Here is a 118,261-nt window from a genome sequence, read left to right as displayed (position 1 = left end):
ACACACAGAAATACTACCTTTATTATTTTTTTTAAATAAAATTTTTAAAATTTATTTTTATTTTTGGCTGCCTTGGGTCTTGGTTGCTACACGCGGGCTTTTCTCTAGTTGTGGTGAGCGGGGGCTACTCTTCATTGTGGTTCCCGGTCTTCTCATTGGGTGGCTTCTCTTGTTGCAGAGCACGGGCTCTAGGCATGCGGACTTCAGTAGTTGTGGCACTCGGGCTCAGTAGTTGTGGCTTGCAGGCTCTATAGAGCAGGCTCAGTAGTTGTGGTGCATGGGCTTAGTTGCTCTGCAATATGTGGGATCTTCCTGGATCAGGGCTCAAACCTGTGTCCCCTGCACTGGCAGGCAGATTCTTAACCACTGTGCCACCAGGGAAGTCCCTACCTTTATTATTTTCAAGAATGTATTGTAAAGACCCATTGAGTGTAAACCACAAGCATGTCTGTCACTGACATGTGTTAGGTGTAAGATATATAGATATAGCCTACTCCTAACTTTGATAATAAAGAGTCCTAGACCATTTCACTTTACCTTATTCAATCCGATTTCCCACTGACTGACCCCTAGATTTGCCATCTACCTCATGAATATCAATTTCATTACTCTGCTTTTGAATCTTGGCTGATGCTCATTTGAAGCCCTCCTATTGTCCTTATATCCAGAGGCCACCATCTCCTCAAAACTCACCTTTTGAATATTTTTCTCATTCTCCCATGCTTTCACTGTACTGAATAAATACCTTTATTTTTTTGCAGATTTTTATTATTAAAATGCACAGTAATTTAACACATCCTACAGACAATAATAATGAACATGGATGCCATGCTATACTAGATGCCTGTTTTTGGCAGTTTCCTTCAGGCACTCTGGTTTCCTTAAGTCACAACCTCTCAAGGCTAATTAAAATATCATTTTTTTAAATAGACCCCATAAAACTTCCTTTTTTGTTAAATTTGGGATGGGCTCCATTTTTAAAATTAAAAAAATTTTTGATTTCTATACAATTTTTAAAGGTTACTTTCCATTTACAGTTATTACAAAATATTGGCTGTATTCTCCAGGTTGTACAGCACATCCTTGTGCCTATCTTATACCCAACAGTCTGTACCTCCCACTCCCCCACCCCTGTATTGCCCCCCACAACTGATAACCACGAGTTTGTTCTCTATATCGGTGAATCTGCTTCTTTTGTTATATTCACAAGTTTGTTGTCTTTTTTAGAACACAAATAATACATATAAGTGATATCATACAGTATCTTTCTCTGTCTACTTATTTCATTTAGCATTATGCCCTCCAAATCCATCCATGTTGCTGCAAATGGCAAAATTTCGTTCTTTTTTTATGGCTGAGTAATATTCCATCGTATACATATACCACAGTTTCTTTATCCATTCATCTGTTAATGGACACTTAGGTTGTTTCCATGGGGGATGGACTCCTTTTGAACATGTTCTTCACCCTGTTATTTTCTTTCTCCCTCATTTTCATTACTCTCGGAAATTTTTTAACATATTTAGAAGTATAATAGTGTATTGAACTCATGTACATAAAACCCAGCTTCAACAATTCACACATGAACCATTATGTTTCAGCTATACCCTCACCACTTCCTCATCCTTGGATTATTCCGAAAGATTTGAAGTAAATCCATGGTAGTTACCTTCATGGTTTGTAATGTACTTGTCTGACCTCCCTTTCCACCTAGACTTGAAAGTCTGGGCCTTAATTCATCTCTGGGTTCCCTGGGCCTAACCCAGTGCCTGGTAAATAGCACACTCTCAGTAAATATTTCTTGATAAAAATGAGTCAATTAATCACTCTGCATCCTGACCCAAAGTCCTAATTCTTTGTCCCATACATTTTGGCCTTTGGAATATTGAAAACAGCACAGCTCTCTGCCAAAATGATTGTTTCAAACATGCCCATTCACACATCTTCCTTCTCCAACAAAAAACTGTTAGAGCGTCAGGAACCACACTGCAAGGAACATGGTGTTTTCCTCCAGGTAGAACAAGGCGTTCTTGGTCCTCGGTGCCAGCATGGTGCCCTTCCACAGTCACTGGCCTGAGGGTTCAATCCTCTGTGCTCTAGGGTTGTTTTCCACTGAGGGTGGAACTACAAAGCAGATGCTGCTTCTCGGCTGTTTCTAGTTTCATCTCTAACACAAATATTCAGTCCCTAGACTGTGGTGAACTTGCATGTGGTGCTTTATGCAATGCCTGTGCTTGGAACTAAGAGTACAGTTTTCAAAGCCAGACTGCATGGGTCCAAATCCTGGCCCTACCACTGGCTACCTGGATAGAGGCTGGATAGAACAAGCTCACGTAATCTTTCTGCTTCTGTTTCCTCGTTTGAACAATGAGGACAATAACAGAACCTACCTCAGAGGGCCGTTATAAAGACAAAATGAGTGTGTGTTATAATTCACTGAGTCCAGGATACCTATTTTTATCATCCTGAAATCAGGTGTGTCTTGTGTGTCCTGCATGCTTAATTGACAGTATTTTTCTTCTAATGGTACATGGGATAATGGTGCATCTTATAGTTAATGGACTTTTAGATTATAAAATACAGTACATATGAAACGCTTAGAACTGTCCCTAACATAGTAAGCACTACTTATTAGTTATTATTATTTACTCCTGGGAACAAAAACATTAACAACTGTCTAAGAAAAAAATAAAGTTGTAGACGCCAAACAATCTTAACTGCTGCGTTATTTTTTTTTTTTTTTTTTTTTTTTTTTTTTTTGCGGTACGCGGGCCTCTCACTGCTGTGGCCTCTCCCGTTGCGGAGCACAGGCTCCGGACGCGCAGGCTCAGCAGCCATGGCTCACGGGCTTAGTTGCTCCGCGGCATGTGGGATCTTCCCGGACCAGGGCACGAACCCGTGACCCCTGCATCGGCAGGCGGATTCTCAACCACTGCGCCACCAGGGAAGCCCAACTGCTGCGTTATTAGTTGCCATTCCAGAGACCTTAAGTAAACATTCAAGATTCCTCTCCCAATTCTTTACGTCCGCAGCCAATCCAACTCCAAATCCTTTTGATTCTCCCTTTCAGATATCAAATTCATTCTTCTCTGTTCCCACTGCCAGAGGAATTCACATTTCATCCTCTCCCACCTGGCCATCGCAATCCTTTTATTCTGGTCTTCCGGCCCCAAATCTGTCTCTCACAGGAGACGAAGTCATGTCTCTAATGGGTAAACCTGATCACGTCAACAGTCCAACTCGAAACTCTTTAGTTCTCCCCAAGCCTAGAAGAACACATCTGAACACCTTTGCTGGCCCCTTCCGACTTTCCAGCCACCGTACCTGATGCCGCCCCCTCCCCAGCTCCTCTCTCAACCCCGCTCACTCCCTAGACGCTCCGAGCTGAATTACTCACAGTGTGAAAAATACGAGACCCTCTCTCACGCCTCCTTCGCGTCTTTGCACCTGCTCTTCTGACGACTCATCCCACCCTCTGTGTACCTCAGTAACTCCCATTCGTCCTCCTTCATTTCCAGGGGGCCTTAAATACCTAGATTCTCACCATACATTGTATATAATCTCGCTGCAGTGTTTCTTAAACTGGGGCTTACAGTTGTATTTGCAAAATAACATTTTGGTTGGTTTTTTTTTTTCCTCTCTCAACAATAATCTTTTAACCAACTGATATGAGCATATCTGATTATCTGGTTGGCGTCTTCTGAAAAGTACTACTGCTCATATCAGTGCCAAGTTTCCATTTAAGTTTACAGTTCACTGGCTCCATGTGCCACTACTTTTATTGTTTCGGTTCAGTGATTAGAAGGAGAGAGGATGGCATGAAATAATACGATAGGGACACGTCTGAGCCAAGTGAAAGCCCAATGATGTCATGGCCTATTATGTAAAAGAAGGTTTTGCAGTTGATCACATAGAGGACGGTGGTGGTAAGAATTAAATCAGGTGGGGATAGAGGATGCAACAGATCTCATGTCATAGCAGTGCTATATATTCATCTAGCAAAGCAGCGACAGGTTTTCATCAAAAAATATATATATATATCAATTATCATAGTAAATTAATTTGAATTCTATTGGTTTGAAGTTTTAAAGTTTTACATGAAAATAATGTATCAATTTTGTTTTGGTGTATAGTAATACAAGAGCTAAAAGCATAATAAACTTATACTAGGTTTACATTTGTGCATCTTTAAATAAAACACTAAAAAGAGTTAAGTCCTAAATGCAACGTGGTGGTGTCCTGGATTGGATCCTGGAACAGAAAGATGATATTAGTGAAAACATTGGTAAAATCTGAATAAAATCTGTAGTTTAGTTAATAGTGCTGCGCCAATGTTAATTTCTTAGTATTGCTAAATACGCCATAGTTGTGTAAGATGGGTAGAATAGGACGAGCTGAGTGAAGTGTGTAAGGGAACTCTGTAGTATATTTACAACTTTTCTGTACATCTAAAATTATTTCGAAATAAAAGCTTTTTGTTTTTTGGTTCTGTTTTGTTTTGTTTTGATAAGATTAAGCCAGTGTTGAGAGTCCTCCCGCTAAGCCCGTGGAGCGTCTCTGTTTCTTCTGGAACCTGCTTCCTCATTTTCTCTCCATGAGGCATTACAATAGGCTGTGGATAGGTTTCCCAACTATCCAGCAGAACCAGAACTCTTGATGCCCTTCACCCCTGGCCTTCCCCCTCCCAATAAACAGGATTATATTCACCAGGTGGTTCACTCTCCAAGTCAAATCCACCAGGAAGTTTATCTGCATTATGTCCAAAGAAGATTTTCTGTATTTCAACACTGCCACAGCCACCCACTGCCTGGCCTCCCAAGCTGCCAGCTGGGCCCACTGCTTTCACTCGTCCCCTGACCCTCAGAGCAACCTTTTTAAAATAGTGCATCTATTGAGTTACTACTGTGTGTTCAGACATTTGTCAATATGTCTGCCTTAGGCTGTAAGTTTTTAGAAGGCAGATTTCAAGTGAAATTACACACATGAAAATGCTTTGTAGGTGACATTATTATATAAAAGTAAGACAATACCATGTAAGTCTTTCTCTGTGGGCTGAATTGGCACACAGATTCCAGAATGTATATGAGATAATGTTAACATTTTCAGGTATGCAAATGCAGTTTGCACATCAGTGCTGCCCTGTATTTTTACACAGCCTTGTGTTATGCCTTTTGTCCATTTTATGTGACTTGAGCGAAAAAGAGAAAGGAATAGACAGTTAATAGTTTTACTGTTAAAAAGATTTACTTTGGGGCTTCCCTGGTGGTGCAGTGGTTAAGAAACCGCCTGCCAATGTAGGGGACACAGGTTCGAGCTGTGGTCCGGGAAGATCCCACATGCTGTGGAGCAACTAAGTCCATGTGCCACAGCTACTGAGCCGGCACGCCTAGAGCCCGTGCTCTGCAGCAAGAGAAGCCACCGCGATGAGAAGCCCTCGCGCCGCAACGAAGGGCAGACCCCCACTCGCCACAACTAGAGAAAGCCTGCGTGCAGCAATGAAGACCCAACATAGCCAAAAAAAATAATTAATAAATAAATAAATAAAGCCTGAAAAATCACATTAAAAAAAAAGATGTCCATTCTCACCACATTAATCTATAGATTCAACACAATCCCCATCAAAATTTCAGCAGGCTTTTCTTTTTTTTTTTTTTTTGGTAGAAATTGACAAGCTGATTCTAAAATGTGCAGCAACACAAAAGGTTTTTTTGAAAACACTTGGAAAACCCCCCAAAGTTAGAGGATGTACACTACGTGATTTCAAGGCCTACTGTAAAGTTACAGTAATTAAGATAGTATGCTTCTGGAGGAAGAAGCAACAAACACATCATGGGAAAGAATAGAGAGCTCAGAAATAGACTCTAATTTATATAATCATTTGATTTTCAACAAAGGCACCAAAGCAATCCAATGAGGAGAGGAAATTCTGTTCAACAAATGGTGCTGTATATATGTATATGTATAGCCGATTCACCTTGTTACACAGCAGAAACTAACACACCATTGTAAAGCAATTATACTCGAATAAAGATGTTAAATAAATAAATAAATAAAATAAAATAAAAAACAAATGGTGCTGGAATAACTGGATATCCACATAGGGAAACATAGACCCTGAATTCAACCTCATGCCATACAAAAAAATATGAATTCAAAATAGATCATAGACCTAAACACCAAAGTTAAAACAATAAAGATTTAAAAAGGAAACATAGGAGAATATCTTGTGACTTGGGGGATAAGCAAAGTTTTCTTAGGTCACAAAAATGCATAATCATAAAAGAAAATTGCTAAGTTAGAATCAAAATTAGAAATTTCTGATCACCAGAAGACACAGTTAAGGGACTTCCCTGGTGGCACAGTGATTAGGAATCCGCCTGCCAATGCAGGGGACATGGGTTAGAGCCCTGGTCCGGGAAGATCCCACATGCCACGGAGTAACTAAGCCCGTGCGCCACAACTACTGAGCCCACACGTTACAGCTACTGAAGCCTGCACACCTAGAGCCCATGCTCTGCAACAAGAGAAGCCACCGCAATGAGGAGCCCACGCATGCCACAAAGAGTAGCCCCTGCTCGCCGCAACTAGAGAAAAGTCCGCGCGCAGCAACGAAGACCCAATGCAGCCAAAAATAACTAAATTAATTAATTTTTTAAAAAGACCGTTAAAAAAAAAAAAAGACAGTTAAGAAGACAAATAAGCAAGATACAGGCTGGTAGAAAATATTCGCAAAACGTATATCAGACAGTGGCCTGGTATCCAGGATGTATAAAGAACTCCTACAACTCAACAGTGAAAAAACAACAAGCCAATACAAAATATATGATTATATTAATGACCAATAAACACATGAAAGTGTCCTCTACATAATTAGTCATCAGGGAAATGCGAGTTAAAACCACAATGGGCTGTCATTACACATGCATCTGGATGGCTAAAATTTTAAATTCTGACACCAAGTATTGATGAGGATGTGGAGTGACAGGAACTTTCACACATTGCTGGTGGGGTGTTTGGCTTAGTGCAATCACTTTGGAAAACTAGAATTATCTACATAAGTTAAATATATGTAAACTCCAGGACCCAACAATTTCACTCCCAGATATATATTCAACAGGAGTACATACAACGTGTTCACCGAAAGACGTGTACAAGAACGTTCACAGCAGCATGATTCCTAAAAGCCCCAAACTTGAAACAGAAGTCCACCAAAATACACCATGGTACCGGCAGTGAATATTGCACACCAATTAAAATGAACACCCAAGAACATCGAACCTCGCGATCATAACGTAGGAATCAAGAAGCCAGACGCCAAAGAGTAAATAGTGTATGATTCTATTTATAACAGGCAAAACTACTCAATGGCTTTAGAAGTCAGGCTGGTAGTTTCCTTTGGAGAGTGCGAGGAAATATAAAACGGCAAATTACAGGGGGGCAAAGGGGGCTGGCTTCTGGTGCATTACTAATACTCTTTTTTCTTTTTTTTTTTTTAAACTAATGCTCTTTTTCTTGACTTGGGTCATGGTTCCATGGGTGTTCCCACCTGTGATTCATCGAGCTGTATTCCTATAATTTGTTCTCTTTTCTGTATACATTATAGTTCCTCTTTTAAAATAATAGACATTAATTTTTAGAGCAGTTTTAGGTTCATGACCAAATTGAACGGAAAGTACAGAATTCTCACGTGCACAGCCGCCCCCATTATCAAGTCCCCCACCAGAGTGCTATATTTGTTACAATCCATGAACCTACATTGACACATCATTACCACCTAGTTTGTAGTTTACATTAGGTTTCATGCTTCGTGTTCATTCTTGGTATTCTGTGGGTTTGGACAAAATGTATAATGACATGTATCCATCATTATAATAGTATTATACAAAGTAGCCTATTCACCCCTCACTTTCCACTACACTTCAATGTTTAAAAGTTATAAAGAATAGATGGTCCTGCGGGAATGGATGAAATCTCTCTGGGAGAGTGTATAGATGAGGCTTCTAGATCTGGAGTCCGAGAGTCTAGAGGGGCCCACAAACTCCTTGATAATATCATATGAAAAGAATCCTATGTATTGTGTAATGTGAAGTTATTTATTCTAGGAGGAGAGATCTACATAGAATCAAAGGGATCTGTGATCCCCAAAAGTCATAAACCTCTGGTGTAGGGAGAGAAAGGAGCGGGCAAAGAATGGAGTTTTGGGGACAATAAAAATAAAGGGAGGTCAGAGAAAGGACACGCAGGAAAGAGTCAGGAAATGAATGGCCACAGGAGAGGATGGATTCGTGCAAATCCCAGCAAGGGGTGATTCCAGAGGAGAGTGTTAAATGAGGCTTAAAAGTGGAGAGAGGATTGTTTTCGAGGAAGAGGTGAGGACAGATGGTAGCGGCTTGAGGTGGGAAGGGCTCCCACCTACACACTGTCCCCAGCAGAGCCGGAGTCTCCTCCCACCAGGCATGGCTCTTCCTGTCTCCACCCCTCACGAATCTGGGCGATTCTAAACTTTCAGGCCTTGTCATTTCTCCAGGTAGAACCCTATTTGAAGTGGGATTTCCCCGTTACTCTCAGTCTCACTACCTCTTTTTATCTTCTTCAGAGAACTTTTAAAAATATGTAAATTTCTCATTCTTACTTACCTGTTTACTTGCCTGTGACGTGCCTTCCACACCAGAATGTAAGCTGCCTGAGGCCAGGGCCTTGCCCGTCATGGCTCCCGTGGTTACCCCAGCAATGAGTGTAGCTTCAAGCACACAGTAGGTCCTTCAACAGCAGGGGAACTCGGGTGTGTCTGGCAGTCAGGGTGCGAACACAGTGCTGGAAGTTTAGAAGGAAGGAGAGAGACTGGGGACGGGGGTGTGTGTAGTGAGGCTCAGGGCCCAAGGAGGGCGGTTTAAAGACAGAAGACGATTGAGGGAGTTCCTTGGCTGTCCAGTGGTTAGGACTCTGCACTTTCACTGTGGTGGCCCGGTTTAATTCCTGGTCAGGGAAGTAAGATCTTGCAAGCCGCATGGCAGGGACAAAATTTTTAAAAAATAAAAAACAAAGAAGACGATTGAGCTTGTTTGCATGCTGAGGGGAAGGCCCATGGAGTGACGGTGTGATGATGAAGGAAAGCCAGGAGATAACCGATAGGGGAAGTAGAGGGGGGCTTCGGGGATGAGGACGCGGGTGGGGGACACTGGCCTCGAAGAGAAGGACCTGTCACGCTCTCTAAACAAGAAGAACAAGGCAGCTGCGGGGTGAGAGGTATGTAGGATGGTAAATTCATAGCTTGGCAGAATTGGAAATGATGTGCCATCCGAGGGTATCACTTTTCTTGAAGTAGGGGGCAAAGGTCACCTTCAGAATGAAGGCTGCAGAGCCCCAGGTAGTAACTGCAGCAGAACAGTGAGGCTGACTCCGCTGAATCACCGTGACGGCCATTTATCTATTTACTGTGTCGCCCTAGCAGCAGGGGAGGTCTCTGAGAGCAGGCGCCTGACCTGGCTTTGACCACTCAGCCCCAGGAACCTTGAACAGCCCTGGCCCGTGGTTGGAGATCAAAGCGTATTCGCTGAAAGCACGAACGGGTGAGTGACCAAAGGGAAGGGGCAGCTGGGAAAGGAGGACAAGAGCGGTGCTGGGCAGCACCGTGGGGCCTCTCTGGCACTGCCGAGCCGCCCAGATGTAGGTGGGGGACACTCAGCATCAAGGGTTTTGCTGAAATGAGCTGAGGATGTTTCACGGGAGGAGTAGGACACGAGAGAATCAAAGGTGCTGATGAGAGGGAAGTTCAGACAGTCAGGCCCGGCTAGAGGAGAAGCCAGATTGGGGGCTTCCCTGGCGGCGCAGTGGTTGAGAGTCCACCTGCCGATGCAGGGGACGCCGGTTCGTGCCCCGGTCCGGGAGGATCCCACGTGCCGCGGAGCGGCTGGGCCCGTGAGCCGCGGCCGCTGCGCCTGCGCGTCCGGAGCCTGTGCTCCGCAACGGGAGGGGCCACGACAGTGAGAGGCCCGCGTACCACAAAAAAAAAAGCCAGATTGGGAGGAGGTGACAGAGGAGGGGAAGGCAGAGGCGTGCGTGTGTGTGCGTGCGCGTGCGTGCGCGTGCGTGTGCGTGCGTGTACGTGTGTGGGCGCGCTGAGGGCAGTGCAGTGGGAGATGGGCACGAGAGTGGGATATTGCTATCTAAGCTCTCAGATGTGGGGCAGTTCATGTGATGACAGGGTGCAGGGTGCGTCCACAGGAGTGGCAGCTGAAAGGACCAAAGGGAAGGGCCTTGGAGTGGAGGAGCTTAGAGGCCGGGCTGGGCGTTGTCCATAGGGACGCTCAAACCACTCCATTCGAGCTGGAGAGAAATACCGCACCAAAGTCAGATGCCCGGCCTCACAGAGGAGGGGGGAGGGACCAGATGATGACACTTCACTCATTCATCTTCATCCATCCATCCATTCATTCATTCATTCAGGAAATACTCATTGTTGATTTCCCTCACAGGGAACCAGGCAGACAGGGGGTCTTTCCCTGACGGACCTTGTCATCTCCAAGGACCTACCACCATGCACGCAGGTCCCTTCCTAGGAGGGGGAGAGTGCGGTGGTCTGCTGGACCCGTGGTAGGAGGGGCTTCTTCACGGACATGGAGGCAACAGGTCTGGCAGCATCGGTTTCCCCATGGATGTCCTCAGGGGAGGGCTCAGCAGGAAGGAGGCAGGTTGACATACAGCGAGAGCGTTTGCCCTGGGTGTCTCCAGGGATCCCTGAGGCTCTGAGATCGGGGGAGGACTCAGGGCATCCTGAGTGAGGAAAGCAGGGCACAGAAGAGCAGGAAGTGCTCAGGTGTGATGGATGAGCTGGTCAAAGAAGTGAGGGTGCCCAAGGGCCACCCAAACTCACAGACACAGGGCTCAGGGTCACACCCAACCTGGACCCGCAGCACTCTCCCGGGAGATTTCACCCCCGAGGTCACTGACACCTGGAAAGCCCTGCTTAGTATGTCAGCAGGCTTCCAGAAAGCAGAGACTTGCTGAAAATTCGTGCCGCCCCTCCTGGCAGTTATGTGTATTGAGAACCACGGTTCCTTTAAACATTCTGAGTCAAAATTCCCTAGGATTACAGCACTCATTTTCCAAAAGGGTACCATCATTGCGTCACTCTCGCCAAATATATCCACAGAGAGAGAAGGATGTAGTACAGATCAGTATACATTTTCACAGGGGCTATACCGGCAGTTCGAAATGGGAATTTTAAAGGCTCTTTAAGAAAATGCTGGGCAGGAGCCTCATTTGCAGCCAGGGAATCACCTACGCTGTCCTCCAAGGGGCGTGGACTTTGCCCTCGGCTGGCCTCAGTCTCTCAGTGGAATGAAAGGACAAAGAGGACAGGATCTGCCACTTCCTCCACCACTGTCACCTGTGCTCTCCTGTCTCTGCCTGAAAACTACTTCCTGCTGGCTAAGCGCAGATCTCTAGGACCAGTTCAGGTAGGATAGCCCACAGAGCAAGCCTTCCTGAGGACCCCATCCGTGTGGGACACTGTCTGCGACAGGGGCCCAGAGATGATTCAGAGGCAGGGTCTAGAGGGCCTGGATCATCTCCAGAGCTGGCTGCAGGCTGAGGATGAGAGAGGAGATGGGCAGCTGGGCTGGTGGGGTCAGGGAAATGCCCGGCCACTCCAGCCACCCACCCAGTGGCTTGCTCCCTAAAATGCTGGCTGCCCAGTGCTGAGATCAAACTAGAGGTCAAGTACTCGGAGAATCTGACATACTTGACCTCTGAAGTTACTAAGTACAGCACACTTCTCAGAACCACAGATCCAACAATGTTTATCAGATGTTGATGAATCAAAGATTCAGGGCTAGGAATATTTATCAAACAATTAAATATCTAATTGACATATTTATTAAATGTCACAATATTTGTCAAGATGATTATGAGAATTCACTCATTAAACAAACATTCACTGGCAACTTTCCTTGTGCCGGGCACGTGGTGATGCAGAGAAGAGTGAAATATGACCCTTGGCCTCTAGTAGCCCCAGCCCAGCGATGAGGACAGATGGACTGCAGGCTCCCACACTGAAAGCCGTGAGAGAGGGACGGGAGTTGTCAGGCTGTGTGGGAATCCAAACAAGGATCTGGAAAGGTTTCACCAGCAGGTCATGCTTGAGCGGCCTTGTTTGTTTTGGGTTACCTTTTTGGTAAATGGTATTTGTGGTTGATTTCTATTTTTTAACAACTTTATTGAGAAATAATTCACATACCATACAACTCACTCATTAAGTTACAATTCCCTGTTTTGTAGTATATTCATAGATTTGTACAATCGTCACCACAATCAATCTTACATTTTCATCGTCCCTCAAAGAAACTCCATGCCCGCTAGTAACCACTTTTATTTTCCTCCAGTTCTCCCCCATTCCCTGCTCTCTCCCAAACCCTAGGAAACTACTAATCTGCTTCCCGCCTCCGTGGATTGGCCTGTTTTGGATATTTCACATAAAGTGAATCATATAATATATGGTCTTCAGTGACTGGCTTCAATGTTTTCAAGGTTCATCCATATTGAAGCATGCGTCACTGCCCCACTTCTTTTTGTTGTTTGTTTGTTTAGGTTTTTTTTTTTTTTTTTTTTGGCCGTGCTGTGTGGCTTACGGGATCTCAGTTCCCTGACCTGCGACTGAACCTGGGCCATGGCAGTGAAAGCCCAGAATCCTAACCACTAGACCACCAGGGAACTCCCCCCACTCCTTTTCATTGCCAATTAATATTCCATTGTGTGGATATGCCTCATTTTATTTATCTACTCACCAGCTGAAGGACATTTGGGTTGTTTCCACAGTTTGGCTATTGTGAATAATGCTGTTATTCACATTTGTGTCCAAGTTTTTGTGGGTATATAGTTTTAATTTCTTCAGTACATACCTGGGAGTGGAATTGCTGGGTCACCTGGGAACTCTGTTTAACATTTAAGAAATTTCCAAGGCTTCCCTGGTGGCACAATGGTTAAGAATCCACCTGCCAATGCAGGGGGCACAGGCTTGAGCCCTGGTCCGGGAAGATCCCACATGCCGCAGAGCAACTAAGCCCTTGTGCCACAACTACTGAAGCCCACGCACCACAACTACTGAAGCCCACGCGCCTAGAGCCCGTGCTCCGCAACAAGAGAAGCCACCGCGATGAGAAGCGCGCGCACCGCAACGAAGAGTAGCCCCCACTCGCCGCAACTAAAGAAAGCCCGTGCGCAGCAACGAAGACCCAACGCAGCCATAAATAAATGAAGGAAGGAAGGAAGGAAGGAAGGAATAAATAAATAAATAAATGAAGAAAAGAAAGAAATTGCCAAACTGGTTTCCAAAGTGGCTGCACCATTTTCTATTCCCGCCAACAATGTATGAGGGTTCCAACTTGTCTGCATCCTCATCAACCCTTGTCCTTTTTAAAATTATAGCCATGCTGGTGGGTGTGAAGTGGTACCTCACTGTGGTTTTTATTTGCATTTCTCTAATGATTAATGACATTGAGCACCTTTTCATATACTTATCGGCCACCTGTGTATCTTCTTTGGAGAATGTCTGTTCAGATCCATTGCTCATTTTTTCATTAGGTTATTTCTCTTTTTATCATTGAGTAGTAAGTGTCCTTTATAAACTCTGGATACAAGTCCCTTATCAGATATACGATTTGCAAATATTTTTCTCCCATTCTGTGAGTTGTCTTTTCCCCTTCTTGATGATGTCCTTTGAAATGCAAAAGTTTTTGTTTTGATTAAGTTCAATTTATTTTTCTTTTGTTGTTTGCGATTTTGGTATCATATCTAAAAAAAGGATTTTTTCCCAACTCAATCACGAAGCTTTACTCCTTTGCTTTCTTCTAAGAATGTTATAGTTTCAGCTCTTTCATTTAAGTCTATGACCCATTTTGAGTTATTTTTTGTATATGATGATGGGGGCTTGTGGCGGTTTTCTTTGGATTGTTTTGGTTTTCTTAGAGAATTAGCAAAGTCCTCTGTTGAGGGCAGAGATGGAATAAGAGGAAATAGACATACAGGAGAGAAGAGAGTTTAAAATACTTGTCTGGGAGAGTGGGAGAGAGAATGAATTGGGGAAATAACATAAAGTACTGGGCTCTACCAAGGCCTCAACTTAGGTTCCTGGTCATAAATTTAAAGTAGAATTGCAGGGGAGGAAAAACTCTCCTCCACCCTATCTGGGTCTCTGGCCGAGCCTAGGAATTAAACTGACACAGAACAAATTAACAGAAGAGGGTATAATTTTTTTGACCAGAGCAGGAAGCTTTTATATCTTTCAGAAAAAGACACAATGAATTTGTGACAAATTAACAAGACAAAGGGGTTTGGACGAGGGGTGGTAGTGGTGAAGAAGTAACTAGGAAGATAAAGGTTAGTTTAATAAGGTTGTGGGTACAGATTTCTCGGCTTCCAATCTCCCAAGAATGCCTTCCTTCCTCCCAGGACGAGGCAGACACCTGGGAGCTTTATCTCCTGCTTTTAGGAAGAAAAACAGGGTCAATGTCCTCCTTGCCCCTGATGTTTCTTGAGTGCCTTTAACTCAAAATAATCAATATGCAAAGAGGCCTATTTTGGGGTGAAATATTCTAGTTTCCTTCAAGACCAATCAGTAAAGTCTTATGTTTTCCTCCAGCCAGTGGGTGCATGACCCAGGTGAGGCAGGTGGAGGGTTGGATTTTTGCCCATCAGGTAAAACCAAGCAAGTAAAGGACAAGAGGGCTGAAGGGAGGGGCAAGGAAGTAGACAAAATGATGGGCCATGAAGTTTAAGGAGGGAAGTGAGGGCAGGACGGTGTGACAGACAGACAGACAATGGCAGGGTCGATGGATTTTGGTCCCAGTGGGTACTAGGGAAATGAGGAGGAAAAATGGGAGTGGTCGTGTTGGTGCAAAAATAATTCACCTGGTAAATGGGGTAGGTACCTGTGTTAGTTACCTGCCTTTATCTGGAGGAAAAAGAAAACCTGAAATTTCTATGACAAGCAATAACAGGAAGGTATGTCCTTGATGTTTACATTTCAAAGAGGTGGCGCCTAGGCTTTTAAGAAGAACATCTCTGGGTTGTAATGTTGACCAGAACTTTTTAGAAGATTTATATACATATCAAAGGGACAGAGGTAGGGTTTAAAAATATTCTTTTCTCCAGCAAATGCTCTAATAAAAGGAAGGAAAGGGCGAGAGGGAAAGGTGTCTTTCTCTTTGGGCAACAGGGAAAGTTCAATCTTTTTGTTATTTACCCTTACGGTGGTCAGAGGGTGGGATTCAGGACATTGGGACCAGTGAGGGGACGCAGTCGTGGTAACGGTAGAGTCCAGGTAAGACCATGGAGTAAAGGGCAGATGAAGAAAGAGAGCTTGGGACTTCCCTGGTGGTCCAGTGGGTGAGACTGCACTACCAATGCAGGGGCCCGGGTTCGATGCCTGGTCAGGGAACTAGATCCCGCACATGGCAACAAAAATCTCGTGTTCCGCAACTAAGACTTGGTGCAGCCAAATAAATAAATAAATAATTTCAAAAAAGAAAAGAAGTGGTGTTCAAGGAAATGAGAGACCACGGGGTGGCCAGAATCCTTTTGGTATAGGGTGCCGTCACCAAGCATTAAGACACGAATAGGACCAAGGAAGGACCTACTGTATAGCACATGGAACTATACTCAATATTTTGTAAAAACCTATAAAGGGAAAGAAGCTGAAGAAGAATATATATATGTATGTGTATATATATATATATACATACATATGTATATACATACATATATACATATATATATAACTGAATTGCTGTGCTGTATACCAGAAATTAACATGATACTGTAAATCATCTATACTTCAATTAAAAAAAAAAAGACATGAGTAGGGATGGAGTGACAGTGAGTGAGGAACTAAAATCTTGAGGAATGAGGAGGGAGTGGCTTGGGGTCCGTAGGTCACTATAAGAAGCAAGGTGGTGGGTGGTATGTCTAAACCAACTGAAGCTAGGACCAGTCTGTAGGCCACGATGGGGGCTTTGGGGTTTATTTAAGAGCAAAGGGAAATGACTGGAGGATTTTAAGCAGCTGAGTGACCTGATCTGACCTGTGTTACAAACTACCACTCTGGGCTGTAGGCAGATGTACTCGTTTCCTACGGCTGCCTTAGCCAAGTACCACAAACTGGGAGGCTGCAACAGGAGGTCTGTTCTTCTCACAGCTCGGGAGCCTAGAAGCTCGGAATCCAGGTATCAGCGGGGCCCTGCTCCCTCCGGAGGCTCTAGCGAGGAACCCTTCCTTGCCCCTTCCTGGCCTCCGGGGGGCCCCAGCCGTCCTGGGCGCCCCCTGACTTGCAGCTGCATCAGGTCCCATCTCTGCCTGTCTCCGTGCGGTCTTCCTCCCCACGCGTCCCTGTGTCTCCTCCTCTTCTAATACATCCAGTAGGATGTCATCTGCATATCTTTAACTAATTACAGCTGCAAAGACCCTTTTTCCAAATCAGGTCCTTTCTGAGACTGGGGGTGTGGGGAGGCAGAGAGAACACCCTAACCCTCTGCAGGAGATGGGAGTGAATGTGATAATGACCTAGAAGAGTCCAAAGAAAGAAGAAAGTGGACAGATTCAAGATGCATTATTTATTTATTTATTTATTTTTGCACGCGGGCTTTTCTCTAGTTGCGGGAGGCAGCCGCCTCTCTTGTTGCAGAGCACGGGCTCTAGGCGTGCAGGCTTCAGTAGCTGAGGCTCATGGGCTCAGTAATTGTGGCTCGCAGGCTCTAGAGCACAGGCTCAGTAGTTGTGGCACACGGGCTTAGTTGCTCCGTGGCATGTGGCATCTTCTCAGACCAGGGCTTGAACCCGTGTTCCCTGCATTGGGGGGTGGATTCTTAACCACTGCGCCACCAGGGGAGCCCCGAGGATACATTTTGTTTGTTTTTTCTTTGATTTATTTATTTAAAAAAATTTTATTGGTGTATAGTTGAGTTACAATATTGTGTTAGTTTCAGGTGTACAAAGTGTGTCAGTTATACATATACATATATCCACTCTTTTTTAATATTATTTTCTCATATAGGCCACTACAGAGTATGAGTGGAGTTCCCTGTGCTATACAGTAGGTTCTTCAAGATACAATTTGGAGCTAGAACACGTAGGGCACACTTTGGATGGGTTATTAGGAAGCTACTTAAAAGAAGGACTGAAAAATGGTATAAAACACAAGAAAACGTTCTACTTCATGTTTTTAAAAGGCTGTACAGGTTGTAATAAAGCTAGAAGAGCCCTTTTTGGTTGCAACAAATATTTGCTTAATTCAATATCTAAACCTTTGAATGTTTGCTATATGCCAGGCCTGATCTAGGTCCCTTGGAGAGGCGGAAGACAAAAAATTAATCCAGGCAGGTAAAGGTAATTCGAGCACTTAAAATTTAGCGGTAAGGAGACAAATAAATAACTAATCATAATGCAAGTTTGGATAATCTGAAACAAGACTATGTAGCTGATAAAAAGTTCTGTAACTTTGCTTTAAACACGCCTCCTGGAGCAAAATATCAACAAAGTTCTGCATTTCCAAGAACAAAGGATGGGAATATTCAGATGCAGAAGTGAATATTAAGTCAAGGAGAAAGAAACAAAGAAAAAGAAAGCAGTCTCTCTTTTTGAGCTTCAAAGTTGGGCAGAAGCAGGGCTTCCCTGGTGGTCAGCGGTTAAGACTGCGCTCCTGGGCTTCCCTGGTGGCGCAGCTGTTGAGAGTCCGCCTGCCGATTCAGGGGACGCGGGTTCGTGCCCCGGTCCGGGAAGATCCCACATGCCGCGGAGCGGCTGGGCCCGTGAGCCATGGCCGCTGAGCCTGCATGTCTGGAGCTGTGCTCCGCAACGGGAGAGGCCACAGCGGTGAGAGGCCCGCGTACCGCAAAAAAAAAACAAACAAAAAAAGACTCTGCGCTCCCAATGCCGGGGGCGGGGTTCGAGCCCTGGTCCGGGAACTGGATCCCACATGCCACAACTAATGATCCTGCATGCTGCAACTAAGACCGGCGCAGACAAATAAATACATAAATTAAGAAAAAAAAAGAGCTGGGTAGAAGCAGTGACAGAATGGAAGATTTCAGAGCCAGGAATAGGATGTGGAAAATGTAGTGACATTTTTGCTCTTTAGCAACTGGCATCTGGTTCTCTGGATGGTTGTCAATTTTAATATTATTAGGTATTTCGTTTTTACTTTAAAAGTCACTTGTATTATGAAAAAATTGAAACTGTAAAGGTTAAAGGAAAAGAGAACATCTGTAAGCCCGCTTTCCAGAAACATCTTGATGTATTTGTGTTCCCTTTAAAAATAGATATATACTATGTACTTATTCTATTTATACATGATTTCTTACAACACTGGTACCTTAATTTTGGATTTTCTACTTAAAATTTTAGGATTATTTCATACGTCATTTAATATTCCTCTAAAACATCGTTAACAACAGCATGATTAGACCATCAGTAACTTGTCCAATCCCATTTGTCCGGCATAGATATTGTCTCCAATTTTCAGCCTTATAAACAGAATTGAATGACCATGGGTGTCACACACGTTTAACATACATAGCCAATCACAGTGTTATATCTTCGTGACCCTTTGAAACTGCTTAAAACTTCTAAAACAGAATAGATCTAGCAGAGCGAAAGAATTCTCACTCAGCTTCCCGGGATCTGCCAGGCAGTCTCCAGCTTTTCGCTTCCTTGCTCCAGGTGATCCAAAAAGCATTCAGCGCTAAGAACTTGACAGTGAATGAAGCAGGTGTGGTCCCTGCCTTCCCGAAGGCTGTAATCTAGGGTGAAAAGACGAGCATAGGAGCCAGCATCAGGCACGTTTGGCCATTCTGCATGCCTCATCTCATCCCACTTTTACTTTAACTGTCGAACAAGACCTTGACTCCCCCTTTTATAGGTGAGGAAACGGGGCTGTGGGGAGCTTGTATTTGGAAGGGGCTGATACACGAAGAACTTGAGACCTGGGGTCAGATCCTCTCAACTCCAAAGCAGAGCTCGAAGCTCCTGCGGGTTCTCTTTGCTGGAGACTCTTCCCCAACCACTTGCTGCCCTCTCCTTCTTCCCAGCTTAACTACATCAGACATGTTTGAAGAGCTGAATGCATCAGTGACAGACGGGTCACTTGTTTATAAGTGGGCGGGATCAGTATGTTTCAAAAGAACCCCGGGAGGGGAAAGGGGAACTTAGAAATGAGAAACGAAAGGAGAAAAAGAAGCAGAGAAGAGTGAAGCTTTTTAAGGTGGCTGATACTCAGAGCATACTTTGATGACTGAATAGGGACCAGTCGCTGTGCCCTATCATTTAATCCCCAGAAAAACCTCACTTTATTTTTTTAATTTTTGGCTGCATTGGGTCTTCATGGCTGCGCGCAGGCTTTCTCCAGCTGATGCAGGAGGGGGCTACTCTTCGTTGCGGTGCGTGGGCTTCTCATCGCGGTGGCTTCTCTTGTTGCGGAGCATGGGCTCTAGGCGCGCGGGCTCAGTAGTTGTGGCTCACGGGGTTAGTTGCTCCGTGGCATGTGGGATCTTCCCAGACCGGGGCTCGAACCCGTGTCTCCTGCATCGGCAGGAGGATTCTTAACCACTGCGCCACCCGGGAAGCCCAGAAAAACCTTATTAAACAGGAAATATTATTATCCCCGTTTTACAGCCCTCTGAACCCAAGTAACTGTGCAAGTTCACTTGGCTGATGGTGGGAAAGCCAGGAATTTAACTCCACACAGTGCGCCAGTAGCTGGTTCTTTGGACCAAGTAGTAGAGCAGTAGTTTAGATATTGTTGTGCAATATTCAGAAGAATGAACTTCAAACCTGAGGCCTACCACTAACTGTGCTCTCAATCAGCTCACTTAATGGGCTTGTTTCCTCACCTGTGAAATGAGGATCATGGCATTTCTTGAATGTTTATATCTAATTTTTTTTTTTTTATATATCTAATTTTTATGCGTGTATCACATCTCGCTCAGTGTTTTATATTCAAACCTTCATGAGTTGGGACTGCTCATGATCCTGTTTACCGTATTTGCTTTGCTCTACCACGAGTCTGAAACTCTGATTTATTTTTGCAAACTCCAGAGGCTGGAAGATACTGAAAAAAAAAAAAAAAAAAAACAGAAGAAAACAAACAAAAAAACTTGTTAAATGAGATGAACAGAGAAGCCTTCTCCTCATCTCTATGCGCTTGAGCAAATGAATCATGAGAATTCCTCCGTCTTATTTTCTCCAAGAAAAAACTGAACACCATCAGGACACTGTCCTTAAATCAAAAGGGTATTGGCCAGACGACAAAATGTAGATCAAAGTACTTTGGGCCCTTGGAGAAAGATGCTGGGCAATAACACGGGATTATAATAATGTACCAAATGTAAAGTGTAAAACCATAAAGACCGCCTAAGAAAGGAGAGGGAGTGAGAGGGAAAAGGAACATTTACTAAGCACAGCTGGTTCCCAGGCTCTGACTTTGGTGCCTCAGATGCTATTCTCTCTTATCCTCAGAACAGGCCTGAAAGTTGAGCATAATTGCCCTCCTTTTTTCAGACAGGAACCCTGCAGCTCAGCAAGGTTAAGGAGCTAATCCGATTATCTGATTCTAAAGCTTAATCTGTTTCTACAACACCAGGCGGGACACTCAAGGGACAATTCGGCTTACATTTTTCTCTACTAGAGACCTGTCCCTCCAGAACAACTTCCTTGGGTCCTTCTCAGCAAAGCCTAGAACAATCCACCTGAGCTGATCGTAGGTGGAATTATGTGTCTGCGCTAATTTGGGGACAGCATCTTTGGAGAGGGCTGTCTCCATGAAGTCATGAAGAGGTCCAAAAGGGTACCATCTGGGAGAGGCCTGTGGACAACAGACCAGCTAGGCCAGCCTCGTCCTCCTGGTTCCCAAACCTGATGGGACTATTCCTTCTTGCACAGACTTCAGCTGGCTCAGTGCACAACCAGTGCCGGCTGCAGAAATATTTCTGGAATATCTAGCTGAAGCCAAATTCACAATAAGCTGGAGATGATTCAGGGCTGATGGCATTTCCTCCTCAGCCTTTATTTCCAGGAAGAAATAGCATTCTTTACCACCTGGGTTCTTTCAGGACTGTGTCCATGAACGTGTTTTTCATAACCTGGGGCTATTTTATAAGTGGTGGTCAAGGCACTTAAACTTAGCTGCAGCTTTCAGAGACTCTGGAAGGGGTGGAGACACTGAATATGGGCCTTAAAGGCTGCTTCACGCTGATACATGGAAGGAAACCGATTTTGTTCTATACCGGGTGGGAATGCTGCTTTATATTCTCCTAATAGCCTAAAGGATCGAGCTCCACAACTTTTGGTTGATGTCTCCCTCTTTCTTTGTTTTAAAGATTGGTCTCATTTTATAGGGAAATAAAGAGAATAACACATCAGTTCAAAACTGGTAAAGTACATATACTCTCTTTGAAAACTGCAAGTCAAAAAGCCCTGGGGCAAGGCACTGTTGCTTTTGTCTCTCCCTCTCTCAATTTTTGTTTCTTCAAGGTGTAAGTTGTCCAACAAGATCTCTTTATTTGCCGTTGGAATCAAATGTATCTGACTCAAGTTCTGAGCTGTGGTAAATTGCTGATGACATTGGGTTATCCTTTACTGATAAGATAGAATGATAGTTTTATTTTGAACTTTAAAAAGTAATCCAGGGGCTTCCCTGGTGGCGCAGTGGTTAACAATCCGCCTGCCAGTGCAGGAGACACGGGTTCGAGCCCTGGTCCGGGAAGATCCCACATGCCACAGAGCAGCTAAGCCCATGCACCACAACTCCTGAGCCCGCATGCCACAACCACTGAAGCCCGTGCGCCTAGAGCCCGTGCTCTGTAACAAGAGAAGCCACCTTAAAGAGAAGCCGGCGCACTGCAATGAAGAGGAGCCTCGGCTCACCGCAACTAGAGAAAGCTCTCGCGCAGCAACAAGGACTCAGTGCAGCCAAAAAAAAAAGAAAAAAAAAAAAAAGAAAAACAGTCCATAGCAGGATGCCAAGCATGTATTAGTCATGCCAGAAGTCCATATTTGTACATATGAATATACATTAAAAAATAACAAAGGCAATTTGAATGTTAACAGGGGTTATTTTCAGATTGTGGAAGTACAGGGGATTTTTACTTTCTTCTTTATACTTTTCTACGTTCTGCAAATTTTTATAAGATGTGTAGAATTACTTATAAGTGGGAAAAAAAGAGGTTATTTGAAAAAAAGTCAAGCCGACTTAAGGGTAGAATAGCTGATATCTAACCCTAAAGCGGTAGATATCAACTACTGTAAATTCCAATACTTAAGAAGAAACTTAAGATGTGAAAGACCAGAAAGATTGTAGATTTTTAAGTAAGACAAGGAACACTACAGTTCTTATTCTTTTCTTAATCAGATGGCCAGGAGTTATTTTGTGTTGGACTCTTATTTCATGAAAAAAGCTTGTTAGAGGAAACCATATTTATGGGAAGAAGAGGTTTCATAAGCGAAGTTGGGGACACTTCTAAATGTGTTGCCCAGTCTCTGGGAAGCCAGGTCTCTGAACAAGGAAGGCTAGAAGGGCGCAGACTGAACTGGAAAGCACCGGTTCTTAGAGTGAGGACCCGGGCTCCCTGCAGGCTTGCTGGGAGCAGTGGGAGGGACACAGGGTTTGGATCCGAGGCCTGATTTCCACCCACAGCTCTGCCATTTATCAGTTGCGTGACACCCGACAATTCAAGCGACATGTGTGGGCACGGCTACACTTGTTCATAAAAGAGGTCTGCTCCCAGCTCTAGGATTCTGTTTTCCCTGGCTGGAAAGAATGGCATTCCCAGATGACGTGCAAAACTGGAGACCCCACGTCAGTGTCTGACCAGGCCACTCCTTCCCTGGAATCGCCACTTAACCTTCCTGTACACACTGGATTTCCTCATCCCTCGGTTTCAGGCGTCCTCCCTCAGGAAGATATTGCAAGGAGTGACTAATGCACTTGAGTGTCCCAAGAGTGCTGAGGCAGAGTGCAGGTGCAGGGAGTTCCAATCTGCCAATGTCAAATCCACAGTAGGACTGCAGTGCGATCCTGCTGTGACCTTAATCTTTCGTTTGTTTGTTTTTGCAGTACGCGGGCCTCTCACTGCCGGGGCCTCTCTCGTTGCGGAGCACAGGCTCCGGACGTGCAGGCTCAGCGGCTATGGCTCACGGGCCCAGCCGCTCCGCGGCATGTGGGATCCTCCCGGACCGGGGCACGAACCCGCGTCCCCTGCATCGGCAGGCGGACCCTCAACCACTGCGCCACCAGGGAAGCCCCTGCTGTGACCTTAAAAGTCACCTTTCTGTCCTGCATCTGGGGCCTCCCATCCCAGCACAGGGCACCTTACACCTCTTTCCAAAGATCTAAAAGCATTCCTGATAATGGGTTGCCCATCTGGCTAGTTTCATATAGTAAGGGGGATCCCATTCTCAGGGTAGCAACCAAAACTTCTTCAACATCCCGTGCCCCCTAAAGAATAATTCTGAGATTTTAATCTTTCCCAGAAATCACTGAAAATACCATCCACGGAGAACGATGCACTAAAGTTTCCTCCTTGACTCCAGAGAAAATGAATTCTTAGAGGTTTGTTTTTTGTTTTTGTTTTTGTTTTTAAAACACTCACATGTTAATTTCTGGGGTTTCCCTCTCTTCCAAACAGCACGGATCGTACACTCACACCTTGGTGCTAGATAGTAAGTCAAGGCGATTAGGAAGGGGGTAAGGTGAGGTGGGCGTATCCTGCAGTGGAGAGTTTCCTTGGCAACCAAGGGCAAGCTCACGCCCACGTCAACAGGAAGATTTTTCTGCCCAGGTGTGTGTTCCAAAACATATGTGAACCTGTTGCTTCTCTTTCCACAGGTCAGCTCTGGCTCTCGGTGATTCCTCTTGAGACCCTGTTCCCTGTCACTGTCCGGGGATGGGGCGGAGAGACTCGAGGCGGCGGTGTCCGGGTGCCGAGTGCTTCGCCTCCCCCGCTTCTCTCGGTCGTCCGCTCTGCTCCGTCGTGGGGTTGGGGACCCCCGTCCGATGCTCCCCAGAGTCCCGTCGGGACCCAGCCCGGCCGCTCGGGGCTCGGGGATCTCGGCCAAGTCGCGAAGGCCTGGATCCGCCTGCCTCTCGCGTGGCCCAGCGGCCGCAGGGGCGCGGCGGGCGCCCCCTGCCCGGCGGCGGCTGGAGGCGGGCGGCCCGGTATGCAAATGTCCAGCGGGGCGGCCGCCTCCCGCTCGGATAAAAGCTCGGGGCGGGGCGCCGCGCAGAAGCCGCTGCCTCCCGGGAGCCGGCCGTGCGCTCCGGCCCCGCGCCAGCCCGCCCCCAGCCCGCGAGGCCCGCGGGCTCCCGGTAAGGACGCGCGGCGGGTCGGGGGCCCGAGGCGGCGTGGGGAGAGGCCGCGCGTCGCAACCGGGGGCCCAGCTCGAGCCGCCCGCGTCGCTTTGGTCCCCGCTTCGCCTCGGCCCAGGGGCGCCGTCCAGGGCCGAGCCTTCTCCGTGGGAAGCAGGGAACCGGCGTCTCCGCTGCGCCCTCCCAGGGGCCGGGCAGGTGGCATCTCCCCAGGTTCTGCGCAGGGCCGGTTTGTCCCCAGGCCATCAGCGGGCAAGTGCGAAGGGAACTGCGTTTGGCGTGCGCAGGGTTAGGAGGCACTAAGATTGTCCTGGAGTGGGGTGAGACGGGGGTCAACAAGAAGAGCTTGCACGCTGCGTCTCTGGCTATTATCCTGGTTTTTTCGTAGCTACCCGGAGACGTTTTGGGAGGCGGTGGAAGGGAGAAACAGGCCGAGGGGAGAAAGGTGTGGGTGTGTACACGTTTGAATGAGCAGAGCTAGCGACTTTAGACGCTGGACAGAAACTCCCAGCCGGACCCAGCGCGTTACCCACCTCTGCAGAATAGACACCTAGGCTTGTGGAAAAACGACTCTAATGGATAGCCCCCTTCCCTTCCCTCTCCCCTCCTTATTTTTATAAAGAAAGGGGTTCTTCTGAGGTCGTTGTAAAGCCAACTCCAATCTCAAGGTTGGTCAGTTAAGATCTGGGTTTGCCCAGCCTGCCCGTTGTGGAAGTGCCTCCTTGTCTGGTTCCTGCCTCACCACCCCTCTAACCCCCCAGTCCTACATCCCTGGAGATGCAGCATGGAAGGGCGAGAAGTAGTCCAGAAGGTGCCCAAGTCCAGCTTACTGGCCCCCATTTTATGATGCCAGGAATGGGTTTTTCCGCTGAAGTTGGAGGGGCAGGAATCACACTCGCCCTCCTCCTTCTCTCCTCAAAACCAGTCAGAACCGCCCTGGGAAGGAGGGTCTTTGGAAGCCTTTACGAAGTCCTGAGGGCTTTCCAAGTGGAGATAAGCTTTGGGCAGATGGCTGTCCTTGGAACTGTAGAATCTGAACTGGAAGGTCAAAGGGGGGAAGGAACAGGAAATGGGTAGAGTGGAGAGGATTAATCCTGAGGGAAGGGAGTGGTGAACAGGTAGAGATATTTGACACTTCTCTCCTGTTTCTGTTTGTGTACGTGGCTGTGGTTCTGGTCAGTAACTGGATAAAAGAAGACTGGAAACATGTCCGAGTTTTGGTTAATTTCTGCCCCTGGAGATAAGGAAAATTTACAAGCGCTGGAGAAGATGAATACAGTAACCTCCAAGTCAAACCTGTCTTATAACACCAAATTCATGATTCCTGACTTCAAGGTAAAATACCCCAGGAGGAGGAAGGAGGTGACGGGCTGGGGTGGTGTGGGCATCTTCTGGAAAGCCAGGGAGAAAACAACGGGACAACGGCACCAATGCTGAGAATCAGCCTGGCCGTGAAGCTGACAGGGGGACTGGTCTGGATGGGACTTCACGAGTAGCCCCAAATTAACTGTGATGCTTGTGGACTTAGAGCCACAGGACAGAATGAGAGGGAGACAAGGGTGCAGCTAGCACTGTCTTCAAAAAGTGGAAAGAGTGTCTTAAACACACTTGGGTCCTCATTGAGTTCTCAGATTCTTCCTGTTTTATCTTCAACGTCTAAGAAGACCAACAATATACTTTAAATGTGCAGGCTTGGAGAGGTTCATCCTTTTTTAAAAAATTTTTGGCTGTGCGCGGGCTTTCTCTAGTTGCAGCGAGCGGGGGCTACTCTTCCTTGCGGTGCGCGGGCTTCTCATTGCAGTGGCTTCTCTTGTTGTGGAGCATGGGCTGTAGGTGCATGGGCTTCAGTAGTTGCGGCGTCTGGGCTCAGTAGTTGTGGCTTGAGGGCTTAATTGCTCCACGGCATGTGGGATCTTCGCAGACCAGGGATCGAACCCGTGTCCCCTGCATTGGCAGGCAGATGCTTAACCACTGCGCCACCCCAGGAGAGGTTCATCTTTTTTTAAAAAATTAATTTATTTATTTTGGGCTGCATTGGGTCTTTCTTGCTGCACGCGGGCTTTCTCTAGTTGCGGCCAGCAGGGGCTACTCTTCATTGCAGTGCTTGGGCTTCTCATTGCAGTGGCTTCTCTTGTTGTGGAGCACAGGCGCTAGGCACACGGGCTTCAGTAGTTGTGGCTCACGGGCTCTTGAGCACAGGCTCAGCAGTTGTGGTGCATGGGCTTAGTTGCTCCGTGGCATGTGGGATCTTCCCGGACCAGGGCTAGAACCAGTGTCCCCTGCATTGGCAGGTGGATTCTTAGCCACTGTGCCACCAGGGAAGCCCAAGAGGTTCATCCTTGATTGTGTTCTTGAACTGGGAGCAAGGCAGGCAATCCAGCATCCCTCTGGTCTTGGTGGAGAGAGAAGGAAGGAGATTTAGTGACAACTGGGCAGATGTCAGAAAGAGATTTTATTTTATTTATTTATTTTTAAAATATTTATGTGGCTGCGCCGGAGCTTAGTTGCAGCACGCGGGATCTTTAGTTGCAGCATGCGAACTCATAGTTGTGGCATGCAAACTCTTAGCTGTGGCATGTGGGATCTAGTTCCCTGACCAGGGGTCGAACCCAGGCCCACTGCGTTGGGAATGCGGAGTCTTAGCCACTGGAGCACCAGGGAAGTCCCAGAAAGAGATTTTAAAATGAAACAAACATGGAAGAGGAGCAAGATACCTGCAATCTTCTTACTTCAAAAAGAGTGGACTTTTTGCCATGCTTCTTCCAAGGAGAAGAAGCCTAAGGCAGTCTTTCTGCCCTACAAATATGTCATGGGTTCTGGAGGGATGGTGCTAAACGCCCAGAGGTGGCTCTTCTAGTAAACTGCTGTGTAATCCTCTTTCAAACCTCAGTTGGCCCCTCTGGCTTTTTTGCATAGTTGTTAATGATGCTACTACATTTGCTAGTGTTTATGGACCAGTATGCTGGGGGCCAGGCTCTTTAAGCGCGTCTTCCTGAATCTTCACAACTCCCACTTTATAGATCAGGATGGGCTGAGAAAGGAGGCTGGGGTTGTGGAGCAGGCAAGTGGCAACGCTGGGTTCTGAACCCACAGCTGATTTTTCAAACCTGCCATTGTTTGTCCAGCGTCAGATACTGTGAAGGTTGGTAAATTAAGCATCCACTCATTGCTTACTACGTGTGAAATGCTGTGCCAGACCCGAGGGTAAAAGATTAAAAAAAGACATGACTTCTGCCAAAAGTTGCTTAAAATTAAGTTGTCTGAAAAGGAACACCACTGGGAATATCCAGACTTCAGAGTTCCCTGATTACCTTTCAGCATCTGATGGGTGGTTGATAATGGGATAACAGACGTTTTCCTTCTGATTCTGTGAGTAGACCTTTAAATACAATTTTGGACACAGTAATGATTTCCGCAAGAAACAGCTTGTCATAAGTAATCTGTAAAGAAAAGGACTTTCATGAATGGGAGCAGGAAGAAAAGCTACCCTTGCCCCAGCAAGATCATTGTTAACAACGGCCCAGAGGCCCAGAGATAGGGATTGGCTGGACTGCCTTGGAGAAGAAAGGCTTTCAGAAATAACTTCCTTGACTTGCCTTCTGTCTCGTTGCTTCCTTGGCTGTGGTGCTTAATCCCCTGAAGGGCAGACTGCCATTCTTAGACGAAAATAAGCTGAGGGTAGACCACGACACATAGTCACTCCTTTCTATGGCAGAAATGACAGTTTATCCTGTTGGCCAGAAAAATAATAATAATCATCATCATCCCAAATCCACTGATTTCCCTTGAGAGCTCTTCTCAGTTTCCAGTTTCACCATTGACCAAGGACAACTGAGTCAAGATAGAAGAATTCCCTGCACTATAGTTGAAAACCCTGTGTCCCCCACCAGCTACAAAGCCTGAGCATCTAACTTCTCTCTGATCTTTCTAGGTGGGGACCTTGGATTCCCTTGTTGGCCTCTCTGATGAGTTGGGGAAACTCGATATCTTTGCTGAAAGGTAAAATAGTTCTTATTTACTACATACAAGTGAGAATTTGACATTGTTGTCAGAGGACACGGTGCTCTTGCTTTGGCTGAGGCCATACTTGCCTAAACCCGCTCCTGGAAGTCACAGGAAGAGCCAGGGCAGGTCTCCGTGAGGGCGCCAGGTCCACAGCGGCACGTGGGGTCCCTTGCATAGTTTTGTTTGCTGAGGCGGAGTTTTTTGGGGGGACTGCCTTCAAAATGAAGAGGGCTACGGCATAAGGTACTAAAACACTTAGAAAAACAGTTGGTGCAGTTTTCCCCCGAAGGCTTTTTAAATTTTTTGTTTGGTTTTGTTTTTGTAGGAACATATGCACGTAGTAAAAAATTCAAGTACAAAGGAAAGCTGTCCAGTGAAAACTGTTTTCTTCTCACCTATTTTTCAGTTTTCTGTCCCCTCATTTTTCCTCTTTTAAGGCAACGTTATTATAATTTTGAGGAGAACCTTCCAGAGACAGCATGTACATGTACAAATAAATATGAACATATTCTTAAAAATAATTTTATACAAATGATAACATATATTCTGCACCTTGCTTTTTTTTTTTTTGCGGTACGCGGGCTTCTCATTGTTGTGGCCTCTCCCCTTGCAGAGCACAGGCTCCGGATGCGCAGGCTCAGTGTCCATGGCACACGGGCCTAGCTGCTCCGTGGCATGTGGGATCTTCCCGGACCGGGGCATGAACCCTTGTCCCCTGCATCGGCAGGCAGACTCTCAAACACTGCGCCACCAGGGAAGCCCTGCACCTAGCTTTTTCCCCTTAATCACATTTCTTAGAGATAGTTTCATGTCAGTCCATAATTGCATTTTTAAACATTATTTTATTTTATTTTTAATTTTTTAATCTTTAAAAAAAATTAATTTATTTATTTGGCTGTGTTGGATCTTCGTTGCTGCGTGCGGGCTTTCTCTAGTTGCCATGAGCGGGGACTACTCTTTGTTGTGGTGCGTGGGCTTCTCATTGCGGTGCCTTCTCTTGTTGCAGAGCATGGGCTCTAGGCATGCGGGCTTCCGTCGTTGTGGCACATGGGCTTCAGTAGTTATGGCTCACGGGCTGTAGAGTACAGGCTCGGTAGTTGTGGCGCGTGGACTTAGTTGCTCTGCGGCATATGGGATCTTCCCGGACCAGGGCTTGAACCCGTGTCCCCTGCATCGGCAGGCGGACTCTTAACCACTGTGCCACCAGGGAAGCCCCTGCATTTTTTTTTAAACTGGCTGCATTACCTTGAATAAATGTAACCTAATTTATTTGAATTTTCTTATTGATGGACATTTAAGTTTTCTAGTCTTTTGCTATTACAAACGATGCTGTGATGACTGTCCTTTTTTGTACTTCTTTGTGCCCATGTAGGAGTGGGATAATTAAAAGTTGAAATGCTGCATCAAGGAGTATTTGCATGTAAACATCTACAGATGTGTCCATATTACCTCTCCATGAAGTTGTTCCTATGTGTACTCCCACCAAAAGTGTATGAGGATATTTTAGTCTTCAAATCTTTTATTAAAAAAATTATTACAAAAAATCTGGTACATAATCATTGGAAAATATTTATAGATCACAGAAAAGCATAAAAAAGAAAATACAAATCATACAATACAAATCACTTGTAAATATGCCATCCGGAGATAACTGGATATGTTATATTTGTTTTATTTGCAGTATGTACATCCAACTTTTTCTATACATAAGTATTATTTATGCATACATATGTTAATAAAGGTGACTTCATATTACACGTATTTTTTAAAAATAAATTTATTTATTTAGTTTTGGCTGTGTTTGGGCTTCGTTGCTGTGCACGGGCTTTCTCTAGTTGCGATGAGCAGGGGCTACTCTTAATTGTGGTGCGCGGGCTTGTCACTGTGGTGGAAAACGGGCTCTAGACGCATGGGCTTCAGTAGGTGTGGCGCACGGGCTTAGTTGCTCTGCAGCACATGGGATCTTCCCGGACCAGGGCTAGAACCCATGTCCCCTGCATTGGCAGGTGGATTCTCAAACACTGTGCCACAAGGGAAGTCCCCATATTACACATATTTTGTAACTTGCTTTTCCCTTCATATCTTCTTCTTTGGATCTCACCGTTACCTAGTCCACTGTAATGTTACACCATATGGATTTGCCATAATTTACCTTTTAGGTAGATTTTAAATAATAATACTTCCTTGTCTTGGTGAAGATGAAACTGTTGTGTAACAAGTGTTTTCACTTGGCTTTAAGAAAAATACAGGTGAGATAGGCGAGGAAGGAGTCTTCAGGGGCCAAGGCATACACCTACCAATCTGCATGACCAGGGGAGACCAGGGTTTGACTGCCTGATCCTAAATAGAGGGTTTCCTATATTCAGGGCCTGTGGACCTGTGCTTTTTACCTTCTCAGTGGAATGGTGATGTGCATGACTGCCTTTTCTGGTGCATTTTTATGGAAATTGTATAATTAGGAGTTCTAGTGATCATACCTGAGGTTTCTAATCTGCAGCTTGGCGCCACGGGCTAGGAATTAAGTTTTCTGTCTTCCAGTCGCTTGCTGTTCAGCCACCCATCGCCTAAGAATAAAAAGAATCCTTTGTTAGTAGCGTTTTGCTCTATGTGGGATGTTGGACCAACCACATAAAGGCAAAATCCTAATCACCAAGCAGTTTGTAGCTCACAGTCCTCGAGAAAGAAAACTAACCTTCAACCTTTCTCATCGATGGAATGGGACAGTCGTGACCATCTCTGTGCGTTCAGGGAGGAATGAAGCGAAGTGAAATCATGTTGAATCAAGAATGAGCGAATCCCAGGAAGTGGTCTATGAAAAACTAACATCCAAGAAAAAGTGGCTTGATCCCTAAATATCAGCTCCTTTCTTAGGCTGCTCTGCCCCATGGGGAGGTGGGTCTAACAGATACCGTGGAGGCCAGCCCACTGTGCTGGGCTGGAGATGCCTTTCCTCGGCAGCCCTGACAAACCACAGGACGAGGCTATGCACTGAGGTGCACCAGTGTTGGCTTCAGGGGAGTGAATTGTTAAAAAAGTGTGAATTGTTCTCAGGCCTGCTGCAGAAATGACAGCTAGTCAGCGTTTTTATTTTTCTAGACCTTTCTAGCCCTTTCTTTGCTACCAATTTTCTTCCCTGGTGCAAGTCCTTAACCTCTTTCTTATTCACCAAAGCCCCCTCTACCTCTAATAAAATTCTGTGATCTTGGATTATATCACTTCCACTTTACTTTTTTGTTTGTTTCTTTGTTTTTTTTTTCAGGAAGCGTTTGTGTTTTGTCGGGTTGCACAAGTTACTTGTGTTTAAGAAAATGTGTGAGTAAGCCAAATTAAGCCTGTAATTGTGAAACAGATAACACCCCAGTGAATTAAAGAGTTTTTTGTTTTTTTTAAACAGGGTGAGGTATGGAAGAATGAAAATCACTGTGCATTGTTTTATTTTTTCCTTGTGGGTGTATATTCCCAAGAGCCTTCCTCTCAGGGGGAGAAGAAAAGGGGTGTGGTCTGAACACCCTGAAATTCTTATTTCTAGCATTTATCTAGTCTAGGGGCCAGATAACTTTTGTTTGGGGGTTAATGCTGGAGTTTGGGGTAAAATAATGGGATACACTAATAAAATACAGAGATCAGCTTCAATTAAAAAAGTACGCAGGTGTTATTGGATAAATAAATGCTAGCTGGGTATGTAACCCGGGCAGCATAAACCTGTCAGCACTGCTGCTGGCCAGGAGAACAGAGAAGGATCAGGAGTTTTCAAGGTGTATTGTTTCCACATCCTTTTATTATTTATTTACTCGGTGCACTAGAGTGTTTTTCCACGTAGCTGGAAGGCAGCTTTTGCTTACTGGAGTCTCCCTTTTGTTTTTGATTTATTCCCCCATGCTGTCTTTGGTAATTTACTCTGTATTTGCACTGTAATTAATGGACTTTTGAGAAACCAAATGATTTTACCTTTAAGAGAGCCCTCCCTCCCTTTTTTTTTTTTTTTTTTTCTCTTCTAGGTTTGAGTCCTTCCCAGTATCTTAGCCTGTTTTGCAGTGCTGGTTAAAATATTACATTTCACTGGCGCTTGGGCTGTCAGAGGCACCTCATGAGTTTCTCTGGTACTTTGGCGACCGTCAGCTGCCCCTGAGTGCATCACCTGGCTTGCGGAATAGCTGGTGGCTTTTCTTTATCCACGTGGCTCCGTGAAGTTGACTGAGGGTTGGCCGATCAAAGATTCCATATCCGAGTGTGGCTGTCTGCTTAGTGACGCAAGTCTTAGGAAGTCGGTTCTTCTCAGGGCATTCCAAAGAGAAGCAAAAATATAATGAAAAAAAGTTACCCAAGCTTCTCTTTTCTGTCGCTGTAAGAACATCAGGATGAGATGACCTGCATTGACGCAGTTTAGAGTCACTAGGGACATATCAGTCGAATGCCTGCTTATGCTGTGAGTCCTCAGGGCGCTTCATAGCCCCGCTGTGTGTGAGCTCACCTCCTGCTCTCCGGAATGACTAACTTTCCGTATACCCCACTCACCCCTGTTATCGCCTGCTCATCCTGTTCAGCTCCCCCAGACTCTCCTCTCACCCACACCCCCCGCCTTCAGACTCGCTGATTGACCCTCTCCTAGGACGACTGAGTGCGCCCACTTCTTCATGACACCCTCCATGGTGGCCTTGTACATTTTCTTGTGGGATCGTTTGCTGACTGTCTGTTTTCCCAGCTAGACTGTAAGCTCCAGAAGACCAGCTGAATGAATGAACAGAAGAAAGAATCCTGGAATATTAGAGCCGAACGGGTCCTTAGAGATCTAATTGAACTCCTTCACGTTCCAGATGAGGAAACATGCCCAGAGAGAAGTTCCTAGGAAGAGCTGGGTGGGCTGGGGGCAGTGGAGGGGGAATAGAGACCCTTGAACCAGACTCACTATAATTCACCCATGTGTCCATCTGTGCCTACCCTTCCTCTCAGGGGCTCCCACCAGCGCCAACAGGACGCTTAATAGTATTTTTTAATACAGACCTTGAAAAGCGTCTTACTTGTGTTTTATTCATTGCTCAGATAATTATTGTTGACACTTTAAAAAAGTAATATATTTACACGTTAAAAAAAATCAAATGGTATAAAAAGGTACAGAAAGAAAATTGAAAGTTCCACTTTCACCCAGTCGCTCTCCCCATAGGTAGCCATTATTAGGGTTTTGTGTGGTTTCTTCCCTGATGAAAAAAGACAAAATGAAACACACACACACGCTCGCATGCACATTCATGATCCAACCCAATATTTACAAATTTTATTTCGAGATATCTGCTTAGCACAAACAGATTTGCAAAGATCCTATTCATGATTCATTTCGGATTGCACTGAAATTAGCAGAGATTAACATTCTTGAAACTTTGAGTGTTTCTATGAGCACAGTTCATCTTTCAGTTGACTTAGTTCTTTTTCTTTGTTCCTCTGGTAAAGCTTTAATGGTCTATTCAGAAGGTCCTGCAAAATATCTTATTTTTCCCCAAGTGTTACACTTTTTATTTTGTTGCTATTGGAAATGAGATCTTTTCTTTAAATGCTTATTGTTTGTAAATAGGGATTTTTCACAGTAACTTAATGACATGAGGTGATAACTTATGGAATTTCCTTGCTGTTTCTAATGATTTTTCAGCTTATTTTCTAAGGTTTTTAGGCATGTGGTCCTATTGTCTGTAAATGACAGTGTTCCCTGCTTTTCTCTCATTTTGTTTTCTTGCTTAATTGCAGAGGGTAGTAGCCCAGAAAAATGTTTAATTTGTCAGCGATGGTAGTGGACATCGTATTCTTGTTCCTGCCTTTAATTTGGATAATTTTAGTGGCTCACCATTAAATATCATTGAGCTCTTATTTTTAAATATACTGTTATCATGCTAAGGAAGTATCTGTTTCTGTTTTACTAAGGAGTTTATCTGGAATAAGTATTGTAATTGTTTTCAAATTCCTTTTGTGGCATATAATGAATTGGTCCTATGTTGTTTCTTTCTTTTTCCTTGACCTTAATATGGTATATTTATTAATAGATATCATCATAATTATTGAATCACCCTTGCATTCCAAGGAGAAGCCCTACTTGGGATGTTGAACTCTGTTTGCTAATGTTGTAAGATTTTTGCATCAGTAATTGTGAATAACAATAATACTAACATCATAATGTTATCATAACATAATGATAGTTAACATTTATTGAATGCCTACTCTGTGACAGCCCAGAGATTTCAATAATTGATGAAGCTAAAGTTAGAGGCCAGGGAGTCTGGCTGCAGAGTCCTCATTGTTTTTTTTTTTTTTTTTTTTTTTTTCTTTTTGAATCTCATTCTAGCTCAAGCTTTGTCTCCTGAAATGTAACCCTTTGATTTTTTTTTTAACATCTTTTTTGGGTATAACTGCGTTACAATGGTGTGTCAGTTTCTGCCAGGGTCCTTATTCTTAACCATAGTATTAAACTTGGTCTATTAAACGTAGGGTGGACGGCTAGTGGGAAGCAGCCGCATAGCACAGGGAGATCAGCTCGGTGGTTTGTGACCATCTAGAGGGGTGGGATAGGGAGGGAGGGAGATGCAAGAGGGAAGAGATATGGGAACATATGTATATGTATAACCGATTCACTTTTTTGTAAAGCAGAAACTAACACACCATTGTAAAGCAATTATACTCCAATAAAGATGGTAAAAAAAAAAATTGGTCTATTGTGTGACAGCACACAATTAAAAAGCCATATTAGCATAAGAAAAGTGGTGGCTTTGTAAGAAGAATTCGGAAGCTTTCCTTCTTTCTCCATTCTCTCTACACTGTTCAAAGTGACATCAACTGACCACATGGGACTTCTAAACACTTGAGATGTGGCTAGTTTGAATCGAGATGTGTGAATTTTAAAATACCCATCAGATCTTGAAGAACCTGTACGTACAAAAAAAAGGATGTAAAATACCTCAATATATTTTTATGTTGGTTACCTGTTAAAATAATAATATTGGGGATATTGGGTTACTTACATAAAATATATTATTAAAATTAATTTAGTTGTTTTACTTTTTAAAATGTGGCTACTAGAAATTTTTATATTATATGTCTGGTTCAATTCTATTTCTGTTGCACAGCACTGGGCTCTAGAGCTCTAGACTGCTTCTCAAACACACACACGAGTCCCCTGGGGGTCTTGACAAAATGCAGAGTCTGACTCAGTGTGTCTGGGCTGAGCCTGGGATTCTGCATTTTCCCAGGCTCCCTGTGATACCGGGGCTGCGGCAGACCGCCCTTGGCATGGCAGGGTCAAACAGGGGCTCTCAAAGTGTGTGAATCACGTCATCTGGAAGATTTGGTGAAACAGGTTTCTGGGCCCCCTCCAGAATTTCTGATGCAGTAGGTGTGACGTGGGGCTTGAGAATCTACATATCTGCAAGTTCTCAGGTGATGCTAATACCGCTGCTTGTCCTGGCACTGTGATTGAGAACAGCTGCTTTATTTTATTTTAGTTTTTTCTTTTTAGCATCTTTTTTTTTTTTTTTTTTTTTTTTTTTTTTTTTTTGTGGTACGCGGGCCTCTCACTGCCGTGGCCTCTCCCGTTGCGGAGCACAGGCTCCGGACGCGCAGGCTCAGCGGCCATGGCTCACGGGCCCAGCCGCTCCACGGCATGTGGGATCTTCCCGGACCGGGGCACGAACCCGTGTCCCCTGCATTGGCAGGCGGATTCTCAACCACTGCGCCACCAGGGAAGCCCGTCTTTTTAGCATCTTAATTGGAGTATAACTGCTTTACAACGGTGTGTTAGTTTCTACTGTATAACAAACTGAATCAGCTGTATGTATACATATATCCCCATATCCCCTCCCTCTTGCGTCTCCCTCCCACCCTCCCTATCCCACCCCTCTAGGTGGTCACAAATCACCGAGATGAGAACAGCTGCTTTAAATGGTACTGGGATGATCCGTTTCTGGAAAGTTTAAAATATGTCATTGTGACGTATTGGGGCTTGCTGCTGAATTTCCAGTATTCTCTTGGTTTTCTCTTCGGGAGAAGAGGTGTATGGATTTTGGTAAATTTCATTTTCCTGGAAAATGATCTGTTACCTCAACTTTTCCAAGTTATTTGCATTGAGTTCGATATTGTTGTGAGTTTTATAATTGTGTCTGCTAATTTCTCATTTTGTGTGTGTGTTCTTTGATTAAGCTACCCAGCAGTGTTACCTATATCACTCTTTAAGAGAAGCAGCTTATTTTCTTAATTTTTAAAAATCAGTTTTACACTTTTCTGATTTCTAATTTTCACATTTCTGCATTTATCTTAGTTTCCTTCCTCTTGCTTTGCTTGGGTTTATTTTCCTGCTCTTTTCCGTGAAACATAACTGAGTTACATGCTGCATTCATTCATGCTTTTTTGTTTCATTCTGTAATGTTTAAGGCGATGGATTTTTCTCAGCATACTATGTACCTTTTGGAATTTTCATTATCATTTTTTTCTAGATGTTCAAGTATTAAAAATTTCTGGACTGTTGAGTTTTCTTGTTTTTGTTTTTCACTTCTAATTCTATTGCTTTGTTGTTAGAGAATAAAATAAGTGCTATTTCTACCTTGGGAAATTTGAAGTTTTCTTTGCTGCTTTTTCTGTGTTGCATAGGTGCCTGAGATGGGTGTGGTCTCTTGTTTTCATTGTATAGAGTTGATATGTGTCTGTTGGACCCACAGTATCAATAACTTTCATATCTGCTGGGTCCGTGTTTCTAATCTTGATGCACTTTGCTGCTCTTTACTGCTGGAGCATAAAGCTCTGTGACAGTTATGACTCCGCTGAGGGTTTTGCCCCTTGAGGTTCTCTAGAGTCTCTGTTATGTTGTTTCCTGTCTTGAGTCCACACCACCTGCCGGTTGTCACGTCGCTGTTTTGCTGGGGGCCATTCTTGGATTGCCCCCTTGTATGCCAGGCACTGTATTAGGCGCCTTCCATTTCTCTATTTCCTCATGAGATCTTCACCACAGCCCCAGGAACTGGGTGAATAAACGCACGTTCTAGATGATGTTCTCAGAGCTAAGTCGCTGTGCAGGGTCGTAGCTGATGTGTGTCAGGCCTTCACTGGTCTCACGGCTTCTCTCCCTTCCTGGCAGGTGGCGCTTAACTTCTTTCCCGCCCACCCCGCCTTCATCCCCCCCCTTCAAGCCCTGCTGGGATGATAGTCTCGGCTTTGACAGCCCCCAGCCAGCTCCGGCAGTTCTCACCAAAGCCGAAGTCCCACCTGCAGGGAAGGAGGGGGTGTTGATTTCTGTGCAGGAGGCAGCCGGCCAGCGCCAGCCTCAGGCAACATTGTGAAACTCACGGAGTGATTCTTTGGAGGTTAAATTTAGTATCAGGCCCTTCCTTTTTATTTGTTTACTTTATTTTTTTGGCTGCGGCCTGCGGGCTTCTCTCTCGCCCTGGTGTGGGGGTTTTCTCTTCTCTAGTTGAGGCGCAGGAGCTCAGAACTTGTGGTGCACAGGCTTAGTTGCCCTGCGGCATGTGGGATATTAGCTCCCCGACCAGGGATCAAACCCGCGTTCCCCTCAATTGGAAAGCGGATTCTTTACCGCTGGACCGCCAGGGAAGTACCCCCTTCCATTTTAGACCTGGATCAGCTCCTGGGAGCCACGGATCCACTGTTCTCCAGACCTCAGCCCAGTCCTATCCACACAGCACTCTTCACGCCTTACATAGATGGCAGCCACTTAGACTTATTTTCAGAGGCTTAAGGGGCAGCTTTAAATGGTTCTTGTTTGGCATTGGCTTTATGTCCGAAGTTAATATCATTCTCAACGGACAGCTTACATGTTTCCATTCTCCTCTTACGCGGTCTTTCCCGACTCGGTCAGAGGCTCCCGGGGCCCAGGCACCGAGCAAACGGTCTGGGCCCCTCCTTTCTGACCCTCCACTTGAGACCCCGGTGAGGACCGAGCCTGTCCCGTTTCCGTCCACTCCCCTGCCTTCATCCAAACCACCTTCTTCTGGTTCTGTATTTTTGCACCAAACTCCTGACCCGGGCCCCCCACCTGCCACCTCACCTTTGAAGGGTGGGCTCCCTGTCGTCTTCCCATCTCAGGTGGAATGTCACCCCCTCCAGAGGCCTTCTGTGGACTAGCGGGCAGCCGAGTCCCTCTAGGTCACCCTATTTTAATTCTCTGCCTTCCACACACCACTGTTTAACGCTCTCCTTGTTTGTCTTTGTGTGTCTCTTGTAGGATATGTGCCCCAAGGAAACAGAGACAGTATTTCTGTGTGTAGCTCCCAGAGCAGTGCCTGGCTCAGTGTGTGCTGAATTAATATTTAGTGGGTACACGTCCATCTCACAGTAATGGGCCTCCTCTTCTAGCACCTGTACCATCTCTTGGGGAACTTAAAAAATTTACAGGGCCTGGGGCACCACCTCCAGGGGTGCTGATTGGGTCCGGTTGGGGTAGGGCCTAGGAATCTGCATTTAAAGGGACCTCTGGGTGATCCTGAGGCAGGCGGGCTTCCGACTTTGAGGACCGGTGTTAGTAATAGCACTTACACAGCTCTTTAGCCCATTGGATCCTAACGTACTTCTAGGAGGTATGTCTTAAGGCCAGGGATTCTAAATTTATATTTAAAAACTTACAGCAAAGTTTTTTGTATTTATTTTTTTTTGTGTGTGTGTGTGTGGTTTTTTGTTTGTTTGTGAACAGGTAATACATTCACATGCATCGAAGATAAAAACAATATAAAAGGCTCTACATGAGAAGTTTCCCTTATGCTCTCCCTGTCTAACTCCTTTCTCAGCCCGCACTTAGGAAGCTGCTTGTATGAATTGCTTGGATACATTTCTGGTCCTTCTTTATGCAAATACAGGCAAATTCCAGCCTAGATTTTTATTTCTCCCCTTTTCAAAGTAGTAATCCACGTGTTTAGCGTCTTGCTTCTTTTTCACTTAACAATATATCCTGGGAGATTTTTCCTGTCAGTACATAGAGAGCCTTCTCGGTTTTAAGCTACCTTGCATTCCACATGGGGGAAGTATCATACTTTATTAACTAGCCCTAGAAGTGGACACTTGGCTTATTTACTTTTGTGGGGAAGGGGGCCGTTACCAGCAGTGCTGCAGGGTGTCGTCTTGCTCCAGCATCATTCCTTTGCACGTATAATTGTGCAGGTGTATCTGCAGGATGAATTCTCAGAGGCAAATTGCTGGATCCCGGGGTCCTATGCCTTTGTAATTTTAATGGATGTTGTCAGATCTCTCTGACCATTTTACATTTCCACTAGCAATGAAATTAAGGAGTCCCCATTTTCCTACAATCTTTCTAATCAAGTACGCTGTCAAATTTGGGGGTTTTTATGAACCTGATAGGTAAGAAATGGTACTCAGTGTAGTGTAGGCTTTTTTTTTTTAAACGGCTTTATTTAGACATAAATGATGTACAACAAATGGCAAAGGTTTAAAGTGTACATTTCGAATGATGAGTTTTGACATATATACATCAGTAAAACCATCACCACAGTCAAGATAGAACACATCTGTTACCCCCAAAAGTTCCTTGTGTCACCTCAACACTGATCTGCTTTCTGTCACTATAAGAGTGTGAGCGTGTTTTAGAACTCTTTTAAAATAAATTTATTTATTTATGTATTTTTGGCTGCATTGGGTCTTCGTGGCTGCGCGCGGGCTTTCTCTAGTTGTGGCGAGCGGGGGCTTCTCTTCATTGCGGGGCGCAGGCTTCTCATTGCGGTGGCTTCTCTTGTTGTGGAGCCACGGGCTCTAGGTGCGTGGGCTCAGTAGTTGTGGCCCGCCGGCTCTAGAGCTCAGGCTCAGTAGTTGTGGCGCATGGGCTTAGTTGCTCTGCGGCATGTGGGATCTTCCCGGACCAGGGCTCGAACCCGTGTCCCCTGTATTGGCAGGCGGATTCTTAACCACTGCGCCACCAGGGAAGTCCTAGTACTTTTATATAAATGGAATGATATAGTATGTACTCTTATTTTTTTGACTTTTCCATTCTGTATCATTATTTGAGATTTATTGATGTTGTGGTGTATATATTAACAGTTTTTTTTTTTTTTTTTTTTTTTTTTTTTTTTTTTTTACTGCCGAGCTGTATTCCATTTTATGGGTAAGCCACAATTTATTCACCCATTGGAGGACATTTAGATGGTCTCCAGTATTGGACTATTTAAGTTGTTATGAATATCCATGTACCATTTTTTTTTTTTTTTTTTTTTTTTGCCGTATGCGGGCCTCTCACTGTTGTGGCCTCTCCCATTGCGGAGCACAGGCTCCGGACGCGCAGGCCCAGCGGCCATGGCTCACGGGCTCAGTCGCTCCGCGGCATGTGGGATCTTCCCGGACCAGGGCACGAACCCGTGTCTCCTGCATCGGCAGGCGGATTCTCAACCGCTGCGCCACCAGGGAAGCCCCATGTACCATTTTTGTATTGACATAGTTTTCATTTCTCTGGGGTAAATACCTATTCCTTGAGGCAGCTAGGCTTCTGGTACCCAAAGTGTGATTGCATCCCTCCCCTTTGATCCTCAAACCTTTGCATTGCTTCCTGACCCTGTGGGATGGTGGTGGCTTAGATGAGGGCCAGATTAGGACCCTCTAAAGCATGGGGTCCCAGGGCATGGCCCCCTTGCCATGGACTAAGCTTGATATTACAGCTGCATTGAGTACTACTATTTTGTAGACATAAGGGATACTGATTTTTTTTTTTTTTTTGGCTGCGCTGCAGCCTGCGGGATCTTAGTTCCCTGACCAGAGATTGAACCCTGTCCCCCTGCAGTGGAAGCATGGAGTCCTAATCACTGGACCTCCAGGAATTCCCAGGAATACTGATTTTTTTTTTTTTTTTTTTTTTTAAGAAATGCCCATTCTTTGAAAAGTTCACATACTGGGAGATGAGGCAGCAGAGTAAAACAAACGTCTGGATCCTGTAGGTGGCCCGTGAGTGAAGCAGGAAAGACTGGGGACCATGGTAGCTCTGAGGAGCATTGGACTGATTTCTTGCTTCACATCCTAAGGCACTTATCCAGCTAGCCAGCCAGGATTTGCTGAGCATCTGTGTGTTTTCTAGGAGCCACTATATTTTTGCTTGAGCTGATGATAGTTCAATTAATAAATTTTCAGAGATCTGTTTTAGTGGTGACCAGATGAGGAAACCAGCACTTTAGCAGTGTGATAATTTATATGATGGAGGGAGGGTCCTGGTGAAAGCCCCTTGAGGGCAACAACTGTGGTCTGTTTGTTCACTGCTGTTTCCGGTAACATCTCCTGGTGCATAAGGGATACAGTATGTTTTTGCTGAGTGCGGGAAGTAACAATTCTTTCTTTTAATGGTAGTTCTTTTTTGGGGGGGGCGGGTACAGTTGATTTGCAGTGTTGTGTTAGTTTCCGGTGTGCAGCAGAGGAAGCCACGTGTTGTGGGTGGAGGTGTTCTCGAACGCTCTGTTGTACGATATTTGTTAGGGTTGACTTGCCTTGAGGAGGGGGCACTTGGGCTGTTATAAAGGGTGAGTAGCATCCAGGTAGCTTCAGAAGGCTGGCCTGGGAAGGGCAAGGGAGGGGAAGAGGGTGGAGAAAGAGGAGGCCAGACAGGGAGGGGTGTTCCTTGTAAACTCTGCTAAGGAGTTGGAACGTCAATATTTGAACTTCTTGGGGAACCAATGCTAGAGTTGAAGCAGTACGATGGCATGCTAAGATGTGTATTTTTAGAGATCTCCCTCTGGCTGCCATGGGAGGGAGGGGCAGGAGAAGGCCGGACTGGGAGAGGCAAGGAAAGCACAGCGGAGGCTGTTGAAGGAAACCTGGACAAAGATGGCATGACCTGCCTAGGACAGCGACCCCAGGGCAGGGCTTGGACAGATTTCTGGTAACTGTAAAATATAGTGATGATGGGAAAAAAGAGGGTAGAGCCAAGGAACTTTGGGGGAGATGGTGACATCCAGCATAAATGACCCAACCAGTCCTTGACACTCTCCATGCTGGGTCTCCACCCTCGAAGCCAAGAAAAAGGCTGAGACGTAATTTTATAAAATGGAGATATAATTCAACACTGCAGTATTCTTCCCCTTAATGTATAAAATTCATTTGTCTCTAGTATATTTACAAAGTAGCCCAGCCATTGCCACTACCTAATTCCAGAATGTTGTCATCATCCGCAAAGGATGATGTGTACCCATTGCCGTCCCCTCCCAAGGAGCATCAAGCTGTCCTAGAGGCCTTGGTTGTATCCTGCTCAGCTCCCAAGGAGCTGTGTGACCTCAGGCAGGTCCCCAGCTTGCCTTGGTCCCGGAAGGCCCTTCCAGCTGTGACCCCGTATGATGATTCTGGGTGGGCAAATTATGTTATGGTCATGCTTCCATGGCTCTAAAGTAACGTTAAAGATTTTTTTAATGGCGGGGGGCAGGGGCTTGTTTCATTTTATTTTTTACGGTAATAAAACACAAGATGATTCTACTATAATTAACACCCTAATTAGCATCTTAGCATAAATCTTTGTCTTCATTTTTGGTTACCTCCTAAGGTTGCACTTCCCAAAGTGAAATTACAGGTTCAGAGGATGTAGAGATATTTGAAGTTGCTTGTGCGCATTGCTACATTGTTTTCCAACGAGGTTGCAAAAACGTGCTGTTTCATCAGACCTCTTCGATTCAGTGCCTTTAAAAAACGTTGTTCATGTCGCTGGCAAAATGAAAATGATGTTTGATTGCGTGAATGTGGATTTCTTGGATCTCCAGCTTGAGCAAGCACACTTCCGGGGGTTCCTGAGTCGCCTGTCATATCCCATTTTGTGATCTGCCATTTCTGGCCTTGACCCCTCCATCCCCTGGGAAGGCTGCGGGGGGTACTACTCTGGTGGCACCCTTCACCTGTGAGCCCTGGGGCCCCTGCCGTGGGCATGGTGACTGGGCTGCTTGGTGGGTTGACTTTTGGCAAACTCTCCAGAACGTAGACAAATGTGTGCCGATACTTAGGGCACTAACCGCCCGGTTATTCGTAAAAGACCCCGGAGCATTTCAGTACCACTTCAGAACAAGTAGCCTTCCTCTCCTCCACGTTCCGCTAGCGGGCAGATCTTCTCTGGGGGTAGGTTGGCTTTTTATTTATTTTTTTTATTTCGGTGGCGGCATGTGGGATCTTAGTTCCCCAACCAGGGATTGAACCCGTGCTCCCTGCAGTGGAAGCACAGAGTCCGAAGCACTGGACCGCCAGGGAAGTCCCGGCAGGTTGGCTTTTTGGAGAGGACCAAGGATTTCTATGCTTGTTGTAGGCAAGTTGAGCTGCACAAAGCCAACCTGGCCAGAACCAGTTCTGTTCTGAGTGACGGTGGCAGAGGGTGGGGTGACTTAACCGAGTGGCATTCCTCTAAAGGTGGAAATATTTGTCTATTTCTGAAACGGAGTTTCGGAGAATCAAGGGCAGATTTCAAAGTAAGCTGTAAATGGGGCCAGAGTCCCCAGAGCAAGGACCTCCCAGAGGCCTCACTGGATCTTGTTTTTCTCCAAAGAAAGTCACTGAATTGCTCTCCTCACATTTTCCTGATGACTTGGCTGCAGGACATGTCCCTTGGCTGAGGAGGAAGCAGAGAGACAAAGGAGTGGGTGAGGTGCCCAGGGGCTCCTGAGTCACCAGAGGAGCTGTGCGGAGCAGGCCGCCTACCTGTGTGGAAGCTTCTGGACCTCACTGCTCAGGGCCGCCGTGTGGCTGCAGAGGGAGGCTGGGCCTGTGGTGGCACCTTTACCTCGACTCTGAGGCCAGTTAGCGCTGAGGGAGGGGCTTGGGGTTTGGGTCCCCCATAGCGGGGCACCTCAATCCCAGGTGCGCTGCCAGCAGCTGGTGTGGAGGCTGGAGACTTGCTTTAGAGGCAGGGATACAGGACTGGTACTAGCTGATGCTGCGGCCACCAGCAAAGGGCCAGGGGCCAGGGGCGGGGGGAGTTTCTTGGCCTCCCTGAATCTGTTTCCTCAGCTCCTGGGGGCTTCTCCTCCTTTGTCCTGAGGATTCAGACGTATCTGTGCCAAGGGCCCTTCTGAGGACCGAGGGCAGCTCACTGGATGGAGCCACTGTTACCCTTGCTTCAGACCCTATGGAAACTCCCTCATCCCTCCCTGTCACCTGTTGGCCCTCTCCCCCAGGCTTGGGGTCCTTTCTGCAAACCAGACACACCTTAGTCTGCTCTGCCTGAGTTACCCGGAAAACCCAGGGGAGGGGGGATGCCCTCTTTCATGTCCCGTAGACTTGCGCTCAGGACCTCAGAACCTGACGGCCGTGCTCTCCTTATGAGAGAACTGGGTATAGGAGACCCAGCCCTTCCCACATAGCAGGGGGCGAGCAGGCGGGTACAGATGGCCCAGCCGAGGCCAAGCGCCCCGATGGAAGTGTGGCCCACAGGGATGCTTTGCTGCGCACGGTTCGGTTCGGCGAGGAGACACCATATAGGAAGCATCTCCTCCGTGCTTGAGCCCTGGGGTAGGAGGGCTCGGTGAGTGGGGGTCCGCCCCCTCCCCCACTTCCACCTCCTGCCCCGCTCCTCCTTCCCACCCACAGACCTGGGCCTGGAAAAGCCCTGAGGCCCTCCCTGCACGCCAGTCGGCCAGATGAGATTGCAGGAGGAGAGGCCTGCCTAGGTGTGCTCTTAGCTCTTGAGCCGTCATATACCCCAAGGGGCAGCAGGAATTCTGGGCCCCCTTGGAGCCCAGGGTGCAGAAATCAGTGCTTAAGGTGCCCCGGAGTATTTGTAGAAAGGGAGGACAGAGTGTTTCTGTCACATACTTGGCCACAGGCGTCTCCGTCTTTCCTGACTCTTACCCTGCCATTCCAGGCCTCCTCTGGATTCTGCCTGCTTAGCTCCTGAAGGCCTCCTCCCTTCTGGGTTCCCTACCTGCCCCACCTCACACCTGGGTGATGCCTCCCCCCCCACCCGCCCCCATCTTACTCATTCTCCCCGTGGGGGGTCCCTAGATGACTGCCGGGGTATCAGCAGTTAATTTGAAGGAAATCTTAATGGGCTGTGCCCAGGTAGCATGCTTTTGACTTATTCCTTTATTAGCTTCTTGCTTTGTGTATTTGCAAGACCATTATTGGTCTTTTTATTATTAATACATAACCATGCTGGGTTTTTTAAGTCCAAATTCCACCTCTGCAGTCCCACTCCCCAAAGGACACCATTTCCACAATTTATTGCGAATCTTTATAGACTTTTCTCTACGTAATACAAGTTAGAGTTTTTATGTCTTTTGCTTTTTACAAAACTGTGGTCATAACTATAGATACTGTTTATCATTTGCCATTTTTCCGTTTATTCCGTGATGTACAACCTTTCATGGAAATCTGTGAGATACCTCCCTCGTTGCTTTTTGTTTGTTAGATCGTTTTTCATTTTTTGGCCATGCCGTGGGGCGTGCGGGATCTCAGTTCCCCAGTCAGGGATCTGAGCCGCTCCCCCTGCAGTGGAAGTGCTGAGTCTCAATCAGTGGACCGTCGCCAGGGAAGTCTCTCTGGCTCATTGTTTTTAGAGATTCCTTGGTGATCCATTATATCAGCTGGGTCCCCTATTGATAACATTGAGATGACTTCCTGTCTTCTGCAATTACAGACCACGCCACAGCCCACATCCTTGTGTATACGGTTTTTTGCACAGGAGCCAGTGTATCAGAAGGGCCAGTTCCTAGAGGTAGAATTGCTGGGCAAAAATATCTGTGTGTTAAAAACGTTTGATCGCTATTCTGAAAATAACTCTCTTGTAAAGCTGTTCATCTGACACGCCGTGTCAACAGGGCACGGGTATTCCTGTTTCCTAGAGTACTTGCCAGTGCTGAAATGATAAGTCTTTTTACTATGCCCGTCTGGTAAGTGAAAAGTGCTTTATCACAGCAAGTGAGGTTAAGCTTTTATCCTGATGTTTACGGGTGACTTCTTGTTGCTCGGCCAAGCATTTTACCAGGCCTCCTCACCATTAGTGTTGACTGGTGATTTTGAGCCCTTTTCAGTGCTTGTTGGCCATTTGTATATCTCCTTTGGAGAAATGTCGAAGTCTTCAAGTCCTATGCCCATTTTTGAATGAAGTTGTTTGTTTTTTATGTTGTGATTTTTAGGGATTCTCTATATATTCTGAATATTAATCCCTTATCCAGATGGTTTGCAATTTTTTTCTCTCATGCTGTGAGATGCCTTTTTATTCTGTTGATAATGGTTTTGATACACTAAGTTTAAAATTTTGTATCAAGTCCAACTTGTATTTTTTTTTCTTTTTTTGTCTGTGCTTTTGGTGTCATATTGAAGAAATCATTGCCTAATCCAGTTTCATTAAGTTGTTGCCTTGTGATTTACTCCAAGCATTTTATGGTTTCAGGTCTTACATTTAGGTCTTTGATCCACTTTGACACCATTTATATATGGTGTTAGGTAAGGGTTTAAATTAACTTCATTCTTTTACATGTGGGTATTCAGTTTTCTATGAATTTGACCCTAGGTACCTCATTTAAGTGTAATTATACAGTGTTTCTCTTTTTATTTCACTTAACATAATGACCTCAAGGTTCATCCATGTTCTATCAGGCAGCAGAATTTCCTTCCTTTTTAAGGCTGCATGATTAGTCCACTATATGGATAATACCACATTTTGCTTATTGATTCATCCATCAACGGGCACTTGGATTGCTTCGATCTTTTGGCTACTGTAAATAATGCTGCCGTGTTTTGTTTTTTTTTAATTCATTATTATTTATTTATTTATTATGTTATTATTTTATTTCGTTTCTTTTGTTTTCTACTTACAAAAGTAACATTATGTCTTAATTAATTCAAGCACGATATTACAGAAGTACATAGAAAGGGAAGAGTGCTGTTCTTGTACACACAAAGGTAACCAGTGTTAACAGTTTGGTGTCTTTTCTTTCAGGATTCTCATTTAGGTGTATACTGACATATAATTTTTTCAAGTGGGATTATATACTGTACATGCTTAAATATTTTTTGTTTTATTCTGAGCTAATTTCAAAGTTCCAGCAAAGTTGCTAGGCTATTCAAAGACTTTTCATATTCCCTTTACCACGTTTATCTTCTCTCACTCACTTTTTCTGAAGTCTCCTGGCAGTGAGTTGCAGATGTGATATCCCGTTACTTCTAGACACTGTAATGTATATTTTCTAAAAACAAGGACATTATCCCCTACTACAATGATCAAAATCAGGAATACAGTAATATTATTTAGTCTCCTGCTTTTAGTTGGATATCACCAGTTATCTCAATAGTGTCCTTTATAACAAAAGAAAATCTCATATTTTTCTTAGATAATGGCAAACATTGAGATGATGTCCTGTTTTTCACAATTGTCATGTCTCATTAGCCTCATTTAAACTGGAACAGTTATTCAGACTTTCTTTGACTTTTAAGACATTGAGTTCTTTGACGAGCACAGGTCAGTTATTTTGTAAAATGCTCCTTAATTTGAACTCATCTGACGTTTCCTCATGATTAGATTCAGGTTATGTACTTTTGGCAGGAATATCCCAGAAGTAAAGTGATGTTCTTCTCAATGCATCATATCAGGGGAAACATGTTGTTCATTTTTCCCATTACTGGTGATTTGAACTTTGGTCACTTGATTAAGATAGTATCTGTTGGACTTCCCTGGCGGTGCAGTGGTTAAGACTCTGCACTTCCAAAGCAGGGGGCACGGGTTCGATCCCTGGTCGGGAAACTAAGATCCCACGTGCTGTGTGGGGAAAAAAAAAAAAAAAAAAAAGATAGTGTCTTGTAAAAAAATATATTTTCTTTTCTTTTTTTTAACAATTTAAAAAAATTGAATGTTAATTTACAATGTTGTGTTAGTTTCAGGTGTACAGCAAAGTGGTTCAGTTTTTTTTATATATATATATATATATATTTTTTTTTCAGATTCTTTTCCATTATAGGTTATTATAATGGTGATTATAGGTTATTCAATAAGATATTGAATATAGTTCCCTGTGTTATACAGTAAGTCCATGTTGTTTATCTATTTTATGTATAGTAGTAGTGTATATTAATCCCAACTCCTAATTTATCTCCCCCCCACCCCCGTTGTCCCCTTTGGTAACCATAAGTTTGTTTTCTATGTCTGTGAGTCGGTTTCTGTTTCATAAATAACTTCATTTGTATCATTTTTTTAGATTTCACATATAAGTCTTTCTCTATCTGACTTACTTCACTTAATATGATAATCTCTAGGTCCATCCATGTTGCTGCAAAAGGCATTATTTCATTCTTTTTCATGGCTGAATAATATTCCATTGTATATATGTACCACGTCTTCTTTATTCACTCATCTGTCGATGGACATTTGGCTTTGGTTCCATGTTTTGGCTATTGTACACAGTGCTGCTCTGAACATTGGGGTGAATGTATCTTTTCTAACTAGAGTTTTCTCTGGATATCTGCCCAGGAGTGGGATTGCTAGATCATATGATAGTTCTATTTCTAGTTTTTTTAAGGAACCTCCATACTGTTCTGCACAGTGGCTGTATCAATTTACATTCCTACCAACAGTGTAGGAGGGTTCCTTTTTCTCCACACCCTCTCTAGCATTTGTTGTTTGTAGACTTTTTCATGATGGTCATTCTGACTGGTGTGAGGTGATACCTCATTGTAGTTTTGATTTGCAGTTCTCTAATGATTAGTGATATTGAGCATGTTTTCATGGGCCTGTTGGCCATCAAAAAAAATTTTTTTTAATGAGGTAAAATGTACACACAGTGAAATGTGTGCATCTTGAACGAGGAGGCTGATGAATTTTGTTGAGAGCCTCAGCGTAACCAAACCCCAGTCAAGGTTACACACCATCTGCAGTTTGCTTTTTTAATTAAAAATATGATTTCTGTATCTTCCCTTGTGGGTTAGTATAAGCTTTTGTGTTAGAGGAGGGAGCCAGAGTTTAGTTTAGACAAGCACTGAAGAGCATGGCTTTGGAGTCATGTAGATCTGGGCTCAACTTCTGCTCTGACACGTATAACTCACTGTAGGGTGACTTTTAGCTCTTTAAGTCTTAATCTTTTCATCTTCAAAGTGGGGATGTTACCTTGCTCAAAGGAGCGTCTCAAGAAATGAGTCCCCAAAACACCTAAGAGCCCTTACAAATCAATGTTTTTTTTTTTTTAAAAATGACGAGAAACCAGTGAAAGATATGAACGCTCTATTACCGGAAGAAAATAGCCATCGGTAGAGTCTAATAAACCTATCAAAAGGTGTCCAGCCTCATTGATGATCAAACAGATGCAAGTCGGAGCACCAGTGAGATCGAACTTTTCAGATTGGCAGGGATTAAAGAGATCCATAACCCATCACGTTGGCGAGGATTTAGGAGGCAGGCACTCTGATCCATTGTTGGTGGGAGGGTACACTGGCCCTGTATACTTGGTGGATAATTTGGCCTTATCTGTTAAAATTGCAAATGCTCACACCCTGTTTTCCAGTAGTTACTCCTCTGCAATTTATCCTACATATGTGCCTGCACAAATGGGCAAAATATGCGTTTTGTTGCAAAATCATTCAAAGCGTAAACAACCCAAATGTTCAATCGAGAGAATTAGTTATGATACGACCTTGCAATGAAATGCTATGCAGTCAGTGAGAGGAATGAGGAAGCTCTACCGTGACGTGTAAAGGTTTTCACAATGAACTGCAAAGTGAAAAAAGTAAACTTAAAAGAGCATCTAGACGCTTAGATTCCTTTCAATGAGAAAAATGTTCTGATATTGTCATGCCACAATTCACAGGTGACTGTAGTCAATGATCACAGTAAGTCAGGGAATTCTTGTGACGTGCAACAAGCAATTTTTCCAGCAATTCAGCTTCGTCCGACTGTGCTATTCTGAGATGTTCCGTGGTGGTGTACACACCCAGGGGCAGGTGTGCCGCCATGCTTGTTATGGTTAAACATTTCTTGGAGGCTAGAATTGGGAACAGCAAAGAGTCATTAACAGAATGACAAGGGAATTCTGCTTTCAGGTTGATTAGGAAGGAAGCATGTTTGTTATTTAGGTGCTGTGACATTCGTTTATTCACTCAGCAAACATTTCCTGAACAGCTGCTGTGCTTCAGGCATTGCCATTGGGGCGGCAGTTACGACTTCCTTCATGTAAAGAAATTACTCAACATGTGACAAAGGATATGGTAATAAGAGACAGCAACCTGCATGTGTCGCTATAATAATGATAAGGAGGGGCCCTTGACAGCATCAGAAAGAAGCTCTCTGAGAGCAGGGGCTGTTTTGTGCATAGCATCTAGGTTCGCAGCGCTCTAATCAGTGCTTGGCACACAGTTGATTAATGTCTGGAATTTGCTAAATGAATGAGTGAATGAACGAATGAATTTATAGGGTCAGGGTTCTGACAAATAACAGAAGACATACTCCAATTAGGATGATTTGAGAAAGGTCTATTCATATAGTTGTATGAGGGCTGTTGAGAGGCACAAGGAATGGTACAGGAACCCAGGTAGACGCAGAGAGGTTGCCACACCGCTAGGCTATAGGAGACGAGGGGAGATAGGTTACTGGAACTGGGAGGGAACCAGATTTGCAACGCCTACCCCTGTCCTCACCGTCTCCTATCGAATCTACTGGGGAGCCGGAGGGCAGAGAGCCAGACGCCTCCATCACGCTGCCGACAGCTCATCTGAAGGTACCTACCACAAGCTCCCGGGAGCCTGGTTCTTGATATGCGTTGCACCAAACTCTGTGAGACGGGGAGCATCACCCCCATTTTGCCAAGGAAACAGAATGAGATTAGCTAGGTAACTTGCCCCAGTTACCATTAGTAAGATGCAGAACTACTATCCTAAGAAATGCCAACACATTTGTGGAGATTTGAGCCCACGTGGCCCAGAGCCTTGGGGTCCACAGACAGACTGGGTAGTTGGGAGGCAGATTACTCCTCTGGGCCACAGTCTCCCATCTGTAAAATGAGATGATAACCTCTTAACCTCTTCGAGAATTTTTGTGATGATTCAATAACAGTGATAGAGGATTTGGTAAACAAAAGAAAACCTCAACTTAATATAAACCGTGGAAGTATTAAGTATTTGGAAAGATGCCAAAATGCAAAGCACATGTTTCCTTTTGGGTGGGAGAGTGTGGTGGTTCTTTTTTTTTAATTAATTAATTATTGATTAATTATATTTATTCTTGGCTGCGTTGGGTCTTCGTTGCTGCGCTCAGGCTTTCTCTAGTTGTGGCGAGCGGGGGCTACTGTTCATTGCCGTGCGTGGGCTTCTCGTTGCGGTGGATTCTCTTGTTGCGGAGCACGGGCTCTAGGCACGCAGGCTTCAGTAGTTGTGGCATGTGGGCTCAGTAGTTGTGGCGCACGGGCTCAGTTGCTCCGCGGCATGTGGGATCTTCCTGGACCAGGGCTCGAACCCGTGCCCCTGCATCGGCAGGCAGATTCGCAACCACTGCACCACCAGGAAAGCCCCTTCATTTTTTGTTAATTACTTTATACTTGTATTTTTCAGTTTATGGTCACGAACATACATTAGTTAGATACGAAAACAAGTTGCTCTCCCTGCCTACTCCGTCATTTTTTCCTTCCCTCTCTCCGTCTGTCCCTTTCCTCTGTCCGTCTTTCCCTCTCTCCCTATCTTTTTTTAATCTGGGGCCTTTCAGTGCCCTCTGCCTCAGTTTTCTGTGTCGGGCCCTAGGCCCCTGGGCTCCACACCCTGAGTGGCCACATGGCCAGTGCCTGCATCAGCAGAAAACCGTGTTCTCCATTTGGAATTCAGTGACCTCATCCTCCTCCCTGCAAACACCTGCTCCCTCCTGGGAGCCAGGAGAATGAGGAGAGAGGGCCCGAGGCAAAGATGTAGATCATCAGAGCTTTTAGACTTTGATCCTGGTTGGCCGGCTGCCAGCTGGACTTCTGACTGATGGGCCTCCAGGAGTGGACACTCTTTGCCACCAGACACTCCTGCCTGATTAGTTCTATTGATATTTATAACAATCCCGCAAAATGGGTATCATCCCATTTTACAGAGAAGAGAACTGAGGCTCAAAGAGATTAAATAAATTTGGCCAGAGTCATACATTTGGCAGAGCCACAGTGAACTTGAGTCCTCCTGCCTCCAAATCTCATCCTTTCCTTTCCTTATACTTTCTGGAGCCTTCAGTGTGTTTTCTGAAGACTTAGAAAGTTTTCATTTTCTAATTATAAAAGCAATACTGGATTAGATTAGAAAATATGTAAAGTAGGAAGAACATTTTCATCTAGCTGCAGCCATACTGTCTGTATAAGCCTGTATCTTGGTTTTATTCCACGTAACATTATAATGCACGCCTTGTTCCACGGCATTAGAAATTCTTTGTAAACCTATTTTCAGTGGCTGCTAATAGCCCCTCAGCTGGGTATACCATCCTTCACTTAAACAATCCGCTATTGTCAAACCTTCCAGTGGCTTCCAGTTTTTCGCTGTCAGCAACGTTACTGCGAAGAACATCTTTTTATTCAGAAAGCTTTTTCTGTTTGTCCGGTTTCCTTAAGATAGTTTCCCAGAAGTGGTAACACTGGTTTAAATACTGGTTAGCGTTTTACGTCTCTTCGTGCATGTTGCCGGATTGTCCTCCCAAAGGGTGATCTTGGTCCTTTTCCCTCCAGCAGAGTGTGAGATATTCTGAGGGCAGTTTTCTACTCTAACTGGCTGTTTGTTCTTTCCCCAAAGCCTCATAAAGAGAATGGCCCAGAGTGTGGTGGAAGTGATGGAAGATGCGAAGGGGAAGGTCCAGGAGAACCTTCTGGCCAACGGAGGTAGGTTCCTGAAGTGCGTTTATGACGCTGCTTTCCCAGCTCCTGCTGGGCCATCAGTGGCCTTAGATGTGGCCACACAGCAGCGGCTGAAATGATACAGGTACCACGGAGGCTCCAAACTGACACATCGGCACCACGGTTTGAAAGACGTGCCCCTTTACAAGCTTATAATCCTGCTGTCTCATTTCTAAAGCATCTGGCATTTCTTACCTGTAGCTGAACTCCTCAATGAAATTTGAAATGAAAATGGATTCAGTGAGGTTTAGTGGTTGGTTGGCTCACCCACCTTGTCTGTCAGCCTCCACTTTATCCCCCACGGAGTATTCCATCCCCACCCCCCAACCGATTTATCCCTTTCTCCAAACGAGGCTGAAAAACGCCTTCCTTGCTGGGCATGCCTCAGACTGAATTCTTTAGTTGTGCCCAGTAGCTAGAGGAGAGATCGACCAAAAACACTTCTTCGGGTAGCACGTTTGCCTTTGGCATTCTGTCTCCCCTATGCAAACAGGATAAATCTTTAGATTCCAAGGATGTTTTGGTCCATGAATTAGTGTACAAACAATTTGAATGCACTTAAAATATGCAAGACAAAAACTTTGAGGCTTTGGAAACCTTAGAATTAGGTGTTTCAGCATCTGTAGAAATCATTAAACCTATGACTCTATGCATAAGTATACTGAAAATGAGAACATACATTCTGTATTTAATATTTATTTATATCATTTATTCCATATAAATTAAGGTCTTTCCCCTTCTGGGAACATTTCCTTTTTCTGACCGCCGTGTTGCATGCGGGGTCTCAACTCCCCGACCAGGGATCGAACTCGCGCCCCCTGTAGTGGAAGCGTGGAGTCCTAACCACTGAACGGCCAGGGAGTTCCCTCCTGGGAACATTCGAAAGCTTTTTATTTGCTTGTTTTAACTGATAAATGGACATGTTCGTACTCCCAACTCTGAACTTAGTTTTGCATGTTAATGCGGTCTAATAACTCCACCTCATTACGTTGCAGGTTTGAAGGAAAAAATGAAATGCTTGAAGAGTAGGTTGTGTGTTGTTTGCTGTGCGTGTGCTCAGTATACCACCTGCATGTCCCCGGGAAGGTGGAATCTCAGTCTGGTTGTAGGGATACGGTGATCAGGTGACGATGGATTTCTCAAGTGACAATCCCGTAGCGTGGTCACGATATCCATATAACACAGAGAGCAACTGTTTTTTCCCTCCCCCCCTCTTCCTTGCATCTCCCTTGCCTCCAGCAGCAGCACTGCATGCCTCCTGGAGTGGTGAATGCCTTGACCCTGGAGTTCAAGGTCAGCTCGGGCATCTTTTGGCTTGTGGTTTGCTTCTTGCCTTGATGGCTGTCCCTAGCGTCCTCCTGCCTGTTCTTGGGGGCTGGCTGTTTTGTGGACCTGGCGACTTAAATGCCAGGCTTAGCTTTGTATGGCCTTGATGGGGTTCACTAGCTGTCTTCTCTCAGGCCCCTCCTGGGAGAGCCCCTACGCTCAGGCCATTTCTGGTCTCCCTGTTAGAAGGTGTCGTTTGCTTCGGTTTTTCTCCAGCCTGCTCAGACTGGTGGAATTGAAGCCAGCAAATCCTCTTAGGACGAATACAAATCTTTACAGATTAGAAGTCACCAAAATGCCTTCCCAAATGCAATCTGTTAGTAACACTGAGATTTCTTGCCGAGGCTAATCAAAAAAATTTATTTTGCTCAATTGACGAACTGATCTTACTTCCCAGCAGGTAACTCATAGGACCCTAGACTGAAGCGCGGACTTAGGGCCTAGAGCTAGTTTTCTACATAAAAACCTGGTCTTGAGGATTCTAGGATTTGAGCTCACATTACAATAATGATCAAAATGCTTACATTCTACTCAAAATTCACATCAGTTAAAATTAGATGTTATTATTACATCGGATCCATTCCCAGTCCAAGTGGCGTGACTCTGAGAGCCGCTGCTTCTCTTCTCAGGAGGTGGGAATTCAGCTCCATTTGTTGGTACGTGTTTCATTATCTCTAGGCCTCCTGGGAGTTGGGTGCCCACAACTTCCAGACTAAAGCCTCCGAAGCTGGTCCCGTACCGCAGCCCTGTGCAAACAAAGGTCAAGGACGCTAGGGCAGTGCTCATGGCCGGCTCCTGAACACTGCTCATGCATGTGTAGTAAAGGCTCTGAAAAGTACTGCAGTCAAGAGACCTTTGAAACGGCTTGGCTCAGGCTTTCCTGATATTATTCGGATGGGGAAATATTTTCCTTCTGCAGAGCACCCAGGGAACTAGCGATTGAGAGCATTAACTGGAGAAAAACTCAGTGTTGCCCCCCAGCAGGTGGGATTTTAATCCAACGTCCCCGAGGGTACACCCAAGTCTTCTGGGCTGTGTTTCCTGGAGGGCCAGCCGCACTGGCCTTGGAGCAGTCAGGCTTGGTCCTTTGCGACCTTGGCAGGTCACCTCCCTGGTTCTTGGTGTTCTCACCTGTCAATGGACTCGATCCCTTTGCGGCTCCTCTGCTCTGCCCGGGCACCTTTTGTTTTTGTTGGAGCGCGGAAGGACACAGACGCGTTTGATTGCGGCAGAGGCCGAGTGCGCAGAGTCGGAACCGTCCGAAGGCCCGTCTGGCTGCCCGGGCGGCAGGCCGCTGCCTGTGTGGTCACGGGTCCTTTTTTCTGCTGCTGCCGGGAAGACCTTGTTTTGGTTCTTAGATGACGTCATTGTTGCTCAAGGGCAGCCGCCTGTGCACAGTGTGTTCTGATTCAGAGTGAGCCTGCCTGGGCCGTGGTCCCACCTCACGGGCCCTTGATCCAAGCCCCGTACTGCTCCCTGGAGACCAGGCTTCCGGACTTCAGCCAGGGAGGGGGGAGGGGACGGGAGCCTGTCATTTCCGAAGCAGGCGGAGCGGAGGCTGCGGTGCCGGCAGCACAGGAGGGCCCAGGGCTGCCGTTTTCTAAGGCTGAGGACCGACCTCGGGCGGAGAGGGCAGGGCCCTTGGGTGCGTGAGCTGGGGCTGCGGGGAGGGGGCAGCGCCTGGAGCTGGGGATGGTGCTCCCCACCTGGGAGCGGAGGTGTCGGAGGAGGAGGAGGAAGAAGTCACGGTCACAAACCAGAGGGTTCTGGAGGTTTCTGCGGGGAGACCTTCACCGTCTCCTTATCTAACCTCCTCATTCATCGGACGCTCGTGCCTGGCCATCGAGCACCAGGCACTGCGCTGGGTGCTGAGCATCCAGAGATGATTGTCCTCCAAGAGCTCACGGCCTCGGGATCCGACGCACAGTGCCTGACGTGCTGTGATGGAAACCAAGTGCTTAGGAGCCTCCACAAGGAGGGGGGCTGAGTCTGAAAGGAATTACAGGCATGCTAGTCGAAAAGAGGGGCGTGTTCTCTTTGGTTTGAGTGCCGTAAAAGCCTGGAGTTTGTGAAAATGCATGGACACGAGACCTTATCTGAAAGGTACCTCTTCTAAGCAACCCGGCTAGTGTTAGTTAGTGCAGTAATCGGGGTTATTAGGCAGATTCTCATACGAAGCGCTTGCTGCCTGCTGGGCACTGTCACAGGCTCTGGGGACACAGAGATAATCACCTGCCCTCAGGGCGGCTGAGAGAGCAAGGGGATCAAGGGTGATGGTGCAGCGTCGTTCGTGTGATGAGTCTGGCGGGCATCCCAGGGCTCGGGCCAGCAGCGGAGGGAGGGTTGGGCAGGCTTTCAGGAGTTGGTCTCCAGCCTGATGTTCAGGACAAGAGCAGCAGTGAGAGAGAGAGTGAGGGGTCAGGGGTGGCTTAGCTTGGGTGGTGGTGTGCCCATGGGGTCCGGGGGCGCAGGGGCAGGAGTCTCTAGAGTACACGTCTGCCCGGCACCTGCCTAGGGCGGGCTGTTCCCCGGCCTGTGTGGCGGGCGATGGCCCCCACCGGGCAGCACGTGACCGCATGGGAGGCGTGTGACCGTCGTGCTTGCCCAGGGCCTGGCCCACAGCAGGGTCCAGTAGCAGGATCGGGGTGACTGCTGTCACACGGGGAGTCCTTTGTGACCGTCAGTTCTGCCTCTGACTGCGCCCCTGCCATCATCCAGACCTCAGTGCAGTGCCTCCGAGGCCTGGATCCTTCCTACAAAGTCATTTCCCTGCCCTAGCGCAGCAATCCCCAAATGCATATTAATACCAAATTAATACCAAAATCTGTATTAGCTCAGGCTGCCATATCAAAATACTGCACACTGGAGGCTTAAACCACAGATGTTTATCTGTCACAGCTCTGGAGGCTGGAAATTCAAGGTCAAGGTGATGGCAGATGTGGTTCCTGGTGAGAACCTGCTCCCTTCCCTGTGTGTTCGGCCTTGCTTGGTGGGAGCACGGGGGGTGCGGGGGCTCTTTGGTGTCTCCTTATAAGGGCACTAGTCCACTTGGGTCAGGGCCCCACCCTTGGTGCCTCAGAGGCCCTCTTGTCACTCCCAACACCGTTGGAATCTGAAGGACCCTCTAAGTCAGGAGACCAGGGGTATTGGAGTGTGGTTCTTGGGAAGGTGCCCACAACGGCGGCTTCCCTGTGCCCCCCAACCCCCCAGAGTGTGGCCGCGCCTGCCCGAGGCCGGGGCGGGGAAGGAGCGTGGTCCTCCCTGGCCTCCACGTTCCTTGTCTCCTTTTCTGGTGGACGTTACACGACTTACTCTGTGCCAGTTTCCTCATCTCTGAAATGGAGATAATAATCATACTGAACAGGGTTGAAGGGTAAACGAACTGACCTTTCCTTAGTGCTGTTGAGGTTGGATTGACGCGTGTCCCACTGCTGGCATGTGCGAGGGGCTCAGGAGGCGGGCCTGGTGTCTGCGTCGCCACAGGAGAAGGTGCAGACGTGACCCTCCTGACCCTGCCTGGCCTTCCTGTTCCCCCTCCGTCCACACTCCCTGCTCGGTCAGCTTGACCCAGGGGGTCCTCGCGTCCCGCACGTGATGTTCTCCCGTCCACCCCGCCTGAGGCCCAGCGTCCTCTGCTGGCCACGTGGCAAACTCTGCCCCGTTCCGTCGCTGCGTGAATACGGGGTCCCCACGAAGCCCTTGGAGCCCCCGCAGGGCAGGAGGCAGGTGTGGGCTCGCCCCCTCCTTCCTCAGCCCCGGCCGGCCTTGTGTTACACCGCCCACTGCGGTGTCATGTTTGACTCGTGTCCGAGCAAACAGCGAGCACCTCGAAGGCGGGGGGGCTACGGTCTGCTGTCCCCAGCACAGTAGTGAGCGGGCCTTCAGTCACGGTGACTGAATGTTGAGGGAGCAGTGACCAGTCCCTTTTCACCTGCGTGAAGGGCCGGCGTCCACATAACCTGGGGTGAGAACCCAGGATAGCAAGGCCCATCTTGCTGGGGTTCGTGGAATTCTGGGGGCCCCCTTAGCGCATCCCACACCGAAGGGGTACTGGACCGGGGTGTAGCCTGCAGCTGGCCCCCAGGTCGCACCCTTTCAAGGAGCCCAGAGCTCACCTGAGGAGAGAGGGCCCTCAGGAGGTGTGCGGACACCCCTTCGCGCACCCCCTTCTCAGGCCAGGAGGCTGAGGTGCAAAGAGCTTTGGTTACTAAGACGCCCCAGGTCCCCCAAGCGTCGCTGCCCGACCTCCCAGCCCCTTCCTCCACCCGCGGCTGGTTGGAGACAATCACAGCGCCCTGAGCACGCAGGTTTAGGCTTTTGCTTTTGGAGAAAGTAAGAGAGAAAAGAAAATTTGAGAAAACTCTGATTTGATCCACTCACTATACACTTCTATGTAAAGAACATACCCTGACAAACGCACGTCCGTACCAGGTGGTAAAACCCACCTTCACTAACTCCAGTGTTTCGCTAATGTTGAAAATGCCTTTGCTGAAACGGACGCGTGTGAGGACCTGGCCCGTGTCTAGCGCTGGGACGTGGGAGAGGCGGGGAGATGGTCACCTGCCGGGCAGGTGGCGCCCGTGGTGGCTGTGGGGTCTTGGGGGTCGGCTTGGGGCTCTCTGGGGTACCTCGAACTGACAGCTCAGCTGGGAGTGTGGTCGAACCAACTGGAAAAAGCGGGGGGTACGTCTGGTGCCGCAGAATATCTCCGACTTCGTGGCCACCCCCCGGGAGCGCAGGGCCTCTCACACGCGGGGCTCTGGGGCAGCCGTGTGAGTCTGAGTTTGGGTGCAGGAGCGCACCTTTACAGCATCCTCGGGGTAGGGCTGCCCGTGGTCCTGGCTGATGGCTGGCCTGGCCCTCTGCTCCCGTGGGGAGCGTCTGCCTTCCCGGAGGGGGAGGGCGCCCTGAGTCTGTCCTTCCGTTCCTCTCATTGCTCCCTCGGTTTCAGTGGGGACGCTTGGCCTGCCTGGGTCTCAGGAGAGACGGGAACTGTCTGTCGCAATGTGTTTATGTCCTTCCAGCTGACTTAACGTCCTTCGTGACCCACTTCGAATGGGACATGGCCAAGTATCCCGCGAAGCAGCCTCTGGTGAGCGTGGCAGACACTCTGGCAAAGGTAAGAGAAGGGCCTTCTCTTGGGGACGTCTCACTGCTGTGACCGGCGTCACTGACCATCTGGGGTGAAGCTACGTGGCGTTTGCACCCTGGCGAAGCAAGGAGGGACTTTCCAGAGGCGGGAGGCTGGCTGGGTTCTCGCCCTGCCCAGTGGCCCTGGGGGGGGGGGTCCCTTCCCGTCTGGCTCCCGCCAGCCCTGAGTGGGCCCTGAGCTGTGGCCTTCCATGCGCCGGGCAAGGTCAGACACCTTTGGGTTTCAGGGCAGCCCTGGAGACGTCTTCGGGACCACCTGTCCTCCCTACACCTCCTGCAGATCTGCCACCGGTCGGGGTGGCTTCGTCTTACAGGACACTCCCCTCGACGGGCGCTCTGAGCCTCTGGTGTCCTGACCCCAGACTCCAGGCTCTACCCTCTGAAAGATGCTGATGGGGAAGTCAGCCCCCCCCCCCGCCCCGACTCTCCCGGTGACTGTTTACTTAACAAACACTATCTGCTTCCGTGGAGAGTTTGGCTTAAGAGCCCTAACTCCTGGGAGGCGTCTCCTGGGGTCCCACCCCTGCTGACAGTGGGGAGGCTGGTGAGTGCTGCCCCCCGATTGCACTGTCTCGGTGATCGGGGGGCCTCCAGCTTCCGCTTCGTTAATCAAAGCACCAAGGCGGAGCCCCCTGGGGACATGCGGGTGTCTTGCAGCGAGCTGACTCCCGTTGGTCTCCCTGAGGGTGGGTGCTGATGAAGATTCTGAGGTTTAGCCTGATGGTTTAGACCGCTGTCCCTCCCCTCCCTCCAAGATGCACAGAGCCCCCAATACGTCACGTCTCCCGTGGCTGGGGGGCTGGGGAGCATCTCAGCCAGACCGGGAACAGAGCCTTCCTGTTGTCTTAGGGCGACAGGAGCGCCCAGGTATGTCTGGGCGGGTCAGGTGAAGGCGATGGGCTGCTGGGACCCACCCCCTTGCAGTCCTGTGCATCTCCTGCTGGCAGGCTGGCCTCCGGCCTGTGTCTCTGGGGACACAGGTGGGACCAGAAGGCTCTGGAATCTGGGTGCGGCTCTCCGCATGGCGTGATTGGGCAGTGATTCTGGAAGGCCCTTCGAGGAGGGGCTCCCAGAGCACCTGTGCCAGGTGTGGCATCCAGGAGGGTGTTGGGCACCTCCACCCGCAAGCTGGAAGCACACAGTGGTTTGTGGGACTGGCCGCTCCCCGCCCCGCCCTGGTGAGGCCAGGCCGAGCCAGGCAGCGTGGCCAGGGCTGTGCGAGACGTCCACCGGGGACAGCGCTCGCCGGCCTGGCCGTCCCGGGGATGCAGGCAGTGAGGAGGGTTCCCAGAGTGCATCGGGGCGTCAGCTGAGGCGGGGAGCAGGGCAGTTGTAGAGGACAGGACCTGGCTTCTCTCTGGTCCGGGGGGCCCGAAGAGTGACTTTGGCAGGAAAGCAGGGTGGGGAGGAGGGCACTGCTTTGGAAAGCGCTCCCTGTGTGCCTGGAGCCACGCTGGGCTTTTACTTCCCACGTCACCCCTGTGGGGTAGCTGTCGCCTTGCTCTGCTTTCAGATGGGGAAGCTGGCTGGGAGGTTGCGTGGCATCCGCCAGGACCTGCAGGTGCTGCGGTATTGCCCTGGGACGGGCATGCAGCTCTTGGGTGGGCTGTATGCCTGGCATCGCTTCCCAAGGAAGCCCTGGGCTGGCTGCGCGGCCAGGAGGTCAGCTCTCTGAGGCCAGCCAGGCAGAGGCTCCGGGTATTGGCTCCCTCACCCCGTCCTGCCCCAGGAGCGCTCGAGCGCTGCCCTCAGCACCGGCTCGGGCCCGTTCCCCGCGCTGGGAGGTCTAAATCTGTTAACTAGAGACGTCCTAGTTAGAGGAACTCCCTTCTCCGAAAGAGACCGGTGTCTTCTAGGTGTCCGAACAGGTCTCCCCACGTGGGAGGCGCCCTGTGCTGACACTCGCGGGGCTGGGCCCCCGACCCTCCCAACAGCTGGGAACTGAGCCCGCCTGCCTCCCCTAATGAAGAGGAGCGAGGATGGGGGCCCGGCCCCTGGCTGTGTCCGTCTCCACGGGCTGGGTCACAGTGTAGTTTCAAAAAGGCTCCCCAATCGCAGCGGCGTAACATTAGCAAACAGTTTCTCTGCCTCCCGCACGCGTGGCCGCGGCGCTCGGCGGGGGCCTGCTCCCTGCCAAAGCGCTCGGGCACCGGCCGCCGGCGTCCCCACCGCCTGAAGCGTCTCTGGGTGCCGTGCAGGGAGGTTCACGGGATCTCAAGGCTCTGCCTGGCGCACCTGCCCCTCGGTGGTGGGAAGTGCAGGCCAGCCTCATGCCAGAAGGAGCGGGACTTGGGAGCGTTTGGTTCTGGACGTGTTCTCACGGCGCTGCCTCGTGCTGGCCGCTCTGTCCAGGATTGCAGAGACCGCCCAGACCCAGCCTGCCCTTGAGGGCCTCAGTCTGTTGAGCAAAGGGCTCACCTTTCTGGATGGCCTGCTCTGTGGACTGTAGCAGCTCACGGTGGTTCCACGGCACTGAGCTCAGAGAGGTTCAGGAGCTGACACCACGTCACACAGCCAGAGCTGGAACTGGCGTTCAAACTCGGGCCTGACGGGTTCCCAAGTCCTAGTTCCTCTCATTGTTTTGCTGGTTTCTAAACACTGTAGTTTTTCTAAAACTCTGCAGTTTTTCCTTGGCTTGTGGTAAAATCAGAAGAATAAAGACGACAGGATTTTTTGCTTGATTTTTTTTTTCCTTTTAAAAAAATACAAGGGCTTCCCTGGTGGCGCAGTGGTTGAGAATCCGCCTGCCGATGCGGGGGACACGGGTTCGTGCCCCGGTCCGGGAAGATCCCACGTGCCGCGGAGCGGCTGGGCCCGTGAGCCGTGGCCGCTGAGCCTGCGCACCCGGAGCCTGTGCTCCGCAACGGGAGAGGCCACAACAGTGAGAGGCCCACGTACCACCAAAAAAAATAAAATAAAATAAAATAAATTTTTTTAAAAATACAAATTTATAAATCTTATTTTAAAAATCAAGACCTGTGGCTCGTAGCCATGTCAATTTCCTGGTTACGATATTGTACTCTTGTTATGTGAGATGTTTCCAATGGGTGAGACGGGTACACGGGCCCTCTGTGTCCTATCTTGCAATTTCCTGTGAATCGGTAATCATTTCAAATTAAAAAGGTTCTAAAAATTGTAAAAAAAAAAAAATTATAAATCTTATTTTAAAAATCAAACAATCAAAATGGAAAGATGAAAGCGTTAAAGGCCCCCCCTCCCCCGGCATCACCCACATGTCCCCCCCCCTCCAGTCCCCACTCCCTTCAATCTCCCTAAAGGTAACCAGTGTTTACCAGTTTAAAGTGGATCCTCTCATCTATATTAAAAGTATATATATTTCAACTCAAAATTGCTCATATCCGACAGATTGCCTCCCTTTTCTGTGTAGTGATTCCTGAGATATTCCCGTAGCAGCAGTGGTGTGCTGATCGGTTGTGTTTGTTGGTGCGATGGAAGTGTCCCCTCCGCAGCCGAGGGCGGGCCACCCGTGAGGCGCCCCTGAATGTGTCTCCTCCCGGCGTGGCCTGGAGGAAATGGGCACGGTCTCGCGAGAGCCACGGGACCCGCCCTCCGGCACCGTGTCGCCGGCACAGCATTCCGTCGTGTGGGTGCTGTGCTTTGTTGGACCAGTTCTGTGTCCGTGGACCCTGCCGTTAAAGCGTGAGCCGGAAACTCCCCACAGTTTCCACGGGCAAGAGGGGTTCGCCGCTGTCGCTGAGCCGCTGGCTTCAGTGACCTCGATACTGATTTGCAGTGACCGTCGTAACAGCTGCTGAGTTTTGAGCGCTTCCGTTGAATCGGGCCTGGTGAGCATTTTTCTTTCGCTGCTGTGGGTGAGTTATCACCCCGTCTGGGCAGGTGAGGCACCTGAGGCCAGGCTTCTGGAGAGCTGAGCCTTGGGCCTCCGTTGTCTCATTTCCCTGCCCACCGCAGGAGGGCATCCCGGACGCGCTCCTGAAACTTCCAGAACAGGGGCATCTCCCTAACGTCAGGCCGGTGACCTGCCTCCAAACTGAAAAGAGCCTTCCTACCTACACAGAACAGGAAGGGGCTGCCGTGGGGCACAGCTGAGCCCGGAGACCTGGGTGCTGGCCGGGGCTGGGCTACAGCGGGTCCCCCGAGAGGCCGGGATGGGGGTCAGCCCGAGCTGACCTCTAGCAGAGCCTGAAAGCACGTGGCATTGGGGCCCTGGGGGCCCTGAGAGTCCGAGATGGGCTTGAGATCGGGACAAGACTCATCTTGCTGAGTGATCCTAGAAAAGCCATTTATATCTCGAGCCCCCTGTCGGCAAAGTGGGGACGTTAATCCCTTCCCTGCCTCCCCGGGGTGAGCTCACGGTAGGGTCAAATGCTGGAAGGTCTGGGAGAGCAGAGGGGAGAAAAACGTAAGGCATCCCGGCAAGAGCGCAGGGTGCAGAGTTCTCCTGAAGTGCACCAGGAGCGATCTGCAGCGATTTTGAAAAGTCCAGCCAACTCTTTAAACTCTTTTGCTTTTCCAAATAGCAACTGGCACAGATTGAGATGGACCTGAAGTCCCGAACGGCCGCCTACAACACTCTGAAGACAAATCTGGAGAACCTGGAGAAGAAATGCACGTGAGTATTCGGAGGGCCTGGCCGGGGCAGCGTCCAAGCCGGGCTCCTGCACGGGCCTTTCAGATCACTGGGTGAGCTGGGTGTCAGTGTCTGAGAGAGGCAGCCAGCCAGCCAGCCGGCCAGACAGACGGACACAGAGGTACTCCTGCCTCTTCAGGAGTTACGTGCTGGGCAGGGAGGGCCAACAGTAACAGTGGTTGATTGAACATACACGGAGTGAAGGAGGGGAGGCTGAAGAGGGTCAGACAGTCTCTATCTCCCTCTGATGTTTCTCTTTTTCTTCTTTGGATCAATGTTTATTAAGTACCTACTATACTCAGGCCTTATGCCAGGCCCTAAAGATACAAAGCAGAATAAAATATCATTTCTGCACTTGGAGAGCTCACAGTTATTCACTCAACAAATATTTGTGGAAAGTCTGCTTTGTGCAGGGGGTGCAGGTGTGATACCCTAAGGAGTCCTGTACAGACGGGCACTGCAGGGTGCCTTTGGAGAGGGACCCTAAGGGCCTTATCAGTGATGGCTGGCCAGCATGGGGAAGAGGGCGTGTGGGTTCCGGGCGGGGCAGTCTGGAGAGCCCTGTGGGATGGCTTTTTACCTAAAGCTTCGGCCTCGACTAAGGGCTCGAGAACTCTTTCCTCGGGAAGCAATGTGCACTTGGGTATTTAACCTCCTGGCCTGCGTGCTGATGCTACAGACCGTCTCAGTAGTTGTGTTTTGGCCCATTTGCTGACACGATAGCCTTGATCCCTGTGCTAAAAATACCATGACCTTGATGAGACAGGTTCCACTGGACACACGAACAAAGCTATTTCAGGTGAATGTCCCCTGGCTGCTGGACCTGTGAGGTGTGTAAAGTGAAACGGAGCCTCTTCTGGGCCCGTCTCTGCCCGGAGTGGCCCAGGTGGTGGCGTGAGCCGACCGCTGTGTTCCACTGGGGTAACATAAGCTGCCTGTCACCAGCGATCCCCTCCCAACAGCCGGTGGCTTGCTCCGGGACGGCACAGCTGACCGAGGTGTTGGATTCAGCTCGGGTGACTGGTGATAGGACCTGGGGTCCTGCCAGGCACAGCGGTTCTGGGCGCCCAGACACAGAGCCGGGGGACACTTAGCCCAGGGCCCCCACCCCTCCCCAGGAAGCGTCCTGAGCCTTCCTGTCCCCTGCTGTCCCAACACCTGTGTGTCGTGGGGGTGCTGGGGGTCTGTGCATCCCACAGGCCCAGGGAGGCCTCTGTGTGCTTTTCTGCTGATCACAGCCCCCTTGTCCCACGTGGGTTCAGGGGAAACCTCTTCACTCGGACACTGAGCGACATTGTGAGCAAAGAAGACTTCGTGTTGGATTCCGAGTATCTGATCACACTTCTGGTCATTGTTCCCAAGTAAGTGGACCAGGAAGGCGAGTGGTTTGGGGTCTCCATCTGGGTTGGTGATCACAGAAGGAAACTCGTCCTGCCCAACAGAGACGAAGTGGGAGTCCCCCAAGGCCGGATCCTGGAGCCCTAAATGGCAGCTGTGGGGTGGTCAGGGGAGCGGGTGACGGTGCTTGTGGCGGTAATAGTGACTGAAGCGGTCATTTCTTGGGCGTCTGCTGTGTGCCCGATGCCACTGGCGCACAGGAGCTCATTTCCCTCACCACGCGCCTGGGGTCGGGCGGGGGCTGTTACTGTTCCCTTGTCCTGCGGCCGGAGAGGTCAGCTGGTCTGCCCAAGCTCACACAGGGCCAGCGTCAGAGCTCGCAGCCGGAATCTCCTCTGAGCCCTTCTCACGGCCGCTCCATGGTGCCTGGGGCCTCATGGGGAGGCTAAGCCCCGGATGGGGCTGGGGACAGGGATCCCAAAGCCCACGGCAGGGCCTCAGGGGATGTTTGGGGTGCTGTCTGGCCCCTAGCCCTGCTCCTCTCAGGCCCTCAGGGAAAGGGGCGTGCAGCTTCCTGGACTCTCAGGACACCCCACCATCTTTTCTACAAAAAATCACTGAACGATTCTGTACTCTCACAGACCAAGCTATGCACAATGGCAAAAAACCTACGAATCCCTCTCGGACATGGTGGTCCCACGGTCAACGAAGTAAGTGAGACCTCAGCTTGTCCCCAGGGCCTGGGGTGGGGGGAGGGCATGTGTGGGTGCTCTGGGGCACCTAGCCACCAAACATGCCCCAAGGGCACAAGGGCCTTCAGCCCTCCACACTTGTGCCTTCACAGCCACACACCCAGCCACATGCCAGACTCCCTCCATCTTTCAGAACCCTGCTTCCTTGCCCCCTCCTCTGGGAAGCCCTCCCTGACTACCTTCCGGCCCTCAGGGCATGCAGGGCCTGCGCCGTGCGCTCTGCTCTGCATTCTCAGCTTGGCCTGGATTCTTCCCCACCTGAGGGTCAAGTAAGAGCCTGGCTGTGATGGCCGCAGAGCACGGGCGGGGGAGGAAAAGTCTCGACGTGTGGCCTGCTGGGGTCAGAGCAGGAGTGGCCAGTGAGGGCTGGAAAAGTGACAGCAGAAGGAATAGAGGAACATATCTGAACCATGCATACCACACAGCCGGGAAAATCAACAGTTTAGCGTTACGGGCATGAGCAAGGATAAATCTCACTCTGTGATGTTAAGCTGAAAGCAAGTTGCAGAAGGGGACACACGGCATGAAGCCATTTATTTAAAATCTAAAAAGGGGCAAAACTAAACTGTATGTGACTTGGGAAATGCAGGTGCACGGCATTATGGGTGTTTGAGGATGAGGAACGCCAAGCTCAGCACAGCGGTGGCCTGGGGTGGGGTTAGAATGAGGCTGGGGAGGGCCTGCGGGGCTTCTATTGTATGAAAATTGTTTATGTCTCAAGCTGGGCGGGGGATACATGGGTATTTATTCTCTGTACCTTTTCCCGTGCCAGAAATAGCTTGCACTTTAAATGATTTCTCTCTCTTTTTTTTTTGCGGTACGCGGGCCTCTCACTGTTTTGGCCTCTCCCGCTGCGGAGCACAGGCTCTGGAGGCACAGGCTCAGCGGCCACGGCTCACGGGCCCAGCCGCTCCGCGGCATGTGGGATCTTCCCGGACCGGGGCACGAACCCACGTCCCCGGCATCGGCAGGTGGATTCTCAACCACTGCGCCACCAGGGAAGCCCTAAATGATTTCTCAATGAGTCTTGGGCAGCCCTGCCCACTCCCATCCCAGCCCAGAGGCCTCTGGCCTGGGGCGCCTGCTGGCTCTCCCAGGGTCACAGACTCACGGGAGAGAGCAATCAGGGGCTAAACGGAAGGGTGCAGGGCGCAGGACAGTCACAGCCTGAGGTCACCAGGGGAGGCTGGAGGAGTGAGCCAAGGGCAGCAGGAGGAGGAGGGCGTACAGGCCGGCAGACGAGCTGGCCCTCGACGCCGGCCTGCTTGGCAGGAGCGTTCCCTGCTCTCCAGTGCTGGCTCTCCATGGCCAAGTGCTGGGACCTCCTGCCAGGACAGGCTGCTTCAGGAGGTGGCTTGACTTCTCGGACCAGAACCCCCAGGCCCTCCACTGTCAGCGGGCACCTGAGAGTCTGCTGAGATTACTGTGGAAAGGTTTCTGGAACCTGGGTCAGCCCCTATGGGTGGGGGCTCGGAGAAGCAGGAAAAGTGACCCGAGACCCTGCTTGGGCCCAAGGGCTCCCATTGTCAGGTCATCTGGCCAGCGGGACCCTCAGACCACGGGCCCCAGTGACCCCCATATTGAGAACAGCAACCGCAGTGGTCCTACGTCAAGGTGTGCCAGGGAGACCGTGTCTAATTAGAACATTGTGACGTTGGACGTGAAATGCCCATTGTGGGATGGTTCCCACCGTCTGGAACTTTGCCCTCCGCTTCGTTACAACCACAGCGCGCGAGAGCTGGCGCGCCCCGCTCGGCACACCACGTGACTAAGACCTGCGTGCAGCTTGCTCTCGGCTAGTTCGTGACCCGGAGCCCGCCCCAGATCCGAGCAGGTCTCCGGCGTTTAGGTCACCCCTGGAGCCCTAGCCCGGAGGGTGAGTGGGAGGGCCTGGAGACGCCGGGAAGGCGCCGGCAGCTGACACCACGCAGCCAGGAGTGAGGCACTAGGAAGGGACACCCTCGGTTCCTCCACCCTCGCTGCCGCCGGGGCCACCAGGCTCCCTGTGCAGCGCCCCGCCCCGCCGGGAGAGGACAGGCTCTTTCGGCCCAGCTCCGGGGCCCGGTGGTGAGTCCCGTGAACGAACGCCTCCCTCCCACAGGTTGATAGCTGAGGACAACGAGGGCGGCCTCTTCACCGTGACTCTGTTTCGGAAAGTGATTGACGATTTCAAAACCAAGGCCAAAGAGAATAAGTAAGGGCGGGCCTCGGTGGGTCTCTCCGGGTTTGGTTTGTCTCCACTGGAGGGGGGTCTCTGCTCTGACTGGAGGCTTCTTAGCGAAAGCCTCTCCTTTGCTTGTTTTAAGGTTCATTGTCCGGGAATTTTACTATGACGAAAAAGAAATTAAAAGGGAGAGGGAAGAGATGACCAGGTTGCTGTCGGATAAGAAGCAACAATACGTGAGTCTATGATGCAGGCCTGGAGGGTTTTCTTGAAGGCGTCGGGTGGTGCCCGCGCACCCGAGGCCTGGAGCAGAGGGGCCCCGCCTCGCCCCAGCATCCCCGTCCGACGTCCCTACTTGCCCGGTGCGCACCCCTGGGGCTGCCAGACAGGGTCTGGGGGAGGGTGGCAAGCACCGGGAACCTGGAGGTGGCACATGAGCCGTGAGCCCTGCTGTAGGAGATCTCACCGAGCCCGGCACTGCCATCCGGGAAGGAACTCTTGGCTCCGTTCTGCGGAGGAGAAAGGGAGGCTCTGAGAGGTGGACGAGCACTGGCCCTGGGAGAGGACCCCACCTGGCCACCTGGGGTCCAGCAAGCTGTCAGGGCTCCGGGCGGACGGGAGCGCCTGTGCTGAGAGTGGCAGGGCCGCCGCCTTGGAGAGTGCAGCCAGCCGTCCCCCGAAGCCCTGCTCCGTGTGATGTCCAGGCGCTGTGACATCCCCGTCACCAGCACCTGTATTGACCTCCCCGAGGCTTTTAGCAAAGAGTGGGTGCTTATCCTAGAGACTTGCAACCACTGCCACTCAGAACCTTCTCATGGGTGAGGGCAGCTGGGCTCGAGAGAGAGAAGAACAGGTTTTCATTTTTGAAATGTGAACGGGGTAGCCTTGAGAAGGTCTCTCTGTACGACGGGCACCTTCGGGACCCAGCATTCTCCAGCTCAGAGCGGGGCCGAGCCGGGGGGGATGTTTTCAGGTCCCCTGCCCTACAGTCCCCCCAGGGAGGGTTCTCAGAGAAACTTCCAGTTCAGCCTCCAGAGTAGAGAGGAAGGGAGGGGTGAGGAAAGTCGGTGTGTAAACATGAAGCTGTGAGTGTGTGTTCGGGTGAAGAGCCAGTGCCTCCCGTGGGGCTGTGCGTGTGCCTCGGGCTGGGGGACTCTGTGCATCCCGCCTGACCTCTCTGGGTCCGTGGCCTTTGCACAGGGACTGCAGACACCTGGCCCCATCAGGAGTGAGAACCAGCCACGGGGCCCCGGAAATGGGGTCCCCAGAGCCCCACTGGATGGACCCATCCCCCTCTGAGGAGGAAATGGGAACTGATCATAGAAAACTGCCTCTGAGGGATTTCAGCCCTTCTCTCCCCGAGGAGAAAGGCACGTGCGCGCGCGTGCGCGCGCGCACACACACACACACACACACACACACACGTACATGTGTGGACATGTGTGTGCACGCCAAGGGAACACACACTTCCTAGATCCACCGTCTGTCGGGCTTGGGCCGAGGCTCCGGGCCCTTCCTGAGGCTAAGGACTGAGCTGGAGCCCTATGCCCCCGGCCTCGGACCCAACTCACCAGGCAGGAAGGAAGCTCCGCAGCAAGAGCTGAGATCCAAAGGGTTTCCTCCTTCACCTGAGCTCGCCCGGAACCCTAACATCCCAAGAAGGTTCCAGCCCTCTCTTTAGCTGAGCCCTTTCCCTGCTTGCTTTAGTCCTGGTCCGAGCCCCCCACGGTGTCTCTGGAGGGACCTAGACGGTGGCACCTTTCACAGGTGACCAGGGGCGAGCCTTTGGCACCCACCCGCGCGCTGGCACAGACCCCCTGGGCATCCAGGTGACGCACCCGAGTCCAACGCCCGCGCCTCTGTCTCAGGTTGCTCGCTGGCAGCTTTTCGTGTGGTGTAGACTTCCGCGCCCTGGCTGCCCCGGGGAGCCCTGCCCGGTCTCCGTGGAGGGGAAGCGGAGCTCTTGCTGGGCGCCAGCGAGCAGGGGTCAGCTGGGGTCAGCCCTAGCCCGGCTTCTTAAGAACCTCTTTCCCCCTTTAGCCTTTCTGGAGGTGCATAGGACCAGCACCCTGCGTCCGTCCTTTTGTTACCTAGGTCCTGGGTGTCAGTTCCCCTTGAGAGCACAGGATGGGATTTTCCCGCTCTTCGCGCCCGTCTGCAGAGGATGATAAAGGGTCGCATGTGTCCTAACAGCACACGCCTGACCGGTTTTCTGCATGTAACATGCTTAAGCGCGTCCTGACGGCCAAGGAGGCTACTGTGAGCTGGACTTGGGAGAGACACCCTGACTCAGCCCAGACAGCCCGGAAGGCGGAGCTGGTCGCACAGACGTTCCAGGGAGGGCCAGCTCCTGGCTGAGCCCAGGCCGGGGGAGGGGCTGTGGGCTCTGCCCCTGGAATATGGAACCCCAGGACTTTAACACCCCCGCCCTGGAGGGGGCGTGCCAACAGCACCGGCACACCTCCAGTCCAACCAGCACGCAAGTCCCGAGGGTGGGCCGGCATGCCTGAGCCCTCCTTCAGGTGCTTTTCAGGCCGTGAGAATGATTTCTGTCTGTTTGTGATGCATGTTTGCTGAAAGATTAATAAATCATTTCTGTGCCTTTAGCAAACTTCCTGTGTTGCTCTTAAAAAGGGATCATCCACCTTCCCGGACCACAAGGTTAAGGTAACCCCGCTAGGGAACCCCGATAGGCCCGCTGCGGGGCAGAACGGCAGAGAGAGAGAGAGTGAGGGCGAGGGTGAGGTAAGCAACCCCCCCCACCCCGGGGAGCCCTGGGGTTCCCCGGCTCGCATGTCCTCGCCCGTGCAGGCATCTTTGGAGAAAACAAATCCTTGCGTTTCCTGTTATCTACTATGGCTTTTGAGGTCTTAAATTCAAGGATTCCAGAATCATGCCTTCCTCCTAATCTGCAGGGTCTCTTGGGAGCTGCCCCCCCCCCCCCGCCCCGCCCCGCCCCCAGGAATGATTGGTGCTTTTGCTGGCCAGGGTGCCTTTGTCCTGGCTGGCGGTGGCTGGAGCTGGTGATGGGGCAGGTCCTGGCTGGGGGATGGTGGTCGGGCAGCTCAGCTCTCTTCCCCCGGGTGCCCACCCCTGAGCCACCTCTGACCTTTGTGAGCACCCGAGGAGGACCAGCCATACCAGCATTAGCGATAGCGGCTGTGGCCACGTGCAGTGGGGCTGTGAGGGACCCCCTGGAAGTGGCGGCTGGTGGATGATGCCGGGACTTGGGGTGGAGCCTTCGAGAAGGGGGGCTCCTTGGCGGCGCAGTGTCAGCCAGTAGCCTGCCGGCTGCCTGCTGGAAGCCCCGAGGTCAGGGGCTGCCCGCGGCCCGGTGGGTGATGGCGCCACGCGTGTGGCGAGTGGCAGCCCCACTGAGCTGCCCCAGCGCCAGGTGCCCTGGAGAACGTGGGCCTGGGCCTCACCCTGGCCTCGTCCGACCGACTCGCTGCTTCTGTTGGCCCCTGGGCGTTTCTTCTCGGCTCGGGGCTTGCTCTGTTAAAACCCACGTCCTTTGTCGGCCGGGCGTCGGGTCGAGTGGCCGGGAGGGGTCACCGCACTCCTGTCCCTGCAGGGCCCGCTGCTGCGATGGCTCAAGGTGAACTTCAGCGAAGCCTTTATTGCCTGGATCCACATCAAGGCACTGAGAGTGTTTGTGGAGTCTGTGCTCAGGTGCGTGGACGAGATGCCCGCCCCGGGCTGTCCGGCGGTGGGAGGTCGGGCGTAGCCGGCTCTGGGGCCACCTGGGCTCTGCCACCCCCCCTTCTGGCCCCTCCGGCCTCCTCTGGGACACGCCCTGGCTTTCCTGCCCTCTTCCTCTGCAACTCCTGGCTCTTGGCAACAGCCTTAGGGTTTCCTCAGTCAAATAAACCTTCCCTCAGACCTGAGGGCCCCCGCTGTCCGGTGCTCTGTCCCTTTCCTGTCAGTCATGGGGCTGGTGTCCTGCTGCGCCCACCCCCTCTGTGCGGCCCACCAGGGGCCAGTGGCTCCTGGAAGAAGCACCAGCACCGAGCGTCTCCATCCTTGACCTTCGAGGCCTAACCCTCAAGGCAGCACAAAAAGTAAAACCCAACCCAAACCGAACCAACAACAGCTAAACTTATTTTACCTTTTTTTTTTTTAAACAGATGCAAAATAGGTTCACTATTTTGTAGAAACTATCGGTAATCCCAAAGAGTGAATAAAAAGCACCAAGAGGAAACACTGCTAACATGCTGGTGTACTAGCATCCTTCAGATTTTGGGGGTTGGTTTGTTTAAATTTGCAGATATGCATAGGTTTTTTAAACTTTTTATTTTATATTGGACTATAGCCGATTAACAGTGTTGTGATGATAGTTTCAGGCGCACAGCCAGCCGTACATACGCATGTATCCATTCTCCCCCAAACGCCCCTCCCTTCCAGGCTGCCACGGAGCATCGAGCAGAGTTCCCTGTGCTGTACAGTCGGTCCTTGTTGCTTATCCCTTTAAAATAGAGCCGTGTGTACACGTCAATCCCAAATTCCCTATAACTGTCCCTTCCTCCCACCCTTCATGCCCCTGGGAGCCATAAATTCATCCTCTAAGTCTGTGAGTCTGTTTCTGTTTTGTAAATAGGTTCATTTGTATCATTTCTTTTTAGATTCCGCAGATATGCATAATTTTTACAAAAATGGAATCAAACAGGAAATATTTGTTGAAGCCTGCTTTCTGCTGTGTTTGAACATATCCCGTGTCCTGAACTATGGGGGGGGGGGGGGGGCGTGTCTTGGTAGCACTGCTCACGGCCGCTGCCCCCTTCTCCCGAAGCTTGGCCCGCTCTGGTCTGCAGGCTCCAGTGCCCCTCGGCCCCTCTGGGGTGGCCTTGCTGGGCCCCTTCCGCCAGGCCGACTGCCCTGCTCTCTCTCTCCTGCCCAGGCTTCCTAGGTCTCTGCTACCGTTCACTTCGCGACCGGCTTCACTGGGTTCCTGACTCCTCTCCCCTCCCGATCCTCTCCTCCCGACCCCCGTTTCTACCAGTGGCCTCAGGTCCTTCCCCAGACTTCAGGGCCCGCTTGGACACCTCCGCTCTCTCATCCTCTGGTCCCTCCCCACCTCCCTGCACCTCACGCACCCCTGACAGCCCTCCATCCTGCCTTTGCTTTCTCTTCCGCCGTCTCCTGCCCAGCTGTTGCTTGGGCCCCTGCCTCCAGTTCATCCTCCACGTGGCTGCCGGTGTGGTTTTGTCCCAATACAGACCGGGTCTCACGGTGGTTCCTCACCCTCTCAACCGTCTCAGACCCCTGTAACGGCAAGGATTGTGGCGCTGGGCTGAGGGCACCCGCGAGATAACCCGGAGTGTTCCAGCCTCGACAGTGTAGACGGGCCCCAGTCTGTCCCTGCTCACCTTGAAAATCGGGGGTTCTCAGGCCCAGTGTGGCTAAGCCTGCCCATGCTCACAGGATGCCCGTTTTGCTCAAGGGAGAGGTGGAGAGGCACGTCCCTAATATCTTGTTTAAGCTCGGTAGAACTGAGTATACGCAAAAATAATTCCTTTCAGAAGAACTCTCAAATGTATGACATTTTCAAAAACTGTACTTTTTATTTCTCCTGAATAGTTGTAATACATGAACACTGTAAAAAAAAAAAATTCAAGTTCAGAAATATGTACCGTGGAAAGGAAGTTCCTCGCAGCCCCACTGCCCGTAGATCTCCCGGTTAATGGTTTCAACACTCTTCTCACCCCCCAAATGTCATCATTTATACTTAATGTTCTGCAACTTGCTTTTTTCACCCGCTTTGCATTATAGTCCTATCAGTATGCGTAGAGATACTCGCTCCTTCTTAATGGCTTTTCCATTAATGGCTTTTCCATATTCCATCGTACGGAGAGAGCGTCAGCTAAGAAAATAGATGTTAAACCAACAAGGTGATTAGAGCAGACGGGTCAAGTTCTCCTGTTTCTTGACCCTCCGAGCCCGCCGTAGGTCTTTTCCCCCGGTTCGCACTTGTCGCTGTGTCTTTTCTCAGAGCTGGTTTTGTCCGTTTTCCCTACCTTGAGAGCTGGAGCGGGGGGGCTGGGGTGACTTGACCTGTCTGCCCGTCACCCAGCCCGGAGTCAGACAAAGAGGAGGTGCCCCGCGTTTGGCCTGAATCAAATCAAAGAGAGGTGGACCAGCCGTCAGCTGCGGAAGTGCTGGTTCATTCTCAGGGTGAAGTGAATCCGGGGCTTAAATCACCCAAGGTGAGAACGGAGACGGGCCCTGGCTGAGTGGTGGGACCATGGTGAGACTGGAGGCGCCGGTAGCTGGGTCATTCGTCTGGGTCTTGGGAGAGGTCTAGTGCGGAATGGATAGTGGGGCAGCACCAGTGATGACTGATGTGTGTGGATGGGTTCACGTACAGAGAGTCGCGTAGAGGGCGTGTACCAGCATTTAAGGAGTGGAAGCAAAGGAGCCTGTGTGGATGTCAGAGGCCGGAGGAGGGAGAGATGGGTGAGTCAGGGAACAGAAGGTTAAGGCTTCAGCTGTCTCTGGGATGGGGCCGCTGGGAGGTCATTGGTGTGGGCAGCTCGAGTGGAGTGGCTGAAGGATGCTTGGGTGACATAGGACATTGGGTGCTCTCGGATGTGGGGTGAGAGCGGGAGGCAGTTGAGGGAATTTTTATTTTAAAACAGGGCATGATGGTGCCGTTTTAAAAAATTTTTTAGTTCTGGACATGTAGAATTTTTATTTTTTCACATCTTTATTGGAGTATAATTGCTTTACAATGGTGTGTTAGTTTCTGCTGTATAACAAAGTGAATCAGCTATACGTATACACATGTCCCCATATCCCCTCCCTCTTGCGTCTCTCTCCCTCCCACGTCTCTCTCCCTCCCACCCTCCCTATCCCACCCCTCTAGGTGGTCACAGAGCACCGAGCTGATCTCCCTGTGCTATGCGGCTGCTTCCCACTAGCTATCCACCCTACGTTGGTAGTGTATATATGTCCATGCCACTCTCTCACTTTGTCCCAGCTTACCCTTCCCCCTCTCCGTGTCCTCAAGGCCATGCTTTAGTAGGTCTGTGTCTTTATTCCCATCTTACCCCTAGGTTCTTCATGACCTTTTTTTTTTTTTTTTTTGATTCCATATATGTGTGTTAGCATACGGTATTTGTTTTTTTCCTTCTGACTTAACTTCACTCTGTATGAATAACAGAATCCAGGTCCATCCACCTCACTACAAATAACTCAGTTTCATTTCTTTTTACGGCTGAGTAATATTCCATTGTATGTATGTGCCACATCTTCTTTATCCATTCGTCTGCTGATGGACACTTAGGTTGCTTCCATGTCCTGGCTATTGTAAATAGAGCTGCAATGGTGCCATGTTAAAGGGGAGGGTGGTGGCTGCAGTATTCTCAGCATGGAGGGTGCAGGTGGAGGGCTCCCCATCAGGGGGTCCGGAGGGGAAGGAGGCTCCTCTACTGAGGCGTCGAGGAGGGGGCAGCAGGGGGGCGGCCTGGAGGAGGAAGGAGCGGAGAGCCAGCCCGCCGTTCCTGGAAAGCACGTTCTGAGCAGGATGAGGAGGTGTTCACTTAAACTGACCTGGAGGGAGGGCTGGCAGGGAAAGGACTGGAAGGATCTGGAAGAATGTGCAAACCCTGAAACCAAGAGGGGAGTGGGCTGAGAAGGGGGTCCAGGGCGTGGAGGCTGGATGAGGGGGCGAGGAGCATTCGTTCAGCCAGTACTGATGGGGTGCTTATTATCCGCCATGCACTGGGGATCCGTGAGTGAGCAAGACAGATGCAGACCGCCGCCTGCAAGGAGCTCACAGGCTGCTCAGGGGAGGAGAGCTCAAAAGACGGGGTCCTTGTTCAGGAGAAGGATGATCTTCAAGAGCAACCCGGTGATGCATGCAGTGGAACGTCCAGATTGGAGGGTGGCAGAGGCGGGTTCTGTGTCCAGGTAGCAAAGTGATGGTCTAGCAGCTGCATCTGGGAGCTGGAATGCCATCTCCTGGCATACGTGTTGCCTGGGCTGTGAGACTGGTGACCGTCGCCCTTTGAGAAGGCTGCGGACCTCCCTGTAGTGAGCGGGTAGAGCTGTGCTGGTGAGGTCGAGGGTGTGGGGTGGGTTTCCAGGGCACTGGGAGGAAGTTCAGGAGGGAAGGCAGTGCGCGGGTAACTGCCCGTCCGGGTAATTGGGGCTCTCCAGAAGCGCTACGACCCTTTGCTCCTTGTCCTCTGGGTGACCGGAGCTTTGGTGACAAGGAACAAAGAAGGAATGAGGGCGGTCAGCTGGGCCGCCCTCTCACCCACGGATCTAGCCCAAGTGCCCCCGCCATCCCTGCCAGCATCTGCTGGCCTCTGTGGCCCTCGCCTCTTGGGTTTGGCGGGGCCCCGCTCACCTAGTGTTCTGAGGCAACGGGACTAGGTACGTCTTATGCTTGGTTACAGTGAAGCAATTACAAATGGCTTTTTCATGTATTTACTTCGCCTTTCTGCAGATCCACGAGGAGACCTCAGGACTTAGTGACCACTTTGCACCACTAGCAGCCAGAAATGAGGACGGGAAAGCCAGGGGCTAGTTTACGGGCACTGACTGTGAAATTAAAACAAAGTAACACTAACGGGTCAGGCAGTAAAAGTGCATCAAGAAGGCCAGCTTTCACACGCTGGGCTCGGGCATGAAGCAGCACAGGTGATAAGTATTGACCATCCAAGCATTTGCTCACTGGTAGTATATATATTTTAAAAACATTGAGAATCACAAAATGCATGTTTACTGTTTATGTAGTACTCAGTGTAAATAGTTTAAGTGTTTTGATACACCACCACAGGAATAGTTGCCAGCAAGTGGTTTCAAAGGTACTCATGCATACAAAGTCCATTTAAAATCCTTTCTGTCCACCCAAAACTCAGCAAAAGGAATTCACAATCGTGATAAACCAGATTTGCGTGTATGTGTGCACGTGTGCTGGTTTTTTCAGTGGAGAAAAGTACGTCAGCTAAGCTGGGTTTTAGACGAAGGCTTTGGAGTCAGAATATTTAGTCCAACAGCCTCCATTCAGCTTGACCCCTCACCACCTGACGATTACACACACCCCGGAGACCCCTTGGCCCTTCATAGTCAGAAAACTGTCACTATCAGAAGTGGGTGAGCATATTCTAGAGATTTTTCCACGCACAAAGATCAATTAGCAATTAGTCTCACTTCTGACCCCAGACGTTCCACTCGAGTTTTCTTTTCCTGAGCTGTGTTGCCTCGTTTTTCATTCTTACTAGTGTCGGGTTCATTGTACCCATATTTGCAGTAACTCCTCTGCACGTTGAACAGGTATGGATTACCAGTGAACTTCCAGGCGGTTCTCCTCCAGCCTCATAAGAAGTCATCCACCAAACGTTTAAGAGAGGTTCTGAACTCCGTCTTCAGACATCTGGATGAAGTCGCAGCTGCAAGTATATTGGATGTAGGTATATTATCCAGAAAGAGCTGCCTTTCTACAGTAAAGGTCAGCCTCTCCACATGGGAGGTACTTTCCAAGAGTGGTACCTGCCAGACTGTTAGGGAAATCTGCGCTTCACAGATGTGGAAGTTTGACAAAAGGCTGTGTGTGTTTGGGGTAGGGGGCGGACTGTAGGGCAGATAACACAGTTGTGCCCGGAGAGCTTTCCTCAAACAGAAAAGTAAAACAAGAAACGAGTTTATGCGCTTAGAACGTGACCATGTCTTTTGTAGGCATCCGTGGAGATCCCTGGATTGCAACTCAGCAACCAAGACTACTTTCCTTATGTCTATTTCCACATCGACCTTGGTCTTCTTGACTAGAAAGATGAGCCGGCACCGCTAAACTTGCACATTTGTGCAAATTAGCACAGACGCTTCTTTCCTTTAGCCAGAGAAGAGTTTAAGTATCCTACAGCATTTAAATTTTTAGAGAAATTGCTCACAAAAATTAGTTACAGTTGGATTTATTTTTTTTAAGTTACAATAAAGAAATGTTCTCAATCCTTTGAATTGTCTCTTCATTTACATTCTAACATAATTCAAAACTTCACTTTTCTGAATGTTTTACATAAATGGGGACTTCCTATACATTGCTAGCCTGCCGCTTATTTCACGTCTTAATGGACATTTTGTGAGGGTTTAATAATAGCGTATTAAAAACCTTCGGCTAAAAAAAAAAACCTTGGGCTAACTGTATAACCAGCTGTATACCCTAGCAGTCGCTGGTGAGGGCCCAAAGACAAAACAGTGGCTGTGGGATATGCAGTTCTCACTTGACAAACCATTGTTTTTCACCCTTCTGTATAAGCTCGCTTTACGTTTCACACTTAACGGTTGAAACTCAGCCTTGCGGGGCACGTGTAAAATCCTGTGTGGTGGCAGGCATCCAGATGGTGTCATGTGAACCACAGGTTTACAGGGAGGAGAGACATCGAGGGCATCCCTTCATAATACTGATTTACTGAATTTACGGTGTGGACACTAATTTCATACATTTATTGGCATTGTCCAAAATAGTTTTATTCTTTAATGGAAAAAAAGCCATTAATATTCAAAGGAAAGGATCACATTAAAAAACTTGTATGTAAGAAACAGCCTCCAAGGACACTCAAGCAGCAGAGTCAGAGGGAGGGAGGAACGCTTCAACAGCCCATCAGTTTTCTTCAAAATATTACTTGACAGAATACAACCCAATTCACCAGCTGTGACAATTCACAGAATTTTTCACTGTTTTCTTGAGACGCAAAAATTCACCGTTGCAGTGTTTTCAAATGACCAATCAGTGTTACTTCTTGGCTAAAAAGGCCACTGGTAGATTCATCTGATTGGAAAGAATGTTCCTTCACTGCTGGAAAATCCGCTCCCAAGAAAACAAGACTGGAGTCTGTGGGGCGCCTCTCATAACTCATCTTTCTCCAGGTCACCGAGCTCCACGTCACTCAGGTCAATGTCGTCTTCCACGGGAAGCTGTAAAACAGAACACCACCATCAGGCCCTGCAGGGTCTATGCAGAACCACAGACAGGGCGACCCTGGACGTCTGACATCTCGTTTTACAGAGCACTAAATTTCCAGACGAGCACTGGTCACAAAGTTCTCCCCCGTCCAGCTCCTGCTTTTAACTTTGCCTATTATTACATAGATAGGAAACTAACAGCTAGTTAACTGGTCCTTTTGAGGGGGGTGGGCAGAAGATACCAGAATAAATGCTAACTTCAAAGCTATAATTTTGTACTTCTCTCAATGAATTCTAGGTTAAATGTTCACTCTACAGGTGACAGTCAGGAAAGCAACCTCACTGCAGTTTATCTCGGCTGTGTCTGTCACGAATATCTATGCCGCGTAGCACTCTGTAACAGGGAGGGTGGGTTGAAGGGTCTTGAGACAGAGAACACCCAGAAGGGCCCATGGGGTTCATTCGTCAGGTTTATGCTCACGTCAGGGCTTAGGTCTGATGGAAAGGGCTTGTTTACGAGTAGCAAAGATGCACAGGGATCGGGAAAGTCAGGGGCTGGAGCCAAGCCCCGACGGCGACGGCGAGTGGGTCCACACGCGGCTCGGTCCGGGGCTCACCTCGCCGTCCTTGCCGTCCCAGGGCTCTCTGGTGCTGATGGCAGGGAACACCCCACCTCCTACGGGGGCCGTAGATCCGCGCCCGAAAGACAGCTCCCTTAGGGGCAAACGAGCAGGGCGCGGGTTAACGATGGACTGCTGATGCGGACGAAGAAAGAACTTTGCAAAAATAACCATCCCCCGCTGTACTTTGCACAGAGGCATTTCTCACCTCTCTCTCCGGAAAAGCACTTCATGAACAGTATTATCTTTACAATCAGGGACATCATCAATGTAACCAGATAACAATATAATGACGTTCCTGACTAAGGCCTTGGCAGTAGGTAAAGCCAGGTACTACCAATAATTAAAAAAAATAGCAAACATATCTTGCTAAAATACAACTTAAGTATGTAAAAGCGATCAGAGTTGACCCAGAACATGGTCTAGACCAACACTAACGCTTGATTAACAAAACTCCACACTAACTTTATTTATTTTATTTTATTTATTTATTTATTTTGTGCTAGGCGGGCCTCTCACCGCTGTGGCCTCTCCCGTTGCGGAGCACAGGTTCTGGACGCGCAGGCTCACGGGCCCAGCCGCTCTGCGGCACGTGGGATCTTCCCGGACCGGGGCACGAACCCGTGTCCCCTGCGTCGGCAGGCGGACTCTCAACCACTGCGCCACCAGGGAAGCCCCCCACACTAACTTTAGAAAGGCTTTTTGAAAGATGGTACCTTAAAACTGAAATCCTTCCTCAGATTTCTAACAGGAAGCAGAGGCACTTAGAACCAGCCCATAGGCACCACAGGCCTCAATGATCTATAGGTGATGGTGGCAATTTTCACACATGTCAAGCTTTCAGACAGAAGAGTTGTACCACAAAACAGTGTGTCAGGTTTTGACTCTGGCAGGTATTGATCAACATTTCCCTGGGAGGGCGTAGAGGCGATCACCAGACTGTGAGCAAGGCTTCTTTATAAAAGGAGCCTCCAAACATTCTCGGTGAAGGGCGCTTAGAATCAGGAGTTCGGGATTAACATTTACACAACACTATGTACGAGATAGATAAACAACAAGGTCCTACTGTACAGCACAGGGAACTATACACAATATCTTGTAATAACCTATGATGGAAGAAAGAATTGGAAAAAGAATACATATACAGCTATATAAATATATGCTTAACTGAATCACTTTGCTGTACATTTGAAACTAACACATTTGTAAATTAATTATACTTCGATTAAAAAAAAGAATACGGGTAAAAGAAAAACAAACAGGATATCAAGTTTCCTGTATGCGTCTGACGATCGTTACTCTGCATGCTGGGAAAAGTGGGTAATTTTCTCCATTGCTTTTGGCTACTTTGCATATTTTACAATGTGTATCGGTGGTTCTGAAATTGAGGGCAATTTTTGCCCCAGCGGACAATTTGGCAATGTCTGAAGATATTTTTGATTGTCACAACTCAACAACCACTGAGTGGGTGTGTGTGTGTGTGTACGCTGCCGGCATCCGGGGGTAGAGGCCAGGGACGCTACTAAACGTCCTGCAATGCCCAGGACAGACACTACCTGGCCCAGAGTGTCCAGGGCGCCCACGCCGAGCGACCTTGACGTGCACATACCAGCTACGTTCAGAAAACAGGATTATAAATATGTAAAAACCCACTTTACCACCGTTCCGTGAACTGCGCCGTACGGGGAGAACAGAGGTAGTCAGCACAGTGCACAGCCAGTCAGACTGGGTCACACGCAGGCTACTACCTCCGCCAGGATGGCGCAATTTACACGGGAAAGGCACAGGCCAAGCCAGGCGCTGGTTTATGTGGGAAATACCAACCCACGTATATAATAAAAAGTCAGCAGTTCTACTTCTTCCTAGTTTTGTGTCCTTAATCAGGTTATTTATTATCTCCGGACATCAGCCTCTAGCTTCCTACTTAATTATGTCAGTGGCAAAAGCAAACAGACTAGAGGAAAGATGTCAAACCTTCAAAAAGGAACAAAACCTTGAGGGCACAGAGTTCAATCATCATTAAAAAAAAAAACAAAAAAGGTTTTTAAATTGCTCAATTACACACTCGCCCTGTGGCTCCATCTTCCTTTTAGGCTAAATGCTAACAGATCTCCCTGCTAACTAAGAAAGCCTAGAGAAGCACGGCCACCGCCTTCAAACTGAACGGCCACGAACGCATATAGTCGGTTGGCCAGAAAGTTCGCTTGACATCTTATGGAAAAACGTGAAGGAACTTTCTGGCCAAGCCAAGATATGACTCAAGCCCTTTTTCACTTCTGGGGGCATATGCACAATTATATACTTACTTACCTTTTCTGGCTGCTACTCCAACGGAACAAAACATGACGTTTTTGGGGGTTTTTTTTGGCCACACCGTGCAGCTTGCAGGCTCTCAGCTCCCCGACCAGGGACTGAAGCCAGGCCATGGCAGTGAAAGCCCTAACCACTAGACCACCAAGGAACTCTCATAACATGACATTCTTAAGGAAAGATGCAGAAACCACTAATGGCACCTTGGGTTGCCCACAGTGTGCAACTGCTGCCCCTACATCCATAAATTGTTAGTTTAGCTTCACCGTTACCGTTCACTTCGATGGGTTGTCTGACAACCCGCGTATACACCCTGACGGTTTTTGTCCTTGGTTCTCCAATAGCCACGCAGAGCGTGGCAGGTGCGTGGACTTTCAAGTACGTACGCTGGTGCCTCCCGCCACCAAGCAGATGTATCTGCCGGCTCTCTGCCCGGCCCCACCCCGGCCAGCTGGAAACAGTCTCCTCACTAGTGATATGCTCCGTACAAGTTCAGTCTTCTCAGAAAAGGAGACTCACGTGTGGCTAGAAACAAGCGTACTGCCACGTTTTGTTTCCTTCCTGTTTGTTACTGCAGACTTTTCTCCACTGGTAATGTGAGGTTTTCTGTTAACTCCGAGACACAAAGTCTGAGAACCAGTGACCTGTATGACCTCGAGCAAAAGTAACTGTCTCAAGTTTCCAACATGCTATTGTTTCTGGAAGCATCTCCCTCCTCTGTGCTTTCTGTGAGTCCGGAGGCTTGATCTCAAGCTTACTTACGACTCTCCTACGTTCCTCTAAGGTTTTCTAGACTGGAATTAGCTGTTGAAAAAGGATGAAGCACACTCGATGAGTATCTTTTCCTGCCAATGTCCCTGAGGGTAGGGATGCCTTTCCTAACTTAAACTGTTCCAGAGACAAGAAGTCAATCGTTCGTTCTTAAATATTTACAAGAGCTTATTACCAGCCAGGCTCTACAGTGGTGACTAGGGGTAAAGTTTTGTGTAAAAGAGTCAACCTTTGTGGAACTCACAGTTAACAGGGAAGAGGCATTAATCAAATTACCACAAATCTAAGAAAAAGTATGGGTTAACATTTTGTACTTGCCTAAATGATGACTAAGTCAGTTTTAGGATGACTTGAACAACAGGGCAGCTTAGCGAGCTTTGTAAATCGGGTTGTGAGTTTGAGAACCTATCATATTGTTTGCACGTTTTGGAGTCGCTTCAGTAAGTGCACTCATTTTCAAATAACTACATTCTAAAGCCAGTGCCCAGGGGTGGAAACTCTGTCACGTGAAGTCGGGGGTACAAAGCATGCTAGGGCGGGAGCGGGTGAGATGGGGCTGCTAGTATCCCACGTGAGACCTTCTGAGAATGAGGACAAGCCCGATGCCAAGTGCACAGAACGGCAAGGTGGCCCCAGAGGACGGATGTGCTAGTATCACCAAGTAGAAGACTTCCATGGCACAGGAAGATGACTCCAAAGCTCTAATTTATAAATGTCTCCAAAATGTGAAATACAAAACCTATTCCAGGTATTGCCTAGTCTATATAAATCTAGTTTGGAACCAAGTACCACAATAGAACCAAACAAAGAAGACAAAACAAAAACAACTCAAAGAAGCAAGAAATTACCTGAGAAACTCATTAATGCCTTGCTCACTGAACGATCCCTTCAGAAGAGCAAATTTCATCTTGCGTGCATTAACAGCTGCCATGGCGGGGTACCCAAACCCTCCAATCCCCAGAGCATTCTCAAGTTCAGACTGGGCTCCGGCTTCCGTCCACAGCCACCTAGAAAAGCAGATCGGTTTTCAGGGCAAAGGTCCCTTTTGAGGTGGTCAGGACCTGACTAACAATTAAAGAACAAAAGATTACACATCTTTTGAATGAAATAGGTGAAAAAAAAAATGAAAAATTAAAGATTAGTTTTTTACAATAATATGTTCTAGATGTGCTCTGAGTAACTACAGTTCCTCTCCTGTGCTCCCTAGACCCGAACCCCAGAAGTCCCCCAAACGGACCGGTCTATCTATTGCACTGTTTTTCCCCTCAGTCCCCAAAATACTGTCCAACAAACCTGATGAATTCTCTCTGTTACCTGAAATCCTACCAACACCGTTTGGGTTGTTATGCACATTCTTTAGCAGTCTAACAACTTCTTTTTAAAGGTTAAGGATATGCCATTATTTAATACGTATCAAAATGCTCAACCACACCTCTTCCCCTGGGACTTCCCGGGCTGTCCCATCCCCGGTCGGGGTAAGATCCCGCATGCCCCGCAGCGAGGCCAAAACAGAAAAAGGAGAAAACCCTCAAAAAACCTCTTCCGCCCACTCGTACAAGGGAGAAGAATAGGGAGCTTGGGCACGCAGCCTTCTGCAGGCGCACAGTAAACGTCTGCTGGACCACCGGAGGCGGCGCGAGGCCACTGCGAGAGGGACAGCAGCTGATACGGACGACACGGAGCACAGAGATCATTAACACGGTGGCAGGAGAGACGAGCTGTGTTGTAAACATTTGCCTGCGTCCGGCCCTCACTCGGAAGAGGGTAAAGAAACACACCTCTGCTTCCGCTTTCTCGATCTAGCCTGCAAGGCCGTGCTAGAATTGAGCTCTGTCACTAAAGGCGTTCTTGCCTGCTAGCCTAGAACCCCACCACTGTCAGAACACGAGTCCTCTAAGAAAAAAAGTGTGCTGGGGTACCAAGAAGTGTGCTATAAATACGAGCCCTGCATGACTTCATTTCCTCCTAGGTGGTATTTTTATCTCCCGAATAAAAAAACATGCCAAAGCGAGCACAGGAACAGAGCCGACGGCAAACACAGAGGCAGCCGCTTCCGCGCAGCACTACCTCTCCCGCCCGGACGACGCTGCGACGGTTCGACAACTCACCCCCACATTTTCTTTTTGTATTTGTCCGCCAACTTCAGAAGAACTTCCAAATAAGAATTTCTGCCTGCAGCTCCTGATGTAAACGGACAAAACCATTTTAAGGTAAAAATAAAGGAAGGGGTAAAACTCATGTCAGTTAAGTGTTCTCGGAGCGGGGAACGCAGCGCCACGAATGGAAAGCAGTGCGCGCCGCACCTGTGTCAAGGATGTGGGGCAGCACGGCCACGACACAGAGCTGGCGCTCGTCACACGTCTTCTTGGCGACGTCCTCGTTGAGGATCTGCGGGGCACAGAGGACACGGGTGTTGCAAGGCCACGTGGCACAGACCCCAGAGGTGAGCTCGCGGGAGCACCGCCACTCTCGTTAAGAGCAAAGCGATCCCAGAGCTACATAAGGCTCTTCCCAAATAACACTTCCGTGCGCATCACAGAAACACCGCGAGGACGCTCTGTGAAGACGTCTGCTCTTATCCCTGAGCCCTCTATCCGCGGTGGTGGTGAGGCATTTGTACACACACACGGTCAGAATACCTGGGCGTAGCCCGGCTACGACATTTCGTCGTCTAGACAGATAAAAACGACACACTTGCACGTATTATATAGTTACATGAATTTGAGGCTCTCTGTGCCTGTGTCCCCGTATTTAGGGTGGAGATTAAAAGCAGGATCTACCTCTAAGTGTTCATAGGAGAATTAAATGAGAAAAATCCACATAAAAGTGCCAGAACTGTGCTTGTCACATGGTCTTGTGCTCAATAAATGTTAGCTACTGTTTTGAGAGCGACAAATGAAAGAATGGATTCGTTCTATTTTTAAGACGCTAAGGTACACTTTTGCTCACAGTGCAATTATCTTGGTACTAAAACTTATATGAGAGGCAGCCATTTTCAGACAAGTTTTCCCCATCTGAAAGTACAAAAACACTCTAAAGAGAGCAGTTTAAAAGAGAAGAGAAAGAGCTTATCTGAAAAGACAGCAAGCTATTACTGCTTTAATATCCTCTATCGCCAGGCTGGAAAAGCTTCCCTCGCTACAAGTGACTGAAGAGGTTTAATTACCTCAAGGAGCTCTGGAGGCGGAGCGTTATCAGAAAACAAATCAAGGGCCCGGGAAACGATGTCGGATCTCGTCCGCCCCCCGTCATAATCCACAGGAGACTCGCCTTTCTGAAATATCTTGATTGTAGGAAATCCCCTAACCTATTAAAAAATAATCAGAGTACAAATCAAGATACCATTTCATAAGAAATAAGATCTTTACGGTTTCTAAAACTACCTTACAGGTAATCTAATGTAACAAAAATATTCCCTAGCCTGCATCCATGTGTAAGGCACAGCACAACAGAGGTCTGTTAATCGGGGGGTTTTAACAGTCTCACTGCCAGGCTTAGCCGAATCTGATGCAAACCCCGGATGTATACTTAACACAGTCCATGTGCTCTAGAACAAATGAACCAACTTCAAAAGCTGTACAAATAACCTGCGAAAAAGCTTGGGCTCACATGAAACACATAGGTAGGTAGTGCAATAGTGAAAACAAAACAAACAAAACTAAAAAACCCCCAACAGTCTTGAGTGTCAGATTTACTTGTTACAACAGTAAAATGACTTAATTTCGTCATTACAAAACGGCTAGCCTCCCCTCTCCCAAGTCCTAGAGAGCCCAGGAGTACTAGACGGTGTAGCAGGTGAAAACACAGGGCATCTCACGAAGACATCAGCCTTGTAAGTACACGCACCTCGTATCGGCTGGCTAGAACCTGGTTAATGGTGGCGTCCACAGCTGCGAGTTTCACTTTTCCCTTCGTTTGCTCTTTTACCTCTGTAGCTGCCGCAGCCCATTCCGGCTCTAGACTGTAGAAAAATACCCGCGCTTTAAAAGTGTATGTTGACTGTAAGCACAGATGCTTTAACTGGTATGTGCATTTCTGCCCAATCCGGCTAGATCACGCTCGGGAAGCGCTCTGTGTGCGGCTTTACGAAAGGCACGACGCCCCCTCCACGGTCACGTCCTGCTCCTTTGTCCGCCACGCCTCCCCAGTCTGGAGGCCAGCTCCCCGTTAATCACTGAGAACGTGACAGAGGAAACACTCGGCCCTAACGCCGACGTTTAACATTCATTCAGAGCCGGAGCTTTTGGGGAGAAGATCCTGGAGGTTACCTATGACCTGGTTCAGCTCGTTCAAAGTGAGCCACGTGGACAGACTAAAAGCACCTGACTTAAAAAAGGACCGGGTACAGAGCACTTACTTTTTGCAGTGTCCACACCAAGGAGCGTAAAACTCCACCATCCAAACATCTTCACTGTCAAGAACACTCTTATCAAAGGTGTCGTCCGTCAGCTCAATCACATCCTTCTTACTCGAACTGTCACTTCTACCCTGTCATTTGTGACATGAAACCTTACGTTACAACTTGGCCAAAAAGAACACTAATCCTATTCTAAATATATCTATAACAACAATCATTTCTACAACTTAAAGTTTTGAGTTCTTCTTTCAACTGAAAGCTGTTCTACTCGGATTGGGGACATTCCTTCCTATTATTCTTTTTACTTGGCCAACACTACTTATTTGCAAACCATCAGCAGTACACCCCGTGTAACACGGAATGTGTATCTGAACTCCCCCCGCTCCCTCCATTAAGAGAAACCTCAGCAGGGCGCAAAGAACCCCCTTAATAACACCATTCTAGTTCAGAGCAGCGCTGGTGCATCCCGGGACATCCAGTTAGTACCTCTTCATGAAGTCCCTACCACTTAAGAAAGCTAAAAATAACATTTAATCCTTTTATCTTTTCAAAGCATTTTCTTCAGTACTAACCCTACAAAGCAGTCAGAATGGCTATAGTGCTTTCTGCCGCCTGGACCAGAAGCCACGGGGGCAGGAAAGACAACGGGCTCGTGAAATGCCTGAGTCTGAGATAAAAGGCAAAAGCACGGCATCTCTGGTAAGCTCGGAGTCTGTATAAAGAAGCTAGTCTTACTGGCCTCCTAAAAGAGCGAAGGGCCGTGTTTGCATGTGCAGGCGGACCTCGGAGAGCCTGCGGTTCGGCTCCAGGCTACTGCAACGAAGTGAGCATCGCAATAAAGCGACTCACGCGAATGTGCCGCTCTCCTGGTGCACATGAAGGTTATGTTTACACTACCCTGTAGTCTATTAAGTTGCAATAGCATTATATCTAAAAGACAATGACCATACGATAATTAAAAAATACTTCAGTGCTGAAAAACGCTAACCCTTATCCGAGCCTCTAGCAAGTCATAAGCTTTTTGTAATAGTAACATCAAAGATCACCGATCAAGATCACCATAAATATAATGAAAAACTTTGAAATATTGCAAAAATCACCAAAACGTGACACAGTGAGCAAATGCTGTTGGAAAAAAGGCACCAAGAGGCTTGCTCGACGCAAGGTTGCCACAAACCTTCACTTTGTAACAAATGCAAGGATCGGAGAAGTGCAATACGACGAGGTGCCCGTGTGTACCAGGAAGAATTCAATGCCTTTTTGCAAGAACGTAACTTCATCATGGTTCACCATCACATTTCACACACAGCAAGCTATAACACCAATCCAGAGAACAGCAATCTTCTTCCCTGCCCATTTATGTAAAGATGTCCAGGGATTTCAGCCTAATTGCCGCAGACACGGGCCAAGAGGTCACCCAAATCTCATCCACGTTTGCCCGAAGTTGCCCTGGAGGAGAGCTGGTCTCCCTCTCTCCACTTTGGAACTACAAACGCCATGGAAGCCAGAATCCGACTCCCAGGGCCTGGGGCTCTTTCTCCCACTGTAGGCCAGACTCTCGTCCTTCGGCCCTGGGCCGAGGAAGCCACCTCGGGGCGTGCCTCCCGGCCCGCGGCTGTGGCGGATGCCCGAGGACTGGCTACAGCGCCCGGGATTCTGAGGGGCCACACGAGTAGGCTGGGTGTCTGATTCCCTTTTGGAGTCGCTTGACTCAACCTCCTATTATTTTTTAACTGAAAGTCCACCAATTTAAAACATTTTCAGAAATAATTATCTTCTACGCGGAGTTTACAGCCAGGCTTCAAAATCCCGCCACATTAAAAACGGACATTATACACAGCCTTACTTGTTTTCCAGAACTATATCCGCCACTCCTGCCCCCAAGGCGGTCCTTCACGAGCTGGCGCAGAGCACTGAGAGCGGCGTCTACGATGGCGTCACCAGTTCTGCCACCTACGGGAGACAGCGGGCCATCAGCTGAGCGGGGGCGGGCGGGCTGGGGGCCTGCACCTGACGCTCCCCCAAGACTTGAACCTTTGCATACCTGTCAGCTTCATCTGACGTTCAAATACACCTAACACCACGTGTATCTTTAAGACAGAGCCAGTTTCTTCCAGAATGTATTTCCTGCTAGACTTTACGCTGGGAAAACGAAATCCTCTTCTTCAGTGTTAGGTTACTAGTGTGAACAAGGACCTTCTGTTCACCCATAAATACCTTCTACTATTGAGAACAGTTCACAAATGTTTACTGAATGTATAACATGTACACAGATGAAAAAGGAGGTTATCTAGTTAAGAGAGCAGGGGAAATTTCTAAACACAAAGTACCAAATGAGGCAAATGGAAAAACTGTTTCTATGAGATAATAAGAAGTAGGATACGAGGGGTCCGAAGCTAAGAAACTGGAAAGCAATCCACTGTTTTCTACCTTGCCTAAAACACTTATTTTGGGCTTTTCGGTTCTGTAGCTGAACTTACTCCTAATATAGGAAGTAACAAGTCCCGTATTAAAGATAGTGACAATAGCCTTTGGAAGTTTACCAAAAACTATGCGCTCAAGAAGAAGTCAGGGGACTATTAACTGACTCAGAAGAATACGGATAATATATGCCTTGAGACTATCTTCAGACTTCAAAGGCAAAACTAACAAAATCTTTTTAGAAAGTTTCTTCTTTCTTCTCCTTTTTTTTTGGGTACGCGGGCCTCTCACTGTTGTGGCCTCTCCCGTTGCAGAGCACGGGCTCCGGATGCGCAGGCTCAGCAGCCACGGCTCACGGGCCCAGCCGCTCCGCGGCACGTGGGATCCTCCCGGACCGGGGCACGAACCCGTGTCCTCTGCATCGGCAGGCGGACTCCCAACCACTGTGCCACCAGGGAAGCCCCTCTTCTCCTTTTTTAAAAATAGAGTTTTCTAATCGAACTGCCCAGGAAGAGAGAAAAACTAAGAACGCTTCAGACTTGACATTAGAAAGAAAATACAGAACAGCAGCATTCGGAGTGTATTCAGATCATCCTGTACTACATCCTGGCTGAGATTACCAAGCACGTCGCTCCCTAAGACAGAAAGGCAAGACCTCAACATAAAAACAACCTTCTGCTCCTTATCTACTGCAGACACCTCGGCTTTCTAAACCAGTGCCCCTTCTACCACCCATCTCCACCTGGAAATATATCAAATCAAGAAAAACACTAGGGGGACTTCCATGGTGGCACAGTGGTTAAGAATCTACCTGCCAATGCAAGGGACATGGGTTTGATCTCTGGTCCAGGAAGATCCCACATGCCACGGAGCAACTAAGCCCGTGCGCCGCAACTACTGAGCCTGCACTCTAGAGCCCGCGAGCCACAACTACTGAGCCCATGTGCCCCAACTACTGAAGCCCGCGCGCCTACAGCCTGTGCTCCGCAACAAGAGAAGCCACCATGATGAGAAGCCCGCGCACCGCCACGAAGAGTAGCCCCAGCTCGCTGCAACTAGAGAGAGCCCGCGCACGGCAAAGACCACCCAATGCAGCCAAATAAATAAATGAAGTAATTTTTTAAGTGAAAATATTAAAAATAAATAAATAAATACACTAGGGAAAAAGACAGAGAGGGTTTTCTCACTCTAGACCAAGGGTGAGCAAACTGTTCCTGCAAAAGACCAAACAGTAATTATTTTCGTCTTTGCAGGCCATACTGCTGCAGCCACTCAATTCTGCTGTTTCAGTGTGAAAGTAGGCATAGACCACATGAATGAACAAGTGTGACTGTGTTTTAAAAAACTTCATTTACAAAAACAAGCAGCAGGCCAAACGCTAACCCCTGCTCTAAACATTCCATTTTTGCAAGTTAGCAAAATGAACAAATTATATTCCAAAGCAGAAAAGCAGGTGGTTAGTCAGAAAATGAAACTGATCATTTTATGGAACTTTAGAGCTGGGGAGTCTAGGAGAAATGATGTGTCTAAGGCCGCATCTCCAAGTATTTTGACCCCCGTCTTGGTGAGGTACCAACCACACCAACATTTACCAAGTTACATGCTTTACATGTACTATTTCAGTGAAACTTCCAGTAGCCTAAAATAGGTTTTCACATCCCCATTTACAACCAAGAAGCAGATCAGAGAGATAAGGAATTCTGTTTAGCCAGCAGTTAAACCCAGGTCAGGCTGTCTTCAAAGCTCACTCCATAGTTTCTCTGCTCCCTTCACATTCCCTTTTCTGAGAATGTTTTCTCAATCCCCTGGATACAATGCAGGACATCAAGTACAGATAAGACAATAGTCACTTTGTTTTTATCGTGATGCCGATTCTCCTCCCCCTCCAACCCTGAAAACTTGTTCTTCTCACATAAAGCAAAACCTAAGATTTCAGACTCTAAGTTTAGTCACTTATATGCCCCTTGTAACAAAATCTTTTTTAAAACAAGATCAAATGAGCCATAATTTCAACTTTAGATACATTGTGCCCAATACTTTTATTGGACCCTGGATATGGCTCAACTTAGCAATTCTGACTGACGTCTTAAATAACAGGCGATTCTGTAAAAGAGCAGGGAGTCTGCGCCAAAATCCTCTCCCCACTTGCCTCAGTGACTCACAGCAGATACAATTTACCACTATCTACAAAATGGAGAACTTGTGGTACTTCTTTATTATCAATAGTTTACAAGACTAAATAATAGCTTTACTATTCAGATACTATACATGTTTACAAGGCATAAAGATTCATGGGCAAAATACTCCATAGTAATAGCAATAGTTCAAACGGACTTTCAAATTACAGGACGCTTCTTTTTCCGCGCTGATACGCTACACCCGCCCCACAGTGTAGGGACGAGCAATCGGAGCGAGAAAACACTTGCAGATCTTTCCAACTATTAAGTAATTACAGAAACTTATTAAATATTACGTAACTATAAAACATCCAGGAACTAGTATTTTTAAAAAACTGTAATGAAAAAGAGGGAAGCACAAAACATCATTACTCTACCACTGCTAAGCCCGTGTGGGCCTAACCTAGTATAAACAATAATAAAAAAACTTTTACCTGTTTGACACATATTTAATCTTTAGAGCAACCCAGAAGAGGTAGGAATTACTCTATACCATTTGACAGATAAGGAAATTCAGTCACGAGGAGGGCGAGAAACTTGCAGGTAGCAGGGCCAACAGGTTACAGAATCCCAGGTTCTCTATTTTCTACCTACCTGCTCAGATTAAAATTCCAACCAATGGAATGAAGTAATTAGGAAAAGGCCTTACCCTGATAATCTTCTGGTTGGTTTTTATTAGATCCAAAAATCTTAATGGTAGGAAATCCCTGAACACCATATTGCCCTCCCAGGGACTGATGTTTATCTGCGTCAACTGCACCAACTTTTACAACGTCCTGTGGAAACATAAAAGAAATACCGATCCTTCTTTCAACCAGAGCAGATTCCACCAGAATCCATCATCTGATGATGTAGACTCAGAGGCAAGAGGATGAAGGGCCAGGTTCCATTTGCCGACAGAATCAATGAGCACTTGAGCCTGGGAAACCACTCCTATACGGAGAGCCGGGCAACGTCAAGTCAGCCTCTGAGGAGACCGTGCAGCTCCCAGAATTAGCACGACTCAGCGCAATCATGCCACTGAACTGGGAAACGGGATTCACAAAAGGAGACAAGATACAAATCAGAATGTACAGTATCCCTTTGCTCCCCACGTAATTCTGGCACCAGAACAAGAGTGCTGGGCTGCAATACGCAAATTAACTTCCTATTGTACATTAAGCCCATTTACTTCATTAAACTTATTTTAACATACACAAGTGAAGGTGGACATCTCAGAAACTCACTTTTAATGCGGTCGCTACTTTCTTCCATTCTGGTGTTAACCGCTGGCAGTGGCCACACCTTTCAGGGGATGAAAACACAAAGAAGGCAACAGTTCAGTCTTTGACCCCCAATTCAAGGGACCTCCACCAACCGTCTCCTGAGTGACACGCACTGAGGGTGGGGACCTGCAGGGAGAACAGCACTAAAGCAACGCGAGCGGTGACCTGAAGGGACGCCTGTCCCGACTCTACTATGATCCTCTTTCATATCATAATAAAAAAGCTTCCAAATTACTGCCGAGTTAAAGTGTACTTAAAGAGTTTAAACAAACACGATCATTCTCAACTCTCCCTGAGTGGAAACTTTGGTGTTTATCTGGTCAAATGCGCCTCACGTGTGGTCCCAGTTGTACGGCTTGGCAAAGTGCAGGTTCTTGGGCCCCAAGAAACCAGAGTTCCTAGAGAAGGGGTTCAGGAACCTGTATTTTAATAAGTTCTACTAGTGATCCTTAAATCTATGAAGGTTTGATAGTCCCCGATCTAGTCCAAACTCTTCATCTTATAGATGAGGCAACTGTTTTAGAGTCTAGATCTCCAGTGCCTAAATCTCAACGTTCTTTGGCTCCCACGAGCAGCTTGTAGAGGTAAAAAGGCACATGTAGTCCCAATTTAGTATGGCTAACAAGTGAAAAGCACTTGATACCGCGAGGTGGTGATAAAAGAACACGAATGAGTGACAGAGACAGAGACACATGAACACAAGGAAAAATAATCTTAATCTTTTAGGTACCAGTACCTGAAAAGAATTATCGTGAAATATAACACACACAGAAAACTGCTTTTAAACATTATATACACAGAAATCTGTTATGTTTATACCAGTCATCGCGGTTATAGGTAGCTGTATTATTTTCATCACTGTATAATACCCATTGTATGAAGACAGCATAGCTAGTTTATCTATATAGGTGACTTTTTCCTTTTATAAACAAAGTAAACTTTCTTCTAATTCGGTCTCTAAGGACCTAATGAGCCAATGCCACATGCCAGCACACGACGAGCACTCTTCATACAGGGTTTCATTTAATCAGCACAACCACCCTGGCAAGCAGGCTTTGTCATTTTCATTTTACAGATGATGAAACAGAGCCTGCGAAGTTAAGAAACACTCCCAATACCACCCAGTGACAAAGCTGCCTGACAGGTCTTCCTGGCTCCAGATCCCACATTCTTAATCACTATGTAACATCACCTTTCATAGGGGCTTAAGCTTAATCCAATATTTAATTTAATTTAATTTATTTATTTATTCTTGGCTGCATTGGTCTTCACTGCTGTGCACGGCTTTCTCTAGTTGCGGCGAGCGGGGGCTGCTCTTCGTGGCGGTGCCCTGGCTTCGCACCGCCGTGGCCTCTCTTGCTGCAGAGCACAGGCTCCAGGTGTGCAGGCTTCAGTAGTTGTGGCGCACGAGCTTAGTTGCTCCGCGGCATGTGGGATCTTCCCGGACCAGGGCTCGAACCCGTGTCACCCGTGTTGGTAAGTGGATTCTTAACCACTGTACCACCAGGAAAGTCCAATCCAGTATTTTAAAAGTCAGGATCTTTCAGCAAAACGTCCTGAAATGCTGATCCTACATACTACATATACAGTATGTTTTGCTATTTAGGTGAGCTACTTAGAAGTCCAGGAGTCAAAATTTTATAGGACTTTGTGCCTCTTTAATTTCAGTTTATTCTAATGAAATAAAGACTCAAATCAGAGATTGTCAGAGTATATACCCCCTTCAATTCCAATGTGAAGCAATGTAAAGACAGATCAAAATGCCAAAAATATAAATACAGCAGCACACCCTGTAACTCAAGGGTTCGTCAACTGGGGTCTATGAATCCCCAAAGGACTGGTGGATAAAAATTGAGGGGCTCTGTGAACTTTGATGGGGAAAGAAAAAATACTCTATTTTCATTAACCTGTAATTGAAATTTAGGATTTCCTTCAGTTATAAACATTAATAACATATCATAGTTGGTTAGTACTTGTGACTCTGTCACAAATAAAATCACAGCTATTTTCTTATCACCACTATAGTTGTTGCCGGTATCTTTAAACATCATTTATGTTCATCACTGTTTCAGAATTATGGTAGCTGTTAGATGTTGGTATTTACGTTCCAGTAAACATAATCATATCAAGATTTATTTTGATATTTTAATAATGTTATTCCAATGTTTTAGGTTTCCTTTGTGATCCTATAGCCTTTATTTTATACATGTGTATTTGTTGGTTTTTTGTTTGTTTTCATTAAAGGTTTTAACTCCATAAACAATACTGTTTTTTTTTGTGTGTGTGTGTGGTACGCAGGCCTCTCACTGTCGTGGCGTCTCCCGTTGCGGAGCACAGGCTCCGGACGCGCAGGCTCAGTGGCCATGGCTCACGGGCCCAGCAGCTCCGCGGCATGTGAGATCTTCCCAGACCGGGGCACGAACCCATGACCCCTGCATCGGCAGGCGGATTCTCAACCACTGCGCCACCAGGGAAGCCCCAACAATACTGTATTTTGACTGCACAGATGACCCTTGAATAACATGGGGGTTAGAAGTGCTGACCCTCTGCAGCGGAAAATCCGCATGTAACTTTACAGTCAGCCCCCTGTATCCATGGAGTCAACCAACAGTGGATTGTGTAACACTGTAGTACAAATTTGTTGGAAAAAAAAAAAAATCCACATATAAGTGGACTTGCGCAGTTCACACCTGCGCTGCTCAAGGGTCAGCTGTATGAAACGGGGCACTATTAATTTCAATGGTAATTACAAGTTTGGTTTTTTTCCCCCCAGAAATAGATGTAAGGCAAGATAAGATCTTTAAAATCAAACCAAATTTTCTAATTACATATTTTTGGAAGCAACCCTCTTCAAGAAACAAAATGGAGTCAACCACTGGTTCTTCCCTTTCCTTTGCCCGATATTCTCTCTGCATAAAATCAATTTCCCTTCCATCTTCACCCCACTTACCTCATCATAAAGATGTATCTTCTTAAAATTAATGTTTTTTTTCCTTCCTTCTTTCTTGCAACTATTAGCTACTTCCACCATTTTTTTGGTCATTGGCTCCATCTCTGCACCCTTTAACAGACTCAATCAACAGTTTCCCCTCTCCTCTACCTCTTTTATTTATTTATATTTTGCCATTATGAAATCTATTCTTATTAGTTTTACATGGATGTGTCCTCTACCTCTTTTAAACAATCAGTAAGCTAGGTAGGTAAATGAGATGGCTGAATAAAATTACATTTTTATGTAGTATTTTTCTTAATTTGATAAAGTACCATAAATAACTGACAACTATTTTATAATACTTACCATGGAGCATAGAATTCTACAAGCCACAAACTATCACTCTGAATAACTTCTCGGTTGAAGTTTGATGGAGTTAATTCGATTACATCATCACTAGACGAATACAGACCATTAACTGCTATAAAGAGGGTACAGCTCATCAGACCTGGAGTAACAACAAAAAGCACACCATCGACATCAGGGTTCAGGCTCTGACAGGAAACCTGGGCCACCAAAGTCCTTTTCAACTGACCAAGGCCCTTCACAGAGGAGAGCCTGGCTCAGCTCTCTCCTAACCCCCTTCTCCCCAACGCCCACCCCCAGCCTGGCTGCTGTTGGAGCCCCTGGAATTTTACTCCCCCCTGGTGCAGCGCTGAACAAGGGAACACACAGCCCACACCCTCATCTCTTGAGCTGCCTTGGGACCAGATTTAAATACTCTTCTCAGAGCTTTTCCTATACTAACACCTTCATTCTGTACAACCACACTGTATGAGGCGGTACTATTATCACCGTTTTATGGGCAAGGGCACTGGAAAATGGGGAAGTTACATCTAGCTCTGTGACCCTGGATAATCCACATGGCATTTCTTGTGTTATTCAGTTGCAGTATTAGCATGCTACCTTTATTAAAGCTTATTGATAGGAAAAATAATTATTTGCCTCCCCTACTAGACTGTGACTCTCTTAAGGGCAAAGACTGTTTTTTAAATATTTTTCTTTCTACTAACACTATCCATGGCACATCATCAGGCACTCACAGTGTTGCAGAATGAGCTCCGAAAGAATGTTCATGTGAACAAAGTTATAAAGGAAGGATAGAGAGTCTGTATTATTAATAGCATAGTTTAGCCACACTGTGGACCGAGTGTATTTTTGTTGCTACTCTGGGAACTTACATGCAGATTATAACAATTACACAGAAAAACAAGTTCTGAACTGATATTTTATTTTATTTTATTTTTATTATTTATTTATTTTTTTCCCACCGCCCCCGCCTGAACTGATATTTTAAAAACCCAAGTTTTCTGAACTGGTAATATCAGAATTTTACTTCCTTTAAATTTGTCTCTGTATGTATACACAGACAAACAACATAAATTATATGTTATATATGAAATTTTATAAAATATATAATGTTTTCTAACTGCATTGTCTAATATCTCAATAATGCTAAATAACAGAAAGTTTTTTTATTTTAATAGGTATATGTTCCCATTAGGTTGAAACAGATAAACTTAATGATATTAAAGAAATTTCTATTACTTTCTTTTCAGCATCTATGAAGATGACTATATAATTTCCTTCTTTTAATCTCCTGATGCAAAGAATTATAAGAGACTTACCTGTCTTCTAGGAAAGCATGTGTGTATATGCCACCTTCGTCAGTCTCACACGCTTACTTTGTAAACAGAATTTGGAAGATTTCAAATGGAACTTTTTGAACCACCCAATGGTAAACGTCTTCTGGAATAAGCGTGTACACTGGTGTTGATTGTTCTATTGCTAAATCTTCCACCTTATACTTGCAAGGCACTTTGAAATCACTTTCAAACGCATTGCATCCACTTGATTTTTCACAGCACTACTAACGAGAACGTGGGAATCATCCCTATTTTGTAAATAAGGAAACAAGGGCAGATAGAGAGCAAGTGGCCCATCTGTGGTCACACATATAACTGGTAGAGCAGCTCCCTGACTTCTACTTCCAAGCTCTATCCATTAAACCATGTTGTCTTTTTAGTGTTCAAGATAAAAATGTTCAGTACGCCATGGGCATAACAGATTAACAACTACGCTGTTCGAGAACACTGCATGTGAATGATAGACATGACTAGTATTGCAGGAACTTAACTGTGGACCTTACTAAGGGTGATGTGAAGCCACTAAAGGGTTACCATGCAGGGGGTATGATCAGATTTGCTTTCTATAAAGACCATTCTGGCTGCAACGTGGACAGTGGATGGAGAATTATCAGGAGAGTGGTTTCACATAAACCAGAGGAGAGATGGAATGAGCAACAGTAACAAAGGCTACTGGGAGGTAAAGTAGGAACGACTGCAAACTGTCCACTGGATATAATGACAGGGAGGTCACTGGGGTCCCGGGCAGTTGAGGTACAGTAGTGAAAGTAAGCAGCAGTCAGCCTGCACAAGGCTGGAGAGCAGGAGGGGACAAGCTGGTGAAAATCATACAATAACTCTTTCAACAAGTTTCTTAGAAAGAGCAGGAGACAGGGGGAAAATGGGGGATAGAAGGAAGCTTTCTTTTTAAAGATGGGAGTGAGCTGAGCACAAAGTGAAGAAATAGGTGGGGGGAGAGGCTAAAGTACAGGGAATAATGTAACAAAATGCCTGAATTAGGAGGCTGGGAGGGAACCCAGAGTCAGTGATGGGGGGTAGCTTGCAACCCAATGACCTCGTCTTCCATTTCAAGAGGTGGGAAAGGGTGTGGATGGAGGTCAAGCCAAACCAAGTGAGGCTCCCTTGATAACTGCTGTGCAACACAGCAGCCGCTGGCCACACACGGTTACCCCAAACTGAGGTGGGCTGTAGGTGTAAAAAGCACACCAAATCGCAGAGACTTGGTAGGGGAAAAATGTAAATTATCTCATTAATGTTTCTGATATTGATTTCCTCTTGAGATGATATTTTAGATAATACTGGATAAATAAATATATATTAAAATTAATCTCACCTACTTTTTTTGTCTTTTTAAATGTGGCTACTAGAAAATTAAAAATTACATACAAATGTGGCGTTACATTTCTACTGGATGGCGCTACTTACGCTCTTCACTGCTGCAGGAGAGATTACAGAGTTTGACATATTTAATAAAGCAAGTAAAGCAAGAACCTAAGCAGAGACAGTCCTAATTCTGAGTAAGCCTGAGAGTAAGACTGGTCTTAGAAAATCCTCTATGGAGATCTACTACATTTAAAGACGTTTATCTTCTTTAAAAAAAAAAAATCCGTATGAATTATTAGTTCTTCAATATACTGAGCTCCTTGTGAAAGTTTTGAAAATGAGAAAAGCAAAGAAAGAAAAACTATCAACAGTCCCACCAGAATGAACTATTAATATTTTGGTGGGTACTCTTAACTAACATATCTCTACACTACACAGAGGCCTAAAAATTTATATAAATGTGATCTTACTACATACCTTCCCTTCTGTAACCTTTTTTCACTCAAAATAAGTTACATTTTCTACATAAGTACCCATTACCCGCCATGTAACCATTTTAAATGGCTGTATCATGTTCCTAATCCACTACTGACATAATTTGATGGTCTCCATTTTTTTTCTATTAATAGGCCAATGTTAAAAATTCTAATACTTCTTCCCTCCTCAAATAAACATGATTATTTCAGAGACAATCTAACAAGGGGAATGGGGTATGGCTAACATTTTGATATATGTATCTGTCCAACTACCCTCCAAAAACTGACAACTTAACTAAGAATAACACTTACACAGCACTACGGACCATTAGCTCATTTACTCTATGTGGTGTGTACCATCATGCCCACTTTTAGCACAGGACATGGAGACCAGAAAAGGTAACTTGCCTAAGGCCACGTAATTAGAAAGAGTGCCTTGCTATGCAACCCCAAATTTTAACCAAAGGACTGGAGCCTACAGAAGAATAACCCCAGGAGGGGCATTCTATGGCCTGTGGCAGGAGCATTACTTTCTTTCCCTCCTCATGCCCATCAGGGACAGCAATAAAGAATGTACTCTCCTCCTCCTGCTGTGTCAAGCAGGCCGGAGTCATCAAAGGATGAACCATGACTGTCTACCTCAGGAATGTGCCTCCTTTCTGTATGAAGACGGTCATGCCTAACGACACTCAGCAGAACATGAACTTGAGCTTTGCTTCCCCCCTAGTAAGGAGGCTGGACTTTTCTTACTTGTCTATAAAGTGGCCTGGTTCTCACAGGAGCATTCCCTCCTTATAAATGGCTGTCAATGGAAATGTCTTGATAAAGGTTCAAGACCTAAGTTCCTTAAAAGGCAGTAAGACCTAGTAGGGTTACAAGGAAATCAAACACGCTACTCAGAAAAACATCAGAAGAGGTACAAATTCCAACAGCAGAAAAGTAGTCCGTAACTACCCCTACAAAACCCCTCAGCCCACTTAAGATGATAAAGTAGGTCAAGGCTGACCAATACTGTTCTGTTTCTAAAATTCACTTGGCCATTCCACTCACTGATAACGAGCACCGACGGGAAACGGGAACATCCGAGGGTCTAGAATCTATGTGAGCAGAGTCTGTGGCCTCCCATGATTCCTCCAGGGTAGTTAAGGATGTTATAAATCCACGTCACTAACATCTCTGTCCCACACCTGCTAGCAAGAATACATGGTCCCAAAGCACTCCTCCAGAAACTGAGAGGGCGCCCCAAAAGGCTGACTACATTTATTATAATAAGGAATTAATTGTAAGAATCCTACACCTTCACAGCCCTGTCTGAATTCACTCGCAGGCAACTAAACAGAAACTAAGCTCTTTCCCCCTCATCTATTCTCTCTACGGTAATACGGAAAATATTTCTATCATGTTTACTCTCTTTAGCCATATATAAACTCCTTAATCCTGAGAACAACCCTATGGAGTACTAGCCCAGAGTGGTTAAGTAACTAGCTCCCAGTCACACAGCTAGGAGATGCGGGGGGGACGGAGGGCTGGGACTCAAACCCTGCTACGTGGATCCACAGTGTTCAGGTATCCACTGTCAGAGCACCTTGGCTGGGACCAAGGGGAGCCCAGGAAGGAACGGGATCCTCAACCTCCCGACTGTAGTCTCTAAAACTGACATTTACAGAAGTCCAGAAAGTCTGGGTTCAATTTGGTTGTTAGAAGTGCAATCACATTTAAAGCGCTCTTGCATCGTAACACCCGCTTTAGGAAGGTACTGTTGCCTTTTAAGGAAACTATCCTGATTTATTTCAGGACCGGATTTTGATAGTTCAGGTTTTTTAGAAGTGGGAATTCCATAAAACAGGTGGCGCCGACAACTTTCAGTGTGAGGAGCCCGTGACTCTCCCGTACACACTCGAGGCCCAGAACAAGGTCCCCCTTCTAGGTGGCCCCCCAGTACCCAACCTCGGCCAGGGATCAGCCATAGCCGGTCTCAGGGCTCAAAGGCAGCTCCCGGCCTTCGCTCACACCCGGCCCGCCCGACGCCGCCCCTTCACCGAGGCCCGGCACCGGCCACTCGGCGCCAGGCGACCTGGGTTCGAGCCCGGCCTCGGGGCTCCCGCCTCCGGCCGCGCTCGCGCACACGCTCCTCCCGGGTGGGAGGAAGTCGCCCCCACCAAGGGCGCCCTCACCTCCCCACGCGCCCCGCACTTCTGCCTGAGGGCCCGCGCAGGGGGCTCTCGGCCAAGAGCAGCCCCAGCCCCCGGAGCTCCCCCACCGCCCCCATGGGCTTCCCCTACTGCGTCCTCCGCGTGGGCCGGGCCAGTGACCCTCCCCGCCAGCGCGGGCCCGGCCAAGGCCACGCACCCGCTCGCTCCCCCGTCCGCGGCCTGCCATGGGGGTTCCCGGTCTCCCAGGCTGCCCCTCCACCCCCCGGACGAAGAGGCCTGCGCCTACCAAGCACCAGGCGAGCCATGCTGAGGGCCGGGGCCACAGCGTAGTCCTGCCACCGCCTCCCTCCGCCGTACCGCGCCCCCGCCACCCCACGTCCAGTCCTCGGTCCGCGAGGTAAACGCGGGGCGGTGCGGCAGGGGCGGGCCGGAAGACGTTCCCAAGCCGTGGCCGCGGCTTATTGGTCCCGACAGACTTCTCTCATTTGCATAGCCAATGGGAGGCAGCCGGGTAGAGATTACCGGTTTGGGTTTTTGAGGGGGCGGGGCGAACGACGGAAGGCCGGACTAGCTGGGGGCGGGGCAGGCCAGCCCCTCCATCCCGCGTGTCCCTCACGTACCTACGGTCGCTCCTGGGCTCTCCGTCCTTTTCTCTCCAGGAGTACAGTACTGGGTTTACCTCTCGAATCCTTAGGATTCTCTCTTTTCCCACGTGTTTCTAACGAGTCCTTTTCCAACCCTCATTCATCCCTTGTTCCCCCCCACCCCCGACCCTTATCCTCTTTGTCCCTAGGGAGGATAAGTTTCTTTGGGCCCTCAGTGCATCTACGACCTTATCAAATGACATATTAGTTTTTCCTGTACCCGAACGAGTATTCAGTCATAAAACACTTGCTAAACACATACTGTATATAACATAATTCAACAAGTATTTATTTTGTTGAATTACTTTAAAAGTTCCCACGACCGGAGCACAAGACTGCAAAGCTTTTTGCAGACAGGCACTCAGTTCTCTGTAGAAACCCTGTGAGGCTTAAGCTTCGGAGCTCCTAACTTACAGGGCTTACTTCCTCACCCGGGAGGGGCCCTACCAATGAGCTCACACGGTCATGTGTTTTGCAAAATGTGCAAAAGTGAAATATTTTAAGCACAGCAACCTAAGACTTCAAATATCTTTCCACTGTGATTTCCTCTCTGACGTTTAGGGCGGACTCGAGCATTTCCTTTTTGTATTACTAATGGTTTATTTCTTTGTAGTGCTTAATGCATAAAACAGCTCTGATTCTGGCCAAAGCATTTATGGGTTCTGGGAGTAGTGGAGACTGGTAGGGCTTCCTGGAGGAAGTGGCACTAGAGCTGTCTGGAAGGAGGAGAAAGTCATTCAAGGCACAGAGAGCAAAGGGAGTGAAGAGGGCACAGTGGGGTGAACTGACACCATGAAAAGGAAGCTGGCAACAAAAGCCAGATGAAGGGGTGGTGCTGGGGGCTGTGTGACATGGTGAGACATTAAGATCATACATAGACTGAGCGATGTAGAGGCCTGATTTTTGTTTTTTTAATAAATTATTTATTTATTTATTTTTGGCTGCATTGGGTCTTCATCGCTGCGCGCGGGCTTTCTCTAGCAGTGTGCGGGCTTCTCACTGCAGTGGCTTCTCTTGTTGTGGAGCACGGGCTGTAGGTGTACAGGTTTCAGTAGTTGTGGCTCGCGAGCTCTAGAGCACAGGCATAGTAGTTGTGGTGCACGGGCTTAGTTGCTCCGCGGCATGTGGGATCTTCCCGGACCAGGGCTCGCACCCGTGTCCCCTGCATTGGCAGGCAGATTTTTAACCACTGCGCCACCAGGGAAATCCAATTCTTGATTTTTGATTCTATAAGATGTCTTTGGGTTTATTGATGCTGCTGTAAAATCTAGGCTTTGGTGTGTTGGGGTAAATTTTAGGGAAAACCTTAAAATCTCAGTGGCTTGTACCATAATGGTTTGTTTCTTGCTTTCACTAGGGAGCAGATTTCCATCTGGGCCCTCCCATCTTACAAAGAAACTGTCTTCTAAACATGCACTATCAACATGGAAAATATTGCTCCCAAGGGGGCAAAATTGGTTTTTGGGGCAGAAAGATGAGAAAATCTTAGATATTACAAGGGCCACAGTACATAAACAGATAAACAGTATATCTATGTGTTTCAAACTTCATAGGAGAGAAGAAATTAGGAGAAGAGACGTCTAAAAGTCTCCTTGGGGGGGTGATAATGCAAAACAAAGTGGAGAAACACTGTTCTAGAACAGGGCTGCCCAACAGAAATATAATGTGAGCCATGACCACACACAGAATTAAAAAAATTTCTAGTAACCACATTGAAAAAGTAAAAAAGAAAAAGACATTAATTTTAATAATATAATTTAACCCCAAATATCCCAAACATTATCATTTCAACATGTAATCATACAAAAATGATTAATGAGCTATTTACATTCTATTTTTCATACTAAGTCTTTGAAACCCAGTGTATATTTTACGCTTACGCCACATCTAATGTTAGATGGGCCATATTTCAAGTGATTGACAGCCACATGCAACTATTGGACAGCACAGTTCTAGAACCTCCTTGGAGTCCTTGATTGGCTCTTCCGCATCCAAATGACCAAAGAGCAAAGAGAGAACGAGGAAGATTGCACAGGTGCTTTTGGCCAGGCCTGGTAGCACCCCTCCACTCACATTCCATTGGCTGGAAGCTAGCCATGTGACCCCAATGTAACTACAAAGGAGTCTGGGAAATAGTCTTCTGTGTCCAAGAAGAGAAGGTGGATTGGTTAGGATCAAGACAATCTCCGTGGTAGTCTGCCCTCTGACCTCCGTGTGTCCACGTTACTCTTCCTCCACACGTGAAACATGCTTAGTCCCTCCCCAAGGGGGAGGAGCGTCCATCACTGCACCCAGCTCAGAGTCCTGGGTGTCTGGGTGAGGTGTTGATCCTACATGTCAGGATGTGAGTCCTCATGGTGTAGAGCTCATGAACTAAAAAGAAGAGGATCCTTGGGCTTCCCTGGAGGCGCAGTGGTTGGGAGTCCGCCTGCCGATGCAGGGGACGTGGGTTCGTGCCCCGGTCCGGGAGGATCCCACGTGCCGCGGAGCTGCTGGGCCCGTGAGCCGTGGCCGCTGCGCCTGCGCGTCCGGAGCCTGTGCTCCGAGGCGGGAGAGGCCACAACAGTGAGAGGACTGCGTACAGCCAAAAAAAGAAGTGGATCCTCTCCACCCCCAAACTCCCAATGAATGTTGTTGGGACAGGACAGGATAATCATAATAAATGCTCCTTTTCAGAAAGGAGAATAGGAGACACACAGAAGTCCCTGGCTCGGGGCAATTCTGAAATCCTAACGGGTGGACATTGTAAGGCTCCCACACTGGAGAAATGTGGTTCCTCGATTAGGTTCCGGTTCTGCTCTCTGGGAGGAACTCTGGCCCCCTCCGTCCTCAGAGGCTTCCCCTGGTGATTAGTTTTCTACTCACATCTGAAGGGGGAGGTAGGAAGCCTGATCTCCTAGGGGGCTGCCCAGCCTTCAAAGCCTGCCTCTTGCCTGTGGAAGATTCGGAGTCCAAGGACTCTTTTGTTTGTGTTTGTGCCTTTTGTTTTGCTTTAAGTAAACTTTTTATTAAAATATAACCTTGGTATGGACTGAATTGCGTCTTCTCCAAATCCATAATGTCAAAGCCTTAATCTCCAAATGACTAAATTTGGAGATAGGGACTTTAGAGAGGTAATTCAGGTTAAGTGAGGTCATAGGGGCAGGGCTCTAACCCAATAGGACTGGTGTTCTCATAAGAAGAGGGAGAGATACCAGAGATGCATACAAGGCCAAGTGAGGACACAGTGAGAAGGCGGCCGTCTACAAGCCAAGGAGAGAGGCCTCAGGAGGGAGCAACCCTGCCAGCACCTTGATCTTGGACTTCCAGGGTCCAGAACTGTGAGACAATAAACATCTGTTGTTTAAGCGTCCCAGTCTGTGTTACTCTGAGCAGGCTAATACAAACATATGCTAAAAAAGAGCACAGATCTTTAAGGGTAAGAGTTCCTTGACATTTTTGTAAAGCAAACATCCCATGCAATCAGCACCCCAGAAAAACCCCTAACACCTCCTTCAAAAGTTAACTAATACCACGAATTATCATCATAGATTAGTTTTGTCTGTTTTGGCACTTTATACAAGTGTGATCAATCAGCATGTACTATTTTGTGTCCGGCTTCTTTCGTCTAGCGTCATGTTGGTAAGTTTCATCCATGGTATGGCTGGTTGTACCCCATTGTTTTTTGTTTTTTTGGCTGTGCCTTGCGTCTTGCAGGATCTTAGTTTCCCGACCAGGGATTGAACCCGGGCCATAGCAGTGAAAGTGCCAAGTCCTAACCACTGGACTGCCAGGGAATTCCCTGGTTGTACCCCATTGTATAAACAGCCCACAGTGTACGTGTTCTTCTCCTGATGGACGCTTGGGTCGTTTCCACATCACATCGGCAGGTTGACACAGGGAGATATTTAAAAGACCAGACACACATTTCCCTGTCAATGCCTCAAGGTATTCTCAAGGTGTTGCTGAGTGTACGTTTGTATTACAGTTTAAATCTCAGCTCCAACAATATATCTCACAACCACAAACTGTTTAGTAGGCCAAGTGTGGGGATATAGAGAACATTGGTTCAGCCATCAAAAGGTAGGTTTGTCAGTACACTTTGCGATCATCTAGAACATTCTGGCTCTTCCTTTTTTTAAAAAAAAAAATTAATTAATTAATTTTTGGCTATGTTGGGTCTCTGTTGCTGCGCGCAGGCTTTCTGTAGTTGCGGCGAGCGGGTGCTACTCTTCATTGCAGCGCGTGGGCTTCTCACTGCGGTGGCTTCTCTTGTTGCGGAGCACGGGCTCTAGGCACGTGGGCTTCAGTAGCTGAAGCTACTCAGTAGCTCGTGGACTCCAGAGCGCAGGCTCAGTAGTTCTGGCACACGGGCTTAGTTGCTCCGCGACATGTGGGATCTTCCCGGACCAGGGCACGAACCCGTGTCCCCTGCATTGGCAGGCAGATTCTTAACCACTGCGCCACCAGGGAGGTCCCTCTTGAACCTCTTTTAATCTGGAGTATTTCCACGATTTTAATTTGCCTTTTATGACGTTGATGTTTTGAAAGGATACAGTCCTCTGACCCACTCGATTTTGATACAACCTTCCCCATTTGGGCTTATCTGTTGTTTTCTTGTGATTAGATTCCAGCTGCATTCTTGGCAGGGTGACTGTGTCAGTGACTGAGGTTTTTCTCTGTGAATTCTTCTTCTCGTCCCATTCATTTCCCTCCCCAAGATCACAGGGGGTGAGGTCTTATGTCACAGAATCGGATAGCATAGAGTTGAGGAAGGTTTCAGCAGGTACTGAATTCAACATTTAATGTTATGGGGGCAGGGGTAGAAGTCACCAACAGGGAGAGAGGTCACGTGATCTGCCCAAGGACACATCTGCACACGTGCTTGGCACGCTACAGGCTTTCCGGATATGTGCTCATTTGACTTAGTTAATGGCAGACCGAAGACTAGACCCCGAGTTCCTTGAGTCTCAGATTCATGCTCTTCCCCCCGTATCTTGCTGCCTATTCTTAGACTTCTTTGCCGTTCCAGCCCTTCACGCTGGGAGTGCACTGCCGACGTTCCTGAGGGGTGAAACTCACGTATGCGAACACGCGTCACGCAACTCCAGGCTGCCAGGCCACGCTCTGACTTTCCCTCCCACTCAGGAAGCCCCTGTGGTTTCTCCCGGGTGGCAGTGATGCCGTTAAGAGGCTAACCTGGTTACTCTGTACATAAAATAGTAAACGGTCTGCAGACATGTGTACTTTATTATTAGCAACAAGTCACCTGCCTCACCCTTAACAGCTGATGGTGACACGGTTATGATATAATGGATAGAGTTATGGCGGCAGACCTCCTCCATTTGGGTCCAAGGGTCTCCAGGCACTAACTGCGAGTTCTAGACACCCCCGTCCTCCTTCTGGATTGGAGCAAAGGACTCTCCGTAAGCACCAGTGTTGAGGGTGACTCTTGTTCCAGAGTCACTCTTGGTAGAGGCCGCTAGTTTAGCACCAAAATCTGTCCTCTTCTCCCTTCATCATAATGGAAAACTGTAGCTGGCTATGTGGCTGCGCAGCTGCCCTGTACCTGTCCAAGCCCTCGCCAGTGGAATGAAAGAGCAGGTGAGGTCTCAACGACTTAGCCTGGCACTCGTTTCCCTCTAAGCTGCTGCTTAGCCGTGGGGCACCTCACCTTCCACCATGCAGACCAGCGCAGTGCCCTTGGGGTGTGCAACAGTGATGGGAAGGAACCTGAGTCCAGAAGGACTGTGAAGATCAGTGCCACACAGCTGCTGTTTTAGAGACAAAGGAGACCCTATAGCTCTAGGCCACTGTATTTTGAAATAATTTGTCACACACTTTAGTTTTGCTTTGACTAATGTACCAATGGAGAGGACTGGGGCAGACCCCTCCAGGGGGTACACTGGCTTCTCCCTAGGGATGCTCCTGTCTGAATTTCTCATTCATTCTTTTTAAACGATTGTTGTTTATCTGTCTGTTTATTTATTTAAAATTATTTATTTATTTTTGGCTGCATTGGGGCTTCGCCGCGGTGAGCGGGCTTCTCGTTGCGCTGGCTTCTCTTTGTTGCCGAGCACGGGCTCTAGGCACGCGGGCTTCGGTAGTTGTGGCACGCGGGCTTAGTAGTTATGGCGCGCGGGCTTAGTTGCTCCGTGGCATGAGGGATCTTCCTGGACCAGGCCTTGAACCCACGTTCCCTACCTTGGCAGGTGGATTCTTTTTTTTTTTTTTTTTTTTTGGTGATACGCGGGCCTCTCACTGTTGTGGCCCCTCCCATTGCGAAGCACAGGCTCCGGACGCGCAGGCTCAGCGGCCACGGCTCACGGGCCCAGCCGCTCCGCGGCACGTGGGATCTTCCCGGACCGGGGCACGAACCCGCGTCCCCTGCATCGGCAGGCGGATTCTCAACCACTGTGCCCCCAGGGAAGCCCTGGCAGGTGGATTCTTAACCACTGCGCCCCCAGGGAAGTCCCTCTCATTCATTCTGAGGCTCAGAATATAGCAGAGCAGGGTCTTGTTCTCAGTAAGGAAAAGTGGGGAGAGGCTTTTAAAAAATTGTAGTAAAATATACACAACATAAGATGAACCATTTTAACCACTTTTAGGTGTACGGCTCAATGGCATTAGGTACGTTCACCTTGTTATACCATCACCACCGTCCATCTCTGGAACGTTTTCACCTTCCCGAACTGAAAGTCTGTGCCCATTAAATAATAACCCCATTCCGCTCTCCTCCAGCCCTTGGCAACCACCCTTCTATTTTGCCCCAGAATCTGAGGTACCTCATGTAAGTGGAATCACACATACATTTGTTCTCTTGTGTCTGGTTTATTTCACTTAACATAACATCCTCAAGATCCATCCATCTTATAGCCTATATTGCAATTTCCGTCCTTTTCAAGGCTGAGTAGTATTCCATCGCGTGTATAGACCACAGTTTGCTTATCCTTTCATCCATCCGTGGGCGCCGCAGATGCTTACGCCTTTGGGCTACCGTGAATCAGACGGAGGCCGTCACCTGGGGAGTTTCCTCTGCTTACCGGGCCCGGTGGCCGTGGTGGTTGGACACCTGTGGGGGTTGTTTTCCCTGCCAGGGGTTGGGCCACCAGAGAAGCAGCTTAGGACGAAAAGTGAGAGAGAAGAGGAGGTGAGGTGGGGAAACGGGGAAACCATTCTTGGACGTTCACTATATGTAGGCAGCGTGCCTGGCATTCACGTATGTGAACCTGTGAAAGCTGGTTAACCAACAGAGGGCTGCAGTGCTGACAAACCCAGTTCCCTAAAGGCACAGATGATCAGAAGCGTTGCTGTTCTGAGATCAATACAGCAAGTATGGAACACCTCTGTCTTGCCTGGAAGGTCTGAGTCATTGTGACAGTGAGAAGTCGCCTCTATTTCCAACCCAGGGCTTTCTGGGCACAATTGAACATATGTATCTCAACTTCGTAGTTTCTAAGGAAATAGGACCCTGAGTCCACTCTGTAGCCCTGGTCTGACGGTGATCCGTTTAGACAAAATCCTGTCGTGCTTTGAGCCTATTGATACACTGCTTCACTTAAGTTTTACCTAAACTCTACTCTTCTCCAAAAATCATAATCTTATTTCTCCCTCGGATGAGAGTTTTCCCAGTTTCTCTGCAGTCCCTCTTGCCCCCAGCCCACGTCGTATCGCAGGAAGCCACCGAGGCTGACTTTGTTGCCGCTGGTTTGTCCCTGGTGACGGGATACATCACATATTTTGTTCCATTTAATCCTCGTGCAAACCTTGCAGGTTGGAAATGACTATTCTCATTTTGCCGGAGGCCAGTTCTTTGCACGGCGGCAGCCAGGGTGGCTCGGGGGCCGGGAGCTGGAAGCACCTGCGGCCTCACTCAGTGTCTGGACCTTGACCCTGGCTGTTGGCTGGGACCTCCGCTGGGGCTCTTGGCCAGAACACCTACGGGTGCCTCTCCCTGTGTCTTTTCGCATGGGCTAGTGGGGGGGTTCCTTTCTGGTATGGAAGCTGGGTTCAAGAGTGAGCGTCCTAAGAGTTAGGAAGAGGAAGCTGCCATTTAAGGCCTGGACCAGGAAACTGACATTAGCTGAGCAGTCACAGGGCCCAGACTCAAGGGGAGGGGACTAGACCCATCTCTGAATCAGAAGAGTGGCAAAGATTTCAGGGCCATGTTCTAAAAAAGGCTTCAGAGATCTATTTTATTCAGAGTTGGAAATTTATTCACAGATTGGAATGCCCTTTTCTCACGTTTTTGTTGATGAAATGCCGCCCATCCTTTACAGCCTTGATGAAATCTGCCTCCTCGGCCCCCGCCTTTCCTCTTAGTTGGGAATATCAGCGCAGCCCCAGCTCACTTCGTCTTGCTCCCTCCGTCTCTACGGTTGCCCTGTAAGAAGTGGAGGGCAAGATTTAGTCAATCAACTATCACTCTTCATGGGGCTGGACAGAGTACCCCTTGCAAGGCAAGTCCCCAACAAATGAGTGCTGGATAAATGCATGATACCTGGGAAGCAGCGGCAGAGAGAAGAGAAAGAGGGACCAGGGAAGGCCAGGTCCCCAATTCCCCTGAGGGGAGGCCTCTGGCTGTGCACCTGGGCTATCACCTCCTACTCAGCACTATCTGAACTGATGCTAAGCAAACATCCAGAAAGCAGAAGCCTTTCTGGAGAAGCCAGTGCTTTCCCTCTGCAGCATTGTAAGTGTTTCTGTGGCTGTGAGGATCCTAGCGAAGGGGCAATAATCAGTGATTTTCAACGTAGTTCAGCAAACAGAGATAACTGGGCGTATTCTCCTTCTCTGGGAGTCCTTCCTCTAAGGAGGCCTTTCATAGCATGGCAATGGCTCCACCCTCTATGGACTGTAGCAAGTCAAACAGGAGGCTTGGATCTCGACCCAGTGGCGTTTGGTTAATGTTCTGGCCTGGCTTTACCTTCCTAAACAATTTGTGGGGCTTCTAGGCAAAGCTAAAACCGAAAAATATGGTGGTCACTTCAGAGTTTGAGCCTTAGTTATTAGGTATTGCTGTTCTAGCGAGTCTCAGGAGAGCTTCCTGAGGACAGAGACAAGGGCCCCCCTTTCTGAATCTGCCCGAATCTCCCTGATCTCCAGCTGCATCTTTAGTATCAGTCATGGACTGTTTTTATGCCCTGCTTGCCTGGGACTTGTCCAGGGCTGACCTTAGAATACTCCAGGGTCTTTGGTGAGCCTGCTCTAATCTGGGCTCGGACCAGCAGGTGCTGGTTTCCCCACCCCCAGCTGGTATCACTGAGGCTCCGTCTCCCTGCCCGGCTTGCACAGGACACAGGAGGCTTCCCCGTACATCCAGACGGCGCCCCGGAAGGAGAGGGGACAGGCGAAATGCCACGTGGTTTACACGTGGTCACTGCCGGGGAGGGCGACGCCGGGCATGGCGCAGCCTCGCGCTGTCTTTGCCCTGGTCTGACTCTTATGGGGACCTCTGAGAACTGGGGGCACAGGCATGCTCCCGGGAGACCCCTCCTTCAGGGAGGAGCACGAAGGCAAAATGACCTCCGGCCCTGGCTCTGCGGGTCAGGCAGTGTCCCCCCAGCACCGGCGGCTCCCTGGGGAAATTCTCAGGGAGAATTCTCAGCACTCTGCTGTTATAATAGGGCAACTCCATTCAAACCCACAGGTTGGTGTTATCTGGGGACATCGGATTGTATCACCTCCCCGACAAGCTGGCTCCTCCTCAAGAATTCGGTCTTCAGAGGCCAGGTCATCAGAGAGAGAAACCGGGGGTTCATCCTGGATGCCTCCCTCCCCTGGCCTGGGCCTGGGTCCCCGGGCCGTTCCCATTGCTGCGCTGACCTCAGCAGGTCTCAGAATTCCCTGAAGCCTCTCATCTGACTGAACCAAATCTCCCCAGGGGTCGTCTGGGCCCCGTGATACCCAGGGCCCTGTCCCGTGGGGACCCTCCCCGGGGAGGCCCCCAGGACCACAGAGGCTCCTAAAGCCTCTGGAATGTCCACGTCTCACAGCCCTGGTGCCTTTCCTGGTTGAGCAGTTTGGCCCCATCCTGCCTGATACCCGCCGGGAACTTTGCCAAAAGCCGTTAACACCAAGGGTGTTGACTTTCTGCCCTCCAAACAAAAGGTCCTGCGGTTACCAGGATCTGCCCTCATTAGCAGGCAGGGGAATTGTAAACCATTTTACTCCTTTCGCAGAATCAATCACCAAGTCCTGCCAAACCCGAAACCTAGGCAGCATCCCTCCTCTCCATCCACACAATTCCTGGGCCAGCTCAGGTTCCGGCATCTCAGGCCTGAACTATTACAAGTGCCTCCTTGCTTCACCTTCCTCTGGTTCTCTTCCATTCCATCCTTCCCCAGAACTTTCCGGAGCTTTCCAGAGACTTCCAGAGGTTGAGAGAGGCCCAGGCCCCTTCCTTGTTTTATTCTTGGACACACTAAACCCAAAGACTTGTCAAAGCAGGGTTATAAGGTTATGATGGATTTTATATGTTTACTTTTAACAGAATCAATGCTTTAAATTTAAAAAAATGTAATGCTATCCAGGAGGGCTAGTCACAAGATAACTTGTAGAATTAAAAAAAATTAATACTCTCTAGTCCATCCCAAGTGGTGTGACTTGATGACACAAGTCCAAAGCAGTTTAATGAATGTTTCATTTTTTCCACCCTGCCAGTACCTCCTTGTGACTAAATGTTGAGCCTCACTTGGAGGCAACCTCGAAAGCCTGACTGTGGGTGGATTCCTTTGAGACTTAGAGGCCGGGTGAAACGGTGCCACAAATCAAACTTCAGTGGCCCAGTAGCTACACTATCAAGTCCAAATGCCTTCCCCTGCCGCCTGTCTGCGGCACCCCAGTATAATTAGAAGGGTCACCAGGTGGCGCTACGTGCCCGTGCTCTGCGGTGTCGTCCGTGTCCTCCTTCGCAGGCCAAGGGAGCACATCCTCAGAGACTAGATTATTCCAGATTGTTTTCTGGAAGGAGCATCCATGAGCTCACTCTGAAATCCCAAATCCAGCCCAGGGAGGCAAAGACATTTGTGAAAGACACCTAAATTCAGTTAAATGGAGAAAATAGTCCAAGGAAGTAGCCTCCGTTTAGAGACAGACTTCACAGAGCAGACTAGAACTCGGGTGCCGTCCCCAGTGTTACCTCGGCCGATTTTTCAGGAGGTAAATGGATGGGCTGACGTGGCCTCCTCCGGGCATGAGCCACTCAGAGCAGCCCCTTGGGAGAGTATCTCATTTCTCCCCAGCTAACCTCTCAGCCCCCTTCCGCTGGCCACTAAGGACCCTGTCCTGCACAGGAGTCAACCGGCCTCTCCCTGCCCCTGAGCCACGAGGTGGTACGTCCCACCTGTTAAACTCGGAGGGCCCCTGGGGAAGTGCGGGGACCCCCACCCTGCTTCAAGCCCCTGCTGAAAGAATCCCTCGACCGATTTCTTTCTTTCTGGGATTCCTTTCACTTACAGTTCGCTTGGGTTAGTTTCAACTTAATACTTGGAGCCATAGATGAATTTACTGCAGCAGGAGGAGTACGAGGAGGGGACAGAGAGGCTTCGAGTTGATGGGCTCTGTGACACCCCTCTGCCCTCCCCCCAGCCTCCCCTTGACCCTTGTGGCTGGGGCCACAGCTCTGCCCAATTCCAGGGGCCCCATTTACATTGAAGTCTATGTAAAGGGCACCCTCTTGACTGGTGGAAACCCCTGGCCTGGCTGATCTGCCAGGGCTCCCCCACCACTGCAGAGTCACTCGGAGTGCTGAGAATACGGTGCACCAGTCACGCTGCCTGGGGAGAAGGGGACCAGCTCCTCCTGGACCGAAAGCCTCTTCCAGCAGCGTGGACGCAGTCTCTCACTTCCAGCTGCAAATGCGGTGTTTTATGTGCCAGCCCTGTACACAGGGCAGGGCTAGATCCCTGCCAGCCCTCTTCATAGCCTGGATGGGCTGTGTCGCCAGGTGCTGACCAGGTTCAATAAGCAGCCTTGGGAGCACACCTGAGGCTGCAGCCCACCCAGCCCAGCCCCGCTGGTCAGGTCAGCTTCACAGGAGGGCCGGATGTCCGTTTGGCCTCCAGACCCAATCTGGTCCGGGCTGGTTCCTGCCTGAGGGAGTTTCAGGGTCTCCTCCCCTCCTACCACCCACTCTCCCCCCCCCGCGACTCCCCTGCTCCACACAGCTGCCACCACCTTGTCCCTCTTTGGGATTCCTGGGATCAGGATGTCTGGGAGGCAGTTTCTCAAGGCTTCTTTGCTGCTATTTCTCCAAGCCTGCATGCATCTCACCGCACTGCGGGTTTTCAATCAGTCCTGCAGGTGCGTAATAAATGTCACAGACAAGGGCAAAGGCCCTGGGACCTCACGAGCCCTTGGAGGACTCACCCCCTGACTTCTGTCAAGTAAACCGTGACTGCAGTCTGCTCAGAACTTTCCTGAGCCCCTTCTCAGAAGTTTCCCGAATGCCCGTGTAGTTAGCACAGACCCCTTGAATTGTGACGCATCCTTCTCACCGAGAAGGCGGTCTGGAGCTCCTGCAGGGTAAGGCAGTGATTCAGGCCTGTGAGCATTCCCTGGGCAAAGTGCTAATGCACAGCAGGCTCTCCAGGATCATAAGTGGATGAAGACATCCAGGCTGGAAAGGTTACACCACGTCCTCAGGGCTAGAAGCTACAAAGTGTCTCGGAGCGGAAGTCTGGGTACCAGGATCCTGGAGCGGCTGCCCCCATCTGGCTATCGGAAGCCGCAGGCACTCGTGGTAGAGAATGTTCCTTTCTCCCAGCCCTCGCCAGTGCTTCTCTGTATTTCACTTATCTTTTGATGATGCCACAGAGACACAGAATTCTAAAATAAATTCCTCATCCTCCTGCAACCCCCAAATGTCTGAAGAAGATCTAAACCCGGCATTATGAATTTTCTCAATACTGTGGCGGAATCCCAACAGCTTATACAGTAAGCACAATGCAGAGCTGAAGAAAATCCTCAGTGCATTTAAATTTTTTTTTTTTTTCTGGCGGCGGCAGCTGCATGATTTCAAAAGGAGGCAGCAATTCCACTTCTGTTCGGGCTCCATTTCTGAGCAGAGATTAAAAAGGTAAAAATCTCAAGCTGGATCAAAGGGAAGCTCTGTTTCTATGTGGGCCATGGGTGCTGACCGCAGCTGTGTGCTTTGGAGAGAAAAAGACTCTCAGTGGAGAGAGAACATTCTGGAACCTTCTAGATTTGTCTGCCTCCTCCTCTGAAAGGCTTCCCTCCCTCCTGGGGGTCCGGGCACAGACCTCTGGCAGGCACCACCCTGTGGTACTGCCCCAGGCATCCACTGGCCCCTGGCCCCTCCGGACTGGGGCTCTGAGGGGTGTGCTCTCCTTGGGCCTGGACGGTCCAGGTGCTAAGTGAACCGGTTTTGACTGGATGAAGGACCAGGGCTCCTGCGGCCTAGGGGAGTCTGCAGCGTCCTTCGTTTTATAAACACAGAGAGGTAGGCTCTTCCCTTCCCTTTGGACATTGAGCGGCCGGCACACAGTGGCCACTCAGAAAATGTTTGTCAAATGAATTGATTTTATTGCATGTGTTTATGAAATTAACACTACTTCTGTGTTTCTCGAGCACTTATTCTGGGTCAGCCTCCACTTCACATTTTACCTGCAGGCCTGAGGTCCTGGGGGCCTCACAAGCAGTCTGTGAGCCGACGTGTTATTTTTCTTTTAGACGTGACAAGGCAAGAGAGGTTCAGGGTCACAGGGCTGGAAGGTGAGGGCGGCGGGCGGCACACCCAAGACCGTCGCACTCCAGGGCCCGTGTTCCTGACCTTACAGGCCCGCAGTGAATCAATGCGACACCACGTTCCCACCCATCGCCTTCTGGGCTTCGTTCCTGGGCTTGGTTCTTGCAGCCCCGCGTCCTCCGCGCTCGATGCCCGCGGCTCAGGCCGGGACGGAAGCGGCGGGAGGGGAGCCGCGCGGCCGGCGTCGCCCAGCAGGTGGCGCTGCGGACGGGCGGGGGGGGCAGCGCCGCGGCCCGGGAGGCCGGGAGGCTGGCGGGGAACAGGAAGTAGGGCTCCTAAGTGCATTTGAAACCCTTTCTGGGGGAGCGAAATCAAGCCATTGTTTTCGTGAACAAAACATTTTGTGTTGGACTAAGACTAAACAAAGTTAGACTTGGACCCGGGAGGACAGTGGTGCGGAGCGCCGGCCTGGATTCCACCCTCGAGTGTCACCTTTCCTCGGGACCGAAGCCTCAGCCCTCAAGTTAAGTGAGGGCTGCAACCTTGCCTGGAAACTGTAAAGTGCTGTTCCAGCCTGAGATGATCCTATTAACCGAGGTGAGGGAAATGTGTTACTTGATCCTTGGCCTGTTTCCTCCTGTTTTGGCTGCTTCTCTGTGACAGAGTTCTGCATGAAGTGACAGTGGCCATTTGTCAATGTGGGCAGTGACAGCAGTAGCTGAAACAAAATCTCGCTTCCTACCTTACCTGGTCTAATTCTCGCACAGAGGGAGGGCAAAATCAGGAAGCAGCATTTCGAATCTGGCATTTGGAAAGAGAGGCGACACCCCCATCTTATAAGTAATATATTTTTAAAAGTAAATAAATTTATTTATATATTTTTAAAAGTAAATAAATTTATTTATTTATTTTTGTCTGCGTTGGGTCTTCGTTGCTGCGCGCGGGCTTTCTCTAGTTGCGGCGAGCGGGGGCTACTCTTCGTTGCGTTGCGCGCGGGCTTCTCATTGTGGTGGCTTCTCTTGTTGCAGAGCACGGGCTCTAGGCATGTGGGCTTCAGTAGTTGCGGCACACGGGCTCAGTAGTTGTGGCTCACGGGCTCAGTAGTTGTGGCTCACGGGCTCCAGAGCGCAGGCCTCAGTAGTTGTGGCGCACGGGCTTAGCTGCTCCACGGCATGTGGGATCTTACCAGACCAGGGCTTGAACCCGCGTCCCCTGCATTGGCAGGTGGATTCTTAACCACAGTGCCACCAGCGAAGCCCTTATTATAAGTAACATGGATACTTGTAAGCATGACTTTTTCTCACGAAGGGAACAGAACAAGGTGTCCCTCTCTGGTCCTGTTTACCTCAGAGGTGAGACTGACTGGAGAGACCCACAGTGATGGCAGAGGGGACCTCAGGGGCTGGCTCTGCTCTCCAGCCTGCACACTTGGGGACTGAGAACGGAAACCCACAAGCAGGTGTTATGGGTTGAATTATGTTCCCCCCCCCCCCACCAAATTCATGGGTTGAAGTCCTAACCCCCAGCACATCAGACCTTATTAGGAAGTAGGGTCATTGCAGATGTAATTCATTAAGATGAGGTCATCCTGGAGGAGGAGCCCCTCATTCAGTATGACTGGTGTCCTTGTAAAGAGGGAGCCTCAGAAGCAACCAACCCTGCCAACACTTTGGTCTTGGACTTTTAGCTCCAGAAGCGCAAGACCATCAGCCTCTGTTGTTTAAGTCCCTCAGTGTGTGGTACTTTGTTACAGCAGCCCCAGGAACTAACACCCAGAGAGCTGTCTGCAGGGTGTGTCCACCGCGGGGTGTGTCCCCCCCGGAGGTGAGGGGACACTCCTTACTGCTGGCCTCACCTTGCCCTCAGGGCTGGAAGAGAAAGGCCTATCTCTTTAAAAAACTTTCAATCTAGGACCGTGGCAGCCAGATGAGAAGTTAGCCTGGGCTCAGGAGGAGTCCCCAGATTCCTGAACCCGAACCTTCTGTGTGTGGGGATGGAGAAATCGTCTTCTCTTACTGTAGAAGGAACTTCTGAGGCCCTCAAA

At 48.4% G+C, this 118,261-nt stretch overlaps 2 protein-coding genes across 7 annotated transcripts; one reads left to right on the top strand and one right to left on the bottom strand.

Annotated features, from left to right (window-relative positions):
- The first annotated feature begins 11,169 nt into the window (after nucleotides 1–11,169).
- ATP6V1C2 (ATPase H+ transporting V1 subunit C2) lies at nucleotides 11,170–78,430 on the top strand. 5 transcript variants are annotated; one of them, XM_059078407.2, is made up of 15 exons: nucleotides 24,268–24,352; nucleotides 25,533–25,687; nucleotides 28,284–28,351; nucleotides 53,027–53,112; nucleotides 54,123–54,152; nucleotides 59,478–59,572; nucleotides 64,107–64,198; nucleotides 65,479–65,577; nucleotides 66,196–66,264; nucleotides 68,408–68,500; nucleotides 68,613–68,706; nucleotides 71,078–71,215; nucleotides 72,045–72,142; nucleotides 77,750–77,882; nucleotides 78,152–78,430. In XM_059078407.2, exons 2-15 carry the CDS (start codon nucleotides 25,559–25,561, stop codon nucleotides 78,239–78,241), a joined length of 1,314 nt encoding a protein of 437 aa, XP_058934390.1. In that variant the 5' UTR covers nucleotides 24,268–24,352; nucleotides 25,533–25,558; the 3' UTR covers nucleotides 78,242–78,430. The 5 variants fall into 5 exon arrangements, with proteins under 5 accessions (XP_066864253.1, XP_058934389.1, XP_058934390.1 ...); XM_067008152.1 differs by lacking the exons at nucleotides 24,268–24,352; nucleotides 54,123–54,152; nucleotides 71,078–71,215 and adding exons at nucleotides 11,170–11,459; nucleotides 23,518–23,596; XM_067008151.1 differs by lacking the exon at nucleotides 71,078–71,215 and having other exon boundaries at nucleotides 24,269–24,352.
- On the bottom strand, nucleotides 78,369–102,384 carry PDIA6 (protein disulfide isomerase family A member 6). 2 transcript variants are annotated; one of them, XM_059078409.2, is made up of 13 exons: nucleotides 102,173–102,384; nucleotides 96,595–96,736; nucleotides 93,258–93,315; nucleotides 92,681–92,807; nucleotides 89,280–89,386; nucleotides 87,434–87,564; nucleotides 86,923–87,037; nucleotides 86,243–86,383; nucleotides 85,380–85,464; nucleotides 85,185–85,257; nucleotides 83,925–84,083; nucleotides 79,993–80,089; nucleotides 78,369–79,387 (listed from the first exon to the last, which is right to left on the bottom strand). In XM_059078409.2, exons 1-13 carry the CDS (start codon nucleotides 102,189–102,191, stop codon nucleotides 79,319–79,321), a joined length of 1,323 nt encoding a protein of 440 aa, XP_058934392.1. In that variant the 5' UTR covers nucleotides 102,192–102,384; the 3' UTR covers nucleotides 78,369–79,318. The 2 variants fall into 2 exon arrangements, with proteins under 2 accessions (XP_058934392.1, XP_066864250.1); XM_067008149.1 differs by lacking the exon at nucleotides 102,173–102,384 and adding an exon at nucleotides 97,569–98,070 and having other exon boundaries at nucleotides 96,595–97,504.
- Nucleotides 102,385–118,261: the final 15,877 nt, after the last annotated feature.

This window comes from Kogia breviceps, chromosome 11 (assembly GCF_026419965.1).
Source record: "Kogia breviceps isolate mKogBre1 chromosome 11, mKogBre1 haplotype 1, whole genome shotgun sequence".
NCBI lineage: Eukaryota > Metazoa > Chordata > Mammalia > Artiodactyla > Physeteridae > Kogia > Kogia breviceps.
This window is presented reverse-complemented; position numbering and strand designations above follow the sequence as displayed.

Coding starts and splice junctions, on each gene's coding strand:
- PDIA6 (XM_059078409.2), bottom strand. Junction 93,316..96,594: donor GTAGAATTCTATGCTCCATG/GTAAGTATTATA, acceptor ATCCCCTGAAAG/GTGTGGCCACTGCCAGCGGT. Junction 80,090..83,924: donor GGCATTAATGAGTTTCTCAG/GTAATTTCTTGC, acceptor TTTGCCCCTAAG/GGAGCTGTCTTTCGGGCGCG.
- ATP6V1C2 (XM_059078407.2), top strand. CDS start 25,559: ATGTCCGAGTTTTGGTTAATTTCTGCCCCTGGAGATAAGGAAAATTTA. Junction 59,573..64,106: donor TGGCAGACACTCTGGCAAAG/GTAAGAGAAGGG, acceptor TTTTCCAAATAG/CAACTGGCACAGATTGAGAT. Junction 71,216..72,044: donor AGAGTGAGGGCGAGGGTGAG/GTAAGCAACCCC, acceptor CTGTCCCTGCAG/GGCCCGCTGCTGCGATGGCT.